Raw genomic sequence first — 144,179 nt, 5'->3', positions numbered from 1 at the left:
GGTCCCCGGGGGCTGCACGGTGGCTGCCCACTGCTCCTAGCTACACAGCTAGGATGGGTTAAATGCGGGGCGTATTTTCCCCACGGGGATCAATACAGTAGCTCAAAATCAAAAATAATAATAAAAAGACATTTATTGAATGTTGAGTTTTGAGACCCCATTTGCTCTGAAATAATGGCCTATCACTCAGGAATGTGGAGGTTTCGTTTCTGTGTTCAGCTCGTTAAATAGAAATGGTGGTACAATAAACTTTGATTGCCGGTATATATTTTACTCTTTCCATTAAATGAGTAGCTGTAATTGGTTGATTGAGTGATGGGGTTACAGAATCCCAATGGTGGAAGTGCACGGTCACAATCTGGCCATCTGGTAGTGAGGGTAAACAATTTTGTGGACTTCTCTATCATCGAAGTTGCCCATCCCTGTTCTCGGTGAATCTGCCCCCCGACCCCGACCCCGACCCCGACTCACCAACGCCACTGCAGCAAAGGCCATGTTGCTGGTTCAGTGGAAACCTATGGGAGACAACTGGCTAGCTTCAAAGCGGCTATAGGGTAACTTGGAGATTGAAAGGAAAAGAGGAAATATTCGTGACTGAAGAGTGGGAGAGGCAAAATGAGAGGAGGGAGGAGGAGGAGAGAGAGCGAGCACATCATGCGACTTGTCCGCTGTATAATCTCACAGCTCTAATTCCTGTTTAAAAAGCCTTTGACATTTTAGAGTTCATGTCTGTCCTCAGCAAAACCAGATTTGCAAATACAACACAAGTTAAGAGAACATTGTGCTGTAAATCTGGTAAATCTGGAGGATTATTCCATTGTAACCACAAAGGCGAAGCGCTGCACCCCCTCCCCTCCCCCCCGAGGAGCATCTTTTCCGCCACGTAAATCCCTGAGAGGCACAATAGTCTCATCCCCGTTTGCTGGCTTTAGTCAGGTAGTGGGCAGGCAGCAACAACAGCCCTGATGGCCTTTGAGTGATGCCAAGAGCAGCTTTACAACATCTCACCAACAAGCTGAAAGCCTAAATCTCTATCTTGCCGTCTGTTGGGAACTGGAACCAACGTCCATGAAAACAATGAAGCATTTACTCTTCGGCAAAGTTTAATGACACCCATCCATCCATTATCCAAACCGCTTATCCTGCTCTCAGGGTGGCGGGGATGCTGGAGCCTATCCCAGCAGTCATTGGGCGGCAGGCTGGGAGACACCCTGGCCAGGCCGCCAGTCCATCACACAGAGCCCACACACACACACACACATATATTCATACCTAGGGGCAATCCACCTGACCTACATGTCTTTGGGCTGTGGGAGGAAGCCGGAGCACTCGGAGGAAACCCACACAGACATGGGGAGAACATGCAAACTCCACACAGAGGACGATTCGGGACGACCCCCAAGGTTGGACTACCACAGGGCTCGAACCCTGAACCTTGTTGCTGTGAGGCGACCATGCTAACCACTGCGCCACCATACCACCCTATACATTATGAAGGAATAAAATTATAAACATATATATATATATATATATATATTCATATTTTCAGTATAAAATAGCCTCTACCAATCAGCAACAATAAACATATATCATGTATAAAGTAGAGCCACACAATGAAGTATCCTTAAAGGTAGGACTAAACTAATATTCCAGCATAAAAGAGAGTTGCAATAGGACATAACATTCCATTTATCACTGAGAATAAAGTTAGCCGATTCTCTCGGCCACTGCTGACAAATAGCACAATTTCATAACAGCCTTCACCTAATGTGCCAGTTAAGATTTTCTTACTTTAGCGGGGGGGCATATTCTTCTAGAACAAGATGAACTTCTCAGCCCTTTGACCGGTCAGCGTGTTTCTCTATTCATGAATAATACTGGAAGCAGCAGCATTAAAGAGCCTCTCTCTCTCTCCAGGCAAGGCAACTTTAATTGTGCAGCACATTTCAGCAACGAAGCAATTCAGAGTGCTTTACGTAAAACATAAAAGGCATTAAGGACATTTGGTAAAAGCAACACAGGGCAATAAAAAGACGTTTAGAAACAAAAAGATCCAGCAAAGGTACAGTGCGGCGTAAGATGATAATCAAAAACTTCAAATGTTATTTAATAAAAGGCGGCGGGAAACAGGAGAGTCTTCAGCCTTGATTTAAACAAACAGAGCTGCAGCAGACCTGCAGATTTCTGGGAGATTGCTCCAGATATGTGCTGCATAAAACCTGAAAGCTGCCCCCCCCCTCCCATGTTTAGTTTTGACTCTGAGGACAGAAAGCAGACCTGCTCCAGACCACCTGAGAGGTCTGGATGGTTCATCGTGTAGCAGGAGATCAGAAATGTGCTTCGGCCCTAAACCATTCAGTGCTTTACAACCCAAGAGCAGTATTTCTTTGACGGACAGGAAGCCAGTGTAAAGACCTCAGAACTGGAGGGATGCGATCCACTTTTTTGGTCTTCGTAAGGACTCGAGGAGCAGCGTTCTGAATCAGCTGCAGCTGTTTTGATCGCTTTTTTTTAAAGAGACCCGTAAAGACACATCGCAGTAGTCGAGTCGACCGAAGATAAATGTCTGGACTAGTTTTTCCAAATCCCGCTGAGACATAAATCCCTTAAGTCTTGATATATTCTTCAGGGGATAGCAGGCTGACTTTGTAGTTATCTTAATGTGGCTATTGAAATTCAGTTCCGAGTCCATAACTACACCAAGATTTCAGACTTGGTTTGTGGTTTTTGACATTACTGATCGCGGGATGCTGGAGCCTATCCCAGCAGTCACAGGGCAGCAGGCGGGGAGACACCCTGGACAGGCCGCCAGGCCATCACAGGGCATCGCTGCATTGGCTCCTAGTTAAATACAGAATTGGCTTTAAAGAGAAATAATAATAAATAAATAATGTTAAAAAAGCATCCAGCATCCCGCGACCCGAATTTGGATAAGCGGCTTGGATAAGAGATGGACTGAACATTACCGACTGTGGCCGAGCGTAGCTGATTTAATGGTTTTTCATCGGCTCCTAAGCCAATTACTTCACTTTTATCTTTGTTTAATTCAAAAAAATTCTGAGATATCCAATCATTGATTTGTTCAATGCACTTAGCACTTGTATGTGGTTATATTCCCCTGGTGATACAGTTACATAAATCTGCGTCATCTGCATAATTATGATAACATATTTTGTTGTTTTCCATAATCTGAACTACCAGGAGCATGAAGACGTTAAACAGAAGTGGCTCCAGAAGGGAGCCTTGGGAAACTCCACAGGTCATTTTTGTTTGCTCAGATTAGTAATTAACTATAGACACAAAGTAGTCCCTGTCCCTTAAGTGGGATTCAAATCATTTTTGTGGTACGGCCGAAAGTCCCACCCAGTTTTCCACTCAGTCTAGTGATATGGTGGGAAGTGGGAAGATGGCAGCGGAAATTCACATTTGCAGCGGCCTCAACCAGTACCGTCCATGCAGTGTCTTTGTCCACGTCTAAGTTTGTGTCTTCGTTCTATGGCTGGGAAAGCTGGTGCTGGATCGGCTAGGGGAGCTTGGTCTGCTGCGCACTGTGGGCCCAGGGACCACGGCCCTGCCTGGAGCTGTACCCGAAGAGGAAACACCGAGGGTGGTCTTACAGGATGCGGAAGTGGGGCAGGCTAAGCTAACTGCTAGCCCATGCAGACCGGCAGTTCCGATAACACCGAGGGCGGTCTGGCGGCGGCCTCGCGTAGTGTTGACTGTGTTTTTGGTGTCGTCGTTTGGCATGGAGGGAGGTGTGTCGAAGGAGTCTGGCTGGATATATGTGTTCTTATCGTTTGGATATGTGTTTTTGTCTTTGTGTTGCACTGCTGTGGGCTGGGGGGAACGATATTTCATTTCATTTCATGTGCGCAGGTGCATGGAATGAAATGACAAATAAATGTTCCTGATTCCTGATATGTTGTAGTCGACTGTGTCAAATGCCGCACTGAGATCAACGAAGACCGGGACTGAGATTCTGCCACTGTCTGTGTTTAAGCAGATGCCGTTAAAGACCTTAACAAGAGCAGTCTCGGTGCTGTGGTGTGGTCGAAATCCTAACTGGAAGACATAAAAACAGTTGTTTAGTGCCAAGAAGTTGCTCAGCTGCTGGAAAATGGTTTTTCTTACTTAGAAATGGAAGGTCTGATATGGGCCTATAATTGTTCATTGGTGAAGTGTCTAGATCATTCTTTTGTAAGAGTGGCTTGATGACCGCAGTTTTCATGGCCTTTGGTGCAAAACCTGAGAGAAGAGACATGTTGGCAATATGCAGAAGATCTGATGACATGCAATAAGAAACATTTTTGAAAAAGCCTGTTGGCAGAATATCAAAGCAGCAGGAGGAGGATTTCAGATGCTGTATAATGCCCTCCAAGTTGTTATGGTAGATGGAATCAAACTGTGTCATGCTATTTGAATTGATTTTAGGTGAACACAGGGACAACACATACCCTGTACCTAGTATGGAGGCACTGACTGCCCGTCTAATTTCCAGAATTTTGTCATTGGAGAAGGAGGCAAATTCATTGCAGGCCCTGGCATACAGAAATTCAGAGGCTACTGCCACAGGAGGGCTTGTTAGCCTGTTGACAGTAGCCAACAGGGCACGTACATTATTATAGTTTTTGGCAATGATGTCAGAGAAGCTGGACCGTCTTGCATTTTCAGTTCCAAACTATAAAGGCATGGTCTCTCTTCATAGATGTCATAATGAACAGTAAGATCTGTTTTTTACCACCTGCGTTCTGCTTTATGACACTCTCTGACTAGCGCGGCACATCTCCATGGAGATCTTTTCTTACCAGAGACCACCGTCACCTTAGTGGGTGCAATGGCATCGATAACGTTCGTAATTTTAGAATTGACATTATCTACAAGCTCATTAACTGAGACCCAAGAGAAGGTGGGTGTGGAAGAAAAAGCCTGAATAAATATTTCAATGGTGCTTATTATTTATGAGCAGGGAGATAGTACAGGAATGATTGGAGAGAGCAACATCAGCCACCAAAACCTTACAACTGTTCAGACCCTTGGAGATACTTAAGTCCAGAGTGTGCCCCTTGTTGTGTGTGGGCTCTATCACGTGCTGAGTCAGTCAATAGTTATCAGCAACACAACATATTTCCTTAGTTCCTCTGTCCTGGGGGTTGTCAACATGGACATTTAAATCACCAGCAATAACTACAGTCAAAGTCAATACAGCTTACAGACAGCAGTTCAGTTAAGTCATCAAAAAAGCTTGCATTGTATTTAGGTGGCCTATAGATATTTACAAATATAACCCGAAAAGCGGCATTCGACTGAAGAGCCACATATTCAAGAGAAGCAAAATTTTGGCAACTCCACCTCCTTTCTTATGCACTCAAAAATCTGAAGTTGGTGGGGGTTGTGCTGTTGCCTTAGTCTAACCAACTTTCAGTTAAAAACATAAAAATTGAGATTGTGCTTGATGACAAAATCACTGATTAAAACTGTTTTTCCTGCCAAAGACCTGATGTTCAGTAACGCTAAATTGAGTGTGTTAAGAGTATCTGCCCAATTTTTTTGCGACAGGCTGTGGCCGCTGGTGTACAAGTGGAGTCAGCTTAGATAAAGTAGCTGTGCGCTTTGAGTACATGTTGTTCTTCTTGACGCTGGTCAGAACAGGAATGGTAGACCTTGGAGCTGCTCCTCACTGTCTGGGGTGGGCTGTATCAGCAGCGGTGGGTCCATACCCAGTAAGCAGAGGGAGACATGAGCTAAAAGGGGGGTGTGGGGTAAGGATCTAGTAGGTACTAGTAGACAGCATGCCCTGTAATGCTGACTGCAGGGAGATTGCCCTTGGTTTGTTTGGATAAGTGGGAACTTTTGGTGCCACATAGTAACGTCTCGTCAATCCCTTGCATCTGCATCCTTAGCTTGTGTGAGATATCTCTGAGAGGTGAGGAGGGAGGGGGCGGCTGGGAATGGTCCATGATGTTGTCCTTGTTGTCCTGGGTAGAAAAAAATTCTCTACTTTTCTAAGATTTTCCTGACCCCTTTCCAAATACCAGCAATGGGGTGCTGGAGGTTATAGGTGAAGATGGCAGTAAACATGTGGACCCCTACTCTATTTAACCCTGTCCATTCTGAAATGGTTTCGTTGCTCCCACAACAGGTTGAAGTTGTCAATGAAGCTCAGTTTTTGAGCAGTGAATGCAGAGAAAAGCAAGGTATTTAATGCCAGCAAGCATTAAATAGTGACTGAAAGTTTCAATTCCTTTCCCTGAGCTGGGACTTGTTGTAGAATGTCCATTAGGGATATGAAGTCCCTTTATAACAGCTCTGAGCCGTCATTCCAGGACTAGTGTCATTTGTTCCAACATGCACGATAAGCATGTCCATGCCTGGATGGTTGAATAACACTTGGGGACTGGACCTGACACAAATATCCGAGCTGGGACTTGTAGAATGTCCATTAGGGATATGAAGTCCCGTTTTAACAGCTCTGAGCCATGTGTCATTCCAGGACTAGTGTAATTTGTTCCAACATGCATGATAAGCATGTCCGTGCCTGGATGGTCGAATAACACTTGGGGACTGGACCTGACACAAATATCAGAGTTGGGACTTGTTGTAGAATTTCCATTAGGTATATGAAGTCCCTTTTTAGCAGCTCTGAGCCACGTGTCATAATTTGTTCCAACATGCACAATAAGTGTGTCCGTGCCTGGATGGTCGAATAACACTAGTGGCAGTATGTGAACCATGTCGCTAACCGTAGCCTTGGGTAGACAAGACAGTTTTCAAAACTTTGGCTCTAACTTCTCTTATTATATGGTCACCTACCAGCAGATCCTTTAGTTTGATGTCTTGTCTGGCATTGGTTAACTTCTTTTTCGAATGTTGGGTGCATGTTCTGCTGTGATGCTGTCTTTTTTGATGATGTGTCATTAGCTTTAGCGGCTATTGATCTGTTATTTACCTCCGGGTGCCATCGAGGGACGCTCCTGCTGGGCTTAGCTATATCATGGGCTGTGGCTGCATGGGTCTTGGCATTAGCTCCTGAACTAGCGAAGCTAATGCTAGCTGTGCCGATACCATTGCACTCACTGACAGGCAGCTTATCCAGAACAATATACCTGTTCTCCAGCCAAACCTCTGGTGAGACATTAGTGGAAATGAGCTTGTTGTGTCTGACTCTTCTTTTACCCCAGACAACATCTGTCCAGAGCTCAGGGTTTGACACTGCAGGGGTAAAACAGGTCTTTGGTCTTGTTCCCCAGTGTAGCCAGTAGCACATATCCAGATCTGTTGTGGTGTCGGTCTCAAGCGGGTTCAGGGAATGGTGACATGGGGCTCATTATGTCCAAAAGCTGCGCCGCAACACGCTTCATGTCCCTGGTTCTGATCGTCAGCCGGTTCTGGGACATCAGCGTGGGAAACAGCAAACAGTGTCAATACGTTTTTCGTCCTCCTGTATTTGTTAGAGTGCAGAGATTCGTATTTTTATTTCAAGCTCTGTGATTTTCTGGCTGAGCTTGGCACAGCTGGTGCATCCAGTGGGAAGGGGAAGGGAGGGGAGGAATTTCTTCCCAAAGCAAATCAAAGCATCCAGCTGTCAAACTTCAACTTTCACTGAATAGGATTACTATTTGCTGTCATTATGCATGCTCCAGGTAAGAAAATCACAGAAAGGTGAATCAGTTCATCTGATTGTTAAGATGGTGACAGATGTACTCTTAGCCCCCCCCCCCCCGGTTCAGGGATGGTCTTTCCCGCTTCAGATAGATGGCCTCCTTATGTGGTACATGTCAGTACATCTGAGGGTACATCTGTCGCCGTCTTACAACACTGCGATTGCAACCATTCCCAAATCCTCTGTGAATAGTGCACATAGCCAGTGAAACTCTAGTTTAATGGTCACGGCAATTTGCATATGAAACCACTGTATTGTTTATAAGGGTGAGGATACCTGCAGTCAGGTGAGACTGAAGAGGTCACTTAGACGAGTGATTTCACGTTTCTCTCCCAATAAACATGTCCAGAGCAAATGATTCAACATTCTGTGATCACTACATGCTGTTATGTCAGCTCTCTCCTGTTGTAGTCACAACTTTCTCACAATTTGTTTCGGTCAAGTTGTCAAGTTGTTTCCTGACATTCAATTGGCACTATTCATTATTTCATTTGTCAATGGGTCGTCACCCCTAAGAAGGGAAAAGAAAAGAAAGCCGCTATTTTTTGTCATTGTGCGGTTACAACGAAATTTGTCTTCTGCGTTTAACCCATCCTATTGTATAGGAGCAGTGGGCAGTTGTGGTTAAGTGCCTGGGTATCAACTCCAGTCCTTTTTCCATTGCCTTGCTCAGGGGCAGAGGTAGGGGTATTAACCCTAACATGCATGTCTTTTTGATGGTGGCAGGAAACCGGAGCACCCGGAAGAAACTCATGCAGACACGGGGAGAACATGCAACACTCCACGAAGAAAGGACCTGGGACGGCCTGGGGTTCGAACCCAGGACCTTCTTGCTGTAACAGTGCTAATCACTAAGCCAGCCTGCTGCCACTGAGGGGTGAGTTTTTCTTTTTTCTTAAAAAAAAAAGTCACCTCTAACTGAATGTCATTACCTCCCTGAATAGGATCGCTGTTTGCTGTTATTTCAGGTCTCTCCTACTGTACTGTACAACTATCTTCAACTTGATTCAGTCAGTGGTTAGCCAAAGCTATTAAGCATGAATGAGTGTGTATTTAAAACTGATTAAAGTAAAATTAAAGGCTTTTAGGAGGACACTATGTTTTTTCTTAAATGTTTTCAACAGCTGCCGTCACTAAAGTCGCCAGTTAACGTGGTCACACATTAAACCGAAACACAGGGGCAGCGAGAGGCCTTCCTTCTCTAAATACCTTAAATTCTGTTTAACATGGCATAAGATAGGGGTTGGCAACCTATGACACGCGTCCCCATGGAGGCACGTGAGGCCATTAACACGAGCCCACGGAACAATTCAATAAAAATGTATTTTTAACATACGTTTTTGATAAAGAAACTTTTTTAATATAAAATTTAGCCTAATGGTGAACTAAATAAACTATTCGATTTAAAACAATACTGAAATAATTGATTACTCTCAAAATACACCATTGTTTTTGACAGCAAGAGAGTGCACACAAGTGACGTGATCTATCATGCCCCTCCTCCTCCTCCTCCCTCTGATCCACCCACAAGCGCAGCATTACAGCGGTAGTGACAACGTAGCATAGCTAGCTAGCTTTCTTTCTTGCTTCATGTCAAGACCACCTGATGATGACAGAAGCAATATTGTCTAATATTTTCCTCTTTCAGCCGTCTTGGACAAACGAATTTGGAATTATTTTGCCAGAGGACCTAGCTGTGTGTACTCTACTGCGAAAAAGTTGTGTGTCATGACATTGTGATCTGTAGTGAGAGTAGGGTGCAGGTTGAGGAGAGCCTGGAGAGGTGGAGGTATGCACTGGAGAGAAGAGGAATGAAAGTCAGTAGGAGCAAGACGGAATACCTATGTGTGAGTGAGAGGGAGGACAGTGGAATGGCGAGGATACAAGGAGTGGAGGTGACAAAGGCGTATGAGTTTAAATACTTGGGGTCAACTGTCCAAAGTAACAGAGAGTGCCGAAGAGAGGTGAAGAAGAGGGTGCAGGCAGGGTGGAGTGGGTGGAGAAGAGTGTCAGGAGTGATTTGTGACAGAAGGGTACCAGCAAGAGTTAAAAGGAAGCTTTACAAGATAGTAGTGAGACCAGCTATGTTGTATGGTTTGGAGACAGTGGCACTGATGAAAAGACAGGAGGAGGAGCTGGAGGTGGTGGAAATGAGGATGTTAAGATTTGCATTGGGAGTGACGAAGAAGGACAGGATTGGGAACGAGTATGTTAGAGGGACAGCTCAGGTTGGACAGTTTGGAGACAAAGACAGACAAGATTGAGATGGCTTGGACATGTGTGGAGGAGAGATGCTGGGTATATTGGGAGAAGGATGCTGAATATGGAGCTGCCAGCCAGGGAAGAGGAGAAGAGGAAGGCCAAAGACGAGGTTTAAGGATGTGCTGAAGGACAACATGAAGGTGGCTGGTGTGAGACGAAGATGCAGAGGACAGGAAGAGATGGAAACGGATGATCCACTGATCCTCCTTGGCTAAGTAGTAGTACTGGTAGCAGTAGTAGTAGTACTAGTAGTAGTGGCAGCAGTAGTAGCAGTAGTAGTAGTAGTAGTAATAGTAGTAGTAGCAGCAGTAGTAATAGTAGCAGTAGCAGCAGTAGTAGTAGTAGTAGTAGTAGTAATAGTAGTAGTAGTAGTAGTAGTAGTAATAGTAGTAGCAGCAACAGAAGTAGTAGTAGTAGTAATAGTAGCAGTAGCAGCAGGAGTAGTAGTAGTAGTAGTAGTAATAGTAGCAGTAGCAGTAGTAGTAGTAGTAGTAGCAGTAGTAGTAATAGTAGCAGTAGCAGTAGCAGTAGTAGTACTAGTAATAGTAGTAGTAGCAGCAGCAGTAGTAATAGTAGCAGTAGCAGCAGTAGTAGTAGTAGTAGTAGTAGTAGCAGTAGCAGTAATAGTAGCAGTAGCAGTAGTAGCAGCAGTAATGTCAACACACGGCCTTTATTATAAAATGTTGGAGCCATACCAGCGCAACATATACATGCAGGGACATGCATCTTTGCATGCTTCCACTCACAGGCATAACAACACAAATGTGCACCAACAGATACACAAAAATACCCTCACCGCAGCCTTACCCCGCCCACCGGGGCTCCAGAAACTGGGAGCGATTGTCCTCTTTTTCCACTAGCTGGGTCACTGCTCTGGTATTATTAACCAGAGCCGGCATGACGTATCAACGCTTTACACTACGAAAGCGCTCACCCGACACAGCGGTGTAAAATTAACACCACGCATACAAATAGCTTTCCCCGTTACAAAAAGAAAACACAAGTCAAAAAGTGCTTTATAGAGGCGCGTAGCAAAAAAACTCCTTTACAGCCCACCCAGAATGCCTTGTGTTTTGAAGCAGATGCGCAAAATGGGGCTTCTTCAATTCAAGTTATTGTCATTATACTGTAAATCAAGATAGACTGTGACCTCTCAAATGGCCTGTAAAAAACAGCACAAATATATATATATAATATATATATAATATAATATAATATTATATATATTGGCCGAATACAATTATCGTATTCAGCCAACTACCCCACTCTTCCGAGCTGTCCCGGTCGCTGCTCCACCCCCTCTGCTGATCCGGGGAGGGCTGCAGACTACCACATGCCTCCTCCCATACAATGTGGAGTCGCCAGCCGCTTCTTTTCACCTGACAGTGAGGAGTTTCACCAGGGGGACGTAGCGCGTGGGAGGATCACACTATTCCCCCCCCCAGTTCCCCCTCCCCCCTGACTAGACACCCCAATCGACCACAGGAGGCGCTAGTGCAGCGACCAGGACACATACCCACATCCGGCTTCCCTCCCACAGACAAGGCCAACTGTGTCTGTAGGGACGCCTGACCGAGCCGGAGGTAACACGGGGATTCGAACCGGCGATCCCCGTGTCGGTAGGCAACAGAATAGACCGCTACACTACCCGGGAAAAACAGCGTAAACATTTTGAGCGAACCATGAAATAACAAGGACAAATAAACAACAGAACAAGAGATACTAAGAAAGAAAGGGCTTCAGAGGCCTATCAAAACCATACCTGGTTCCTCCTCCTACTAGACTACTTTACACTCCACAACAACCTTCAGGGGTTGTTTTTGGACTGGGTCATCGAGTGGGTTGTGTAGAACATCTGTTTTTTCACAAAACTGGACAGTTTTTCAGGAACCGGTTTGGCATTTACCAAGTCGCCAGCGAGGCAACTTCCTCCAGGTGAATTTGCATTGGGGCTGAGTGAGGGTGACAGCAGTGGGGTCACCAAACGGGAAGCAGAAGCCCGTCATCACTCCACGTCACCGGGAACACAGGCGGGCCTCCACCCCACCTCCGCCAGCCTGAGGTGACTCCGCAAATATTAATCTTCGCTGAGCACCGTGGAGCAACACCGGCAGATTAGCGAGGCGACCTTACCCCGAGCCGGCCAAATCACCCACCGGGGCGATCCAGGAGCCCTTTCATATGCTCCATACCAGCCAGATACCCATGATGCTCCGCTGCACACACAGCTATGCTTGTCATGTGCCGTGCAACATTTTACATTTGCCAGTTGCGTGGGTTCTGCACATAGCAGCTGGGTTTGTTGTGCCCACCGTGCCCCTTTGTTGCAGTGCTGATAAGGGGAATTTGGCAGATTGCACAGAGATCGTGCACCACCACCCCCCCCCCCCGGTTAGTCTGGGGCACCAAAACAATGCATAACCGGGTACTGCCGTGCATTTTCATATGGATTTTCACAGTAATAAAGTCTGCAATGAAATATCGCTAGTTTGAGTGCAAATAGTTGTAGGGCGCTCATAGGACGGGTTTTATATTGTATGTATTTATATATTGTCTGTTGGCAGCGTGTCAACAGCAGCTGTACAACGTCGTCCCATATTTCATCTGAGCGGCGCCGCTTGGCTTTGGGTTTGCCGAGCAGCCAGTCGCCACAGATTTCCTTCACAAGGGCGGTGTTACATCTTCGTTAAAGCGGCCCCTGAACTTTGACGTGTTCATTTTAAAGCTCTCGCTCACACACACACGGGTCGTTTGCTGTTTTCCGTTTTAACAAACGACCCAACGACTTGCCGATGGATGTTACAATCGAGCGACGCTTGCAAAGGGAATACAGTCGACCGGTCGCTTTCAATGATATTATCCATCCATCCATCATCCAACCTGCTTATCCTGCTCTCGGGGATGCTGGAGCCTATCCCAGCAGCCATTGGGCGGCAGGCGGGGAGACACCCTGGACAGGCCATCACAGGGCCCACACACACACACACACACCCGGGGACAATTTCATACGGCTGATTCACCTGACCCACATGTCTTGTGGGAGGAAACTGGAGCACCCGGGGGAAACCCACGCAGACACGGGGAGAACATGCAAACTCCACACAGAGGACGGACCTGGGACGACCCCCAAGGTTGGACTACCCCGGGGCTCGAACCCAGGACCTTCTTGCTGTGAGGCGGCCGCGCTAACCACTGCACCACTATCTTAACTGCGTCAAAACCAACCACTATAAATAAACAGTACCCACCTTTGTTTCAGGGCTGACGCGGATCTTCAGGACATGAGTTCATAGTATAAATCAAAGTAAAGTATCACACTAAGTTCTAGAGGGTAGTGTATATATCTGAACATATTGCTCATATTAATAGCTGGTTGCCTAATGATGGTCACTGGCTGAAGAGTGCAGTTTACCCACCTTTTGTATTTACCACTACATCGCTGCATACTATGCAAGTATTGGACAACTGATCAGGCCAACTGTCAGCTTAATGAGCTTTTAGTTTAGTAGTAGTAGTGTAGTGGTAGTAGTAGTAGTAGTAGTGGTAGTAGTAGTAGTAGTGGTAGTAGTAGTAGTGGTGGTGGTAGTAGTAGTAGTAGTAGTAGTGGTGGTGGTAGTAGTAGTAGTGGTAGTAGTAGTAGTAGCAGTAGTGGTAGTAGTAGTGGTAGTGGTAGTAGTAGTGGTAGTATTAGTAGTAGTAGTAGTAGCAGTAGTGGTAGTAGTAGTGGTAGTAGTAGTAGTGGTGGTAGTAGTAGTAGTAGTGGTGGTAGTGGTAGTAGTAGTAGTAGTGGTAGTAGTAGCAATAGTAGTAGTAGTAGTAGTAGTAGTAGTAGTAGTAGTAGTAGTAGTAATGTAGTAGTAGTAGTATGGTTACTAGCTAGTGTCTGAGCAGTTGTATGACTTCAGATACCCCGTGCTGCGGAGGGGAAGCGCGTGCATTATCCACCTGCATTGCCCAAAACATCGTCCCCCTCCCCGTGCTGCCCGTGTGCCCGTGCTGCCCGTGTCCCCGTGCTGCCCGTGTCCCCGTGCTGCCCGGCAGCAAAAAGCCGCTGTCAGACGTCAAAGTTCGACTTACCAAAACAAAGTGGGTCCACAATGTCTGCGAGCCGGGCTTACGATCAGAAGGGTTTAGACGTCCCGCTCAGACGGCACAGAGCAGCGGTACCGTGTGTCCGTTGTGTTCCCTTCCTCTCACCGATCCATGCCATGCTCAGTCCAGCGCAGCGCGGTACATGTGACGGCCCCGACCTCCGGATCTAACAGGACCTCCGGATCTAACAGAACCACGTCTCGCAAACGGCGGCGCCGATGTGAAGTGTGTCCCATGCCGGCCCCCCTCTCCCTCTCTCCCCCTCTCTCTCTCTCGCGCGCGCTGTCTCTCTCTCGCGCTCTGTCTTCCGGTACGCGACCCGCCGGTCAGGGCGCCGGTGACGACGGCGGCGGCGCTGCTCGCGGCGAAACCGGAGAACATCTGTCAGCTCCAGCGCGCGCGGACACCCGCTTCATCCGTGCGTGCGCCTTCCCCTCACGCGGCCACGGCCCCGCCCCCCGGCGCTCGGTGTAGTAGGACGGGGGTGGTGGGGGTTGACCCTACGCCCCCTGGTGGCGGCGTCCCCACCGGGGGAAGGAGGGGGGCGGGGGACCTCCGTCCACTCCTCCGCTCACTCACTGGGTTTGGAGACGTCATCAGGAGACAACCCTCGCGTGAGCAGGTGTTGGTCTGTCAGGCTGGCCACGAGCCATCACACACACACGCGCTGACAAGCCCACTGACCGCAGATATATATATATATATATATATATATATATATATATGCCCTCTGTCTTAAAGGGACCGTCTCTTCCGCATGGCGGATATCTCGCCTCAAAGTAGGTCACTGCAAGGTCCTTAAACATGCTCAGAATCCCCAGGATCGTTTTAACTAGAAAGGCTTAAAACTATTATATTTGACAACGTTTCTTATAACAAAACTTTTGATTTAACCCAGCTTCACAAGCTACAGCCCAGATACGGCCAACATCAATAGAATATTTATTCAAACCTCTGTCTGTCCAAGTTAAAATGGAAAAGTTGGTGCACATGCTAGTGTTAAGCAATTTATTTTTGCCGAGCTGAATTCCTCACTACATAAACACGTTACCAAATACATTCATTGTCTTCTGTCGCAGAGCCACTGAGCAGCTCCAGTGGATAAATGAAAATAGTCTTAATATGGAAATGAACCTGCCATTACACACAGTATCAAAAAGCCTGCACTGAGGTTTAATCTTACATTGCATTCCAAGTGGACAGGCAATTTTTCGATGAGCTCCACTATATGTGTACCAGGTACACATCTGGAAATATATATATATAACTTGTCATTCAAAATTATCATAATTGCAATCACACAGAGAGAAAGCTTTGAACTGCCTCATGAGAATGTGATATGTATTGTTTGACCTGTATAACGGCCACACCCCCATATGCAGACCTGAGAAGGAGGAGACCAGTCCTAAATTTGTAAGCTTGAATGTTTTCGTAGGTCGAAGCAACATTTCAGATTCACAACACATGTGTCTGCAGCCAGGCCAACGTGTACCCAAGCTCTGCCAAAGGACAGAAGCTAAGCAGGTGTGGACTTGGATGAGGAGACCTCTCGGGAAAACTGAGTTGCTGCCGGAAGTGGTGTTGGTGGGCCAGTAGGGGGCAGTCTTCCCTCTGGTCCTAGTAAAAACAAGAAATATATCGAATCCCAATGCCCCAGTGCAGTGACGGGGACACTGTGCTGTAGGAGATGCCGTCCTTCGGATGAGGCGTTAATCCGAGGTCCTGACTCACGGTGGTCCTTAAAGATCCCAGGGCACTTATCGCAAAGAGTAGGGGGTTTGCCGGTGTCCTGGCTCTCTCCATCTGGCCACCTAATCATCCCCCCGTGTAACTGGCTCAATGATTCCTCCCTCTCCGCCTCAAGCTGATGTGTGGTGAGAGTTCTGGTGCAAAATGGCTGCCGTGCATCACCCAGGTGCTGCTGCACATTGGTGGTGGTTGAAGTGAGTTACCCCCTTCAATGTGAAGCGCTTTGGGTGTCTAGAAAAGCGCTATACAAATGTAATGGTTATTATTTTTGTTTTTTTATATACATTTATTTCTGATTTTTCCCTTTTTCTCCCAATTTAGTGGCCAATCGATCCCTATTTCAGTTCAAACACCCACCCTCGTACTGCATGCGTTCGCCAACTGCGTCTCTCCGGCCGGCAGTCTCGAAGGAGACGCCTCGTCACTTCCGTGACAAGGCGACTGACTCCAGGCCGAACCACTGCTTCCCATCAGGAATAAAAGAATAAATGCATTAAAATAGATTTCCTCATATACCATTTTGAAGAAACTATACGTTTTTACCAAAATAATGGGTATTAAAGTGGCAGTAAGCTATCCTGGGTGTAAGTTAGCAAGAGCTAGCTATATATTTGAGAACGAACGGAAAGAATCCGCCCTCTCACTTCTGCCTAAGAGCCTCATGAACCCGCAGACTGATTGACAGCAGGAGGGGACCAATGGGGATGCCATTCGTCTCATCGCAGATAAGTAATTATGATCATGTCTTATAAAACAACGTAGTGGTGAATGGAAGAACTACCCTCCGATCACATTTAGAGCTTCTCTGCAGCCCTGCCCAACAAACCTAACTGACTTCCTTTCCAGGTATAGGGTAGGTAGATTATCCTTGTAAATGTAGCCATCCTGTATAAACGATACTGTATGGTATGCTATCAACAATTAAGTACCGATTTGTTTGTGGAAAAAAATTGATCAAAAAAAAAATCAAACTTGAAGATGAATAATTAAGAAAGACCATTTTCAGAATAGGCTTGGATTTAGACCATTTGAATTGTCAACATCCTTTATTTCCTCAGACTGGGAGAAAATTCAATAAAAGTTTAATATGCGAAGGTGGGAAGGTCAAAGTTACCATCTTCTTTCTGAAAAGCCGACGACGCTGCAGGTTCGCGCAGTGCTCCTCAGTCTGCATGCCTGAGGAGTCGAGAGGCTGCGGCAGCATCTGAGAGCAGAAGGTTCCCCGCTTGACGGCGGGCGGCGTCGTGAGGGAAGTTCACAGCGAGTTCATTTGGTCTCTCAGTAACAGGAACAGCCTCATGGCACAGCGTGGAAGGACGGACACCACGGGGTATGGGGCAAAGTGGTCTTACTTCAAGGCGCATTTGTCCATCCGACTCGCGCGCAAGCAGCGCTAAACTTTGTCTCTCTTTTTCAAATACACTCCCAAAACAAAAAGGTGTCGCGTGCGTTCATGCCTCTTTGTCTCGTGGAAGTAGATTCTTTAGTTTCCTTCGATGATTTATTTGAATTACGTGTACCTGCTGAGCGTTCTTAGAAAATCCTACCTAATTGATGACTGCACGAATTCACGTTTGAGGCGGCCTCACCCAGTACCGTCCATGCAGGGTCTTTGTCCGCGTCTGTGTTTTAAGTTTTGTCTTCATTTGATGGCTGGGAGAGCTGGTGCTGGATCAGCTTGGAGAGCGGGGCCAGTGGTGGATCTAGAGATTTTTTCCTGGGGTGGCAAGACTGTGTCCAAGAGGTGGCAGCTGCCACCCCTTGCCACCCTGTAGATCCGCGCCTGTGAGGGGGAGGGGGATTCTAAATCGGCGACTTCTGTTTGAGATGAGTTTGGTGCGGGTCTCATTGACCTTCACCATGCATGTACATAAAATATACTTTAAAAACATATCTGATTTATAAATGGGGTGGCAAGACTGTGTCCCAGAGGTGGCAGCTGCCACCCCTTGCCACCCTGTAGATCCGCCCCTGAGCGGGGCAGGCTATAGCTAACTGCTAGCCCATGCAGACCGGCAGTTCCGGTAACACAGAGGGTCTCACCTGGGGTTTCTCACAGGGGGGGGGGGGCAGAGGTCATCTCGCTGTGCTTTAGAGACAGCAGGTAAAAAAGAAAAATCTTGGGAGACCTGCGAGTATCTTTGTTTTGTCGTTACTGGGTTTCTGTTTCTGTTGAGTCATTTGTTTTGAAGTGGTTTTTATAGAGATGTCTGTGTGAGTGCCATAGGGGGTCTATTTTATGCAACGGCTCAGATTTGCAATTTCGTGTCTTCTTATAGTTTATCATCACCGTGCAAAGGTGTTGGATATTAATTTGTTACAAGTGAAGTTTTGGGGCTGATATATATGAACGCACCTGTGCGAGGACCAACAGACGAGGCATCCATAACAACCTCCTCTACTTAAACACAGAGACCGTGCGTGCATGCGTGCTTCAGTGGGACGGTGAGCCTGCTGACTCTTCTGATCCTGTGGCCCTCTGGAGCTTTGAGTGGGACTAACTAGCTTGATCTCGGTAATACTAATGATTCACTTGCCCTCTCAGCAGAGCCCCGGGGTTCAACCTGTGCTTTGGGAATACCCCTCGGTAGTACGTGTGCCATTTTAGCATGCGTGACTTGATTAAGCATGACAAAGCACTTAAGGCTATTTGCACGTTGCTGGCCAAGCCAAGCATGTGCACACAGACTCATCAAATTCACAAAATTTTAAAAAAAAATCAACCCAGTATTTTGCTGGTGTAAACCTATTGTACGAAGGAGAAATCACACAGCACCAAGCAGCCCCATTGCGACTTGTGACAGTCCCGTTTCCGGTATGGGAAGATGGCTGCGCGAATTCGCGTTTGCAGCGGCCTCACCCAGGGCCGTCCACGCAGTGTCTTTGTCCACGTCTGCGTCGAAGTTTTGTCTTCGTTTGAGGGCTGGGAGAGCTGGGCAGGCTAAGCTAACTGCTAGCCCATGCAGACCGGCGGTTCCGATAACACCGAGGGCGGTCTGGCGACGGCCTCACCTGGCGTTGACTGGTGTTTTTGGTGTCGTCGTGAGGAGTGCGGAGAGGTGTGTCAAGGGTGTCTGGCTGGGAGAGCTGGGCCTCAATCGGCAGGGAGAGCTTAGTCCAGTGGGCCCGGGGGGTCACGCCCCCAGGCAGGGGGCGTGGTCCCCGGGCCCACCGGACGGAGGAGGAGGAGGAAACGCCGAGGGTTGTCTGACAGGACGCGGAAGCGGGGCGTGCTAAGCTAACTGCTAGCCCATGTAGACCGTCGGTTCTGGCAGTCATCCTGGCTGGCGTTCGTTCCCTTGGACAGTGATTTTGGATATATGTGCTAGTGTGGCTATGTGTGTTCTTGTAGTCTTTGGATGTGTTTTTGTCTTTGTGTTGTAAATGACAAAATAAAGCGTTCCTGATTCCCGAAGTGGGATTGAAAAGCACTTCAGTTGAAATGCCATTTAAGTCGGCACTTGCACACAAAACAGCATTATCAAGCCGAGGAGGCTCTTCAGCCTTTGGTTCAGTCCATTGAAAGGCATAATGTTCTGCGGGTGTGCCGATGAATACCCATCTCCACTCATCCTCCTGTTGTGCAGTATTGTGGTTTCTAATCCGAGCCCCGAGAGAGGGGAGCCCCTCAACTCGCCTCAGTTTGTGCCGTCATTCAGTTGGCACTTCGTCGTGTTTTAGGACGGACGTGTTTGTCTGAAATGAACAACTGTCAAGACGCCTTGGAGGAGCTTTTTGAATACATCTAAAGTGGTATTGCATCTCCCTCTGCTGGTGATAATGCGCACGCACACACACCCCTAGGGACAATTTAGTACGGCTGATTCGCCTGACCTACATGTCTTGTGGGAGGAAACTGGAGCACCCGGAGGAAACAGACGCAGACACGGGGAGAACATGCAAATCCACACAGAGGACGACCCGGGACGAACCCCCCCCCCCCCCCAAGGTTGGACTACCCCGGGGCTCGAACCCAGGACCTTCTTGCTGTGAGGCGACCGCGCTAACCACTGCGCCACCGTGTGCCGCCCACACGCTGTTGCCCTACCTAAACCCTCTGTATTGAATCTGAGGCCTCATTTATTAAACGTTCTTTGTTCTTCAACACCCATGGGACATTAAACTTGCTCTCAGACAAGACACATAGCCCGGGTAACTCCTGAATTTAGACGCCAATAGGCCAACATTGATGTCTTTGCTAGTTGCAAGTGATAGGAAACAGATGTCAGGGGAGAGGAGTCATAACCACCAGGTTCTGATCATTTTGATCCTGTCTGTCAAACAAACTTCTGGGCTGAACACGTGTAAAGACAAATTCCTGACCATAACCCCCAAAGATGGAACAAGTAAGATGGCGGCGCGAATTCGGCGGCCTCACCCAGTACCGTCCACGCAGCGTCTTTGTCCACGTTTGTATCTTCGCGTGACGGCTGGGAGACCTTGGCCCGCTGCCTCCCGTGGGCCCAAGGACCACGGCCCCTGCCTGGGGCTGCGTCCGAGGAGGAAACACCGAGGGCGGTCTGACACCACGTGGAAGCGGGGCAGGCTAAGCTAACGGCTAGTCCAGGCAGTCTGGCAGCCATCATGGCGTTCACTCTCGAGGACAGTTAATCTATTCTATTCATTTATTTTGTTGATACGTTGGACATGTTTTTGTGTCTTTGTGTTGCGCTGCTGTTTCCTCTCCTTTCACGTGCGCAGGTGCATGGAACGAAAAGACAAATCACTGCTCCTGATTAAGAGGTCAACGGATTGAGGAGTTAAAGGTATCCCGTATGAAAATACAAGAAACCCGGCCTACAACTCTGTACCGTTACTTTTGATACTCTAGTAAATTTAATACCCCACGCTGTCCTACTTTCACGCGAGTAGATTTTTTGGGATCTATGGGAACTTCCAATTCAGATTTGCCAATTCATTCCATCTCGACAACAACAAAAGAAAACAAAAAGAGAACACGACATGTGAATAAATAACAAGATAAATAATCTTTATTTCCACATCTTTGTCATTTATAAAATTATGCGTCCACAATCAATATTAACAAGGCAATACAGAGAATCCTTTTCGTTCTGCAGAAGGCGGGATTCAGGCTCTAGAGGAAGTGTTACCTTTGACCTGGCGTGGGCGGAGGAGGAGCCGGATGTCCCCGACACCGGGCGTCCCTGCCGTGGGGACGGGGGGGGGGGGGATAAAGGGCGTGTGTTTTGGTTCGTCCCTCTGCCGCCACAGAGGGTCTGGTGACGTACCAGGCGGCGGGCCTGCGGTGGCGCTCTAGAGCCTGAAGCCCCCCCCTCCCCTCCCCGAGCCCTCCAACACCCCCACCCCACCCCCAACTTCACACCTCAGGATTCAGCACGGCTTTATCGCTCAGTGTAAACCAGACACGAAGGTCACTCCCAAACTCTTCCAACCCTCTCGCGCCGGGTCAACCCATCACTGAAAATGATCAGCGTCACTCGTCGTTACTCTAATTAGCATAAGTGAGATTCTCGTCTATCTTAAACGTAATACGTCATATTCTCCCCCTACAGTAAGAGACGCTAAACCCCCCGGCCACTGTAAAACCAAACAGCAACGATTAAATGAACAAACTCTCTATTCTAAAAAACAAACAAACAAAAAAAAGATCCTTAGATACCATGTGCTCAAAGAAAAGGGTTTTTTTTTTCTCCTAACAATTTGGTTTGTAGTTGGTAAATAGGTTTCAATGATGTGTTATCAAAAAATTAAATATCTATATATTTACTGTATCAGGTTATTAATTACAGTAACAAGTTTCCATGCGATCGTCTTTGTCATCTTCTGTACAAGAGTTTGAGGATTCAGTAGTAAATAACAAGGCTATGCAGACCTAGGGTGCCAGCGTGCTATGGGCTGCAGTGAGGCCGTTCGTCCAGAGGGGGGCCGGGGCTGCAGTGAGGCCGTTCGTCCAGAGGGGGGGGGAGGGAGCCGGGGCCCCAAACCCACTGCTGCTGCTCTGGGGCAGAGGTGCCATTTTTTGTTCATGACGGTACGGCGTCAGATCAGTTATGGGGAAGAACACATTTCATGCGCTGACACGATGACTGAACTCGGATCTCACTTTTGTAGCTTTTCCACCGAACCAAACCACTGTTACACTTGAGACAAACGGTCCGTTTCGTGTGCAATGTTAAAATCCGTATCACATCTCAGAATTTGATCCCGCGTTATCAGAAATCAGATTTGTTTTTTTTTTTTAAAAAAAGGTAAAAGTAACAATAGTGTACACTTTCACCAGTTTGAAACCAAAGAAGAGAAAGGAAAGACAGTGGCAGAAGGCTGGGGGGCGGGGGGGACGGGACGACAACGGCGACCGCCTCCGCCACGACTACTGGATCAGGCCCAGCCCTCAGAGCACCGGGGCCCCAACACAAACCCAAAAAAAATAAAGAGCTAAAGATACAATCCAAACCCCCTGGGTTCATTCAGTCAAATACATTATTATTATTTAGTCATAAAAAAACAAAACAACAAACAATACCCAAGTGAGCCTGCGCGGCTGAAGCGGTGGCGCAAGAGGAGCCGGGGGAGCAGCACACAGGGTTCCTACACATGCTGAGGACGAGCAGGACAGTCTTAAGAGCTTCGGGTGACTGCTAGGACACGTTAGTACGGATGTGGCGGAATATAAAAACAGGGGCGAGGGGACGGGGGATGTAAAGGCCAGCGAAACGCGTTCGGTTCGGCCGCAAACCGACGTTAAGGCGTCGACGCTGCCGAGATTAGTAGGTTATAACGACGAGGACCCACGAGTTGTCTCAGACCAGCACAACCAAGCGCTGGACTTGCTATCCCGCATCTCACCTGCGCCGCATCGGCCGAGACCCGTTCCCACGGCAGCACCGGCGACGACGAAGCGCAGCGTATGGCGAGTAACGCGGAGAACAGGTCGATGCTAAGATCGGTTGTAGGCTATATTTTACATATGCTGGTTTGATGCTTTAAGACGTTTCACTTCTTTTTATATATATATATATATATATATATATTTAGCCAGGTCAGTAAGCTAACCCCCAGCCCCTCGGATTCAAGCGTAAAGGAAGCGGCGAAGCAGCACGAAGCTATTCACACCTTCAAGCAAGGGAAAACACCTCCACAACCCAATCGGGAGCCCACCGAGGGCTCATAGCTGCCTCCTCAAGGTGGGGGGGGCAAGAGAGGAGAAGAAGACACATTCTGCATAATGTACAAAAACAGTATCAGTTTCCATATGGGGGCAAAAAAAACACAAAACGAAAAAGTAAAGGGATGGAGGAACAGTACTATGACACGCTGGCCAGTAGGACCATTTGTGCTGTTAATAAGTCCCTGCCTTTTCTCAGCTGGCTGGAAACCCTCCCCCTCCCCCCCCCCCGGGCCTGTGAGCGGCGGAGGAGTGCTTCGGCATAGTGCTTTTTGTGAACGTGCACAGGCGACGAGCCCGCCTTTCGCTTCCCGGACGACTCGCAGACGGCAACTCTGTCGCCCGTTGCCGGCGCCGCTCTCGTGGTCTTGCCCTCGACAGGTCTCCCCCTCTAAAACCTCTCTTTTCAGTCTCTGTGCCGATGTACACCCACCCCCCTCCCCCCCGCTTCCCCCTAGTCTCTACGAAACTATCCTCCCCTCCCCCCGTGTGCCCCACCCACCCACCTCCACCCAGCCTACCACCCCCCCCAAGGTCCAGTTACCGCACCACTACATTTTGTGCTGTACAGTCAAAAACCAATGGAAGCCCCCCCCCCCCCCCCCGGGTTGTTTTCTTTGTCAGTTGCATCAGTTGGAAACTGAGTGTTGGGGTGAATTGGCCTGTTCTCTCTCTCTCTCTCTCTCTCTCTCTCTCTCTCTCTCTCTCTCTCTCTCTCTCTCTCTCTCTCTCTCTCTCAAACACACTCTCTCTCGGTCACTCGGTCGCACAAAGGCTCACAGAAGCACCGCCTCACACACTCCATCTCATGCGAAGTCCTGCTCATTTCTAGTGGTGGTTTGTTGGCCATGCGGGAGTGGGGACCGAGTACAGAGGCGGGACAGAAGGTTTCTACTTAAACAGGAAAGAGGGTAGGTGCGCATCTGGTTTGTGTGTGTGTGGGGGGGATGGGGGTGTGGGAGGGGGAGATGGGGAGGGGGTGAGGGAGAGGTCTTAGTTCAGCTGCCGTCTCCTGTATTTTTTCTCCTCGTCACCTGTCAACGATTAAAAGAAAAGAAAAATCACACAATTAGAAGACGTGGTCGCTCGTATAGCGGGGACATAGCTAGGAGTTGCTAGCGGAGAAGAGGAGGAAGTGAGATAAGTTGGAAATGAAGAGTACCTTTTCTAGGCAAGGTGACATTAACAGAGTTTTGGCTGCATTAGAAATGCAGGGGAGAAAGAAAAAAAAAAGAGCAATAGGTTCAAATAGTTTGCAGAAGAATAAAACACCCTGGCTGACTCAAAATATTGCACCACAACAACACGGATGGGCCCTGAAATACCTTTTAATAACATTTACAACACTTCACGGTCAATACAACACGTGTCTATATCCGCAGGACTTTGCGTGGTGGAGCAACCCCGGCTCAACATACCTTCTAGATGGTTCCTGGAAATGTATTTCAGGGCTTCATCTAGGAGAATGACCGGGATGGAAATCTTCAGGACCACGATCCACTGGGACCAACGCAGAGGGGTCACTTGGAAGATCAACTGACAGACAAAAGGACATCGGAGAGTCAAACTCCCCTACTAAAATAAAACGATTCAAAGATGGTTCTAGATACAGCGGTGGGACGGAGGCAGCTTCACAGATAAAGCTTTCTTTTTGTGACCCTCACCCCTTTTTCTCCCCAACTGCCCCATTCTTCCGAGCCTTCCTGGTCGCTGCTCCACCCCCGCCACCCCCGCCGATCCGGGGAGGGCTGCAGACTACCACATGCCTCCTCCGATACATGTGGAGTCGCCGGCCGCTTCTTTTCACCTGACAGTGAGGAGTTTCGCCAGGGGGACGTAGCGCGTGGGAAGATCACGCTATTCCCCCCAGTTCCCCCTCCCCCTTGAACACGACCAGAGGAGGCGCCAGTGCAGCAACCAGGACACATTACCCACATCCGGCTTCCCATCTGCAGACACGGCCAATTGTGTCTGTAGGGACGCCTGACCAGGCCGGAGGTAACACGGGGATTCGATCTGGCGATCCCCATGTTGGTAGGCAACGGAACAGACCGCCACACTACCCAGACGCCCCTCTTTGTGACTTTGTTTTGCACCAAACACAAAGTAATTAATCCTAGTCCCATCAATCAACCGGATATTTTAGCTACATAAACAGGTCATTGCGCCATATTAGAGCCACTCCAACAGTTACTAACAGGCCTTGAAAATCCCAAAACCAGTGTGAGATCAAGGTCATTTACTGGGAATGGATTCCTGCTACACTGTGTACTTACTGACATGCCCGTTTCAAATCTCCCCACGGGCCCATATTTGTCTCATTGCAACAACTGAATCTTGCCCTTGTGTGGAAGTGACCTCCACCCCACCCACGAGGCTCGTCGCCACACCGCAGACCCCTACTCACAGGCAGAGGTTCCACGTAGAGGATGAGAAAGTGGAGGGAAAGGGAGAGGATGATGGCTCCCAGCAGCCAGATGTTGACCCAGGGAGGCATCCTGACCAGGGACTGGTTCTCAGAAAGACTGGAGAGGAGAAGATCCAAAACACATGTCAACACCGGAGCCGAACTTTACTGGCGAAATCAAGGGAACGTAGTATTTTTAGCAGACAGCAAAGAGCACTCAGAGAAAAAAGAAAAGAAAAAAAAGAAACCTTGGGAAAAGCCTCAGGGATTCCCCAAAGCATTACCCAGAGATTTCCTAAGGATCCTAGCTCGGTTGCTTTCCTGTAGGAAAATAACCATGACTGTGCAATTAGGCTTTTTAGAGATTCTCAACCAGGACGACTTCGCAATGAGTCAAAACGAATGAACATTTACCCGATCATAACAACAGACCTCCCACACTTGTGTAGCTAGCAACCATGTAAACATGTGGTTGATCTGTCAGATTTACTGTCTTTCTTGGCCGAGGATATGAACCGCAGTGTGCCTTTTTCATCGGTCAGGGAAGCCTTTTATTATTTTAAATTCTTCCCCTAAATGTCTTTCCTCGATGAGACATTGCTCTTTGTTTCTAGGGCGAACCACTGACGGACTTGCTCCATGAGTGACCCTAGCAAAACACAGGGAGTTTTCCTCTCTTGCGGCTAGTCCGCCTTTGAAGCAAGATCTTCCAAAACAGCAAAACCCCACCTATGAGTTGCAGTTAAGCCCTTTGTCACTATTGCCATGGATTGACATACAAACGGTAGAAATTACACCATACCATGGTTACCTAATTTTACTGAGAAAACAGCTACTTCTTCAGGATAATTATAGTTGTATATCATCAACTTTAACTTCATCATGAACGGTTTGGGTAGTTATGCACTGGGGGGGGGGGCTTTTCTTGCCATCCTGGAATCAGTCTTGCCATTCATCACAAGACTGAGTGTATAACTGCTAACAACGACCCTCATTTCATTATATACCTCTTTCCAAATCACGTGGGCTTTGGTGATTGACCATGTCCCAATACAGAAGGTTTAAGTGATCCAACTGTGAGCCGTAGGCCACGCCTGCTGAATATTATCTCAATTAAACACAGCTATGACGCGGTCTTTGACTTTTTCCAATGCTGTCATCTTGAGAGGCTGAAGATGATCACCCCAGTTTTTTAGATTCCCAGTGGTTCGCGTGGCTTTTAAAGTCTTTGAAATGAATGAAGCACAACCCCTATTCCAATACAGAGCCACAAAACCCATGAATTCATAGCTCACTTCACTACTCGTTGATTGGATCACAGTTCCTTCCTTCCATCCATCCATCCATCCATCCATTATCCAAGCTGCTTATCCAAATCAGGGTCGCGGGATGCTGGAGCCTATCCCAGCAGTCATTGGGTGGCAGGCAGGGAGACACCCTGGACAGGCCGCCAGTCCATCACAGGGCCAACACATTCACATCTAGGGACAATTTAGTACGGCCAATTCACCCGACCTACTTGTCTTTGGACTGGGGGAGGAAACCGGAGCACCCGGAGGAAACCTATGCAAACATGGGGAGAACATGCAAACTCCACACAGAGGATGACCTGGGATGACCCCCAAGGTTGGACTACCCCGGGGCTCGAACCCAGGTCCTTCTTGCTGTGAGGCGATCACGCTAACCACTGCGCCACCGCACTGCGCCTAGATCACAATCCCAATTTAAATAATTTGACAGTGAAAACCTTGACAGTGAAAGTGCTAAGCACCACATACTCCATCCTTACACCCCAGCAGAAGATGACTGACCTGTTGAGTGCGTTGAACATTTCAATCGTGACCAGCACAGACAGGGCCATGGTCGTCGGGTAGCAAGATTCAAACACCTCACAGTCTATGCCCTGGAAGGTGGGGTTGTCCTCAGTGCACTGCATGAAGTGTCTCTGTGGAGGGAGTGAGACAGGAGCTTGAGGGTTAACTGGGGTTGTGGTGGTGGTGGTGGTAGTGGGGGGGAGGGGGGTGCAGTCAAGGTGCCGGCATAGATAACAACAGGATGTCACCAGGGCCTCTGTGAGTTGGTTTGATGGAGCACTGATCTGAACCAGTGCAGCAGCTGGGAAACCTCGGCAGTGTTCCTCCCCTGAACCACAGGGGGTCTCAAGTCCCCTTTCTAGTGCTGTCCACGCCGGCATCACCAAACAGCACTGTGTCCGATGAGGCGAACTCATCGCTAAACATAGAACAACTGTGCAGAATAAGAGCCTCCACCCTGAGGATGGGGACTGTAGGCAGCAGAGAAAATAATATATACCATGTCTGTGCATAGAGTGCATTGTGTCAGTGCAACAGGGTGTCCCCGGCACAGGCAAACAGCCAACTCACCAGCTGGTAGAAAGACACTTGAGGGCCATCTTCATCAAACAGGTACCACCATGTGGCAGCACCCACTGTTCCAAGACCCACATACCCTGCAAGAAAAACAGGTCGGTCAGTCGGTCAGACACACACACATAGGCAGCTCGACAAGGCAGAAGTGCACGAGAATGATAACTACGTCATTCATTAAAAGTTTGTATTTGCCGTAAGCCCGCCCAAGTAAAGTAACAAACTAAGGGTACTAATCGTCAGCTAGCTGGGGTTTTGGGGGGCCAGCAGGTTTTCCAGCTCATAATGCAGAAAAACACCTCAAGAGCGAATGCAAGAGGAGGTTTACGGATGTGGTGAGGGAGGACATGCAAGGTGGCTGGTGTGACAGAGGAAACGGATGATCCGCTGTGGCGACCCCTAACGGGGGCAGCTGAAACTAGTAGTAGTAGTAGTAACAGTGGCCACCAACTGGTGGACTCCGGTCCAAATCAGGACCACGAGAGGCTTCCTTCCAGACTGCGAATTTTTTTTTTTACATAATGAAAAAACAAAAACGATAGGCCTGTTTTGTCATTAAAGAGACTTTTTAACAGGCACAACGAAGCCAGCTCAGTAGAGGCATCTGGGTCCTACGACTACGGCAGGGATGGGCAACATGGTCCAGAAAGGTCCGGTGTGGGTGCAGGTCTTTGTTCCAACCAAGGAGTTGCACACCTGAGTCTACAAATCAAGGTCCTTAGCAAAGACTTTGTTGGCTAACAGAATCAGGTGTGGAACTGCTTGGTTGGAACCAAGACCTGCAGCCACACCGGACCTTTCTGGACCGTGTTGCTTATCCCCTGGACTACAGGTTGCTATGTACCCTACGTTCAGGTAGGGAACGGAGCAGACCGAGGCACACAGGCAGATGTAACTTTTAATGACCGAAAAAAGACGGCGTTATTAAAAAAAATGGAAAAGTTGACAGTGAAGACCCCGTCTTCAAGATGACGAGACAGAAGAGTCAGTATTTACTCTTCCTGTCATGAGCTCCACGTGGGCCTCGTCTGCTCGGAGTCTGTTGCGGTTGTCAAAAGCGGAAATAATAGGGGCGCCCGGGTGGCGTGGCGGTCTATTCCATTGCCCACCAACACGGGGATCGCCGGTTCGAATCCCGTGTTGCCTCCGGCTTGGTCGGGCGTCCCTACAGACACGATTGGCCGTGTCTGCGGGTGGGAAGCCGGATGTGGGTATGTGTCCTGGTTGCTGCACTAGCGCCTCCTCTGGTCAGTTGGGGCACCTGTTCTTCAGGGGCTAGCGTGATCCTTCCACGTGCTACGTCCCCCTGGCGAAACTCCTCACTGTCAGGTGAAAAGAAGCGGTTGGTGACTCCACATGTATGGGAGGAGGCGTGTGGTAGTCTGCAGCCCTCCCCGGATCGGCAGAGGGGGTGGAGCAGCGACCGGGGCGGCTCGGAAGAGTGGGGTAATTGGCCAGTACGATAACTGAGGCGATATTGGATGGCTGACATGCATCACACTTCTCAACGTGATGCAACAGTTAACTATAAAACTACACCGTCATGGTAGGTCATGCTGTCTTTGCTTAAGTTACTGCCAATGGAGGCGCCCTGGTGGCTCACCTGGCAGAGCGTGTACCACGTAAGGCTTAGCAGCCGCCTGGGTTCGAATCCGGCACGGGCCCTTTGCTGCATGTCACCCTCTCTCTCCCCCCTGCCCTTCCTGTCTCTCTCCACTATTACTATCCAATAAAGGTAAAAAACGGCAAAAAATAATTAAAAAAAAAAGTTACCTCCGATGGCTAGGTATCTGAAGAAGAGCCAGCCAGAGATGAGGGGCTCTTTGGGGTTGCGAGGAGGCTTGTCCATGATGTCCAGGTCTGGAGGGTTGAATCCTAGGGCAGTGGCCGGCAGACCATCAGTCACCAGATTCACCCACAGTAGCTGGACGGGAATCAGAGCCTCGGGGAGGCCCAGGATGGCGGTCAGGAAGATACTAGACACAAACAGAAACCAACAGTCTTGTTAGGGGAGTCAGACACTTCAAGGTGATAATCTGACAATATACATGGAGATTTTGGCACATGTGTGTATCCTCACCAGACCACCTCGCCGACATTAGAGGAGATGAGGTATCTGATGAACTGCTTCATGTTGTTGTAGATGGCTCTGCCCTCCTCTACCGCGGCCACGATGGTGGAGAAGTTATCGTCAGACAGCACCATCTCGGACGCCGACTTCGCCACTGCCGTGCCAGAGCCCATGGCGATGCCAATTTCTGCCTTTTTCAGGGCCGGCGCATCGTTCACGCCATCTCCAGTCTGGGGAGGACGGGGTGAGAATGGATTAATCGTCCGCACGAGCGGCATTACTCCGTCAGACAGATGAAGTCACCAGATTTTCTGCGGTTTGAGTTCCTAATTTGTCGCCAAGCATCAAGTAAAGGTAACTCCAGCTCGAAGAAAAACTCCCCCTGAAGTATATGAGAACTCCCAGGTTACACCCGTCTCTCTGGGCAAGCCGACGTTTGTAAGAAGACTCAATAGACTCAGATCAAACCCGACTCCTTGATGTCATCAAATTACACCTACTACTACTACTACAACTACTACTACTACTACTATTACTTTCGGCTATTCCTGTTATGGGTCGCCACAGCGGATCATCCGTTTCCATCTCTTCCTGTCCTCTGCATCTTCCTCTGTCACACCAGCCACCTGCATGTCCTCCCTCACCACATCCATAAACCTCCTCTTTGGCCTTCCTCTTCTCCTCTTCCCTGGCAGCTCCATATTCAGCATCCTTCTCCCAATATACCCAGAATCTCTCATCCACACATGTCCAAACCATCTCCATCTTGTCTCTCTTGCTGTGTCTCCAAACCGTCCAACCTGAGCTGTCCCTCTAATATAATCATTCCTAATCCTGTCCTTCTTCATCACCCGCAATGAAAATCTTTGCATCTTCAGCTCTGCCACCTCCAGCTCCACCTCCTGTCTTTTCATCAGTGCCACTGTCTCCAAACCATACAACATAGCTGGTCTCACAACCATCTTGGAAACCTTCCTTTTAACTCTTGCTGGTACCCTTCTGTCACAAATCACTCCTGACACTCTTCTCCACCCACTCCACCCTGCCTGCACTCTCTTCTTCACCTCTCTTCTACACTCCCTGTTACAGTTGACCCCAACAATTTAAACTCATCCCTCTTCATCACCTCTACTCCTCACCAGTCCACTGTCCTCCCTCTAATTCATGCATACCTACTACTTAAGCAGTAGATTGATTACTAATATCAAATTTTGAGGGAAAGGGGTGTATTTTTACATGCTTAGCTGTTCCTTACACATCTAAACAATTCTTGTGAGCAGTATGAGAGTTCAAACATTGTTCTCTGAGCCGTTCATACATGTTCACTTTCCGTGGAACAGCGCCAAAAAAAGCCCGATTCTTTTTGATTCGACTACATTTGATCCACAAAAAGAGTGGGTCAAGTTCAGAGCATCGATTAAACTTGTCTCCTACCACAAGAACAGACTTGCTATGCAGGGTCTGGTTTCAGATCCCGACAGGATTAAGCGCAAATGGGATACTCGTCTCCCACAGCGAAGCCTACAGGTGGCTTTGTGCTACGGGGAGTCAGTTTGACAGGCAAATGGTGAGACTGACGTCTCTCTCCCTCCCCCCCCCCCCCCCCCCATCAAGCCCTCTTCTGAGACGTGTGTCAGCTAGGAGGCAGTGGAGCGGGGTCACAAATGACAGATCTGATAGCGGCGTCTGAGAGAGCGGCCCAAAGAGACTCGAAATATTTTATGGCTCACCGGTTTCTTCTAATTTGTATTCATTCTGAGTGAGTCACTCACATCACTCACAGTTGTGTGGAGGATAAAAAAAAATATGCAGATTTTGCCTTGGCACGAACACACGAGGACTGCAGCACACAAAGTGTGAGCAAACTACGAGGTCATGGGTGGTGGTGGTGGTGGTGGTGGGGGTGACGTGCAAGGGTAGGGGAGGTAGAGAGAGAGATGCAAGTTAGTCAGAGTCACTTCGAGCCTACTGAAACTACTCAGCCCGTCTCCTCACCATGGCTGTAATCTCATCAAAGGACTGCAGGTACCCCACGATCTTAGACTTGTGGGCCGGCTCCACTCGGGCGAAGCAGCGGGCTCGTTTGACAGCGTCCCTCTGGGCTTCTGGCAGCAGGTCGTCAAACTCACGGCCTGTGTAGGCCTTTCCCAACACGTCTTCATCCTCGCCGAAGATGCCAATGCGTCGGCAGATGGCCACGGCCGTGCCCTTGTTATCTCCCGTGATCATGATGACGCGAATACCCGCTTCACTGCACAGTTCCACTGAGCCGATAACTTCCTTCCTGGGCGGGTCTAGCATGCCCACACAGCCGACGAACGTGAGGCTCATCTGGATGGAGAGAAAACAAAGTGGTTTGCAGGCGGGTAGTAGGTAAACGGAGGGTCGATTTTGCTTTTTTAACAACTCAGTTCCAGTTATCACTCATTGGTCTAGCCCAACAAAAAGGGAAAGAAGGAAGGCGTGTCGAAGGTGTCTGGCTGGGAGAGCTAGCGTTGGATCGGCTGGGAGAGCTCGTCTGCCGCATCCGGTGGGCCCAGGGACCACGGCCCTGCCGGAGCCGAGCCCAAGGAGGAAACATCGAGGGCAGTATGACAGGACGCAGAAGTGGGGCAGGCTAAGCTAACTGCTAGCCCATGCAGACCAGCAGTTCTGACAGTCATCCTGGCTGGCGTTCGTTCTCTGGACGGTGGAATTTTTGGACTGTGTTGTTAACTGTTTTTGTTCTCTCTGTTTTTTGTATGTTTTTGGTGGTGCTGTTTTTGGGAAATTTTGGGATGTGCGTTTTTGTCTTTTGCGTCGCACTGCTGCGGGCTGAGGGAACCGGAATTACGTTTCTTTTGCGTACACGAGTACACGGAAGAAATGACAATAAATTGTCCCTGTTATAGAGTCATAGATGCAATGTACAACTGTTGTGTGCGATTTTTGTTGTGAGCACAACAATACAGGATCATTGTCCTGAGTCTAGTACTGCCTGCCTGCTAACGTTACACATCATTTACATCATATCCTGACTGAATGCTTTACCCCAGGGGTGCCCAACTCCAGGCCTTGAGGCACCGTAGTGTCTGCGGGTATTTGTTCCAACCATGCACTACACCACCTGATTTAACTAATTAGCTCACCTCTTGGACCAAGGAGGGAAAGGAATTAGTTAAATCAGGTGGTGTAGTGCATGGCTGCAACAAATACCTGCAGACACTGCGGCCCTCGAGGCCTGGAGTTGGGCACCCCTGCTTTACACTGATGTTGTAAAATAGACGTTTTTGCAGTGGTTCAACAGCGCTAACGTTAGCTTGTCCGAATCGTGCTTCTAGCTAACCGAAGACAAATTAGAAACATTTCAAACCATATCAAAAGACTGATCTGGTTGAGCACGTTTAAAAACAATAGGGCATGTCTTCTTTGCATCTCTGTCGATGGAGTTTCTGTGAAATCCAACCTTGAATGAAACTGAATGGACAATACGAGGTGATGAAATATGAGGGAGAGGCAAAGAGAGAAGAGAGGCGGGGGTGTAAAAATAATCTATATTGCCAATTTTCTTGCCAATGAGGATTTTAATTAACCCCCCCAGCTAAACATAGGTCTAAATGTCAGTTTTGTGAGTAAGTCAGTTAGAAGCCAGCTCTTGAGATGCTTTGTATCTAAAAATATGAAACTATTTGTACAATTTTACATTTTCTCATAATGAATCTGAAATTAGGGTTAGGGTCATGAAGAGGAGTCTAACCGGCACTGCAGATTCCAGACAGTTCTATGGGCTCTTTACCTCATATTCTGCAAACTTGCTGGCGTTCTCCAGGTCCATGTCCTCTTTGCGTGGTGGAGTATCACGAGTGGCCAGGGCCAGGCAGCGCAGTGTGTCCCTACCTGTCCCCCAGTCCCGGATCTTGGACATCAGCTGTTCCCGTAAGGCCGCGGTCAGCGTCACCTTCTCTGTGCCGATGCGCAAGTACTGGCATCGCTCAATCACGCTCTCCGGGGCACCCTGGATGAGGGAATCAAACAGCCCAGACTGAGAGAAACTAAACCAAAATTAATCTTTTTTTAGTCAAGGACGTTTACATGACCATGTCAAATGTACACATGCTAGTATGCAACCCATCTAAACTAGGTACATGTAAATGCTGCTGCATCATCCGTTCTTACCTTGACAAACATCTTGCTCTGAGCACCATGCGTGGTGGGCGTGCAGTAGACAGACATAGACTTGCGATCACGGGAGAACTCGAGAGTGAACTCCTTCTTCATCAACTGCCTGATCACCTGATTGATGAGAAAAAAAGAGAAGAATAGAGATGATAGGCGGGAGGGGGGACTTTGAGAGAAGCGAGGAGCGATCGCTGGAACCAATTATGCTTATTTGTGAGCGGCTGTCAGGTTATGAGCAGGCGGGTGACTTGAGACGTCGGGCTGAGCTGCTGACAGGTGGAAGATGCCTCTTTATATCTGACACTCAGCCAGCTTGTCTAGATGCTGACTGGTACCAGCTACGGGAGGAGCTCGCTCTGTGTCAGACACTACTCGCTGTGTGCAAGGAGTACTTGGCTGAGGACAGTCAAAAGGGGAGAACAAGGTGTGCCACAAAAAAATGGATCTCTTACAGAAGAAAAATCCATCCAGCCATCCATCTTCCGAGCCACTTATCCTGATTAGGGTCACGGGAGGCTGGAGTCTATCACAGGAGTCATAGGGCAGAAGGCGGGGGAACACCCTGGGCAGGTCGCCAGGCCATCCCAGGGCACAGAAGAAACAGGTTGGCAAAATAATTACACCCATTGAGCAAGATGGTTGAAGGTGAACATTCTGATATTCGTATCAACAGATGAACTCTATAGGAAAACTCAGCTGTGTGGAACGGTTGTTCCAGAAAAGCTTGAAAAGGTAGGTTGCACTACAATGTACAGGGCCAATTTGCCCAAGAGATGTCAAGCTAAGAATTACCAGTGTCTAGCGCCCCCAGAACTCTGCCTTACCATCTGTCACCATCACATGACCATTCAAAAACCATGACAACATGCTGTAAACATTGACACGTATCACTGTAAGTCCAGGGCGACACAGTGGCGCAGTGTTAGCGCTGTCCCCTCACAGCAAGAAGGTCCTGGGTTCGAACCCCGGGATAGTCCAACCTTGGGGGTCATCCCAGGTCATCCTCTGTGTGGAGTTTGCATGTTCTCCCCGTGTCTGCGGTGGGTTTTCCCCGGGTGCTCCGGTTTCTCCCACCATCAAAAAGACATGCATGTTAGGGTTAATACTCCTCTCTGTGTCCCTGACCAAGGCATGGCAAGACGAACTGGAATTGGTCCCCGGATGCTGCACGGCGGCTGCCCACTGCTCCTAGCTACACAGCTAGGATGGGCAGAGAGGAATTTCCCCAAGGGGATCAATAGAGTATATCAAAATCAAAAATAATAATAATAAAAAAGTATTGCAAATGAGCGATTCAATAGTAAAGATACAAGTTTGAGGAGCATGCCAGTATTGCCCTGTCAAGTGGATGCACCGTAGGTTGCCACAGGAGGTGCATACTGCAGAATACAAGGAGAAACCCGACAGAGTAGCTATTAAACAACCATAGTTTCGAAACATTTCCATGTTTTGAAACTAGTTTTCAATGACATGTGGGGACCGTGATGTCTTTTGCACACTCCAAAAAGGCCAAAACACTATTTGGCACAAAGTGGTCTTTTGGAGACTCAAAACGGGCACTTTCGAATCCACCTATGCATATCCATTGTAAAAAACAACGTAAAATGCTCACGTTTTGGTAATATATAATCAATTAGTCGAAGAGACAGTGGGTAAGACTTAGAGCAATGATTTCCGTTTTGGACCAAGTTGAAATTATACTCCCACTATGTTTTGAGCTTCTCCAAATCTATTTCAGTAATACTCCGGTTAAATCTGACATTTCAGGCACAAACGCCAACCTTTCTGCAGAGGGCATGATTATGGATATATTCAAAAGTGTTGCAGTCCAATAGCCATTTTAGTTTGGGCATTTCATTTTCGGCCTTGGGCATGTTAATGAGTAAAGACAGTCGCCGAGGCTGTCAGCATAGTGATCCGCGGCGGCAGACCCATGTGACATGCCGTCACTGAGGCAATATTCACCACAGCACACAAGCACTCAAAGCAATAGACTACGTACACTTCGAGTGATATTCTCTGACCAAAGCACGACTTTGTAGGCATCCGGGTGGCGTGGCAGTCTAATCCGTTGCCTACCAGCACGGGGATTACCTCCGGCTGGGTCGGGCGTCCCTACAGACACAATTAGCCGTGTCTGTGGGTGGGAAGCCGAATGTGGGTATGTGTCCTGGTCGCTGCACCAGCGCCTCCTCTGGTCGGTCGGGGCACCTGTTCAGGGGGGAGGGGGAACTGAGGGGGAATAGCGTGATCCTCCCACGTGCTACGTCCCCTTGGCGAAACTCCTCACCGTCAGGTGAAAAGAAGCAGCTGGCGACGCCACATGCCTCGGAGGAGGCATGTGGTAGTCTGCAGCCCTCCCCGGATCGGCAGAGGGGGTGGAGCAGCAACCGAGAAGGCTCGGAAGAGTGGGGTAATTGGCCAAGTAAAATTGGGGGAGAAAAGGGGGGGGGGGATAAGACTTTGTAGTCTCAAATGACATCATACAGACGACTCTTAGACCAGACATCATTCTGGTATCAGATGCCACCAAACGGCTAGCTCTGTTGGAAAGCATTGTTCTCTGGGGGAAGAGGAAGGAGGAGGTCGTTCATGTGACAAATAGAGCCACTTACCTAACCGGTTCTATGAACCCTCAGGCATTACCAAAGGGAAGAAAAGGGCCATCAAAGACGACACTGAGCTCCAGTTGAGAAGGGATGAACAACAGAATCAAGCAGCCCAGACGCAAGATAAGAACCGAGCGATCACCGTGAGGTCACCTGAGTGCGGCTGTGCGATACTGGGAAAGACCTGACGACTCCGTGTACTATGACTACCGAGGTTGTTGACGGCTAAAATAAAACAACAACCAATATGAATTTGTCAGCTGCTTCAAAAACTTGACATGAGGGAATGATGATTGCAGCTGTGTTTGACTATAAAACATGTTCTCTAATCACTAACTTTGTGTAAATGTGTATTTAGTGGGTGATGATGCTGCTGGAATTTGTACATTGCCATTCAGTATATTTGTATATAGTGTATAAATTAAACTACCAGTAGGTGTCCCTCTAGTTCAGTGTGAATGGTTTTACTGATCCTAGTCCATGTTAACTCGCTGATTCTTGCCCTCTGCCAGACAGGATGCCTCTGATGTACACACACCTTGCTATTAGACTCCATACAACTGACACCCATCCATCCATCCATTATCCAAACCGCTTATCCTGGTCTCAAGGTCGCTGGAGCCTATCTCAGCAGTCATTGGACAGCAGGCGGGGGAGACACCCTGGACAAGCGCCAGTCCATCACAGGTCCAACACACACACACACACCTAGGAACAATTTAGCACAGTCGATTCATCTGACCTACATGTCTTTGGACTGTGCGAGGAAACCAGAGCCCCCCAAGGAAATCCAGAGACACAGGGAGAACATGAAAATTCCACATTGAGGATGACCTGGGATGACACCCCCCCGTCCCAAGGTTGAACATCCCCGGGGTTCAAACCCAGGACCTTCTCACTGTGAGGCGACCGCACTAACCACTGCGCCACCACACAGCTGACACATGCCTCAAAATATGTTTATATGACAAAGCTCCCATTCTGCAGCAAAAAAGACAATGGCCATTTGTCTTGGCAGGACGGGGTAATTATTTGCACTGACTTTCTTTCTGTTCAATAGCGATGGACCAGAGGCCTGGAAAGTAAAAGGTAAGTGCCTCAACTTCAGTTTCGCGGTTCACATCATAACCACATCTTTTACTCTGTCACAACTTTCTCGAGGACAGTTTGTCCTCTAAAATACATTATCGTTGTTAACTTTTTAAAATTTCATTTTCATTATATACTCTGTTTCATCAAGGCCTTTTTTATTCTTATTCTGTAAATCAATTCATCACAACTGTCTTGAAAAAGTCTTAGATAAAGACGGTTTATTATTGTTATTATAATCATAATTTCTAATGTTAAGAAAGGGAAGGGCTTAGCCCAAGGCAGGTGGTATTGAGAATCAACCCACAAGTCTACTTATTTAACCGTCAGGTGTTTCCCACTCTGCTATTTTTTTTTTAAATTTGTGACCTCTGATGAGAATTTGTGGCAAGGTCTGCAAGAATGAGCAAGACCTTAAAATCCATCAGGCCCGAATGAAATGCCTGGCACAGGGGGGAGCAGCGCAGTGCACAGGATCCACCCCACAGAGCCCAGAATCTCCATGTGGTAAGCTCTCTGGCTCCCAGCAGAGTAGTTGAGCAGCGTTGGATCAAGTGGCCTCCAGCAAGCCAGCACAGACAGTAGCGCCAGTTTGATGAGTACATGGCCAGAATCATCAAATCAACAGCAATGGGAGATGCAGACTATTGTCAATTTTGCAACAGAGGGGTTTGGCGTTGAAGAGGGCAAGACCACCAGTCCCAGCTACACCGTGAACTGAAGGGCAGACAAGATCCACCGACTGCGGCAAGAGCTTTGGACTCTGGCAAGGCAGTTCAAGGTAACAACAGAAGAGAAACCACCACTGGCTGAGCTCCATTACACCATCAGGAAGAAGCTCGTGACCCTGCGCAGAGCAGAATGGCACAGGAGACAGAGGAGAGAGAGAGCCAGGAAGCATACTATGTTTGTAGCTGATCAATTTAGATTCGCAAGGCAGCTGTTAGGGCAGAAGCGCAGCGGTCATCTTGCCTGCTTTAAAGAAGAGGTAGACCACTTTCTACACATCACTCTGCGTGACCCTGATAGAGAGCAAGAGCCAGGGCCCCTCAGAGCTCTTTTGGACATACCATCGCCCTCGGTGGTGTTCAACACCAGAGAACCCACCTGCAAGGAAGTCCAGGTGGTGGTTACTGCAGCCAGAGCCAGCTCCGCTCCGGGACGCAGCGGAGTACCCTATAACAGCGTTTCCCAACTCAGTCCTCAAGGAACCCCTATCCTGCAGATTTTCATTATAACCCTGCATAGATGTCCCTGCTTGTACTTACTCAACCAATCATCTCACAGCACTTAATTATGCAAGGTGTGCAACATCTGACATAATTCATTGCTGATTGGTTGAATAACTACAAACAGGTACATATTCAGGGTTGCAAAGAAAATCTGCAGGATTGGGGTTCCTTGAGGACTGGGTTGGGAAACACTGCCCTATAAGGTATACTACTGCTGCCCAGAGCTCTTCGGTATCCTCTGGAAGATTATGCTGGTGATGTAGCTCAGGGGAACTGTAGCAGACCACTGGAGGCAGGCAGAGGGAGTCTGGATACCAAAGGAAGAGAACTCAAACAAGCCGGAGCAGTTCAGCTCCTGGCTTCTGACTGGCACCAGCTTGAGAAGGGGATTATAACTGGGTGTACCCATCTAATTTACACTCTTCAATCTTGCCATGAATATGGTGGTCAAGGGAGCTGAAACTGAATGCAGAGACCCTCTGTCCAAGTCTTGCGTTCATCAGCTCCCCCATCAGAGCCTTTATGGATGACCTCACTGTCACCACATCATCGGTGCCTGGTGGATCCTCCAGGGCCGGGAGAAGCTAATTTCCTGGGTGTGGATGAGTTTTAAACCAGCCAAATCCAGAGCCATGGTGTTGAAGAGGGGGAAAGTGGTGGACCGATTTTATTTCTTTTTGGATGGCCTTGCAATCCCATTCATTACCAAGAAATCAGTCAAGAGTCTAGGCAAAGTCTTTGACTGTAGCCTTAGGGATGCAGTGGCAATCCAAGCAACCATCAAGAACTTCGAGACTTGGCTCACCACAGTAGATAAATCTGGCATACCTGGTAGGTTCAAGGCTTGGATTTACCAACATGGCATCTTACCCCGAGTCCTCTGGCCTCTGTTGGTTTACAAGGTAATCTTGTCGACAGTGGAGACCTAGGAGAGGAAGATCAGTAGCTACTTCTGCAGGTCGCTGGGTCTGCTGCACAGCCAGCTCCCTATCAGCAGCCTCAATGAGGAGGTCAGGATTTCTCGCACGAGAGGCACTGCTCTATCTGGACTCCAAGGACTCTAGACTGGCATCAGCGGGAATTATGGTGTGGACAGACAGGAATTGGAGAGCCCAGGAAGGCCTGGCGATAGCAGAGTCCCAGCTGAGACACAGGGTTTTTGGTGGGGACAGTGGCAACTGGACAGGCAGGGCTGAGAACCATCCCACAACCTCACTATGATGAGGCCCATAGCAAGGACAGAGGCCATCTAGTCCTGGAGGAGGTGTGGACAGGTGTCGAGGGAGAAAGGACCAGCAGAATGGTAAGCATGCGGCAGCAGGGAACATGGACAAGGTGGGAGGGAGCACTGGAGAGGAAGATATCCTGGGCAGATACCCAGCACGCAGAACTGCAGCAGATCAAGTTCATGGTACAAGCCATGTATAATGTTCTACCTAGCCCAACAAATCTCCATCTCTGGGGCAAAATTGATTCTCCGACATGTCCTATGTGCCCTGGAAAAGGTTCACGCAGCACATCCTCAGCAGCTGATCATCAGCCCTAAGGGAGGGCCGATACCACTGGTGACATGACCAGGTGCTGAAGACAGTCACAGAGGCCATCTCCAAAGCTGTGGCCAACAACAAGCAAACCTGCAGAAAAAGGAACAGTGCCTTTGTCAGGGATGGTGAGAAGCCTCAGTCACAGCCCAGATCAGCAGCCGGTCTCCTCTGCACCTGACTGGGAGCTGCAAGTCAACTTGGGGGAGCAGCTCAGGTTCCCGGACCATGTTACGACAACTTCATTGAGGCCAGGTGTAGTGTTATGATCAGCTTCTTCAAGGCAGTTGCTCTTTATAGAGCTGAAAGTTCTCTGGGAGGACCGGATGGAAGAGGCAAATGAGCAGAAGTGGTCCAAGTACCAGGAGCTGGTGGATCAGTGCCGGAGGGGAGGCTGGAAGGCGTGTTGTGAGCCAAATGAAGTGGGGTGTAGAGGCTTTGCTGGCTGCTCACTGTGCAAGGTCTCCATTCTACTTGGCATCACTGGGGCTACAAAAAGGAAAGCCACCAACTCTACCATGGAGGCTTCAGAGGGGGCGCCAGATGGCTTTAGATCAGAAGGAGTGATCTGTGGGCCAATGCTGCTGGGACAAAAGCCAGGGCCTGATGAATCCTGGCTGGGTCGCCTGAGCGAGGGTGTATGATGCTGAAAGACCCGAAAGACCCGAGGACGTCAGGAAACATCACTGATGATGTATCCCACTGCATCCTAGAATCTATCTTCGAATCATGATGTGTCACACTGAGGATTTGCTTTTTCCATTCATCTTTATCTAGATCTGAGAGGATTACCGGGAACCATTGGTCAATGGCAATCACTTGAAAACAGCAGGTGACAGTCTGACACTTACTGCTGATATAAAGGTAACAACAACCTTATGCAAATCCCACAGCTTCTTTTAAAGACAAAAATGCAGTATTGAAAATACTTTGCCGAGAATTAGCAGTGAATTACACTTAAAACATTTGTGAAAAGTCTGAATACATCCACATTAATACTGATGTGCACATACTGCAGGATGAATGGGACCTTATTCGCACACCAGCTTCAAGTCATTCTATAGACCTCTGTACCGAGACCTATCCAGACTGATAAACCATGGTGTAACCAGGCTTCACTCCATCATTCATACTCAGAACAGCAAAACTTCAAGCGTGTTTTCAAGTAAGGACTCGGAATATGTATAGGGGTCATTGAGGATTGAGACAGTCACAAGTCAAGTCAGTTTTACTTGTATAGCCTAATATCACAAATTACAAATTAGCCTCAGGGGGCTTTACAGCAACACAACATCCTGTCCTTAGACCCTCGCAGCAGATAAGAGTGTCTAAGGACAAGAGGTTGTGTCACCTAATGGAAGCTGAAATTGGCTTGTTCAAAACACAAACAGAAGCAACTGCTCAACAATAGAATGGCAAAGAACTCACAAGCTCTCTCCCTCCCTCTCATTCACTCATCCTCACACACGCCCACGCACTCACACTCACACACACACACACACACATGCACATATGCACACACAACTACAGCAGCTTACCGCGTTGCAGGCCCCAGCACGCTCGACCTTGGTGAGTGCAGATAGGTCAGTCTTGAAGACATTCATCTTCTCCACCAAGGTGGTGAGCGCCGTTTCTGTGGCTTCCCCGACCTTCTCATACACACCTTTGGCCTGAGAAAGACCAGAGACCAGGATTATCCCAAGGCATGCTGACTGACTAATGCAACTGACGTGTTGCATTAAAATGCGAAAGAAAAAAACAATAGAAAATAGAAGATCAATATGCGGCAGTCTTCAGGAATAGCTTGTTTTAGATGTGTGTGTGTGTGTATATGTGTGTGGTAGGGAGAGTTTAAAGTATTGGTATCCCCCCCCCCCTTTTCAGCTCACATTATCAAATGTATGCCCTCCATAATGCAACATTTTAAGTTAAAGCTGAGAGAAAACAGCACTATGGTATCAACATTAACGGCAAGTCACCAATCGTGCCATGAGTAAATGTGTTGGTCATTCCCTTCTACCCCCACAATCCTCTTCAGGACTGAGTCACCACCAGGGAGAACTCTGGAAAGCTCGCCCCTGCCAGCTGAAGAGTAGGTTGGATCAAAAGCAGTAATGGCAAACCCCACATCATCTGTCTGAGTGACAGCACACAGACAGAACACTTTACACCTCTGAGGCGCCAGAGCTGCTCCGCCTTCGGGTTTATCTCGGCCTTTGATTCCCTTTCTTTTGTTCGCCCTCGGCCAGCTCTAAGCTGTTCCGAGTTTAAGGAGATGTACAACTGGTGACAAAAGGAGCGAGAAAAGTGCCGTGCAGTATAACTGAGTCAGTCGGCGTGGTTACCATGACACCGTGGTGATGACGAAGAGGGGAGCAAAGTAACCCATGCCAGGGAGAGAAAGATTTGAGTAAAACTAGCTAGGCTACTTCAGGATCAGGGTGCACACTGTCATTGCAACGACTTTGTAAATGCCCAAAAATGATGACAGAGTGCAGTGTGTGTTACAGATGAGTCTGATTTTCATAGCAACTGCTGATTAATTGTAGTTTGTTACTTCCAGAATTAATGGTGACACCAGGTCTCGAAGAGGCAGCAAAAGTGCCGCCGTTCCTCCATCCCGCCTGTGGTGCGTATGTGGCGTGTTTGTGTCTGGTAATGACCTCGTTGTAGTCGAGCGAGGAGTCATTGCACATGGAACATATGGTGGCCAATTCCAACAGTCCATCATAGTCGCCACACTGGATCGGCTTGTCCTCCTTCAGTCTAGGAGGAATAAACACACAGACATCACTCAACACAGCACCCCACAGGAAGATTCCTTACACTTCTGACACGGCGGCGTTTTCAATACTGATGAGAACGGGACACGTTCGGTTGTTCCAGCATCCTCATGTTGGCTAATGAACAAGTCGGTTGAAAAAGGTTGAAGAAGTTCGTTTCTGTGCGTGTCCATGCCTTCCTCTCCGAGAAGCGGCACAGACTGCATAACAAACACAGGAGCTCTTCCCAGTAGACTGCCGCCGCTGCAAGCGGAGCTCCCACACAAATACCCACTCTCCACCGTTATGAAACCCACAAGTTCACACGGAGTCATTTCATCCACTGTCCTCACAAGAGCAACACAAGCTGCACACTACACACCGATAGGCTCGATATTAAACACTGCATAGACCACGAAAAAGGCCATCATGACATTACAGGTACACAGTGACCACAGGACTACAGGCAACCAGACTTCACACCTCTTTTCATTCACTCCTTCCTGTTTCTTATCTGCTTTAACTGGTTCTCAAATGCTACAGGAGTGTCTTCCTTACTATAGTAATGGGTGTGACAGTACAACAACACCCATCAAGAGATGTTTTTGTTTTACAACAATTAACCAAGTACACTCTGTGTACTCAAAAAGGCTCTCCTGAAATTAATATGCAAACAGAATAAAGGTTACTAACAAGCCTCCTGGTTACCTCAAATGCTGCCATGGCACATGGTAAGTAGGGGTGGGGTGGGGGGAATCGATACAGGATAGTATCGCGACATTTTGCACGGCGATATTGTATCGATACATGGAAATCAGGAATCGATTCGTTTTATTCAATTTCAATCCCCCCCCCTTTCCTCCCCGATTGTATCCAGCCAATTACTCCACTCTTCCGAGCCGTCCCGGTCACTGCTCCACCCCCTCTGACGATCCGAGGAGGGCTGCAGACTACCACGCGCCTCCTCCGACACATGTGGAGTCGCCAGCTGCTTCTTTTCCCCTGACAGCGAGGAGTTTCACCACCAGGGGGACGTAGCATGTGGGATGATCCAACTATCCCCGCCACCGGTTCCCCCTCCCCCACTGAACATGCACCCCGACCGACCAGAGGAGGCGCTAGTGTAGCGACCTGGACACATACCCACATCCGGCTTCTCACCCGCAGACACGGCCAATTGTGTCTGTAGGGACACCCGACCAAGCCGGAGGTAACACGGGGATTCAAACCACCGATCTCCGCGTTGGTAGGCAACGGAATAGAGCGTCAAGCCACCCGGACGCCCCTGAATTTCGATTTAACAGCAACTTACTTTCTAATCCCCCTGGTTGCTGAAGGGGCTGCGTAACTTTCTTGCACAAGTTGCATTGTTCAAAATAGCTGCAATAGCACAGCAGTTGACATATACTTGCATTCAGTTAAGCTGGACAATGTAGACTGTAACACAAACAGTTCAGTTTGTCAGGTCCACGCAACATTTACAACAGGTTTTTAGGACAGTGTTGACGAGTCTGTCTGCTTGAAAATCCCATTTTGCTGCAATAAAAACGATTGAAGAGAGATGAACAGACTCAAAGCCGTCTTATTAGAGAAAACAGATGTTGACAAAGTTTTCCTTTGGGACACAATTCGCAGCTGGAAAAAAAAAAGGCAATAAACCGCAATATCCATCCATCCATCCATCCATTATTCAAACCGCTTATCCTGCTCTCAGGGTTGTGGTGATGCTGGAGCCCGTCGGTATTGTAATTCTCAGCATATCAAAATGTTTAATATTGCAGTAATATCGTATTGTGACTTAAGTATAGTGATAGTGTTGTACCGCGGGGCCTCTGGTGATTCCCACCCCCAAACGAGCCACACAGTCAGCAGCACGACCGTCTTCAGCGCTCATACTGACCGGCCGAAACTGTCCTTTCAAGAATATCATACTTTAAATGTTCAATTTAATTTGTAAATATGTAGCTCATGGCATAAGAATAAGAACACAAAACATTAAAGAGCAACTGAACCCCATACCACTTTTGTGCGTTTGCTTCCGTTGGGGTTGTCCTCATAACGGTAGGAAAACTGGTTCAATAACATCGAGGAATAATCACACGTGCTCATCATCGGTGATGCTTGAGCCAGAACAGAGTACTTTTTGTTATTACTATTATTATTTGTACAACTCTCACAGGTCATGACGTCAGTGTAAGAGCACAACTTAACAACATCTTAGCCTATAAGTTAACAGCTACCGTGTAAAGGTGAAAACCCATCTTGTCTTGGTACTCTGACGTAAGCATAGCAGGATAAACACGGCGGCAGCCAGTAACATTAATAATGGCTCTGTTGGATGTAGGTGTGCTGGGTAGTCATTCACGACAGTTAGTCGTTATGTCAGAACTCCCTATTTGTGCGCCATTACACCCGGGGGTTAACAGTGTAAGGGCGCTCACAAGGTCTATCAGTACATGGCGTACACACTGTAAGGACGGACCACACCTTTTCGTAGTCCAGTCGTACCAACGCATACCCAAGGTCTACATTCCCCACAATCTTTGCGCGTCGTTTTCCCTTTCCGCCGGAAGTTACAGACTGTAAACAACACGGTGCTGTCCGCGGATGAGGAAGAAGAGCTGCTCTGTTGCCGGGCTATGTTGGAAAGAAAAACCTCGCGGAGGTGGTATGTTCGAGCACTTAACAAAGGGAGGGCTAGGGATGGGGAGCTCAGCATGTTGGTGAGGGAAATGAGAAGTATGGATGAGGAAAAACATCGTCTCCATACTGTATAAAGGTTGTAAAGCCGGGAAGAAGAAATTAAAGAGGATTTCCAGTGCCACACGAAATGCAGGCCGATGTGAAACAGTTTCATGCCGAGCCATGTTTTGTGTGACACCGGTACGCGAAGACTAGGTACGCCGGTCACAAAAACTGAGCTTGGCGCAGACATGGACAGGGGGGGATGCATGCTGAGGCCCGCTATTGCGTCACTTTAGTCCGCGCGGACCCCTGCGGAGTATGACTCGTGTATGGTACATCAAGACTATGAACTGGCCTTAAGGTTAGGGTTAAGGGTCAGGATTAAGGCTGTGGTTGGGGTTGGGGTCGGGTTAAGGTTAAAAATGATAAGGTCAGAAACGGTTAAATGACAGCAAACGCACAAAAGTGGTACACAGGTTTGTTGCCCTTTGAATTCTCCTGAACGCAGTATAACCTCTTAAACACAGACAGTTTACAGCATTGGGATTTTTTGAGGATGGATCCATCCGTCTATCCATCCATCCATCCATTATCCAAGCTGCTTATCCACCTCAGGGTGATGGGATGCTGGAGCCTATCCCAGCAGTCATTGGGCAGCAGGCGGGGAGACACCCTGGACAGGCCGCCAGTCCATCACAGGGCCGACCCATTCACACCTAGGGACAATTTAGCACGGCTGATTCCCCTGACCTACATGTCTTCGGGCTGTGGGAGGAAACCGGAGCACCCGGAGGAAACCCATGCAGACACGGGGAGAACATGCAAACTCCACATAGGATGACCCGGGACGACCCCCAAGGTTGGACTACCCCAGGATTCGAACCCAGGAGCTTCTTGCTGTGAGGCGACCGTGCTAACCACCACGCCGCCGCACCAAGGATCGATTTTGAATTAAAAAGTAGTGATGGTGGCGATAGCTAGAGCTTCCAATCGGGTTGAATGATCGGTAGTAATTGTCCACCCCAAGAAAGGCAGCCCCCTCAGGTAAATGCACAACAGCTACCATTGTGCATTTTTCTCTATGTGATTTGTACAACATACACACACACACTGTAAAAGATAACAAAAACCACACACAGTTAAACCAGGGCAACATGTGTCTTCTTAACCTGTAATCATAAAGCCTTGGCACAGGATTGCCAACAATCGCCGATATAATCAGTCATTATTAAGATATGTAGCCTAAATCCTTATTCTCTGTTCAAGTGAAAAGTATTTGACCAGTGGAGCCACTCACATTTGTCCTTCAGGTGCGTATGTAGAGCCCGTTATGGAAAACTCATGAAGGGAACAACTGGAGTCCTCCACCTTGTCTGCAACGAACATCTGGAGAGCAAAGATAAACAGACGCCATGAGGAAAAACAGTGACAGTCAAATTCGCACAGTTGATATTGTGAAATTTTCCGTATTTATGTTGCATTTCTGCTGCATCTGAGCAAGAAAAGTAAACAGACCGAGTGAGAGTCCGGCTGTGTCCAAATTCTCTGCTATGTACCACATACTGAGAGAATATACTTCAAACTAGCAGTACTAGATACTATTTAGTACTTACTTGCCATTAAAACACATTTAATATGCATCATAAAGCTATTAGTCACCCAATGGAAATGCTGGTACATGGGTATGGCTGGTGAAACCTCTATCTCCAGGTTAGCCAAATTCTTCCAGAATAGTGTCCAGTCGATTAGATGAGCTATATTTAGTGAGAATAGTTTACTCCCTGGTATTCTTAGTAGGCTACATTTTCCCACACTACGAACATTTTAATGTAGAACCTAAAACCTCAGCACTGGGGCATCCGGGTAGCGTAGTGGTCTATTCCGTTGCCTACCAACACGAGGATCACCGGTTCGAATCCCCGTGTTACCTCCGGCTTGGTCGGGCGTCCCTACAGACCCACTTGGCCACGTCTGCGGGTGGGAAGCCGGATGTGGGCGTGTGTCCTGGTCGCTGCACTAGCGCCTCCTCTGGTCGGCCGGGGCGCCTGTTCAGGGGGGAGGGGGAACTGGGGGAATAGTGTGATCCTCCCACGTGCTATGTCCCCCTGGTGAAACTCCTCACTGTCAGGTGAAAAGAAGAGGCTGGCGACTCCGCATGCGCCGGATGAGGCATGTGGTAGTCTGCAGCCCTCCTGGATCGCGGGGGGGGGGGGTAGAGCAGCAACTAGGACGGCTCGGTAAATAGGGTGATTGGCCAAGTACAACTCATGAGAAAAAGGGGGGAAAAAACAAAAACCCTCGGTAGTATATAGTAGGTCTTACAGCCATAGTATATACGTATATTATGCATGGGGGTGGGGGGGGGGATTCAAGCCATTGACACAAGAGGAACACGGGATAAGAAATCTACCACAGCAAAGGTTTTGCCTTACGCACAACCAGTTATAGCCAGCCAAACAGTGACGGGAGGTTCGACTCTTAACTGACTTGAGTTTGTATGAGTCACCATCATTTAAGAGAGTCGGGTTTTCGAGTCACTGAGTCAGTCGCGCAGAGCCTGGGGAATCCCCCACCGCCCCGGCGCTTATACAGCATCCGCACCGGTGTTAGTGGTTTGATCGCTGGTGACGGCCAGCTAACTTCTGGTTTAGCCCACCTCTGTTAACTTGAACTTAATCGTGCGGCTCTTCTAGACTCTCCAAATGTGACTGTGGGTGTTGTGATGCTCGAGAAAATTTATCCTCCGTTTTACAGCCGCTCCTTTTCCCAGTCCCAACTAATGCACATGATGAGGCCACCGATTTACTACAGGAAGATTATCCACATCATTGTGATAAAAGACTGAAAGACCAATAGTTCTAAAACCAATATGTAATAGTGCAAAATAAATGGAAACAGACTACATAATAGTGGGAAATTAAAATAAAATTACAGGCCTTAAGCAACTATGGCATGGAAAATGAATGCAAATATGTACTAATAGTACAAAATGTACACAAAAGAGTAGCCCTTAAATAACTAGCCTGAATAAGGCATGCAACGTAAATGCAAATATGTAAGGCTAATAGCGCAAATTTAAAACTAAAGAACACAATAATTTACAATTTAATTTAGATGTTTTTATCCAAAGTGATGTACATCTGAGCGTTAATACAACACAGGCAAGGATCTAGTCAGGGGGTGACAACGCAGGTTAAGTGCCAAAAAACTAGGTTCAAGTCCGATAGGACATAGGTGTTAACAGGCAGTAACAATAACAACTACTAAGCTACAGATGCACTATTGCAAAATTGAAATAAAAGACTAAAATAGGCTATGTAGGCAGATACAATAGTGTAAAATAAAAATAAAATAATGAAATTACTCTTAGATGGACGAGCACAAAATTAGAATAAAAGACTAAAATAGGCTACGTATATAAACAGATTCAGTTGTTGTGCCGGAGGTCCAGCAGTCGGTCGTTAAGCAAACTGCGGGTACTCTCTTGATTTTTTCTAGAAGATCAGCTCTCACTTTCTCATACAGAGTAGGAATCATCTGCTCTGGATATTGTGCTTCTGCTGAGAAGCACAAGTGAGGGGTCAAGTGCTTTCACATAGTCCCTAAATTCCCTTTCATCCACAGCTGAAAATGGTTGGAAGTCTGTGGCGATCATCTTAACCAGAGCCCAGTCTACCTTGTTCTGCTGTAGTGGCATCACGGGCCTTGAAACAAAACCTCCCATGTAAGTTTGCCTCTGCCGCTTTCTCTGTGCTGATTGGTCCTGTCCCAAGGTTGGTTGTGTGCTGATACTTGGTGTGGTTGTTGTTACATATGTGCTGCTGGTTACAGCAGATATGGTTGCTGTTGTTGTTGCTGAAGTAGTTTGTACAGCTGTGGTAGTCAGAAGCTGCTTAAATACACTCATGTTTGATTGTGCTTCCCCCTCGAAAAGATTAAGCTGGCATCTTGCATGTGTTGCACGATTCTTGTCAAAATGCATCCAAACATTACTTTTTCAGTGTGAACTATTAATTTTCCTCCACCAAAAAATAACCTCATCTCTCTTCTTGACTCTGCAAAGTCTCTCTCGATACTTGCCAGACCGCAAGGTAACATGGCCGCAAGATGGTGTTGTAAACATAGTGTAGCGACCAGAGAGAAAGGTCGCTCGGACTGCCGGCCGTTCTGTGCTGGGGGAACACAAGGGATTCAGGGACTGTTAACATTCATGTTCAAATTGTTTCAGTGATGTTGTGTTCATGTTTTGGTTACTGTGGTTGTGTTGTTTGTTTGGGGGTTTAACTCAGACTAAGTAGAAGACCATTTTACTGACTGACTGACTGTAGGACCGTGACGAGGACTAATGTTTCCAGTCCTGACCTCGATTGCCATTTTGTGTGCACACAAAAGAGCACTCCCAGGATTGTGCGGTGTATGGGACATGGGAGCTGCCATTAAAAAGAGATCTGTCTCGATGCCTTCTTCCACACTAGCTCACCACAATAGTGTAGCGACCCTGTATTGTTAGGAGGGCTGATTAGCGGAGTCAGTCTACCATTCCCCTGTTCTCTGCCAATCACAGGAATTAATGTTGTTGGTCAGTGTGCATGCCTGTAGTCGGTGGAGCAGAGGAGTAGAGGGCCAGCCCACTGATTACTTATTGGTTTTGTTTTTTTCGTTTTGGGGGTGAGACGACCAGTGAGTTGTGGAGATAATGGCGGTCTGTACAGCATGACTGTGGCCAACAACAGCCGAGAATAAACACGATGTCTCATCTTATCTCATCATCAGGCGCTTCTCCGGGGTCGGGTCGCGGTGGCAGCAAGCTAAGTAGGGCACTCCAGACGTCCCTCTCCCCAGCAACGCCCTCCAGCTCCTCCTGGGGGATCCCAAGGCGTTCCCAGGCCAGATTGGACATGTAGTCCCTCCAGCGAGTTCTGGGTCTACCCTGGGGTCTCCTCCCAGTTGGATGTGCCTGGAAAACCTCCAAAGGAAGGCGCCCAGGAGGCATCCTAATCAGATGTCCAAACCACCTCAACTGGCTCCTTTCAATGCAAAGGAGCAGCAGCTCTACTCCGAGCTCACTCCGAATGTCCGAGCTCCTCACCCTATCTCTAAGGATGAGCCCAGACACCCTACGGAGGAAACTCATTTCAGCCACTTGTATCCACGATCTCACCCTTTCAATCATTACTCAAAGCTCATGACCATAGGTGAGTGGTGGAACAAAGATTGACTAGTAAATTGAGAGCTGTGCCTTCCGGCTCAGCTCCCTCTTCACCACAACGGTCCGGTACACATCCACATTACTGCTGATGCTGCACCAATCCACCTGTCAATGTCCCGCTCCATGCTACCTTCACTCATGAACCAGACCCCGAGATACTTGAACTGCTTCACTTGAGGCAACAACTCATCTTCAACCCGGACCTCATATTTGTAGGTACCTAGTTGTTCGGACCAGCAGGGCAGGCTGGTTGACTTACTGGACCTCTGGCAATTTTAGTTGACCAGCCCTGAACTAGTAAGTTCCACTGCTCACGAGGCTTGGTTTGAAGCGCCACCTCCTCAGTCACTCCCACTTCTATATAAAGTATATTACAGTAAACCCCCGGGCATACAAAGGACACGTCGGAGGGAAGGAGGAGAGCTGGAGTCCCACAGCTGTCCAGGTGATGCTTTAATGGGTGTAAATGTGCTTCCTGAAATATCCCCAGGCTGTCATGTCGGGATCCGACCGTGCACACAGTTCATATTAATGTAGTGAAAAAACAAAGAGGTGGGTGGTGGGGTTACAGTGCTCGAGTCCGGGACACACCAGTATTTACCATTCAGGGCTTGGTGTTGACGTCTGATCCCCACATATTAATTATATACGCTCGCTTTCACAACGGGCCAACCGACAGCCCATGACTTCCTTCCTGTCTGTCAATATTCCATTTCCTTACCATCCTGACATCCAGCTGCAGCGACAACACTGGATGTGCTGCACAGACACACACACACAGACACCCTTGTCAAACCCTATTTGAGACTCAATTAAATCTGACTGATTAAAGAATTAATGATGCCGTTCAGTTAAATTTGCTTCCTCCTCTACACTCTGTGTGTGTGTGTGTGTGCGTGTGTGTGTGTGTGCATCCGTTTAAAGCAGTTAATGCTCCCAAGCATTTTCACTTAGGCATCAACACTTAGCAGCACTCATCAGTTTAAAGAGGACACAAAAATCGCCGATTGCGTTCGCCCTCTGACGTGCGGTGCCTGAGCAGTGTTTTCCAGTGCTTTTGTTGAAACTGATGCTCCAGTAACAACTCTGACAACTGCAACACAACGAGGTTACACACTCTTCTGAACGGTTCCAGTACTCAGTACGACAAAAACAACTCTGCAACACAACGAGGTCACACAGTCTTCTGAACGGTTCCGGTACTCAGTACTACAAGCCGATGACAAGCACAAGATTCAGTTTCTGAAGCAAACGACACCCAGTAAAACAGAGGCCTCGAGGGTCCTTCAACAATGACGCCTTCTGGAGTAACCACACCCCTGCTGTGTTCCAAATTAGCCAACGGTAGGCGTCCGGGTGGCGTGGCGGTCTACTCTGTTGCCTACCAACATGGAGATCGCTGGTTCAAATCCCCGTGTTGCCTCCGGCTTGGTCGGGCGTCCCTACAGACACAATTGGCCGTGTCTGCGGGTGGGAAGCCGGATGCGGGCGCGTGTCCTGGTCGCTGCAGTAGCGCCTCCTCTGGTTGGTCAGGGCACCTATTTCGGGGGGGGGGCTGTGGGAATAGCATGATCCTGCCACGCGCTACGTCCCCCTGGCGAAACTCCTCACTGTCGGGCGAAAAGAAGCGGCTGGCGACTCCACATGTATTGGAGGAGGCGTGTGGTAGTCTGCAGCCCTCCCCGGATCGGCAGAGGGGACGGCTCGGAAAAGCAGGTAATTGGCCGGATACAACTGGGGAGAAAAGGGGGGAGGGGGGTCCACAAAACAAAAACAAAAACCACAGCCTGAGGACAGCACCACGACGCCTTCCCCCGAAACCACATCCACCTAAAACCAGAGTTGGTGTCGGGGAATAACGAGCCCGTTTCTGTGTCAGGTCAGCTGTGGTCTCCTACCGGCAGAGTCTCCCCCCCTATCTGATCTGCCGCGGTCTCCACGGAAACACGGCACGGTGCGATCCATGTGACTCAGTAGTGGCGCGGCTAAAGTTTGTGCGTTCCCCTTTAATGCCTGTGAGCTCGTGGAGGGGCGAACGGTGAGCAGAGGGCGGGTGTGGGTTTACACATGCTGTGTGTGTGTGTGTGTGTGTGTGTGTGTGTGCGCGCATAGGAAAGAGGGATATCCAGTACTACGGTTCGGAGGGATTCCCTCGGAGCGCTTGTGCCGGTATGGGATCCCCCTCGGCAGCGGGGGAAGAGGAGGGAGTGACGGCAGGGCAGGATATGTTCCTATGAGGGGGGGGGGGGGGGTCCGTCCAGACAGCAGCGGGAGGAACAGGACACAGCTAACATGTGACAGCTGTCCAATGTGACAGCTGACAAAAATAAATAAATAAAAGTGACTATCGCCAGGAAACACCATGGGGGGAAAAACAATAAAATTGTGGAGCGGAAGTGCGATACGTCTTTGTGCGGCTACGGGACCGCCCGCCGGGTACGCGGCGGAGGCCCGAGAGCGCCGCAGAAAGGTCAGGGTTTATGCAAAAACACCGGCCAAGCCTCGCTCTCTGCTTCTCGCTGGGTTGTGCGGGGCTGGAGGGGAGACCCGTCTGCTGCCGCCCCGCCGCCCCGCCCAAATCACGCCCGCGCTGCAGCGGCATCCACATGCACACGCCATGCCGTGCATCCAACACACACCCTGCACACCGCCCGCTCCTCGCTAGCTGACGCAGTACACACATCGTCTGACGCCCACACGAACGTGCCCCCCCCACACACACACACACATGCACAGAAACACACACACACAAGCACATTGACAACACACACGACACACACAGATATACACACGCACACAGACAACACACACATCCACAGACAACACAGAAACACATGCACACACAGACATACACACATACATTACACACAGGCACATAGATACACACACACACACACACACACACACATAGAAATACACATACACACACGCACAGAGACAACACACACACAAGACACACAGACACACACACACACACACAGGTCACACAGCAGCCTGTAGACGACAGAGAGTTCTCCCTTCTCGACCGGGCAGCATGGCGGCGTGTGTTGCGTAAGAACGGAGCGGCGGCGTGCCGCTCGCGAGTTATTCGGAAGTCAGGTGGGTCGCGGCAGCGCCTCCGAGGAGCGTGACGCGGGGTGACGTCAGTCCGGCCTCTCCCCCCGTCAGGCCGACTGCAAGCAGCCTGGCAGGGAAGCGGGAGATCTGGGAACGCCGGTCGTGTCCAGACGCAACCGCGGCAAAGCGACAACACGCCGGGCTCCGCTCGCCGGGGCGGGCTGCGGATGAGGCTGAGGCAGAGTCGACACGCGATGAGGCTGAGACAGAGTCAACACACGTCACACCCCCAACTAACCTGAACGCGGACTTCACGCCGGGCGGCAGCAACGACGCGGTCCCTGAAAGCAATGCTAACGAGAACTGGCTAGCATGAGCGCGCAACAAGAGTGCACATGTTACAACACCACCCACACCGGCACACTGACGGTGAGCGGTGTTAACTCTGCAGACGCACAGAGGCGGTCGAGGAATGTGCTGCGGGGGTTGCACGTCGGCGTGTCTGTCCATGCGTCAGTCCACCGGTCGGCCATCTTAAAGGTTACCGAGCGAGGTGAGGAGGTGACGTGTAAGGACAAGAGGCGTTACCCGGGGTCGGTGTGTGTGTCTGTGTGTGTGTGTGTGCAGCCAGAGCGCCAACCCGAGCCAAGGTAAACAGCAGAGCTGGCATTTACTTTGTGCGTGGAGTGAAGCCAGCATAATGAGGGCATATAAGGGGGGAAGGGAGGGGCCTCGAGTTGTGCGTCTCCGCTGCACAATCAAAGTTGTGGGCAAATGCCGAGACACTCCGCATGAGTTCCCTTTTCCATGGCCAACGCCACGGAGGGGGGGGGGGGGGGGAGAGAAGAAACAAAACGCACAAATGTGGACTTCTCCATCCTGCCTCTGACGGAGGCGGGGTGTCGGTGAGGCATGCGGGTGGTGCAGCTGGTGCTGCCGGGTCATGCCAGCCCACGCCGCCCCGCCAGCACTTATCACCATCCCGGCTAACGAAGGCAAACATTACAAGGCCGCAGGGAATTTCCATGCCTCTCCCGGGCCGCGCTGGCCCCGCTTCGGGAAAAACAAACTACGAGAAGAAAGAAAGAAAGACTGGAAAGAAAACACGGGACGGATGAGCGACGGAGATCGGACCCGACACGACGAAGCAAAGCCTTGTGCGATAAGCGCAGCCCGTTTCCACCGGAAGTCTGAGAGGATTTTGATAAGGAGTCAAGACACGAGACAGGATCCGGAACCGAAGCGTTTCTGACCCGGGTCCAACACTGCTGGGCCAAAGGCAGCGGCGTGGAAAGAGCACGACAGACAAACAAAACAGCAACGTGGAGTTTGTAAGACCCCGTTCCAACATGCCGCCGACCCCGAAACCCGAAACCTTGCCTCTGCCCCACACGTGGTTTTCCTGTCTGAGCAGGAGCCGGACCGGGTCGTCTGTGATTGACTGACTGGTGACCTGCTGACATTTACGGACACTTTACCAGACAACGGTGTTTACACAGAACTGTCAGATCACCCGGTTTTGGGTTTTTTTAAAAAAATAATTTTATTTCTGATTTTTCCCTTTTTTCTCCCAATTTAGTGGCCAATCGCTCCCTATTCTACTTCAAACACCCACCCTCGTACTGCATGCGTTCGCCAACCACATCTCTCCGGCCGGCGGTGTCGAAGGAGTCGCCTCGCCACTTCCGTGACAAGGCGACTCCGGGCCGAACCACTGCTTTTTCCGACACACCCGTCATGTGACGAACACAAGCCGACTCCGCCCCCCTCCCGAAGACAGCGTTGCCAATTATTGCTGCTTCGTCGAGTCCGGCCGTAGTCGGATCTGACGAGACCCGGGCGCGAACCCCGGTCCCCAATGGGCAACTGCATCGACACAAAGCCGATGCTTAGACCGCTACGCCACCAAGGCCCCCCAGATCACCCTGTTAACACAGGTTTGCAAAGTCTGTAAGGAAAGTGGCGTCTTCACGGCAGGCTCTAGTCCGAAACGAGAGGTGTCTTTACGGCGTTGTGAGAGAGCTTTGCTCATCAAGACGTCTGTGTGACAAACCAAAAAGGCCAAATTAATCAATAAATAAAAATAACGGCACTACCATTGCCGTAAGTTACGATATAAGACATGTTAGACGGGCGGTGCATGAGACAGGAAGAACAGCCGTGTCGCGTGCGAGTCGACGCTATCCGATAGAAACTGTACGTGTCAAAATGGAAAACCACCAGCGACACTGAAGAAAATCATTCCGACAACGTTATGTTTGAAAGCGGGTCAAGAGGCTTAGGGATCGCCGGTTCGAATCCCCGTGTTGCCTCCGGCTTGGTCGGGCGTCCCTACAGACACAAATGGCCGTGTTTGTGAGTGGGAAGCCGGATGTGGGTACATGTCCTGGTCACGGCACTAGCGCCTCCTCTGGTCGAGGGCACCTGTTCAGGGGGGGAAGGGGGAACGCGTTATGGCCCCCTGGTGAAACTCCTCACTGTCAGTTTGCAACCCTCCTTGGATCAGCAGAGGCGGTGGAGCAGAGACCGGGACGGCTGGGAAGAGTGGGGTAAGTACAACTGGGAAGAAAAAAAAGGGGGGGGAGGGGCTTAGCTAGCACTCACCCTGCAGACAGACATCTGGTTGGTGGTGAGGGTGCCCGTCTTGTCGGAGCAGATCACCGAGGTGCAGCCCAGCGTCTCCACAGAGGGCAAGCTGCGAACAATGGCATTCTTCTTGGCCATGCGACGCGTGCCGAGAGCCAGGCACGTGGTGATGACGGCGGGCAGACCCTCGGGGATGGCGGCCACAGCCAGAGCGACGGCGATCTTGAAGTAGTAAATGGCGCCGCGGACCCAGGAGCCCCCGTGGACCGGATCGCCGAAGTGGCCGATGTTGATGACCCACACAGCCACGCAGATCAAGGAGATGACCTTGGAAAGCTGCTGGCCAAACTCGTCCAGCTTCTGCTGCAGAGGTGTCTTCTCTTGCTCGGTGGCGGCCATCTGGTTACGGATCTTACCGATCTCTGTGGAGACGCCGGTGGAAACCACGACTCCTATGGCACGGCCCGCTGCGATGTTGGTGCCCTGGGAGAGGAGATAAGCAGCAGATAAGGACTGGATTTGGAAACAATTTACAGATACTGTGGATGCTCATTTCCCATGGCTTATTTACACGGGCTTTGTTATGTTCTCTGTGACCTACATAGAAAGGAATCAGACATGTGTGTAAAAAAGGTCACCGGGTTTGCATCTATGTCGCCCGGCTGAGAAAGCTTGCTGAGAAACTTGATGCGAAAGCTGAACAGAGAGGAGAACCAGGCGAGTTGAGGTGTTTCTGTGCATTGCTTACAGAAAACAGCATGTTCTTCTTGTCTTGATTGACAGCCCTGGGGTCAGGAACAGGGTCGGTGTGCTTGATGACTGACACGGACTCCCCTAAAGAGAAGATCAGCACAGTTGAGGAGGATTAAAACCGTAAGCCCTGCAGTTAATAATCACACCAGCGATGGGAAACCTTGTTGTGACCCCCCTCCCCCCCTTTTACTCCCCAACTGTACTTGGCCAATTACTCTATTTTCCGAGCGGTCCCGGTCGCTGCTCCACCCCCTCTGCCGATCTGGGGAGGGGCTGCAGACTACCACATGCTTCCCCCCACATGTGGAGTCGCCAGCCGCTTATTTTCACCTGACAGTGAGGAGTTTCACCAGGGGGGACGTAGCACATGGGAGGCTCACGCTACCCCCCCCCAGTTCACCCTCCCCCCCCGAACAGGCGCCCCAACCGACCAGAGGAGGCACCAGTGCAGCAACCAGGACACATACCCACATCCGGCTTCCCACCACAGACACGGCCAATTGTGTCTGTAGGGATGCCCGACCAAGCCGGAGGCAACATGGGGATTCGAACCGGCGATCCCCGTGTTGGTAGGCAACGGAATAGACCGCTACGCTACCCGGACGCCCCCACAACAAATACATTTTCGAAAATGCTACATGTCTAGAAATTTGCAAATTAAAATGAACAAACAAATTAAATCCCATAGCTATTAGTATATCCCAGCAGATACTACACCATCCAACACAACCCAAAATATAACTGGTTTATATTTTCATTGTCACAACATACAACCATGCACACTGTTGGATAAAGGCATACTGAAATGACAGATACTAGATCTAGTCTATCCAATAGTGAGGATTTAAGTTGCCTATACACCGAGTTGCCAGTTTATTTAGGTACACCCCCGGCCTCCACACAAATGGTATGTTCCAAAACTTGGAACAAATCAGACAGATCAGCATTTCTACCATCAGTCAGGGTTCAGTTGAGCGCTGGAATGGGCAAAACGAACGACCTCCGTGAGCATGGTGCGATAGCTGGTGCTAGGCGTGCCACTTCCAGCATTTCCCAAATGGCTGTCATCCAAGGGTTTACAAGAATGGAGTGAAAAGCACAAAAAGAAAAAAAAAACTACCAGCGATCGGCAATCCTGTGGACGAAAACAGCTTGTGGATCAGAGAGGTCAAAGCAGAAGAGTCATCGTGCAAGCAAACAGATTTTATAACGCACTGGACTTTGTCTCAAATGGGCTACATCAGCTGAAGACCACGTCAAGTGCCAATGTTGTCAGCTAAGGAAAAGAACACGCATCTCCAGTGGACACATGAGCACCAAAACCAGACCCTTTGAGGAGAGGTGAAAAGTTTCCTGGTCGCACAAATACCGGTTCCTTTTTCATCGTGCTGATGGAAGGGTCAGAATTCGGCGCGAGCGACACGAGTCGGCGGAGCCATCTTGTTTGGTGTCGACAGTACAGGCTGGTGGTGGTAGTGCGATGGTGTGGGGAACGGTTTCCCGGCACACATTAGGGCCTCCGACACACACTGAAGAACGTCTGAACAGCATGGCGTACCTGAACGTCATTGCAGACCAAGTTCATCCTTCCACGGCTTCAGTTTATCTACCAAAACCAAACGATCCTGGAACCAAATGGTTCCAGGACCATTATAGAGAGTTGTCACTGTGTCAGCGGCCTGCACCGCCCCCGGATATCGACCCTATCGAGCATCTTTGGGATGAGGCGTTAAGGACTGTTAGCAGCAAGACTGTGCAACCGTCCAATTTGCAGCAATTGCTCAACGCAATCATCCCCACATGGTACAACATACCTACACCACGCATCCAGGATCTTGTAGGAACCATGCCCAGATGAGTTCATGCACTGCTTAAGGCCAAAGGAGGCACAACATGCTACTACATAGACAGGTGTACCTAGTAAACTAGCAACTCCGTGTGTATCAACATCCATCATTAACACTGATAGTGGGTACGGTTTGGCTCCTACATTTAAACGCCATTGTTCATTATTGATTTTATCTTGCAAAAAAAACCTGTGAAAAGTCATCACATGCCACAAAGCAACTTGAAGCAAGGTCCTTTGGGGCTGGATGAAAATGAGAGGTACCTGTGAGGATGGACTGGTCCACTCGCAAGGTGGTGGATTTAATTGAGGTCACCCTGATGTCGGCAGGCACCTTGTCGCCAACTAAGAAAAACAATAACACAATGATTACAAATTCATGAGTACAACGTAGAAGACAACAGTCCAGCATGAAATGGGCCATCCAATGTGGAGTGCCAACAATATCAAGGAAGGGTGAGAAGAGGAATCAATTTGCCCCCCCCCTTTTTCTCCCCAATTGTATCCGGCCAATTACCCCACTCTTCCGAGCCGTACCGGTCGCTGCTCCACCCCCTCTGCCGATCCGGGGAGGGCTGCAGACTACCACATGCCTCCTCCCATACATGTGGAGTCACCAGCTGCTTCTTTTCACCTGAGAGTGAGGAGTTTCACCAGGGGGACGTAGCGTGTGGGAGGATCACGCTATTCCCCCCAAACAGGCGCTCCGACCGACCAGAGGAGGTGCTAGTGCAGCGACCAGGACACACACCCACATCCGGCTTCCCACCCGCAGAAATGGCCAGTTGTGTCTGTAGAAACGTCCGACCAAGCCGGAGGTAACACGGGGATTCGAACTGGCGATCCCCGTGTTGGTAGGCAACGGAACAGACCACTACGCTACCCGGACCCCCCCCCATCAATTTGCCTTCTAAAGTTGAAATATTAATGTGCAAGTGTGGCTATGTGGTTGAATCCAGTCGGGGAGAGCGAGGTATCAGGGAGCGTTCAGTCACCCTGTCGCGAGGCTTTGTTCGAATAATAAATCCCGGAGTAAAGACGCCGCCACGGCTCCTGCTCTACGGCAAGGCAGCAGCCACAGGTAAACAGCCAGTCAGTACAAACCTGATGAAGTCAGACTGCTATCTCAACACAATCAGTCCTTATTCCCTTCTTCTTGTTCTCTCTCTGCTCTCTCTCTCCCTCTCTCAACCCCTATTCATCAAGACTGTCCGCAGAGCAGGGAAGAGGCAAACTGCATCACATTCTCCCGACGTGAGCGATGTTCTTCGCTCGGTTCTGAAGTCCCAGCTGAACACGAAATAAGACCCCTGCACTACCTTCTAAAGCACGCTTGTCTTCAGTGCCAGTCCTCGGCCCTTAACCGTCGCAAAAGGTTCATTGCCATTAACATCCCCAAAACCAGGTCTCACAGTGTGTTGGGCTTTCCAGGGCAAAGAACTTTTACTTTCCTTTACAGAACCTGATCCGTTTGCGATGGCTTTCTGCTACGCAACCTCGGGATCGTTTTCTATTTCTGTCTGAATTCCACCATCTCCTTGTCAACTCTTCTCCACCTTTGACACTTGAGTGACACGCCGCTTTTTTGGTGGGAGATAAGAAGCAAACAAAGGAGCGCGTGTGAGCTGCTGATTATCGCGTAGAGACAAATATCCACATACTTCCTCAATTTTTGACAGGAAGGGCCCTATTTCATTGGCTCCGTGTCTCGTCCCGTGTCTGCGGTCTGGGATAGTGGTGGACAGCAAGGGTGGAGGTACGGGGGAGGTGGCGGTACGGGAGAGGTGGAGGTACGGGAGAGGGGGGGTTGTTGTTTCGTGTGGGAAACGGCTGGGGGCGATCACTCCATAGGCGCAGGCGAGGCAGAAGAGGCTGTTGAAACGCCCACCCACAGAATCCTACACTCCCATCAGCCCCCTGGCTCCTGGTCATGTCCTCCCACAGACTCCTTCTGCCGGAAGCAAAATAACACATTTCAGGCTCGGCTCCCCGTACAAAAGACATCTCGGGGCAAAAAATTTCGTATGTAAATTGTTGAGAGAACATCTGACATCAACAGGAGAAATTGGCTTAACTGTACCGGCCAAAGCTCTGGAAACGACTCTCAACGTTGGCCCCACGTTACATTTTCACTCGTTCCAAACTCATTAGCTCCGCTCTAATCGACTGAGTGATAGGTGGGTAAACAGTGAAGGAGATTGTACCGGGTGTCATATCCACGCTATATTTAACACCAAACAAGAACTCGGCACGCACATCTCACATCAAAACAAGTAATTGCATTAACTGGTAAGGCGAATGGAATTTTCTCCTTCCATTTGGTAAGACTGGACCAACGTTCAGCGTCTTGCATAACGTCCTGGCAAAGAGGAGCTCATCCACGTGCAGAGGAGCCGTGACTGCTTACTGGAACACCGAAGGTTTCCATCTCTTCGGGCCCTGTGTAAACGCTCTAGGAGTTCCTGAAAACCTGGACCCTGAAGTCAGGCCGTTTAAAAAGAAAAGAAAAAAAGCCCAGGAAAGTTCCAGTGGAGACACAAATCACAACTACGGTATAACTCTGGCTGGCACTGCCATCAGCAAACCCGAAAGACAGGCGGGCGTGAGGGCTGGAAACTTGTGAGTAAATATATTTATGTTCGTTCCTCTCCTCAAAAGGCACTTGTGGGAAATGGTGTCCTTTTCCAGTACCTCAAAAGGAGCTTATTTTACCCCCTAGCATCGAGTTCCCGTGGAACAAATACCGGGCTAATCTTAAGTACAGGGAAAACCTGGGAAATCAACGGAGGAAAGAGAAAAACAAACAAAACTCAATGGCGTGTATTTTTATTGTCGCTGAACCTCAACGCGTTTCACCGGGCGAAACCTCCTTCGGCACCCCGATACAGATTTCCCGAAGCAGCGCTGCGCGTTACCCGTCTCGAGTGTTTGCTGCTGTTTAACACTGCCTAGCAACAAGATTACATCAGATACGACAAACGGACGATAAAGGGCAATCTATATTTTGAAAAAATATAGATTTTTCTCCATTCTTTGAACTCGATAGTGTGGGACTTTAAGGGTATAGGAATCCCAGCTGGAGAGTCCGTGTCCATAAACTGGAAGGTCACTTTTGACCACAGATTCTTTATTTTCTCACATCTGGACAGAAAGATTCCCGCCAGCGACAGAGCCAGCCACTCACCGGGTCTGTGACAGCTTGTCTATGGGAGCGCATGTAGACCAACATCACCCTGAGGACCGCCACTTAGTCCCTGAGCTGGTCCCCAATGTTGCAGCTATGGAAAATAGCCAAGGCTGTTGTTTGCAAGTACACACACACACACTATAACATTAGTGTGTCTTCCCGCCGTTGAAATAGCAGATGGTTCCTTTCAGGCGGGCCATTTTCTGGTTTGAGGCCAGCCATGATGTAAACTACTGATATGTATTTCTAACTTTAACTTCAGAATCAAAATATGTCACCGGTGATGACCATGACCATGATGTTGGTGATGGTCAGGGGGCTTGAGAAGAGGCATGTTGTTACATCCTACCTGTGTGGGCTTGTCTTCATCTGGTGGTGTGTGTGTGTGTGTGTGTGTGTGTGTGTGTGTGTGGAGATGGGCGAGCATTTCTATTTTCTTATCATCCAAATCGTGGCTGCTCGAGATCGCCAGTAGATGATCCAACCACCAGGGGGCAGCGGGAGTGGGAGGGGGGTATACGTCCCAGCACGCCAGTGGAAATGCCAGCATTGATGACTTGGGCTTAGTGTCAAAGAAAAACGTAACGTCTCCTATTTGGGGAATATTATGGGGTTTTACCCGGATGACAAAGGTGAACCTAAGGATATCACACAGCCTATTACACAGCCTGCAAGCTGTGTGAAAGACGTGTGCCACGGGTTCACCACCACTCTGAGGCTGCAAAACTGTCAATGCAGTTAAAGTTGCACGAACAAACCTTTGCAAGAGCGTGGACATTTTGCTTAAAAATATTTAAACATTAAAAACATCTATTTATGATGAGGATGAGAGTCAGCACCTCCAAGTCTGAGGCCCTGGTCCTCTACCGGAAAATGGTGTTGGGGATGAGTTATTGCCTCGAGTGAAGGAGTTCAAGTATCTCGGGGTCTTGTTCGCGAGTGAGGGTAGGATGGAGCGGGAGACTGACAGGCGGATTGGTGCAGCATCAGCAGCAATGCGGACGTTGTACTGGACCGTTGTGGTGAAGCGGGAGCTGAGCTGGAGGGCAAAGCTCTCAATTTACCAGTCAGTCTTCGTTCCAGCCCTCACCTATGGTCATGAGCTTTGGATAGCAAGATTGCGGATACAAGCGGCCGAAATTAGTTTCCCCTGTAGGGTGTCTGGGCTCAGCCTTGGAGATAGAGCGAGGAGCTCGGACATCCGGAGGGAGTTTGGAGCAGAGCCGCTGCTCCTTCGCGTCGAAAGGAGCCAGTTGAGATGGTTCAGGCATCTGATTAGGATGCCTCCTGGGCGCATTCCTTTGGAGGTTTTCTGGGCATAGCCAACCGGGAGGAGACCCCGGGGTAGACCCAGAACTCTCTGGAGGGGACTACATGTCCAATCTGGCCCGGGAATGTCTTGAGATCCCTCAGGAGGAACTGGAGGGCATTGCTCGGGTCAGGGACATCTGGAGTGCCGTATTTAGCTGCCTGCCACCACGACCCGGCCCTGGATAAGTGGCTGATGATGAGATGAACATCTATTTGATAGCCATGTCTCCTCGATTCAAACGACGGCTCCATTTTAACTGTCCATGTGTGTGTGCTTGATGTGACAACATCACAGCATCATGTTCCGTTTAACATTACCTTATGAACTACTTAACTACTCTTATAGAGCGCAGAGCAACGTCTTGGTGAGCAGGCTTATGGAGAATGGAGATGCAGGGTGTTGGATCTTTAAAAAAAGATATGGCAAACTGGTTTGTTATGAGAGGTTTAAAATTCACTCGTCACTCACGCTGATTGACAGGGCTCAGCGGGCGGATGCTCCACCAGAAACATCTCTACGTGCACAGCAGGGGTGCAGATTCCAGACATTATGTTCATAACATCCTAGTTCTTAGAGTAAGTTAGTTGAAATCGCCGTAATATTGGCGTAGGAGAAACCAATCGTCGATCGGCACAATTGTGAACGCTTGCCCTGACCAATCCAAATTCCACTGATGTACAATCACACGCACACAAACGCACGTTTGTGTGCATAAGCCTGGTCTGCTGCGTCCGGTGGGCCCAGGGACCACGGCCCTGTCTGGAGCTGAGCCCGAGGAGGAAACACCGAGGGTGGACCGACAGGACGTGGAAGCGGGGCAGGCTAAGCTAACTGCTAGCCCACGCAGACCGGCAGTTCTGACAGTCATCCTGGTTGTTTGCGCTCTTGGACAGTGAAAAAAAAATGTTTTTGATATGTTGGATATACTACGTGTTCTTGTAGTTTGGATGTGTTTTTGTCTGTGTTGGGGGAAATCATATTTCGTTTCGTTTCATTTATGCAAGTGCGTGGAATGAAATGACGAATAAATGTTCCCGATTCCTGAGGTACAGGGTCGATTTCCTTCCGACATGAAGTCACACAAATTCCAATCTCAATTATACAACCAACTCGGTTGATGCGATTCCATGAAGCCTTGGCTGCTTTGTGTTATTAATGCAGCCTATTTGGGGGCATGTCTGAAAAGCCATCAAAAATGATCATCATCATTTGTACGGGATTTATCTAAACAAATATAGCAAAGGGATTTAAAGTAGAATCGAGAGCAAATGGATTATATTGCTACCAAGTTGTCTAGATGCATGTGAAGATGCAGAGCAGTGATCCTGAATGAACCAATCTCCCACCAACCTCCAGTGTCCTCCCTCCTCTCCCACCAACCTCCACTATCCTCCTCCCTCCTCTCCAACACACAACAGTCTGGTAGGGAACATCCACCCTAACATACATGTATGACCTGTGTCTGTGTGTCTTTTCACAAATTAACCCTGGCATACACAGATGTTTTGGAACCGGAGTGACAACAGGGCTATTTTTAGACCAGACTGCCCACACACGGCTGAGTTTGCAGCGGGGAAGCGTGTGCACATGCATGGATGTGGTGGGGGACGAGAGACGCTGAGTAACAGCCAGCAGTGTCCAGGTGGGATTGAGAGTATGGAAAGCGAAAGGAAAGTGAAGGCTGTGGAAATTTAAATAGGCCCCTAAATAGAGGGATGACCGCAGCCACTTACACAGTTCCTCACTCGCTAACATACACACAAATACACACACACATACAGATGTGCACACAACTGGATACTAGCCTTGGCACCTGCAGGTCCAGGGAAAAGACTCTTATGTAACCTTGTTTGAGATATTCCAATACTGTTTCCAGACTCTCTGGCTCTGTGGCACAGGTTCTGAGTGCGTGTGTGTATGAGTGCGTGTTGTAATGATCATGAATGACTAGACTCGCTAGCTCTTGGCTAACGGGGGTCGGACCCTTTAGTGGACTGGTTAGTGCAGTCGCCCCGGGTCTGCGTCCCGGCGGTGGTGGCGGCAGATTCCCGGCTGCCCCTGAATTCGCTACATTGGTGTCAGAGCCCTCAGCTAATGGGTCTAGTCATCCATGGTTGCTACACTGTGTGTGACAACGAATAGGTTTTTTGGAGTCAGTGACGTCTGAGGTGCTCTTCTGCTCACCTGCTACCTCCACTACATCTCCAGGGACAATGTCTCGCGCTTTGATCCGCTGGACAGCCTTGCGGTTCATGCGGTAGACCTTGCCCATCTCCGGCTCGTACTCCTTCAGAGCCTCGATGGCATTTTCAGCGTTCCTTTCCTGTGAGGAGACAGGTTTCACAAAAACCACGTTATAACAAAAGAAACCCGACTCCTACGGATATCAAACCTGGCACAGCTTTAACAAGTGATATTTGAATCCTTTGAATTGAAAGGTCACTCTTTCACTGCGTGTTCCTCAAGTGAGCATTCTGGCTTAAAAACAGAACTAAAACCATAAGCATTGGTGAGTATTACAAGACAAGCCCGGCATTTCCCTATTCCCAATTCCCGCTTCTGGTGTGGGAAGATGGCGGCACGAATTCACATTTGCGGCGGCCTCACCCAGCACCATCCATGCTGTGTCTTTGTTCACGTCTGCATCCAAGTTCGTGTCTTCGTTTGATGGCTGGGAGGGCTGGTGCTGGATCGGCCGGGACAGCTTGCTCTGCTGCGTCCTGTGGGCCCAGGGACCACGGCCCTGCCTGGAGCTGTGCCCGAAGAGGTAACACCGAGGGCGGTCTGACAGGACGTGGAAGCGGGGCAGGCTAAGCTAACTGCTAGCCCATGCAGACCGGCAGTTCCGACAGTCATCCTGGCTGGCGTTTGTTCCCTTGGACAGTGATTTTTTTTTTTGTTTAGTTTGGATATGTGTGTTAGTTTGGATATGTGTGTTCTTGAAGTTCTTGTAGTTTTTGGATATGTGTTTTTGTCTTTGTGTTGCACTGCTGTGGGCTGGGCGAAACGACAAGTGAAGTGTTCCTGATTCCTGATTCATTTGATAAGCAAAACTCTAGAGATGTGAAAGCAGCTGTGCATGTCGGAGCCTGGCCTTGTGCAGAAGAGGGGCTTGATTTGCATCTACGTGTCCGTTGATAGGTCTGCCTTACCCACAGTAAACCCCACCAGCAATACCATGCTAAGCTGGATAGCAATGCTAAATCCAGCACAGATTCATGGTTACTGGATAGATTAAATGAGAGGGCAATGTTCAGCCTTCATCACCATGTAAATACCAATAGGTACCTACTGCCAATTTGTATGACAGGCGCACACACACACACACACACATATATACACACAGAGGGGGATTGCATCTCACCTGCCAGACTCCAATAACAGCGTTAGCGATGAGGATGAGAAGGATAACAACAGGCTCAACAAAGGCGGTGGTAGTCTCCTCTCCTTCCTCAAACAGAGCCAACACCTAGAAAACACATACACACATCCTTATCACACATGTCGTAATTAGTTACGTGGTAACGCAGTTACGTTGCCTTCCAAGCTTTCTCTGAGATATAGCCCCAGAACAGATGCATGAACCCAGCAGGCCACTGACAGTCGACGCTGAGATATGGGAAGAGAAATATTCTGAAAAATTAAAATGCTCAAAGTGAGATATCAGTTGCATATTTTGACAGAACGGGACAGGATTGATCCCGTGTATCCATCCATTATCCAAACCGCTTATCCTGCTCAGGGTCACGGGATGCTGGAGCCTATCCAGCAGTCATTGGGTGGCAGGTGGGGAGACGCCCTGGACAGGCCGCCAGGCCATCACGGGGCCAACACACACACATTCACACCTAGGGACAATTTAGTACGGTTGATTCACCTGACTTGCATGTGTTTGGACTGTGGGAGGAAACCAGAGCACCTGGAGGAAACCCACGCAGACACGGGGAGAACATGCCAACTCCACACAGAGGACGACCCAGGACGACCCCCAAGGTTGGACTACCCCGGGGCTCGAACCTAGGACCTGCTTGCTGTGAGGTGACAGCGCTAACCACTGCGCCACCTGTTACCATGTAATTCATTCATTCATTCATCTTCAGCCACTTCTCCGGGGTCGGGTCGCAGTGGCAGCAAGTTAAGTAGGGCACTCCAGATGTCCCTCTCCCCAGCAACGCCCTCTAGCTCCTCCTGGGGGATCCCAAGGAGAGATCCCAAGATGTTCCCAGGCCAGATTGGATATGTAGTTCCTCCAGCAAGTTCTAGGTCTACCCCAGGGTCTCCTCCCAGTTGGCCATGCTTGGAAAACCTCCAAAGGAAGGTGCCCAGGGGGCATCCTAATCAGATGCCCGAACCACCTCAACTGGCTCCTTTCGATGTGAAGGAGCAGTGGGTCTTCTCTGAGCTCCTCACCCTATCTCTAAGGCTGAGACCAGACACCCTATGGAGGAAACTCATTTCAGCCGCTTGTATCCGTGATCTCACCCTTTTGGTCACTACCCAAAGGTCATGACCATAGATGAGGGTTGGAACGAAGGTTGACTGGTAAATTGAGAGCTTTGCCTTCCGGCTCAGCTCCCTCTTTGCCACAACGGTCTGGTACACATCCACATTACTGCTACAAGCCATCTGGTCCTTGTATAACCAACGTGAGAGCTCTGTCCATATTCTCGGCACAAGTCAAACACATTTTCACTGGGTGTCAGTCTCTGCCAAGGTTGTCCCTCGTCTCTAATTCTGTTTGTGATATTCACGGACAGGATCACAAGACACAGCTAAGGTGAGGAGTGTGTCCGTTTTGGGAAGCTCAGAATTGCATCTCTGCTCTTCGCAAATGATGTGGTTTTGTTGGCTTCATCAGAACTTTACCTCCAGTGCGCACTGGGGCAGTTTGCAGCCGAGTGTGAAATGACCGGGATGAGAGTCAGCACCTCCATGTCTGAGACCCTGGTTCTCTGACGGAAAATGGTGGATTGCTCCCTCCGTGTTGGGGGCGAGTTGTTGCCTCAAGTGAAGCAGATCAAGTATCTCAGGGTCTTCATCACCAGTGTTACCATGTAGTGATGCAGCAAATCTGTGACCAGCAGTCACAGATAGGTGATGGCAAAAGAAGCAGCCTTCTTTCTTCTCCATCCCAGCTCCGAGAATCCACAAGCTGTTGTCACACGGTAGGAAAATGCAAGAGGGTCACGGGCCATTCCTCGAGAGTAAATGTAAACAAATTTTATTCCCGACTACAAATGACCAAAGGGGCAAGATACTTTAGGAGACAATAACATCAAGAGCAGCCAACATTTTTTTTTCATCTAGAAGGAAAAGCGGGTACAGACTGTCCGACCAGATGTCTCACAGAGCATGACAAACACTGGTTTAACAGCCACCTGCTGGAGACAGACTGTGTCCTTCAGAGTTACTTTAAACAGCACGATTCATCACCCACACCTTATTACCGACCACTTCTCTCAATTTTACCTGTTGATAAGACTTGCAAAGCATGCATTTAGGTGTTCAAAATGCAGCAGTAAAATCCACCTACTTCACAACACTGGGACACGTGTCAATATGCCAGTATGTGCAACTTAACATATGCACAGGACATGTGCTTTTGCATACAGTATATTCAGAAAGTATTCAGGTTTTGTTTCTGTTGCATAAATAATCATTTCTTTCTCTGTTAACATAATTAAGTCAACATACTCACGATGATGCAAAACATGTTATTAAAGAATATTTGTTGTCATATCAACTTAAAGCAATCAATTTTCAATCCAAGTAAATTGACTTTACTTTTTGGGACAAATGTCAGTCCTCGGTTGATATATCAATAGCAAAAAAAAAAAGAATATTTATTTATTTTTCTAGTATGGCTGCTGCAGTGATTGTTCCAATACCTATGATTGTGAAGTCACTTCACATTCCCACAGAGGGAAAAGCTAAAACTCAGAAATTTGTGAATTACTCCACAACAGTGGTGATCTAGATGTTTATTTGTCCATGTGGCCTAACCTCTTCGTAGAGCCATGGAACCTTTAGGAGGAACATGCTCCCCCTAAAGATACTTATAGGGGAACATAAGTGCAAGCAGAACGGGCAATGTGCAATTGCCAGGCATTATAAAGAAGCTAATCATGGACCTTCTCCCAGCAACTCATGTTTCATAGTTGTGGAAAAAGTGAAGGAACCTGCAAGAGGAGAAGATTACACAAACCTACTCCTCAAAAGGGAAGCCCATTGGATTCTGACTCTTAAAAGGTTTGAGCCTCCAGGTTTAAATGAGGAGTGCAGCCTTGGTCCTTCAGTCCCATTCCATTTAGGATGTTTATTTATATTGTAATGAGAAGGTTGTGTGGCCTGAGATGTTGATAGTGATAAAATGTGATCCAATTTGATTGAATTTTGATATATTACCTTATATGGACATGGAAATAGGCCATGTCATGACTCCTGTTTTATTTGTTTTGGAGGTACTTGGGACCTGGTAGATGTGTTACTGGGATAGCGCTTCAATAATGTATGCATTGTTAACTGTGATTGATTGCGTTCTCCTTCTGACTAATGAGTGACCTGCCCTGGAAGACACACATGATCCCTATTTTCTGATTGAACTCCACACAAAGGACCTGGGACGGCCTGGAGTTCGAACCCAGGACCCTCTTGCTGTTAGGTAACAGACAGCCACCATGCCGATTAGCACCCCATCCCACAGAAAACAGTTTTTGTTGCACTTGCATCTAAAAGATGTTTGTTTTCAGCTCAAAAAAATGTAATAATAATAAAATAAAAGTTGAATTTGATTGCTGACAGTGTTCATCAGATCATGGAACGTGGGTTCTCCATGCAGTGCTGAGCACCAGAAGCTGCATCACAGCTGCATAAGCCTGGTCGATACCTCATCATTCACCATTATCTAGGACTGAAAATCTCTGCTCCCACGGCGCTAAGACCGGAGAGCAACCGGCTCTTCTTTCAGTGAGCCCGATTCAAAAAAACACCTCACAAATTCAACACACATTCAAACAAGGATGTTTGGGGAGCCTGTTAAAGAAAACCGGTTGAATTTTAATTAACATCTACTGATCTAGCTTTGCGAAGAAAAGCCTCAAACAAGAGCAGCAGAGAACAGATCTAATAGACTCGCATACGATGGTAAAACGGACACTAAAATGGAGCTCAAATTAGACAACATATTCTACGATGCAAAAATTACAACACGTTTCTCTGAGGTTTCCAACACACTCAACATGCTTAACTGAACCCACTTGATACCAGAGGGACCATCTATGAGGGCTTCTCACATTTTAGATTTGAATCCACTTTTATAAAAAAAAAAAAAGAGAAAAAAAGAAAGAAAATTTATATTAAAGTAATGATTGTAGAATTCAAAATGACCCATTTTATCAGCAATTCACCGTAAAGACGGAAAGCACAAAACCTTAGTCAATAGTCCCTTTATGGTTTTTTTCCCCTTTCCTACACGCTCCAGAACCCACACGATACTGAACCACACATAATGAGATGGAAAAAGATGTGAAGGAGAGTTTTCCTTCTTCCTTGAATTGAAGTGGAGGAAGTGCATTGATTGTTTCAGGTTGCCACAGTGGCTCGTTGTGTGGCTCGACTCGGCTCCTAGCTCACTGACCGCTTACAGGCCCAGCAAACCGGAGTCAAACAGTGATCATAGTCTTCTGACGAGAAAATTGAGTGTCTTGTCAATATTTTTCAAGACGATGATCAACATTCAATTGTAATTAGCGCAGCAGGATTATCATGATGCGTTCAGCACATGCAGACATGGAGGGCTTTTCTGTAAAACAACATCAAGTAAGTCACTGGAGCTGGGTTTTGGTTACAAAAATGGCATACAGCAGTCAAGCTGGCAGTATATACCGCCTTATTTGTATAAAAAAGAGGAACCTTAAGTTCAAGAGAAGCCAGATGGCATTCTGCCCATTCCACACTCGGCCCAACAGGTTTCAGAAAGGTCAGTCTGTTTTCCTTTCAGTGCTTTGGTCAGAGCTCCTGAGCATTAGCCAGCATTTTCCTGTGAAGAATGGAACCAATGTGGCACATTTTGTGACCCATTTCATGTGATGATTATTTTAATCACGTCAGAGTAACTTTTGTCTCTCCACTAAACTGCCTATGTGGCATGAGCAGGGACGGCTGGTATAAAAGGGCCAACAGGGCTAAGCCCCCCCCCCTATCATTTACAATAAATGATAAAAATATTGTTGAAAACCCTTAGAACAGAGTGTTTTAAATGTTGGTGGAACCTAAAGCAGCAACAGCACCAAATAGTCACAAGAAAAACACAGGATGCATCTAAATGGGCTTAGTTTTTACAGCCCAAACACAGCAGCATCAGCTTCCATTCATCTTCGTAGTGAGTGAGTGACAGGCCCCGTGACACGCCCCTTTGATTTGCTGATCATTCGGGCTAAATCCAGCCAGCCCTCAGGCCGCTGACTTTTTTCTTCTTCTTCTTTTAAATTTACTTTTCCTTCTTTCTAAAATTTATTTTCTGATTTTTCCCTTTTTCCTCCCAATTTAGTGGCCAATCGATCCCCCTATTTTAATTCAAACACCCACCCTTGTACGTGTGAAAGCCAACCGCATCTCTCCGGCCGGCAACCTCGAAGGAGACGCCTCGCCACTTTCATGACAAGGGCGAATCCAGGCCGAACCACTGCTTTTTCCGACACACACAGAGACGCGTTCATGTGACGAACACAAGCCGACTCCCCCCCCTCCCGAAGACGGCGTTGCCAATATTGCCGCTTCATCGAGTCCGGCCATAGTGGGATCTGACGAGACCGAGGCACGAACCCCTGGTCCCCAGTGGGCAACTGCATCGACACAAAGCCGATGTTTAGACCGCTACACCACCGCGGACCCTAGGCCGCTGACTTTTGACCAATGACAGCGGACGTACAGAGTAACGATACGTACGGTGAGGCGCTTCTTGTGTGAGAGCGAGGATGGGAAGGTGGGCGTGGGCGTTAGCATGAATAAGGTGGATTATTTACTTCATCCATTTTCTTCAATGTCTTTGGAGGAAAAATTGGAAGTGAAGAGACTGGGGGACACATCATTCTGAACTATGTTCAAATAACACAAAAGGGGGGCGTCCGGGTGGGGTGGCAGTCTATTCCATTGCCTACCAACACGGGGATCGCTGGTTCGAATCCCTGTGTTACCTCCGGCTTGGTCAGGCGTCCCTACAGACACAACTGGCCGTGTCTGCGGGGGGGAAGCCGGATGTGGGTATGTGTCCTGGTCGCTGCACTAGCGCCTCCTCTGGTGGTTGGGGCCGCCTGTTCAGGGGGCGGGGGGAACTGGGGAGAATAGCGTGATTCTTTCGAGCGCTACGTCCCCCTGGTGAAACTCCTCACTGTCAAGTGAAAAGAAGCGGCTGTTGACTCCACATGTATCGGAGGAGGCATCCGGTAGTCTGCAGCCCTCCCCGGGTTGGGAGAGGGGGTGGAGCAGAGACCGGGACGGCTCAGAAGAGTGGGGGTAATTGGCCACATGCAATTGGGGAGAAAAAAGGGAGGGAAATCTCAATAAATAAATAACACCAAAGACAAAACGACAAAATCTTAGGTTTGTGTTACTTGGTTTCAATGAAAGGACTGGCTTTTTGGAGGAGACACAGCTTGTACCCAACAAGGAATTGTGGATTTGAAACATTTATCCAACAAAATTAGGAGAGAGAAAGAGAGAGTTTTTTGGCCATTCTTGTGGGTACCTCTCTATAGTGTTATGTGAAGCACTTGTTATAACGAGGTATATAGTGTCAGTGCTGTAAGTTGGTATCTCGTGTGCGAGGCTGCTGTTGCTGCAGCATGATGGGATATAATGCATTTGTTAGCCCACCCACCCAATATCACCACCAGCCGTCACTGGGCACTGAGTGTCAGTCAACATTTACAGCAAGATAAAATATCTGCTCTAAAGCTCTTGCATCAGGTAGTTCAGCTTCAGCCTTATAACAAGCTTATATTTCTGCTGGTGGAAGATGCTGAAGTCCTCCACATGAAAACATGCAACACAAATATTCACTTTAGTGGTTGATGTTGTGCACAGTTGTCCGTGCGTCTAAGGAAACGCAATCCAGTTTTCGTGAAACTAGGATATAAATAGGGTAAATTGGGGTTGTTAAAGCACAAAACAACCAATCAGAATCACACATTCAGTTTCCAGGACCTTTCAATGTTTCTTACAAGGCATAATAAGTGAGCAGTCATGATAATTAACATGTTGACTTAATAACTTAAAGAGCTATCTTTGAGATAGGAATATGTCCCTTAACGTCCCATGTTTGTAAGTTATTAAAGAAAACAAGTGACAAATTATGAATATACACAACATCCATGCCAACATTTCATCATTGTGACCTGTGTTGTCTGGGAATAAGATCTGCTCTTTTTTCATGCAAAGAATGCACATGTGGCCAACAAGTACGTTTGAATATATTCAAAAAGACAGACAAATGAGTTCCAGGTTACGTTTCAGATCTCACACTAGATCACTGATTTTCCCTTCAGTGCCACTGTGTAAATCTGCTGATGGTGCATAGTACTGTGTGTCAGATTGAATCATGGGGGAATTTCACTTAAGATACTGGGAAAAAATATTAAAACCATTCTCGGTGACAGATACTGTAAAGCATTGGAGGTTGTACAGCAGTGGACGGGGCGAGGTACCTTGTTCTACTACAAACCAATAAAGGACCACCTTACCTATAGGAAAGGTAAGCCTGTTTCTAAACTACTGTGGCTGTGGCTCTCGCCTAGACTCTCATGAGGTAAAACAGGAGCAACACAAAAGCAGTTAGAGGAGAGTCACTGTGTCATATTTACATTTTAGAGAAGTTTTCCTTCATTCAGAAATAGCGCAGTAATTCCATTTGGAGGCCTTGGGGACTTATTGTATTTAATGGAAAACAGGTATTGTCCAGTTCCCACCCAACTCCACCCTCTCTGACCTTCATCCATCCAGGATATAACTAGGATCCCTATTTGACGCATTGTTCCTTCCCCAGTTTCACAATTTTACACTCTGCCCATCAACCCAATAGAAACCATACCAGCATCTGGTGGTTAGATGGAAACCTCAAGTACAGAGGGCTGAAGGAAGGTTTCTACCCCAGAAAAGGCCCAAAAGTAGGTCATAAGATGCTCTTCATGCAGACACAGCTCTAACTGGCAATTTTGGTATGGATTTTGTGGTAATAAATGGATCTCATTTGTCTCCCAATGCAAGCCAGTTAGGAACCACTGCTCAACGTCCACTTTAAAACTCTGCAAAACTAACCCCCCTGAAAAATAAATAAATAAATAAATAATCCGGATCCAAGGGACCCAGAAGCTGAGGGTCACTGACTAACCAGCTACACAGTGCATTATGAATGAGCACATTGGGGTTGATGACCAGTGACATTTTCACCGGATGGGTGATCGGGTCGGTACTTACGAAGGAGACGCAGGCAGCTAGCAGCAGGATCCTCACCAGGAGGTCTTCAAACTGCTCCACCACCAGCTCCCACAAGGATTTGCCTGGAGAATACGTTATCAAAAGTACTGTTCACACAGGGGCCTCAGAATCATAGTTCTAAATGGGTATTTTTTTGTGCTGAACTTACGCATGCTCATGGGATAAAAAAAATGTGCCCTTAAACACCATAGCGGCGAGCAGCAAAGAGGTGTTCACTTATATTTTCCTAATGTTGACTGTGATATACCAAACAGCTCAGTCATCTGTGAAGAAGATAATCCCTGTATTGACTGAGAGGCTGTGGTGCATGGGCGGAATGATTCAGTAAAGTTTTCCTACATGTCTAAAATAAAACAATAGATCCTTGTTTCAGACTATTAATCTGGTAGTAAAAGGGAGGAGGGTTACAGCGTGCTGGAAAAATCAATATTTACCTTCTTCAGCTGGGAGCTCTGTGGATGTCCCATCATGCCAGTTGTAGGGGGATCAGGTCGGGGAGAAAAGACGTGAGAGAGAAAGAGGAGCCGTTAGTACATTTTATGATGGCAACGTTAACGTTCACTGTGGGGAAACCCGACGTCTGCAGAATTATGCTGCCCGGTTTACGATTAAACGTGCAATACAGGAAGGAAACCCAGCGTCCGATTGTTTTCTTCAAAGTGACGATTAGCATTAGCCGTTAAACTGTTGTAGATTATGGTTATCTACCAACGCACCATACGTTTATCGAAGAGACAAACTGCTGGACTCCTTTAACCAGCTTCAACTAAAGCCCTGTGTGTGAGGATGACGTGCTTTACTGAGGAAGGTCTCGTGGACCAGTTGTGAACACCTCCCAACAGCAGAAATATTGTAATTCAACGGGCGTTACCGATTTTTGTCTGACTAAAACCACCAACTATATCTTGAGATAACTGACATACAAAAGTAGTTTTAATCACACCCGGTTTGACATCTGGTGTTTTACGCATTACAAATGTGCACATCAGGTGACTTCATAATGAAGAGCAGAAAAAAAAAGACAAAAATACTGTGGAAGTGGAGTAATAAAGATCTCACGTTACAAGGGCTGTGTATTGTTTTTTTAGTTTTCCGGTTTTATATTTCAGGACACACACAAGGTAAAACAAAACAAAACATAAAATAACAGACAAAAAACAAAAACAAAAAAAAGAAAACAAGGGGGGGGGGGAGCTGCCAGACATACATAGGTGTATAATATAACTTGGTTCACAGCAGTTTTCAAGAATTTGCACAGTCAGGTATTACAGGGGCACAGATAAAAGGCAAAGAGTACCGGGTTGCATCACTACAGACTGTAATTAAAAATGATTTTTCTTTGAGATAGTCAATACATGGACTCCATATGCTCAGGAATCTACTGGGCGCTTTAGATTTATGGAAGTGTATTCTCTCCATCTGTATGATTATGATCACTTCATTGAGCCATTTCTGAAAGCAGGGGGGTGTTGGTGATCTCCAGTCTGTTAGGATCAATTTTTTTGGCAGCTACCATGCCAACCATCAATGCCAAGTGTTCCTCAGGTGTATGGCTTAAAGCAGACTTTGAGCATCCAAAGAGTGCCAGTTCTGGATCAGGAGGAATGTCCCTTTCATAAACTCTGGCGAACCACTGGGATATTTCACACCAAAATTTGTGTAAGTGAGGACAGAGCCAGAAAAGACGCGCGAGAAAACCTTCTTCAACTTTGCATCTATCACACAATGGAGAAGCGGATGGGTAAATTTTGAGTAGTTTGGTTTTTGAATAGTGGAGTCTATGGATGACTTTGAATTGGATCAGTTTATATCTTGACATTTATAGAGCAAGTTTGGATTCTAGTCAAACCTTCATTCCAAATGTCGTCAGACACTTCAAGATTCAGCTCAGTGGACCAGGCTTCCTTCAGATGGATACAGAGATAGTAAACAGACACACAAAGCGAGATATCAGATGTTTGGAGTCCGGAGGAAGCTGCAGGAGGTCATAGAATGGGCAACTCTCTGGCCGGTTTTCAAAATTTGGAATTTCGTCTTTGACATAATGCCTAATTTGGAGATAACGAAAGAAGTGGGAGTTAGGGATGTTAAATTTTGTTTTCAACTGATTAAATAATGCAAACTTTTTATCTATATATAAATCTCCAAGGGTCGCAATACCCCTGTCCCTCCAGACAGCAAATGCCCCATCTGTCTGAGATGGCAAAAAGGAATGATTATTACTAGGGCTGTGTATTGCTGAAAATCTGGCGATATGATACGTATCACAATACCGGGGTTACAGTTCAATATATCATGATATACTGCGATACTGTAAGAAAGGCAATTTATTGCGATTTCATAGGCCCGGGTTCTTTGTGCTTATGCTACTTCCTGTCTCAGTTTACGTTGTTGCGTAGGAGTGGAAGAGTCAAATGGCTGAAGATAGATTACAACACTGCCATCTAGCGGTCATGGGGGTTACACACAACACAAAATGTTTGTCACGAACCTTTTACATGTAAACAATTAAAAAACAATATAGTGGTTTTGAGAATCGATACAGTATCACAAAATATAATATCGCGATACTCGAGTGTATCGATATTTTCTTACACCCCTACATGTTAAATGTGAGTTATGTTTTGGTCGTGCTGTTCATAGTCTAGAGATTTGGAGTTCACTGAAATTCCAAGGGAAGGTTGACACATTTGCAGATTTGAGTGAACTTGGATAATAATGATCACTCAGTGAACTGCAGTGAACAACAACATAAAACACAACATAAGACAATTTCAACTGGGCTTCGCAGTTCACAAGGAAATCAGTCGAGTGAGATAAATTCATCACACACCGCTTCATGGATTTCGTGATTTGAGGATACAAAGAGACATTAACAAATGAAATAATGAAAACTAGATGCATGGTTCAGAGAGCCTGTCCATATCATGCAGCACGATCCACTGGGCTGCTAAGGCTATTGATTGTCACTGGGAATGTTGCCCCTTTCCCCTTCAATAGTTTCATGAAGTTGCTGAATACTGGCAGGACCTGCAGCCAAACCCATTCATTCCATGCTCAAAAGGGGACAGTTCTTGTTAGCGTTCAAGCAACTGAATTGAAAACTGCTTTGGACTCAAGTTCCACAGATTGTGTACAGATCTTTGCATTGTGCATCACAATAAAACACAAGGCAAAGGGGCTTCAGGTATGGCATCTGTGTGAATTCCCATTATCGTCAGTAACATACACTTATGCAGACTGTAGTTTATGCCTGCCCATAACCAGTCACTATAATGCAGCATTCTTTTTCCAAACACTGGCATAAGCAAACTGAGTACCCGTGTCATGTCATATGTGCCACTTGTTATTTGCATGGTACAAACTGGGATGCAGTACCCACAAAGCAGATACTTCTGCGGTATCAAAGGAGAACATTTGCAAAGTCAAGCTGGCTCCAATGCAAAGCTGAAGTCAGGTCAAGACACTGGTGAGGACCACAAGCAGGCAAATGAGCGTCTCTGATGGCTTGTGTAGAAATTCAATACCCGTCAAAATCAGCAGTTTTGATAGACTTTCACGTGGCCAGTCTGACATGATCCGGCAGAGGACAAGACATTTGTACCAGTCCTGAACTATCGCACTTGCACGTGGAGTCTTTTTGTCAAACTACTTAAACAGAAAGCAACATTCTCTTAAAATTACTTCAGAGGTGTCCTATGGTGCAGATATAACAATTTGTTTGGCAAAAACCCTGGCTGAATTCCCAAAGTCAACATGCCAAGAGCATGCTCCCTCCAGACTAGTGTGATATAATTCACTTCGATAATGGTCGATAAAAATAAATGTGACTTGACTTCTTAATAGTGGTCCTATACTGCCGCAAACATTAGGTACACCTCGAAAGATCATGTCTCTGCCTATGTTAAATGACAGGAATTTAAATCAAATTTGTACACCAAATTTGGAACATAACCACATTTCATGCACATGAAATTCATTCAGGGATCTTTTCAGCTAAGGAAATACGGGATGAAATGTTTACACGTTTTATAATTTAGTGTTGTAAACTTTTTCTTCAGTTTGTATTTTCCGTCAGAATATGTGGTTGAGGGCATCCGGGTGGCATGGCGGTCTATTCCATTGCCCACCAACATGGGGATCACCGGTTTGAATTGGCCATGTCTGCGGGTGGGAAGCCAGTTGTGGGTATGTGTCCTGGTCGCTGCACTAGCACCTCCTCTGGCGCCTGTTCAGGGGGGAGGGGGAACTGGGGGGAATAGCGTGATCTTCCCACACGTTGCAACCCCCTGGTGAAACTCCTCACTGTCAGGTGAAAAGAAGCAGCTGGCAACTCCACATGTATCGGAGGAGGCATGTGGTACTCTGTAGCCCTCCCTGGATCGGCAGAGGGGGTGCAGCAGTGACCGGGATGGCTTGGAACAGTGGGGTAATTGGCCAAGTACAATTGGGGGGGGGATCCCCCCCCAAAAAAACCCCCAAGTGGCAGCAAACTAAGTAGGGCACTCCAGACGTCCCTCTCCCCAGCAATGCCCTCCAGCTCCTCCTGGGGGATCCCAAGGCGTTCCCAGGCCAGATTGGACATGTAGTCCCTCCAGTGACGTGCCCAGAAAAACTCCAAAGGATGGCGCCCAGGAGGCATCCTAATCAGATGCCCGAACCACCTCAACTGGCTCCTTTCGACATGAAGGAGCAGCAGCTCTCCTCCTCACTCTCTCCAGATGTTCGAGCTCCTCACTCTATCTCCAAGGCTGAGCCCAGACACCCTACAGAGGAAACTCATTTCAGCCGCTTGTATCTGCAATCTCACCCTTTCAGTCACTACCCAACACTCATGACCATAGGTGAGGGTTGGAACGGAGATTGACTGGTAAATTGAGAGTTTTGCCTTCTGGCTCAGCTCCTTCTTCACCAAAACGGTCCAGTACAACGTCTGCATTACTGTTGATGCTGCACCAATCCACCTGACAATCTCCTGCTCCCTCCTACCCTCACTCGTGAACAAGACCCCGAGATACCTGAACTCCTTCACTCGAGGCAACTCATCCGCAACCTGGAGGGAGCAATCCACCATTTCCGGTAGAGAACCATGGCCTCAGGCTTGGAGGTGCTGACTCTCATCCCAGCCATTTCGCACTCAGCTGCAAAGCACCCCAGTGCATGCAGGAGGTCACATTCTTATAAAGCCAACAAAACCACATAATCTGTGAAGAGCAGAGATACAATTCTGAGGTTGCCAAAACAGACACACTCCTCACCTTGGCTGTGTCTTGAGATCTTGTCCATTAATATAACAAACAGAATCGGGGACAAGGGACAACCTTGGCTTAGTCCGACACCAACCGAAAATGTGTTTGACTTTGTGCCGAGAATAGAGACACAGCTCTCACTTTGGTTATACAAGGACCGGATGGCTTGTAGCACCTGCCCCCCGTACTCCCACAGCACTCCCCCAGAGTGCCCAGGGTACACGGTCGTAAGCTTTCTCCAAGTCCACATAACACATTTAGACTTGTTGGTCAAACTCCCATGCCCCCCTGAGCACTTCTGCAAGGGTAAAGAGTTGGTCCGTTGTTCCACGGCCAGGACGAAAACCGCATTGTTCCTCCTGGATCCGAAGTTCGACAGTCGGTCGGAGCCTCCTTTCCAGCGCCCTAGAGTAGACTTTCCCAGGGAGGTTGAGCAGTGTGATGCCCCGATAATTGGAGCACACCCTCCAATCCCCCTTTTTCAATACGGAAAACAAAGAATTTAAAAAATAAATTTTTTTTAATAAAAGAACATGTGGCTGAAATGATTGGTCTAACTGGCCAAATTCAAATTACTCACCGTCCTCCACTAACGCCAATACTGTTTGGGAAGGGTTTAAGATGATTTGGCCATTATCCTAACAATGTTAAAAATATTTTTAGTCTGGCTTCAGATTCAGGGTACCAAATCAACTGCATTATCCCTCTCTAATCTTACTGTAAAGACAACCAACAAAAAGCATTGATCTATTCCATGCCTAGTACAACCTTTTTTCTGCACATAATGGATAAATTCTATCACTCTTCCTCACAATTTCACGCAAGGAACATCTTATCAATTAATCACCAATTAAGCCTTAATCAAAGTGTTTGGAATTCCCAGATTATAGCTGGAATACTATATTGTTATATGTTTTTGCATATTTTTTTTTTGTCGGTTTCTAACGCTCATCTACAGTTAAAAAAAAGAAAGATGCGTTTTGTCATTTTGCGAAAACATTAGCAAACACATCATCATGCTATCGGCTTTAACTTGATGAGGCGTACAGATGACACCCACCACCAAAATGACTCACTGGTGCCTATAGAAAACAACACATCAGTCGTGTTCTAAACATGCCTATTCAGAAGTACTGTTGATCACCACCACCACCACAAGACACAGGCCTGCAGAGCTTCTACACGCCATCAGTCACGTCCTCAGCAAATATGACAAGGCAACAGCCAAACTGTGTGACCACAACAAAACAACATCCATCATATACCTTATCCTATCTGATACGAGTCCCTACTCCATGGTAACAGTCAGAGACGTTTTTAGGCCTTTGCCGAGAAGAACGTCAACGTCCCTTTTCTGGACACATCCTAATATTCCCAGTGTCTCAATGGTAAAAAAAAAATATTCCTCTTCCAAATCCAAACCCCCACCAACACATACAGTACATGTGCCGTCATCAAGATGAACAATTTTTCCCACATTACACCTCGACCTGGAATTACCCAAAGGCTTCATGAGTCAAATGTTTGGCGCTAAATGACTCTAGATGTGATCAGCCGTTATCTCTAGACTTATCTAGACTTTGTCCGTAGGTCAGAAAAACACAAATGTTCCAGTCGAGGTTGTTGTTTGCCCCCTAATTCCAATCAGAGTAGCTTATCAATGCCGATTCCCGATCCAATATTTGTATTTCCCTGCATGATACAGCTACACATGCACACTTCAACTGCGTTTCAAGTTAGTGCAGCTAAGATGTGCTGGAAATTTAAGAGCTCAGCATTAAGAAAAGAGACAAGTAGATCACAAATGTCTGTTGACAGTTTTCGTTCACTTTCATATAATTTTTCTTAATGAAATAAGGTAAACACGTTATTGTCCCGGTCGCTGCTCCGCCCCCTCTGCCGATCCGGTGGGGCTGCACACTACCACATGTTTCTGGAGTCACCAGCCGCTTCTTTTCACCTGACAGAGGAGTTTCGCCAGGGGGACGTAGCGTGTGGGAGGATCACGCAATTCCCCACAGGTCCCCCTCCCCCCGTAACAGGCGCCCCGACCAACCAGAGGAGGCGCTAGTGCAGCAACCGGGACACGTACCCACATCCGGCTTCCCACCCACAGACACGGCCAATTGTGTCTGTACGGACGCTCAACCAAGCCGGAGGTAACACGGGGATTCGAACCGGCGATCCCCGTGTTGGTAGGCAACGGAATAGACCGCTACAATACCCGGACGCCCCTAGATGCTAATTTTTAAATACAATAGCTCATACAAACGCACAAACATGAACATAAAGAAGGACTCTGCAGACAGTAGTAGCATGTGCAGGTGAAGTGGTGGTGTTCTTCTGAATGATTTGTGTAAGTGCCTCCGTCACTACCGCCTCGCCAAACACCGGCATTGCAAACACGAAATTAAAACGGTTCCACATTGCACACGCCTTATCCTATTGTAGTTGGTGACTTAAGACGTGCCTCCCTGCTGCAGGTTGTGCAGTATAATGTCAGTTTATAACACCCTGACAGAGCACAGTGGAGGCTTTATGACACCCATACAACAGCTGGCGTAGATGGAGGGCAAGGCAGTAAAATAAACAAAGGATCAGGATTTAAACCGAGCCTAATATCCCAGCACTCATTGGGCGGCAGGCGGGGAGACACCCTGGACAGGCCGCCAGACCATCACACAGGGCCCACATACACTCGCGTTCATACCTAGCGACAATTTAGTATGGCCCATTCACCTGACCTACATGTCTTTGGACTGTGGGAGGAAACCGGAGCACCCGGTTTTCTCCGGCAGACACGGGGAAAACATGCAAACTCCACACAGAGGACAACCCGGGACGACCCCCAGGGTTGGTCTACCCTGGGGCTCGAACCCAGGACCTTCTTGCTGTGAGGCAACCGCGCTAACTGCTGCTTCACCGTGCCTTAAAGCTGATACCGATCAATTAAAATAAGCCTTGATCAGACCCGATACCAATCTCTCATATCGGAACATCCTTACTGATAAAAGTTATTTGATGATTATAGATTAAAACGGCTTAATCGTTTTTGATGAACTGGCTGTTGTGCTTTCAAGAACCCAAAAGGTCTCCTCTCCTCAAAAAAACCCAACTATTTCAGAAGACTGCATGGTAGGCTGTGACAAAATTCAAATTCGCAGATACCTTCAGACAGCTCAACATTGACTGATCAATATTAGAGTACTAGAAACTGGATTGCAAAAGGCCCTGAATGACGACAGCTTTCCGGGGAAGAGCCTGACCCCGGCCCAGAGGTCCTTCCTCGGCTCCGCCAGCATCTCATCATCAACCTGTGCAACGAGAGTTGATGAGTCATCGGGAACGCGTTCTCAAACTTGCTGTCTGCTGGGTTTTCCGGAGTCCGGGTTGGACATGGCTGAACTCACAGAGGCTCTCTTGGCTTCCCTCCGCCGGTGTCAGTAGAGACGGGAGGAGAAATAGAAGCGCTGCTGTTTTCCATGCTCCACCAGCCCGACAAGAGCCCCCCCCCCCCCTCCGTTACTGTGCCTCCCTGACTGTATAATGTTTTTTATGATGGCAGACAGGCCGGCTGCAAAGCGCCAGCGCTGGAGACAAAGACGGGCCGTCGTCTGAAAGGGGGGAGGACACAGAAAGAGAGCGAGAGAGAGAGAGGGAGAGAGGAAGAGAGAGAGAGAGAAATAGGTGTTGAGCGGGGTTCCCCGGCTTCCCCTCTGCCAAGGATTCCCTCACAGTCATCTGGGTTGTGTCAACCCAGGCTTGCCCAGGCACATTCCTCAGCACTGACTTCACCTCCCTCTCCCTCTCCCTCCTCCTCTCAGGCCAGACAATGAATAAAAGGGCCAGCTTGTTTACGTGCGGTGGCAATATGAGCCATACAGAGTGGCGGGGAAACACTTCCTGGAGACGGTTGCCAACAACAAGAGGCAGTTGGTTTCAAGAGAGTCGGGGTGGGGGGGGAGCAAGAAACTCTCCGTCTGTCTGTCAAACTCTTCAAATCATCTGCAGGTAAATAAGGAGCTTTCGCTTCACTGCCGCCCCCCCCCCCCCAATCCGGTCTGTCTCAACCCCTCCCTTACCCCCCTCCCACCCTCCCTTCTGGTCAAACCTTAACCCGTCTCATTAACAAATGAGCAGGTCCAGTCATTAGGAGTGGCCGATAAACATCACGCTGTGGCGTGGTTAACCAGTAATAACCTGGAGCCGAGGCCGTCTTGTGTCATCTCGTGTAGGCTGCAAATTTCAGAGAAGTTTTCGACAGTTGCCATGGCTACTTGGCTCACGTGGGTTCCTGGAAAAAACGGAGTTTTACTTGGTAACGTGCCCAGGTCTATCAAAATTTACCAAGAATAACTGTTACGCAATCCGCAGAGTCTTGACACAGCATGTAGCGACGACTCCAGGCATCCTGACCGCGCCGATGTGGATGTCAACAAAATAGTTTCTCTGCCTTTTTGAAACCGTCAATACACGTGAAGTATGCATATGCAAATGTCTGTAGGCCAAAACTTTTAATCCACACATAAACGTCACTGAAGGGCTTATCTTTACTGAGGCCGTTATAATGCAGCCGTGCGAGACAGGCGAGCGTGGCTAGCGATGTTTCGGGCATCTCAGCTCCTGCCCCAACCCCAAACCCACCTCGTGGGCGAGTATGTAGACGGAGAGGGACCTGTGGTTCCTCGCTCACAAGCCAGTTCTGTCCGGTAAAACAGAAACACTGCTGCGCCTTGCTCAAGGTGCTGCTGCCGTGTCATGCGAGAACTTGTCAAAACCCAGCACCCCCCCCCCCCGACAACAGGTTAAAAGTATGGATATTTATGCCAAGGTCAACACGAGAAACACGGGAACGAAAACACAAAGCATCTGTGAGCCGTTATGTAATCGACAGACATTTAAACACGCTACCCTGGACGAGATAAAACGATAAATTACTAGGTGACAGAGAAACAGAGAAGAAAATGTTCAAGGAAATATAGGGAATATTTTAAACCGATATATAGGAAAATACCACATAGTATTTAAGTACTCGGGCTCTCGTTGTGAAAACCTTATCGTACCGAGGAGCCAGCTATTACACAACCCCTCATCCCAAACTCAGCGTCGAGATGGGATCAGCCGAGTTTGGCTTGGCCCGTACCTTCAGCAAACTACGCTGATGTGAAAATTGGTTTGGCGAAAGATAATCCTGAGCAATAACACCGAAAAAACATTTGATAGGAAACACTTTTTGTGAATATACACTTAAAATATTCCACCTCCGCTTATACACATACAGTTCCCCCAGTTAAGGCGGTACCAGTCCACTATAGTGGCATTAGTTTTTTTTTGGGGGGGGGATTCCCCCCCATTTTCTCACCAACTGTACTTGGCCAATGACCCCACTCTTCCGAGCCATCCCAGTCTCTGCTCCACCCCCTCTGCTGATCCGCAGAGGGAGTGCCGCTTCTTTTCACCTGACAGCAAGGAGTTTCACCAGGGGGAAACTCCTCACGCTATTCCCCCCCCCCCCCCCGAACAGATGCCCCTGACAGACCAGAGGAGGCGCTAGTGCAGCGACCAGGGCACATACCCACGCCCGGCTTCCCTCCCGCAGAAACGGCCGATTGTGTCTGTAGGGACGCCCGACCAAGCCGGAGGTAACATGGGGACTCGATCTGGCGATCCCCATGTTGGTAGGCACCGGAATAGACCGCTACGCTACCCGGATGCCTACAGCATTAGATTTTAATCCACAACGTTACCAGGTTTCCCATTTTACCGAATGAAATGAACAGCTCTGACGGTCTGTTACAGAGGGAAAAGCAAGACTGTAAAACCCTCTCCAGCCGGCTGCAAATCTCTTGCCAAGGCTCTTAGTTTCCATGTCAAGGTCCCATCAAGGTCACAGGTCCAAGCTGAACCATTCTTTGGAGATCCCAGAAGGCCGGCTGGGCAGAAAACACAAATCACCCAGTAGCCAATAAGAAACGCTGAAGTCTGTAAAACCGTCAGCAACCCCCCCAAACGGCAGACTGAAATAACTGTTAACACCATGCTATTTATATAGAGTTTACTCTGGGTTTAGAAACCAGAACATTCTTCTACTATCCAATCAACTGCCTTGTACAGTCGACACTTACTAATTTGAGAACTGCAGAAATGTAGGTTGTTGAAAGTAATCCAACGTCTAAATAATAGATTTTCTCGTGTTTAAAATAAAAAGCTGAAATTTGCAGGAGAGGGAATCAGAGTTGACGTCCACGTCACTATAACTGTAGGGGGGGGGGACTGTTTAATGTCATTTTAAACTTCGCCAACTTTACAAATGTATCTACTAAAAATGTATTTACTAAAAAGCAGTCGTCTATTAGCTGCTCACCATTCAGGGCCCATGAGTTTCTACTTTTTCTGCTGTAAGGTTGATGAGATCATACACCAAACTAGTTCTCCAACTCCAGCTACTCCTGCAGATCCAGTCTTACCAAGTTCATATCTATACAATGAATCAGAAACTTCTCAGACTCTCTCTCTTGGTACTTTGACTAAGCTCGTGCCGGCTTCTAAACCAACTACTTGCCTACTTGACCCTTTACCAGCAAAACTATTTAAAGACCTCTGGCCTTTCCTGGGACTACAATGCTGGACACCGTTATTGTATCACTTGCTACTATTCCCAGGTCTCGGGTTGTCATGAAGGGTGATGGGACTTTTGCTGTTAGAGCCCCCACACAATGGAACTCTCTTCCTGTTTAATTAAGACAAACCAAGTCTCGAGCTCCTTTTCAGGAATCAGGAACACTGTCATTTTATTTCCTGTACTTGCGTACCTGAAACGGAATGAAATATTGTTTCCCTCAGCCCACAGCAGTGCAAAACAAAGACAGAAACACATATCCAAAAACTACAAGAACAACACGAACACATATCCAAACTAACACATATCTAAACTAAACAAAAAAATCCCTGTCCAGGAGAACGAACGCCAGCCAGGATGACTGTCGGAACTACCGGTCTGCATGGGCTAGCAGTTAGCTTAGCCTGCCCCGCTTCCGCGTCCTGTCAGACCGCCCTCGGTGTTGCCGCTTCGTGCACAGCTCCGGGCAGGGCCGTGGCCCCTGGACCCACAGGACCAAGCAGACCAAGCTCTCCCAGCCGATCCAGCGCCAGCTCTCCCAGCCATCAAACGAAGACACAAACTTAGACGCAGATGTGGACAAAGACACTTCATGGACGGTGCTGGGTGAGGCTGCTGCAAACGTGAATTCGGGCCGCCATCTTCCCACACCGGAAGTGGAAGATCAAAATGATTAAATTTAAATCTCGTCTAAAAACTTTTCTTTTTGCGAAAGCTTTTACAAAGGTTTGATATTCCTTTTTTATTTATTCACACTATTTCATTTTTACTCTTACTTATTTGATCTTATTCTTATTTTTGCCTCGTCTGGTTTTATGTCTTTGTAAAGCCCTTTGTAACATTGTTTTAGAAAAGTGCTACGTAAACAAAGTTGTTGCTACCACTATTATTATCATTATTATTATTATTAACTACTGGCCCTGTTCCCAGCAGTCCTAAGACAGCTGGGGTCAAACCTCTACTTAAGAAACCACACCTCGATCCAGGGTCTCTTAATAACTATCGACCAGTCTCTAATCTTCCATTCTTTTCTAAAGTACTAGAGAGAGTTGTGTATCAACAACTTTCGGCCCATATAGAAGAAAACTATCTATATATCTGCCCCCCCCCCCAACATGCTCAACAGCATGGTGTCTACGGAAAACCTACAGACTTCTGGGTTTCACAATCTCCAAGGACCTGAAGTGGGCATTCAACAATCATCAAAAAGACCCAGCAGAGGATGTATTTTCTCCGACAGCTCAAGAAATTCAACCTGCCTCGGAAACTGTTGATCCGGTTCGACACTGCAATAATCCAGTCTGTCTTCTGCACATCCATCACTGTCTTGTTTAGTTCGGCTACCAAACAGGAAAGGGACAGACTACAATGGACAATTAAGTTTGCAGAGAAAATCATTGGTGCCAGCCTACCCTTCACTCAGGACTTATACACCTCCACACTCAGGAAACGGACAGGCAACATCACTGCAGACCCATCACACCCTGGTCACAACCTGTTCCAACTCCTCCCCTCTGGCAGGCATTTAGAGCACTGTACCCCAAAACAACCAGATATAAAAAGTTTCTTTCCGCAGGCTGTCATTCAAATGACTTAACACTGCCAAATTGATCCAACCATATTGTATATACTGTACATTGTATGTATACTGGTACATCTTGTCATGTCCATCTACCTCAGGCATGTATGTAAGTAACCTGCTAACATCTATTTCAGCACCTCTTGATATATTCTCTGCACCATTGCACTTTATCAACTCTTATTTCACCTGTATAAGTCAATACTTGTCTATATATCTGAAGATTGTTGTGTTGTTATTCTATGTTAAGTACACCGAGAGAGCCACGAAACCGGAGTCATGTGCATATCTACATGGCCAGTAAAAATGATTCTGATTCTATATGAACCTTTTCAATCGGCTGTCAGGGCCTGTCACTCCACTGAATCTGCTCTGACCAGAGTGTGATGGACTCTGATTCCACCTCTGTGCTTCCACTGCTGGACTCCAGTGCAGCCTTTGACACCATTGATCACTGTATACTATTAGACAGTATATATTATAATATTGCTGTCTCTGTCTTAGCTCTCTCTTGGCTTAAGTCCTACTTATCTGGAAAAAACACATTGCTATAAAAATATTACATCGAGATTTTCTGACGTTAAAGATAGCGTACTTCAGGGCTCGTCTCTTGGCCCGCTACCTATATTTCACCTCTTGGCCAAATTAATACGCAGTGACGCAATAAATTTCTATCGCTATGCAGATGACATTCAACTGCATGTGCCTATAAGGGCTGTTGACCAATTTAGAGGCTTGGTTGGCCACTGTGAAAAACTGGATGTCACTAAATTTAAAATTCAGATAAAACTGAGATGCTGGCTGTTGGCCCTGCTAGACAGAGACACCAATTAGCTCAACTAACAATAGACAACTTTGTGATTTCATAAAGTGGCAGCCAAAAATCTTGGTGTTACGTTTGATTCCAGCCTTTCCTTTGATAAGCACATTAAAGAAATCACCAAGAGTCCCTTTTTTCACTTACACAACATAACTGAAATTCGGCCTTTCCGGTCTATGGCTGATGCAGAGACTAATACCTGCATTTGTTACATTCAAACGTGATTACTGTAATGTTAAGGTCTGCCACATGCTAGTACCAACAGTCTTCAGCTGGTTCAAAATGCTGCAGCTACAGTCCTAACTAGAACTAGAAAATTTGACCATATTACACCAGTTCTTGTCTCCCTTCATTGGCTTCCTATCCATGTTAGATCAGACTTCAAGGGGCGTCTGCTGACTTACAAAATCCTAACCATCATACCGGTCTGATCTCTTTTAAACTGTACATTCCGTCTCGAGCTCTCCGCTGTCAAAATACAATGCTCCTGTGTGTACCCAAAGCAAGCAAAGGAAGTCAGCTGGTGGCAGGGCCTTTTCCTATCGGGCCCCGTTCTTGTGGAATAACCTGCCAGCTGCCGTCAGACAATCAGAGTCTGTTCAGTCCTTTAAATCCAAACTTAAAACTCATCTCTTTGCCTTAACCTACAATTAGCTGCCTTTAAATTGGGTACTTCACGACCTGTACTGCATGGCGGGTCGGTTTCTGTCTCAATGACATTTACCAAGCACCGTTCTGCCCATGAGATTATAGAGTATAGATTATTTACTATTGCAAACAGTTGTCTTCTCTCACATGTCTTTTTTCTCTCTGAATGATGTCTTCTCCTTTCTCTTCTTCTGTGTATGTGAATGGTGTGATGCGAGTCTCCCCTGTGTGCACATGTAGTCTGTCCTCCTCCCAGGTCTCCATGGTGACTGTGGTTACCATCTGGACACTGCTTGGCATCCCCCTCAGCACAATTTATATATATATATATATATATATATATATATATATATATATATATATATATATATATATATATATATATATATATACACTACCGTTCAAAAGTTTGGGATCACCCAAACAATTTTGTGTTTTCCATGAAAAGTCACACTTATTCACCACCATATGTTGTGAAATGAATAGAAAATAGAGTCAAGACATTGACAAGGTTAGAAATAATGATTTGTATTTGAAATAAGATTTTTTTTACATCAAACTTTGCTTTCGTCAAAGAATCCTCCATTTGCAGCAATTACAGCATTGCAGACCTTTGGCATTCTAGCTGTTAATTTGTTGAGGTAATCTGGAGAAATTGCACCCCACGCTTCCAGAAGCAGCTCCCACAAGTTGGATTGGTTGGATGGGCACTTCTTTGAGCAGATTGAGTTTCTGGAGCATCACATTTGTGGGGTCAATTAAACGCTCAAAATGGCCAGAAAAAGAGAACTTTCATCTGAAACTCGACAGTCTATTCTTGTTCTTAGAAATGAAGGCTATTCCATGCGAGAAATTGCTAAGAAATTGAAGATTTCCTACACCGGTGTGTACTACTCCCTTCAGAGGACAGCACAAACAGGCTCTAACCAGAGTAGAAAAAGAAGTGGGAGGCCGCGTTGCACAACTGAGCAAGAAGATAAGTACATTAGAGTCTCTAGTTTGAGAAACAGACGCCTCACAGGTCCCCAACTGGCATCTTCATTAAATAGTACCTGTTAGAGCCTGTTTGTGCTGTCCTCTGAAGGGAGTAGTACACACCGGTGTAGGAAATCTTCAATTTCTTAGCAATTTCTCGCATGGAATAGCCTTCATTTCTAAGAACAAGAATAGACTGTCGAGTTTCAGATGAAAGTTCTCTTTTTCTGGCCATTTTGAGCGTTTAATTGACCCCACAAATGTGATGCTCCAGAAACTCAATCTGCTCAAAGAAGTGCCCATCCAACCAATCCAACTTGTGGGAGCTGCTTCTGGAAGCGTGGGGTGCAATTTCTCCAGATTACCTCAACAAATTAACAGCTAGAATGCCAAAGGTCTGCAATGCTGTAATTGCTGCAAATGGAGGATTCTTTGACGAAAGCAAAGTTTGATGTAAAAAAAATCTTATTTCAAATACAAATCATTATTTCTAACCTTGTCAATGTCTTGACTCTATTTTCTATTCATTTCACAACATATGGTGGTGAATAAGTGTGACTTTTCATGGAAAACACGAAATTGTTTGGGTGATCCCAAACTTTTGAACGGTAGTGTATATATATATATCTTCTAATTCCATATAATTGTTATGCTGTTTAAATGTTATATCCTTCTTTCTTTCCGATGTGCGACTGTTTTTTTCTCGTTTCTTCTCCCGCCTATGTGAATGGTGTGATGCGAGTTTCTCATGTGCATGTGTAGTCTATCCTTCTGTAAGGTCTACATAGTGATGTGGCTCAGGTCCTAGGCTGGAACTGCTTGGTATCCTCATCATATTCTTCATATATTTTGTAATTCCATTATAATTTTGTTATCCTCTGTTAATGTTGTATTCTGTAAATTGTGTACACACACCATCCATTGCACATCTGCCCGTCTTGGGTGAGAAAGCCCTCCTCTGTTGCTCTGCCCGAGGTTGCTTCCTATTTTTTCTCCCTGTTAAAAGGCTTTTTTTAAGGCGTTGGTCCTTATCTGATGGGAGGGTGTAAGGACAGGATGTTGTATTGCTGTAAAGCCCACTGAGGCAAATCTGTAATTATTGATAATGGGCCATCCAAATAAAATTGACTTGACTTGGTGCATGTGCAATAATCTAGGTAACAAAATCCGAAAGGTTGAATTAGTTCATCTATATACAACGTTTATTGACATAAGTTTCATCACTCAACTAAGTGACCTCTTCAGTCTGAAAGGAGTAGATCCAACAGAAACTCACGTCGCATCTAGAGGAGACCACTTTCCACCATGTGATTGAGTTCACGAATAAGGCTCATCGAGCTCAACACGAAAAGTCGAAAACCAGGCAGCAAAAGAAGTTCGACCTATGTGCTGCACGCCAGAGAAATTGGCAGACAGAGAGACAGATGTCGGACACATGCTGGCAATGTGGATAAGTGGGTGAAGAATCTGTCCGACAGACAACTCATCCAGGCAGAGAGAGACATCCTTGCTAAGGGACTGAATTTTGCTGTCACGCCGAGGGAAATCCCACTTGTGAAACTGATCACAGCTACGGAACCAGCGATCCATCAAAACAACATCACGGTCCTGGAAGTTTTGCTTCCAGTGTGAGATGATGGCTGTGCAAATTTGCAGCAGCCTCACCTAGTGCCGTTGTCGGAAGATGGTGGCACGAATTCACATTTGCGGCAGCCTCACCCAGTACCATCCATGCAGTGTCTTTGTCCACGTCTATGTTTTGCCTTCGTTTGAGGGCTGGGAGAGCTGGCGCTGGATCGGCTGGGAGAGCGGGGCAGGCTAAGCTAACTGCTAGCCCATGCAGACTGGCAGTTTTGATAGCACAGAGGGTGGTCTGGCGACGGCCTCACCTAGCGTCGACTGTGGTGTTTTTGGTGTCGTCATGAGGAGTGCAGGGAGGTGTGTCGAGGGTGTCTGGCCGGGAGGGCTGGCATTGGATCAGCTGGGAGAGCTTGGTCTGCTTCGTCTGGTGGGCACGCGGACCACGGCCCCTGCCTGGAACTGCGCTCGGAGAGGAAACACCGAGGGCGGTCTGACAGGATGTGGAAGTGGGGCGGGCTAAGCTAACTGCTAGCCCATGCAGACTAGCAGTTCCGACATTCATCCTGGCTGGCATTCGTTCCCTTGGACAGTGATTTTTTTTGTTGTTGTTTAGTTTTGATATATCTGTTAGTTTGGATATGTGTGTTCTTGTAGTTTTTGGATGTGTTTTTGTCTTTGTGTTGTACTACTGTGGGCTGGGGGAAACGGCATTTCGTTTCATTTCATGTACTCAAGTGAATGAAGTGAAATGACAAATAGTGTTCCTGATTCTTGAAGTGGAGCAACTGCAGACGAAAGTTTCAGACTGCCTCAGCAATGCGAAGCCGCCACCGTCCAACATCAACAGAGACGAGAGGAATGCTCTCAAGAATCTCAGTAAGGACTATAACATCATCATCCTTCCAGCGGACAAAGGCAGATGCACTGTTGTATTAAACCAGACAGACTATCATGATAAAGTTATGATGTTACTTAGCGACATAAATACTCGTGAGCCCCTGAAATGAGATCCAGGTAGCGGTTACAATAAAAAGGTGATAGATTGTCTGAAGCTGTTAGAACAGGACGATGCTATTGACAGAATTTTGTATCACAGATTATACCCAGGAGAAGCTACACCTAGTCTGTATAGTTTACCTAAGATAAATAAACAGCATTTGCCATTAGAGCCTATTGTTTGTATGATTAACTCAGTGACCTGTAACATCTCCAAGTTTCTGGCAATTATTCTTAAACCATTGGTAGACAGTAATGAACATCACATTCAGAACACTATGGGAATGTGGATAAAGTGAGGGAAATCATTATGGAGAGGGATAAAACAATGGTCTCTTATGATGTTAAGTCTCTCTTCATGTCTGCTCCTGTTGATGAATCAGTGGAGGTAGTCCAGCACCCGGGGACCAACTCCAATTCATCTTGCCATGCCTCGGTCAAGAGCAAAGACAGGAGTATTAACCCTAACATGCATGTCTTTTTGATGGTGGGGAAAACCAGAGCAGACACAGGGAGAACATGCAAACTCCACACAGAGGACGACCTGGGATGACCCCCCCAAGGTTGGACAACCCCAGGGTTCGAACACAGGACCTTCTTGCTGTGACACGATAATGCTAACCACTATGCCACCGTGCCGCCCAAAAAATTAGGTATGTCATTGGACCCCATGCCATTAATTGTAATGGGTCTTTGTACCACTGATAGTTTTTTCATTCTCTCTGTGGAGGTAGGGTAGATTCACCTATGACTCAGATGAATGATATTCTCTTTAAACATTCTTCAGACATTTATTTTTAGCCATTCTTCCGACATTAATACAACAGCCATCTTAAAGCTGCATGGGGGTATATCTTAATGGTAAAATATTACCTTTTATTTGCCATTAGTGTTGAAAATTAACCCCCGCCCCTCAAAAAAACTACAATTAAAATAAAACCAAAAACTTTGTTACTTGAATTTGCCAACTGCTGAGTATGTTCCGTACTTTTCAGTGTGAAATCTTTACTGGCACACAAGAAGTGACATATTCTACGATTTTATAGACTAGCATCTAAGGTTTATATCATATTTTTGCTATTTGAACTGAAATCGATTACTTTAAGTGGGTTATACTCAAATGAAAAGAATAAGTCAGTGTTAAAAGTCATGATCCATGACCGTTTTCTTACGTCAAGTGACGTTAAACAGGAAATTTTGGGAATCACAGTCAACTAAAACAGTGTGCCGCTTCGTCTACCATAATTGCAGAGAAATTACCTTATGCGGTAATGTAGAAGGTGAGATTTTGTTCAGCATTATAGCTCAGAGGATGAACAGCTATCTGGAAGAGAAACAACCTTGTGGATACAAACAGTGCAAAACGTGGGCATCCCAGGGTTCTCTGTATGCCTTGAAGCCACCAGCATGATTTGGCACCAAATTCAGACCGCTAAGAAAGAAGAGTTGTCTCCATGTCATTTTCCTTGACCTTGCCAACACATTCAGATTTGTCCCTCAGTTTCCTCTGGGCATCCTTTGACTTCTTCAGGATACCAGAGACCATCACAAACCTTGTCAAGGCCTATTTCTATGATCTGCAGCTCTGTTTCACCATGCCAGACTTTACCATCACATGGAGATTGGCATAATGGCAGGGTGTATCATCTCCCCATTGGCTTTCACCACGGCAATGGCAGTCATCATAAGAGCTTCCAAGTAGGTGGTGGGTTGCGAATGGCTGAAATCTGGAGTCCGTCGACCACTCACCAGGGCCTACATAGATGACATGACGACAACAGCACTTTGCACCTTCTAGGGAAGCTTCAAGATAACGTAAATGGGCCAGAATGAAATTCAAGACATACAAATCAAGAAGCATCTTTATAATCAAAGGCAAATTGACAGAACAAAGGTTCTCCATCGATCAAAAAGCTATTCCAACTTTGTTAGAGAAGCCAATCAAAAACTGAAGGACACTGATCAGGCACATGAGCTTAGGAAAGACATCATTAAAGTTTTGGAGAACATTGGCCGATATATGCTGTCCAGCAAGCTGAAAATCTGGTGCCTGCAGTTTGGTTTACTACCTCGCCTTATGTGTTCACTAACCATGTATGATGTATTCTCACAAGAGTCAAAAAGATGGAAAGGACAATCAGCTCTTATGTGAGAAAACGGTTAGGTATTGCTTGATGCCTGAGCAACATAGGCCTGTATGGTCAGAGGTTACTCCAACTGCCTCTCTCTAGCCTCACAGAGGAGTTCAAATGCACTAAAGTGAGACTGGAGATGACCCTGATAGAATCAAGGGATTGTGATCAGAGCTGCTGCCCCAACCCTGGCAACAGGAAAGAAATGGATGGCTAAGAATGTGGCTCAGCAGGCAAAATCTCCTCTCCACTGTGGCGACATCATGGGCCAAGCCCAACACGGAACAAAGCATCTTCACGATAGTGGTGGAAGTTGGTCGTGGGTGAAATCCGCCAATGGGAGGAGTCGATTAGATGTGCCAAGGTTGTGTCGCAAGTGAAACAGAGTCAGTGGATAAGATGGGAGAGTGTGGAAAAACTCAAGATCAGCTGAAAGGACATGTGGGAAATGGAGTCAAGCAGGATAAGTTTCCTCATTCAAGCAACCTATGACGTTCTTCCTACCCCTAAAAATCTCAACTAATGGCTAGGTGAACATTCATCATGCCCCCTGTATTCACCAGCTAGACACATCCTCACTGGGTGTAAAGTAAGCGTCTCCCATGGATGGTACACCTGGAGACACAATCAAGTGTTCAAGTGCCTGGCAGCAACTTTGGAAAGCATGTGAACAACCAACAATGTCTTGTCGCCCAGAACAACCAGCCCAGTTATGCCAATTGCCTTTGTTCGGGAAGCGGAACAAAGACAAAGGAAGATCCCACCAAGGGCCAGATTTGGACAGCTGGAGGCAGCCCGGGACTATCAGATGCTGGTGGACGTGGGCCAACAAGCTTATGGCTCCGTTAGAGATCGCCATCACCAACTTGAGACCTGGTCTAGTCCTGTGGTCCAACTCTCAGTACATGGTGTATTTTGTGGAGCTCACAGTCCCTTGGGAAGCTTCTGTGCAGGAAGCTTTAGAAAGAAAGAAACTGCAATATACAGAGCTTCCAGCGGAGGCAGAACAATGGGACTGGAGAGCAAAGTTATGCCCTGTAGAAGTTGGATGTCGAGGCTTCGTGGCAACATCAACAGTAAGGCTTATGAGGGGCTTGGGGATCATTGGACAAGCCCTACACCAGGCCATCAAGGAAACATCAGAGGTGGCAGAGCAGAGTGGCCAGTGGCTCTGGCTGAAGAGGAAAGATCCAAACTGGTCTCACAAGTAAACAAGCTAGGCAGATACAGAGGGGCCCAGTCAGTAAAACATTGAATTAAGGTAGGAGCCCACTTGACAACCCCAATGACGTGTATGACCAGCATTTCTCAACATCAGAGTAGCGTAGGTCAGTGCTTAAGTCTTCCATTGGCACCAGAAGCACAGAAATATAAGAGGTGACACTTTGGATTTTAACATCAGGTCCTGTGTATTAGAAAACAAGTAGGCTAATCTATCATTATCTTGGCCTCGCTATTATGACTCCTGTTCTATAGCACAGTGGTCTCCTAGTAATAATTTCATTTACCTTCAACTGTGCAGTACAATTCACTGTTGCTGACCATTTTAAAGCTGTGTGCTTTCACTTCTTTCATTCACTATTGAAATTACATTATGTTACATCCGACTGTGATGGTCAGGCTGGGGCCCGCTTTGACATTCTTGCACTGAGGCTCGGCACTGACTCATTACACCTGTGCAGCTCTCCAAAACTCCAGCCGTGATCTGCTGCTGGTGCACAACACAGCATTCAAGAGAGGTTCAGATGGGCGGGTCATTTGCTGATAAACCACGCTCTTCTTCAGTGGTGATTTGCAGCAATTCAACTTCATCCTAAAGTTCAAGCTAATGTCAACATTTTGCCATTGAAATAAACTGTTGATAGCAAAGTTAGCATAGCACGTGAATCCATTAACACTTTTAACTGTTCAGAAATTCCAAGACAGCAGCTTATGGTCGTCCAAGCCCAATCTTTTTTTAATTTCAACCTTTATACAGGGCAGTTGTGTCTTAAAGCTCAGGATATTCATACACAGGAACTGTGTCCAGAACTATTCACTTGTTCAGTCATTCACTATTGCCTGAATACGAAACATTCAATACGGTACTCCGTGGGGAGTAATAATTGAAGACTTTGAATACCACTTAACAGTCATTCCGCAGCTTCTTCTCATCCCATCACAGTATTTGGCAGTGAAAGAATGCACAAACAAAACGGAAAAGATGTGAAACATTGTATTGTGGTATTTTTAGATTAAAGTAGTGTAGAAGCGCTAGACACTACATTTTGAGTTGCATTGTGGGAATTTTTGAGGACACGACAGTGAATGAATGTGACAGAATTCGAACACAAACAAAATGGAGCAACGTGAATAGAGTGCAATGTATAGCAAATGGGGAGTGATTTTGCACACAACTTAGGAAAATCATCTCCTCCACCTTAAAACTCAACCAACTGATTGCCACGCCTACAATCAAATCTGATTGGTTTTTGGCTGCTACAAATGTTGAACTCTGTTGAACACTGGTGGCTAGGGTGAAAGCAATGTGTACTCGCCCTGTCAATGCCGCTGCCGCCACGTTGGGCAGTATAGTTGCTGCAGATTGCACATCTTAAATAATAGTGTAGCGAATTCAGGGGCAGCCAGGAAGTGAACCTGGGTTCCCCGCACCACAGGCAAATGTGCTAAACAGTCAACTAAAGGGCTTGACCCGTTAGCCAAGGTCTAGCGAGTCTAGTCATCCATGGTTGTTACACTACGCCCTACCCCCCCCCTTCATGAGGCGCGTTCCCCTGCTACGCTGGGCGCACACGCTTCCGATGGCCTCACGGTCTCACCATCCCATTTCTGACACCAGTAGTATAGCGAATTCAGGGACAGCCGGGAAGCGAACCCGGGTCGGACTGCACTAACCAGACAACTGAAGGGTCCGCCCCATTAGCCAAGGGCTAGTGAGTCTAGTCATATGTGGTCATTACAATAGCACCGATTTTAAATTTTTTAAATAATAGCGTTCCATCTGCACCTAACATGCGACAAGTCATGAGCAGCAGGCAAGTTGTGAGCAGCCATACACCGCCTTTATAATACTCAAAGACAAACACTGTTAAGTTTGTCGACACAATTGCACATAATAGCACCCACACACCTCCCCACTTGCAATTTTCAAAAAGGAGGAGGACTGAATGTTTCACCAAATCACCCAGACAGGAGTGCGGTGGCGGGAGTGCTTTTGAGCCCAGTGACTCAACATCATCTTTCCATAAGGACACATTGACTGACAACTGGAGAAGTGGGAGGAAGGAAACGGAGGAAAAGTGACAAGCAAGCGCAGGATCACAGGACTTAAAGCTATTCTGAAACTCAGCTCCCCTCCTTCACCCAACACATCAAATGTTACAGCAATGTGGATCTGAAAATATTCCATTGACAACACTTTATGGGAAAAGTGAACAGAGAAATTTTGAGGAACCTGCATAGGTATGTTGATTTGTTGGAGAGTGTAGCGGAAATAAAACCCACCGAATCCTGTTCTAAGCCCAAGGAGAAAGTCAGACGAACTGAAAGGGTGAAACTTGCGTTGTAACAGGAAGAAAGACAACCCTATGTGAAATCCTGCATTGTAGAGGAAGTTGCATTTGCCATCGGTGGTTAGAATAGTATTGCCAAGTAAAATTTCGTAACACTCCAAAAGCATTGCTCAATAACGTCAACACATTCAGACAACACAGATTGCACCAACCAAACAACACCGTTCCTGTGAGAGCCACATAACTTTCAGTTACTCAGCTGAAACTCACAAACAGAGCTGACATCATATTTCCACTTTTAGGAGTGCCAAAAAAGGCTCACACGTTTTACTATGGATTTAGCAATGGCTTTTGAAATTGCATAATAGCAATAAAAGCAAAAACCAAAGCAAAAGTGTCTGTACAATATGCTCCAGCAATTAGCTAGATGGACGGATGTCCAAATTGCTTCTCATTATTGTTGGACTACACAATGTGAGGGCCCACGTTCTCAACAACATATCTGCTGCACAGTCATTTGTAGCATTAATATGTTCCCTAACACAAACAGTGGGCTGCCCAGTGACTGCTGGGATAGGCTCCAGCAACCCCGCAACCCTGAGAGCAGGATAAGCGGTTTGGATAATGGATATAGATGGACTGCAAGATGGTTTTAACCGACATTGAAGCCAGCACTGTTTCTAGGACATTTTCACCTAGAGGTACTTTTTTGTTTTGGGGATTTTTACCCCTTTTTCTCCCCAATTGTACCCATGCACTCTTCCGACCCATCCCGGTCGCTGCTCCACCCCCTCTGCCGGTCCGGGGAGGGCTGCAGACTACCACATGCCTCCTCCGATACATGTGGAGTCACCAGCCGTTTCTTTTCACCTGACAGTGAGGAGTTTCGCCAGGGGGGTTGCAGCGCGTGGAAGGATCATGCTATTCCCCCCCAGTTCCGCCTCCCACCCGAAAAGGTGGCCCGACCGACCAGAGGAGACGCTAGTGCAGCGACCAGGACACATACCCACAAGACCCTCCCACCCACAGACACGGCCAATTGTGTCTGTAGGGATGCCCGACCAAGCCGGAGGTAACACGGGGATTCGAACAGGCGATCCCCATGTTGGTAGGCTACGGAATAGGTCGCTACGCTACCCGGACACCCGCACCTCAGAAGTACTTTTGCTCAGGAATAACCTATATTGTAGAGCTGTGTATTGGGGAGAATCTGGCGATACGATACGCATCACGATACGGGGGTTCCGATTCAATATATTGCGATACTGTAAGAAAGGCGATATATATATATATATATATATATTTCATAGGCCTGTGTTCTTTGTGCTTATGCTACTTCCTGTCTCAGTTTACGTTGGAGTGGGAGAGTCAACTGGCTGAAGATAGATTACAACACTGTTATCTAGTGGTCGTGGGGTTACACACAACACACAATGTTTGTCGTGAACCTTTACATGTAAACAATTAAAAAACAATATAGTGGTTTTGAGAATCGATACAGTATCACAAAAGATACTATCGCGATACTTATGTATCGATATCTACTTGCACCCCTACTATATTGTCTTGAATTGTCATCAATTTATATAGGATTATTCATATATGATGTTTTATAATGGCACAATGATATTTGTTACTAGGTTGTACTGATAAATCAAGTTTTGCAACTGTCCGAGGTGCACGAAACTGCAGATGACAAGGTGGCGTTTTATGGTTCATTTCAAAATGCCTCATAAACTCAATCCTTCTTCATTTACATGACACAAAAACACCTTCCCTTTGGCAATTAATTGTAACTTTAAAGATGAAACGGTCCTGCTTGCAAAAGGACACCCAGAAGTGCTCGCTGAAATTGAAAAAACCTCCGCCGCAGAAAAACCAGGAGATTAGAGCACCGATCAGGGTTTCTGTGAACCCAGGCTGCGTTAAAACTTGGCCGAGAACCATTTAGAATCTCACGCAACAGAACTTCACCGGTAGCTTCCGTGTCGAGGAACTTGCCACTGGGCCGAGTCTTCTCAGAGGGCTTCAAAAAAGTCCAATGGGTCAATCGTTTAGGCCACGCCTTCAAAATCCATGACGTATCTTCATTTATTTTGTGTTTACTCGGAATATCTGTTTCATAGGAGCAAAATCCAACGTGAATACTTTTTGTGGGTGATGCAGGGTCTGTAGGCCTCTGCCCCTGTGACAGCCATGGACCCCCACAGTAAACCAACCCGTATCAGGACAACCTGGATGTAGCGAGGGAAGTGTATTTCCGGATGTGCAAAATGAAGTCATTTTAACTTGACAGCATCGTCTGCGATCTTTCCCGCTACTGAAAAGGAGATATATCATGCCCCCCCCCTTTTTCTCCCCCACTATACTTGGCTGATTACCCCACTGTTCCGAGCCGCCCCGGTCGCTGCTCCACCCCCTCCGCCGATCCGGGGAGGGCGGCAGACTACCGCACGCCTCCTCCGATACATGCGGAGTCGCCAGCCGCTTCTTTTCACCTGACAGTGAGGAGTTTCACCAGGGGGACGTAGCGCATGGGAGGATCACACTATTCCCCCCCCAGTTCCCCCTTCCACCCGAAAAGGCGCCCCGACCGACCAGAGGAGGCGCTAGTGCAGCGACCAGGACACATACCCACATCCGGCTTCCCACCTGCAGACACGGCCAATTGTGTCTGTAGGGAGGCCCAACCAAGCCAGAGGCAGCACAGGGATTCGAACCGGCGATCCCCGTGTTGGTAGACAATGGAATCGACCGGAATAGACGCCCCTATATCGTGTTTGTCGAGACATTAAATGCTTGTCCTACTGGACTGCTGAAGCACAGAAGAAGAAAAAAAAATTCAGCAAAGTGGATTTTTTTACAATTAATAATAATGGATTACATTTACATAGCACTTTATCTTGATACCCAAAGTGCTTCACACTGAAGGGGGGAGGGGGGATCTCGCCTCAACCGGTCAACTGAAGTACTGACGAGATGCGTTAAGTTTTCACTGGCATGACACTAATGGCGTCCAACCATGTTTTGATGGGGCCTGCCTGTGTTCAAAAGAAGTGAAACTGTCCTTTAAGGTCGCACACCATGCTGCCGAGTATAGCTAATCATCATCAGCGGGTAGTTGGGGGCGGGGGGTGTCACGGACGTGATGCCTTGTCAACATTTTCACAGTGGTTTATTAAAAAAAAAATGGTTGAGCCGGGCCTTTAATGAGCGTAAAGGGCGAGGACGAGGGAACACAGGATACACATACATACGTGGTAGCGCCACACGTTTCACACGTGTTTTTACTGCACCCACACACACACACACCAACCGGAGGAAGGTGTGTGACTTCCCTTACTCTGTGTGTGTGTGTGTGTGTGTGTGTGATCTCTCTGCACACTGAAAGTGAGAATTTGTCTTGCACATCTCTAGAGAGTGAATTGACTAGAATTGTCTAAAAGTGTAAGGGTGTGTGTGTGTGTGGGGTGGGGGGTGGTGGTGGTGGTGGGGGGGTGAAGCAACAGTTGAGAGTGGACAGTGAATGGAACATGTGAATAGAAGGTCAGCTGCCTTCCTCTTCCTGCCGCTTTGTAGAAAAGGTTGCCCAGATGTCGGAGACCGCTTTTTCAGCGTTTCAGAACGAGACGTTATTGCTGGATTATTTTTGCAAAGGCAAAACACCGGACCACTAAAGCGGCGGGGAAGCTCCGGAGAGCCTTCCCGTCTCATCTTTAAGTGAAGGGAAAAAAAATGTAACACACGAAAAAAACAAAAACAAAACAGGAAATAACACATTCAGTTCTCAAATTAGCTGCGTTTCTGAAGGACACCACCGCTCTCCCCCGCCCCCCTCCCCTCCCTCCGCGCCATAACCGCATTTGGTTCTGTTGGTTAACTCCCCCCCCCCCCCCCCCCAACCCCAGTCCCAGAGGGAAACTCATACGCGAGATCCCGTCACCCGTCAGCCCACAGACGGGTGTTATGTCTGAGTCTGAGCGAGCCGCGTGTCATATCGTCCCATCACCCCTCTGGAATGTCAACGCCCCCTCCCGTGGACACTTGGGAAGGTGTCCCGCAGAAGGTCTCGTCCTTCTTGGCCCAGTTCTATTCGCCTTAGCCCACAACTACCAACTGCGGCAGACCCAGTTCCTCCACGCCAGAGGCCTTTGCTCCCTTTTGCTGAATTAGGGCCGAGGCAGAACCTCGGTGGACCCGTCCGGCACACACACACACACGACGGCGTGCGTTTGTGCACATGTTGATTTAATAATCCTGCGCACGATAAGATCCCACAAACCCACGCCTGCGAGAGGAAAGCCGTGGACCGGTGCCAGCGGGAGGAAGGCAGTCAGGCCATCCACAGGCCGCCTTTCAACAGACGCTGGCAGAAACGGATACCAAGACCCAAGTCCTGGCAGTCCACAACCAAGTCAAGTCAGTTTTATTCGCGTTGCCCAATAATCACAAATCTGCCTCCGGGGGGCCTTTACAGCAACGTGCCGTCCTTAGACCCTCGCATCGGATAAGGAACAACTCCCTACAACAAAAACCCCCCTCCTCAACAAGGAGAAAGAATAGGAAGAAACCTGAGGGAGACAACAGAGGAGGGCTCTGTCTCCCAGGACAAGACAGCGTGCAGTGGATGTGGAGCCTGTACGGTTTCTCATAAGGGGAAATGACCCGTTCAGAACCGATACGGCACTGTGCAATAACACGAGAGAGAAAACAAGAATTGGGGCTGTCTCGAGTTGTGGGTCCGTGTGTGTGTGTGTAGAGGAGGCTATGCTGTAGGATGGATAACGCTGCAATGTGACGAGAACGGAGAGGGTGTCCCCCCCAGCAGTTTATCTGCATGCACTCGCGCAGACAGGAAGTTGAGAGCTAAAGCGAAAGAGATGTTATCTGCAGCAAGACGTCGCTTCTTTTTCTTTTTTTTTCTCTTTCTTCTTTTTCCATGAAGTCATCACAAAGCGCTGGGCAGAGATGCTGGCTTGGCTGGCTGCAACAAAAGGTCCAACTGTTCCGACCGGGACCACGTTCTGGTCTGCTGCACAGCTTGGCCACACATGCAAATGACAGGCAGGGGTAGAAAGGCAAGGGCGTCAAGGGCACATCCGCTCCTTTGACACTCGGCGAACTCGAGTTCAGCACAAAAGGTGAGCTCTGACCGGGGTCTTAGGTCGTTTTATTTTAGTTTGAAGCTGGCAGAGCTGACAGTGGTGCGCGTCCCCAGAAATGGACCAACCTGTGGAAGACCCGTCCCAGCACCGGCTCACTGCCCCCTTTCACCTAAACAGCTGTTTTGTGCCCCCCCCCTCCCCTTCCCCTCCCTATCAACTTCTTTTGCAAGATTGCGCCTCACTGTTTACACACATGCACAATAAAAGCCGTTTCATCCGCCTGGGTGGATCCAGTTCCCATTAATCCTGTAATACGAACCGAGAAGACGCACTGCTGGGGGACGACCGCTGAGAGTGGGAAACAGGTTGTTCAAGTTTTTTTTTTTTTTTAATCTTCACCTGCCCATCTTCCACCGTATCCCGCCCAGCACCGAACTTCCTCATCTCTGCACGGATGAGGAGTCGGTGCATTTCTCCCTCTCGCTACCCCCCCCCCACCACCACCACACACCACACACACGCGGTGTTAACCGGGTTAAGACGGCGTGAAGGACTAAAACGGTTCCTCGCGGCCGATTCTCGAACGCGCCCCGTGTTCGGCACGGCGTCGCGAGCCAGCAGAAAAGCAGCTCGCGCCGTATCCATTATTCAAATCGATCGGCGTTCAGCCATCTTTTTTTTTCCTTTTTCGTCTCCTTTACGCGGCGGCGCAGGACCGCGCAGGACCGCGCGCGCGCGTCCCAACTTCGGCCCAACGGTTCCGCTCGGCTGCACGGGCTCGACGGAACCTCGGTTTCATTCATTTGCGCCGCGAAGGGGGGAAACCGCCGCAAAACTCGGTCCGGCGGCGGCGCACGACCCATCTCCTATTTCGTTTTGCGGCGTCTGCGCCGACCTTTACATCCATGCGTGCGGGGGGGGGAGGGGGAGGGGGGGCGAGAGCCCCGTGTAGAAAAAAGCCAAAGAAAGCTACTCACCGTTGGCTCCGTATTTCTCCAAACTGTGCTTCACTTGCTCCAGAGTCAGCCCGGTGTTCTCGTTCACGCCGAAGTTCTCCAAAACTTCGGCGGACGATTTGGTGTGCGCGTTTTCCATCTTGGCGGGCGGGCGGGCTTAAGCAATTAGAGCGAACTGCGTGCAGCCGTCAGCCAGGCAAGGCAGGCAGGCAGCGTCTACCGCGGAGACCGCCGCGGCTGTGAGAGGAGCAGTAGTCTCCCCGCTGGAGAAGACGTCTCGCCTGGGCTGTTGTCACCTGCCCCCCCTCGGCAAACCGACGATAGCTCCGGGTGCTTGATAGCGACGCTGCCGCTGCTCAGTGGATGGGGTTGGTGTTTGTACTTCATCACCATATGGAGGTGTGCTGTGTCGGCGCCGCCGCGGACCCGCCTCTTTGAGAAAGGGAGCGCCCCATATAACACCCCCCCCTGAGCACTCCCTCCCGCGCTCCCATTGGCTCCGCTTTACCTGACGGGAGCTGTCGAGCCTCCTCATCCTCCCGTAGGTGAGGCCGTTGCCGATCACTTAACGTCCTGACCTGCGCTATTCTGCCCCGGGGAAGCTGTATAGACGGCCATTTAACTGTTCATTCATTCTCATCCGCGTTTCGGCGGGGTCGTCTCCATAGTAACGACAGGTGGGCGGGCAGGACGCGCGACAGCGGCCGAATCAGTCTTGAACGTGGCGCCGCAGCCGACGCGCAACATTCCGCAGGTGAACCACGTGACAGCGGCGGGGAACCGTGCGCGTCATAGCAAGTACGTGACTATGTCGCTTCAACGTGTGGCCCCTCGCGCCCTTGGTTCAGGCCGCTATAACGACTGACATAAAGTAGCGGCCATATTGGATTGAGGCAACCCGAATAAAGTCCGCTATTCCGTTGCCTATCAAACACGGGGGTCGCTTGGTCGGGAGTCTCTACAGGCACAATTGGCCGTGTCTGCGGGTGGGCAGCCGGATGTGACGTGTAGGGTAATTAATTGGCCAAGTACAATTGAGGAGAAAGGGGGGGGGGCGACTTAGCCTCCCGCCCGCGTTATGAATCCCACGGCACTTCTAGGCAAGACAACGCCTCCCGCCCTCGTGCTGGGCGGGAGGCTAAAAGCTAATCATATATAGCTGCTAACTCTATAATATCAGCAGAATAACAATATAGGATATGTATACCATCTGCTCCGGTTTCCTGCGACACGCCACGCCATGCACCCTCTCCGCAGGAGTTTATTACGTAATCTGGCAAACTGGAATTATTTAAAAAACAACAACAACAACAACAAAAAACAGATGGTGCGACTCAGCCATGTCATACAAATGCACCAGTCAAAGTTCACCAAGTTTAAACCTTGCGGATGCGGATGCAAAGTTCCCGCTCTAAGCGTGCGTTTGAATTTAAGTCAACGGAGGACTAAAAGTGCAGTGTGAGCGCCCCCTGCGTTCACACCGAATGCAGTGCCAAATGTGGTGTTGACGTGTTCGCACGAACAAAACCAGACTATAGCATCAATAGCGCAAAGATAGTTTTGGTGACGTCATCAGGACGAGTAATCTCGTGTGTACCCCCCGTCTTGACCATCAGATCTGATGAATTTGCCCATTCACCACTGGCTGCAGAACTAAATGCGAGCAGAACCAGTGATCCAGATCTCCTTTCCGTCACCTCACGTGTGTAAGGTTACTGCAGCAAAATATCCCCCCCCCCCCAGTATGCGGAGGCCCAAATGGGTCCGCTGTAGGAGCTCATAGGCTGTGGATTGGGACTTCTTTTGGAAGAAAGTGTAACAGGAACAAGGTGCTCCAATTCTGTCCTCACTCACGGCTGGCTTCTTCTCACACAGCAAAGATTTATGTTTACCACTTGTGCTTAAAAACTGTGGTGGGGGTGGGGGTGCACCGATTATAAAGTGGCCTATGCTGAAATTAACAGCAACATTCCTCCACATTTAGCTCCAAACAGCGCTTAAACATTGGTATGCATTTTTTTTAAAGTCACTTTTTACCAGGTTTACACCAATATTTGAGAACTTTGTTACGCTTACTTTTCTTGTAAAAAGTGTAACCGGTTATCTTTCGTGCCCGGTGCGGGATTCGATACGGGGTGTACTGCGCCACAAGGCGACATCACTAACCGCTCGGCTAAAGGGTCAGATCCATTAGCTAGGGACTAACGTCTTATTAGTAGTTTACAGTCGTCACCCTCTCCCGGAAGCGCGCCCTCGCGCTTTGTTCTTCCCGCGCTCCGAAGAGACTTCTGAGGATCTGCACACTTCCGGGTCCCACCAATGTAACCGGTCATTTTCTTGCCCGGTGCGGGATTCGATACGAGGTGTACTGCACCACAAGGAGACATCACTAACCGCTCGACTAAAAGGTCAGACCCGTTAGGTAAGGGCTAACGTGTCTTATTAGTAATTTACATACCGGAAAACATTGTAACGATCGTGAATGAGTAGACTCGCTAGCTCCTGGCTAACGTGTCGGACCCTTTTAGTTGACTGGTTTAACAGTGGCGGCTGATGCTAAAATGTTTGGGGGGAGGGCGCAATTTAGCTTGGCGCAGCACACCTGACAGCTGCCTTAGTGTCCACACAGTCACAGAGTTATTAAGAAGGACAGTGTAGCCTATAGATTTTATCAGGGTTCGTAGACGGTGAATGATTGACAGTCGAGACGAGGCGTCGTGGTGGGTGTGAACATGATTGACAGCCACGAGAATTGTCCAATCACATTAGATCGAAAAACATTAAACCAATACCGATACGCTGCCAATAAAAGTGGGCGTGTCCGGGGCGCACAGAACTGCGCCCCATGGAAAATCTGAAGAAACCAATCAGACAGCAGCCTCAGGTCACCTGCTCACCAAAGATTTTAGGGCTCAAATAAGGCGTCGTTTGGCCGGGGCCCCTCACACAGGAAGTATATGTATTCAGACAGAAATCAACCAAATACCGTTTGGAACCAATATTTAATGGCTGCTGACAGGCGCTCACACACTGAAAAACACTTTAATTTCATAATTATTTGCATTATACAACTAGATTAGATTTCACATGTTCAAGTAGATTTCCATCTCTTGATGTTTGAAGGGGGCGGCGCCCCAGCGCCCTCTACTGGCCAGCCGCCACTGCAACGTGGTCGCCCGTGGTGTGGGCGCGTTCCGGCTGCGGCGGATTTCCGGCTGCCCCCTGAATTCGCTACATTGGTGTCAGAAGTGGGATGGTGAGACCGCGAGGCCAGCGGAAGCGCGTGCGCCAAGAAGCGCGAGGAAGCGGATATGCTGAAGTGCGGGGACGCGCTTCCCGAAGGAGGGGGTTAGTGTAATGATCATGAATGAGTAGACTCGCTAGCCCTCGGCTAACGGGTCTTTAGTCGACTGGTTAACGTAGTCGCCCATGGTGCGGGAAACCCGGCTGCGGCGGTTCCCGGCTGCCCCTCGAATTCGCTACAATATGTACAACTAAATAGTGCTAAAATACTGTAGCCTGTTCAGGTTCATCATTGGGTATAGGCTGGTTGGGAGATGTTTTGCAGTTCCGGTGGGTGGTGCTCTGTTTGCCGGGTCAAAAATTAGGGGGCACGTGACTACACTCAGAGAAAGGGATGGTGGTTTGTACGGCGTGGCTGTGGCCGTGGCTATTAGGTATAGTTGCCTCTGCGGGGCTGCAAAGTGGCGCTGTACCGTGACCGGCTGGCGCCATACAGGAGCTCTGCAATGCCTCAGGCGACCAGAGGGGAGTGGGGAACACCCTTGTCTCTGACTGCGACATCTGCGGGAGGGGCGGGGGGGTTGTAGCAGCCAGCCATGACGACACAATAGAACCCAATCTGCTTCCCAAATGCCCAGCTCAACCCCTTTGGGAGCGGGGCAACCCTGACCAGAGCTGGGGGAGGACTGATCAGGGACACAATACCTACGGGGCGACCGAGGAGGGGGCAGAAAACTCCGCTGAGGTTCAGAGACTTTGTCCTCAGGGTCGAGGACTTTGTTAAGGGGGGGGTAGTGTGAGCTCTACTAATTTCTCCACATAAGAGATTTGAATGGGCCAATCAGGATATCTTGGAGATGGGAGGCTGCGAATTCAGGGGTACATACTGGGTGGTTTCTGTCAGTCAAAGTCAAAGCGACTATTGACAGACTGAGTGAAGAGCCAATTTAAATGCAACCGGGGAACTGAACAGTTAGGCCAGTGATGCACCAGTTCTTTCAGAAGACAATAAGACGGGGCATTTAGCAGATGCCTTTTTCAAGAGTGATAGATACAAGTGCAGTGCAGTAAGTACATTTCTGAGCTCTCCAACTTTACAAGCAACCAATTGAATGAGTGCAAAAGACACAACAGCACCATTACAGCGGATGATACAGTACAAAATAGAAGAGCAAGAGACGCACCCCCCCCCAATGGCAACAACAACCTAAATAAAAAAAAGTATACTCCTTTGTGTACCCCCTAACACTGCGGTCTTTCCATTTCCGTTTTAGTTGTTTTTCAGCACAACTAATTTCTCCATCAGTTCAGCTGCTTCTGTGAGGGTGGTAAAGCATGCCTGCAAAGGAGAAGAGACGCTCAACTGGTGCCCATGATGGCAAAGTGATGCTGAATCTCCCAAAGAGCAGCTTGATCAGTGGACATGAATCCAACGAGGAAAGGTCCTTTCCGGGGTCCTCCAGAAAGTGAAGGGTCTCCAACTCTGCTTTGCTGTGGCTGAGCAACATCTCTCTGCCCAACTGGCTCTCAGTTCCTGTTGTTGGCATTGGAAACTGTAGAGGCAAATAGGGAAACAAGGTTGCTGTGAATTCACATTAAATTCAACGATTTTTAATATCATAAAAACATTTAAAAACGTGACATGAAACTATCTCATTTTTTAATTGATGAATTTTTGACGATTAATTCATGAAATTGCAGTTTAAGCTTAAGAAACTGAAGTGAGGGTAGTTTTACCCGTACCCTGGTCAGAGAAGATGAAGAAATCATATCCATTCTCTTCAGCGGAGTTTGATGAGGCATCTCACTTTCTGACACAGGGCCAAGCTCTTCAGCTGAGTGCAGAAACAGTTAATATATCCTCTTCTTCTCTGCAGCTAGTTTGGGAGGCAACCACCTCATCTTGAAAAATGGGTAGCTTGCTGGAGCCAGGATGGCTTCATTGACGTCAGTCTTCAGCTATAAGAAGCTACTGAAACTTTTCTTAGCAAAGAGGGTAGGTAGGTATGAGCTCGGTATAGTAGAAGGAGGTCTGACCTTGAAGGGGCTCAGTTGCAATGGCAATGGGCTTGAGGACTCTGCCGTATTCCTCAAGGAAATCAAGCTCTACCTCTTTGAATGGTGGGAGTTGCAAGGCAGGCATGATCCCAGGAAGCTTCTCCCGAAGAGATGTCAGCTGACTCAAAAAGATAAAGCCATATAGAGAATTCCACCTACAAACGCAGGGTATCTTCGGTTGCTGGTTGGTCAAATCATCGAGTATTTCCAAATATTTTGTTCTGCCAGAAGCATTCCACAGGGCTGAACACTTTGCCATGGATGAATGATTCCTCCTGGAGAGAGCTGAATTGTCTTTAATAGCCCTTTTGGCATCAGTGGCTGAAACCAGACTCAGTGTGTGAGTGGAACACCTGACGTGAGGTGATAGGTTGCTTTTGAGAAGTTTGATGCATGCTCGGTTACAGTAGCCACAATAGTGTCAGTTGTGAGTCCATATTCTGAACAGACTTTGTCCGCTAGTTCTGCAATGTGATTGTAGGTATGTGGACTGGGAAAATGTCTGCAAGTAAGAGCAGCCGATTCAGGTTCCAGCGTGTCTGTTTGTAGCCAACGTACAGTGACTCCCATATAACTTGTTTTTTTTTTTTAGTTGACCAGATATCTGCAGTGGTGCAAACAAGTTGTACGGACTTAAATCTCTCCTTCAAATTTGCTGTTTTATTATTAAAGTCTTCATCAATTCTTCCCCCAAATGTCCTCCTGGACATAACTTTAGCACCTTGGCAGAGTGCCTGTACCGAGTCTATAAATTCTTTATGCTCAACAGTGGCCAACAGGTACACGCACAGTGACAGAGGATGTGATGAGAGAGTCAATTTTATTTTGTGTCACTGGACCAAGCTCAAAGACAGTATTTGGTTTGTACGAGGTGCTGTTTTTTGTTTTTTGGGGTTTTTTGTGTGTTATTTTGCTTTTCCCACTGGCAAATTCCTTTTTGTGGTCTTCAAATCCCTTTATTTTGTCAGGGTGCCTTCGTTTCAAGTGGGTTTTAAAATTGGACAAGAGAGACACTTATTATGACCTTTTTGCTCGTGCACAGCTGACACTCAACTATTTGGAAGTATATTTCCCATGCACATTTGAGCATTGGTGTGGCTTCTTCTTCAGCAGGTGTGGCAGATGAGGGGCCAGCCTGGCCAGGCTCTGCTGGTTCATTGCCACTCACCCCCTGAGATGACCGAGTTCTACCTCAAGAAAACTGGACAAAGATGCAATTAAATTCATTAGGCCTACCAGTTGCAACTTAAAACCAACAGCATTCAAAACCTCTAGCAACTCAAATAATAGTGGCCTTCTACCCCCCCTGGGAGTTCCCTTCATTCACTCTTGCCATTGTTTATATTCCAACGCAGGCCGATGTGCAGAAGGCACAGTGCATGCTCGCTGACCAGATACCGTGTGGAGTGGAAAAACCTGGACTCTTCCGTCATTGTCCTTTAACAAAGGGAATCTCAGCCATGAACTACTTAAATACTGCCAGCTGATTAAATGCCCGACCAGGGAGAACACTTTAGATCACTGTTACACTACAATCAATACTGCCTGTCACGCGGTCCCCCCACGCTGCACTGGGACACTCTGACCACGTCATGGTCCACCTGATTCCTGCATACAGGCAGAGATTAAAATTATCTAAACCTGTTGTGATCGCATCTAAGAAGTGGACCAGAGAAGCTATGGAGGATCTTCACTTGTGCATGGACTGCACTGACTGGGATGTTTTCAGGACTGCCACCAGCAGTCTGGATGAGTACATTGAGGTTGTGACGTCTTACATCAGCTTCTGGGAGGACAGCTGTGTACAATCAAGCACCAGGCTTAATTACAACGACGATAAACCCTGGTTTATGGCTAAACTCAGACAGCTAAGGTTAGAAAATGAGCAAGCGTTTAGGAGTGGGGGCAAAGTCTGGTTTAAAGACAATGGGTCAGCTTTGACACCATCCCCCATGACTCCATCCACCAGCTCCTCCTCCCCTGCTTCAGCAGGGGCCCGGGATTCTCCAAAACCGCCCACCTTGGAGGTACCCTCCTCTCCTTCCTCAATGACAACTCTCTCCATCCTGGAGGGGACTGTTAACAGGCTGTTCAAGAGACAGAACCCCTGCAAAGCAGCTGGACCAGATTCTGTCTCTCCCTCAACCTTGAAGCACTGTGCTGATCAGTTGTTTCCAGTGTTCACAGACATTTTTAACACCTCACTGGAGACATGTCACATACCAGTCTGCTTCAAGACCTCCACCATCATCCCCGCCCTCAAAAAACCAAGGCCCACAGGACGCAATGACTACATATCCGCCGCCCTCACCTCTGTGGTAATGAAGTCTTTTGTGCATTTTGTACTGTCCCACCTTAAAACCATCACCAACCCACTCCTGGACCCCCTACAGTTCACCTACAGAGCCAACAGGTATGTGGACAATGCAGTAAACATGGTGCTCCACTTCATCCTCCATCACCTGGACTCTGCAGGAACCTATGCCAGGATCCTGTTTGTGAATTTCAGCTCCACCTTTAACACCATCATCCCAGATCTGCTAAAGGACAAGCTCTCCAAACTCTACATGCCTGACTCCACTTGCAGGTGGATTACCGACTTCCTATCTGACAGGAAGCAGTACATGAAGCTGGGGAAACACATCTCTAACTTCCGGTTTATCAGCACTGGTTCGCCTCAAGGCTGTGTCCTTTCCCGTCTACTCTTCTCCCTGTATACAAACAGCTGCACCTCTAGTCACCTGTCAGTCAAGTTCCTGAAGTTTGCTGATGACACCACCCTCACTGGGCTCATCTCTGTTGGGGATGAGTCCGCCTACAGGTGGAAGATGAACCATCTGGTGTCCTGGTGTGACCAAAACAACTTGGAGCTCAATAATAATAATAATAATAACAATAATAATAATGATAATAATAACAATTCAAATACAATTGACTTGACTTGACTCAATGCTTTAAAGACAGTGGATCTGGTTGTGAACTAAAAAAGGTCACACCCCTACCCACCCCCATCACCCTGTGTGGCTCCCCAGTTGAAACTGTGGCATTCTGCTGCTTCCTGGGCACCATCATCACCCAAGACCTCAGTTGGAGTTGAACCTCAGCTCGCTCACTAAGAAGGCACAGCAGAGGTAGTACTTCCTGCTGCAGCTGAAGAAGTTCAACCTGCCAAAGCCAATGATGGTGTACTTTTACACCGCCACCCTCACCTCCTCCATAACTATCTGGAACTCTGCTGCCACTGCCAAGGACAAGGGCAGACTGCAGCGTATCAATCGCTCTGCTAAGAGGGTGATTGGCTGCGACCTGCCAGCCCTCCAGCACATATCCGCCTCAAGGACACTGAGGTGAGCAGGAAGGATCATGGTCGACCCTTTTCCCACCCAGGTTGTGGTCTCTTCAAAACACTCCCCTCTGGCAAGAGGTTAAGGTCTATAAAAACCAGATCCTTGCGCCACAAGAACAGCTTCTTCCCCACAGCAATAGGGCTTTCCAACAACAGCTTCTTCCCCACAGCAATAGGGCTTTCCAACAAGCCCTCAGACACGCACTGATGCTGACATTGCCCCCCACCCCCACCCCCTTGTACCCTCTCTCCACATCAGGGCATGTCATACACCCACTCACATGCACAAACACAGTGCAATACCTCTATCTGTCCTACTGTGCCCTCTGTACATGGACACTTTGCATAAGCCCGCACTACCTGTAAGTAACTTATTCTGCGACAACATCTCATTCTGTACATAACTTGTTGAAAAATTCTCATTTAACATTTTATAAATAGAGTATTTGCCATATTCCCGTTTTCCCCCACATTATTGCACCTTACTTCACCTATTTTTATTTTAGCTTGTATATATATATATATAGTTTATTATTCTTTTAACCCTCGCCCTACTGTTATTTTTTCCCTCTTGCACCAACATACCAAGTCAAATTCCTTGTATGTTCTTGAACTACTGAGCAATAAACAAGATTCTGATCCTGATTCTAATCTACGCTTACGTGTCAATAGCCAGACCCGAGGAGTTTCTATTTAGAGGCCACACTTGACCACAGCTCTCCACGGAGGACCTCCTGCCGAAGCTGAAGTTATAACCACAGGCTTCGTTCGTCCTCCTCCCCTCCCACTCACAGACAACCGTTAGTCATCTGTATCCCATCCTCAATGTACATTTGAAGTTGACTTATGTCTCGAGTGTGTGCTGTGTGAGCATGTGTGCAGTCTGCACATGACTCACTGAGTCTCTGTGTTAATTGGTGTGTGTCTGAGTTACCTACAGCCTTTGTGATACGCAAACCAAACATGAAAATACAGGAGCCCTTATGGTCATACAGTTTTGAAGAGAACCCCCCCTTAGATGCTAAACCTCCCACCCCCCACCCCACCCCACCCCCACCTTCCCTCTTTCAGCGGCACACACACACACGCACAGGGGGGCTGTATAAGTGTGAACTCCAATCACACAACATTTTCCACACGGCACTGTCAGCCATCCAACAGCATTTGCCTTCCCTTTCGCTTGCAGCCTTCATTTGCATTAGGGAAATGAGCCACGGCCTCCCAAGCATGAAACAGATATTCCCCTCCATCTTGCATGTGATACGCCACAAGCCTTCCGCGGCTCCACCCAAGTAGATGTGGTACGTATTCCCCCGCCCTTCAGCGATCATACTTATTCTCCATTTCTTCTTTGCATGTTTTATCCTTTGCTCCGTACGGCACACTTTAGAGCTTTGTTTCGATGAATGCCGCCCTATTGGAGCTCGCACTCCTCCTGAAAAGCACCATTTTGCGTGGAGCTCGGGAAACACAAATCGAAACAACGCTCCTCAAAGCGTGTTTGCGGTCGTTCCCGCTGACAGCCCCACTGTCGGGGACGAACAGCTGCTGCTGCCATTGACTTTGAATCAAGGGGATGTGATGCGAGTCGGCCCGTGTCTGTAGCAGCTGTGACTGACAAGAAGCCAAAGTGGCGAGTCAGCCCCGCCCTCCCTCCCTTTATTAATATAGCTCCCCTTTCCATTCAAACCCCACCCACCCCCCACCCCCCTTTTCAGGGGCTCTGCACATCTGTGACGCAGCCAGCATTTTCGCCGTCCACCGTTTCATCATTCGGTGTCTGCCGTAGGGGGGGGTGCCACAGTCCGTCAGCTCCAGGTTTTCTTTGACGTTAGCCATGTCTGAATTGTTCGTGCTATGTACTAAGAGTATGGCAATTTTTAGTATGCACAACCTTTGTGTGAAAATTTTGTATATAAGAGGTATGTGTATGCCTACAACATAGTCACAAATATCAAGCTTATGGTAACTAAATGATCAAGACCGTCCCACGATTCGTTGTGCCCTGGTGGTTTCCATGGAAGCGGCCAGCTAGAGGACAGCAAGGCGGGAGGAGCGGCGGTCACCATCGACAAATTCAACGTTTCATGATAAAACGTATTTCGCATAAACACATTTCCAAGGCTAAATCGAGAAAGAGTCGGAGTTCTTCTGGCGCTACGGAGGGCCACTTCCGCTTGGATGCGAGTCCACCAAGTGTCACTGATCTAGTATGTGGTGCATTCTGCATTCTAAGTACAGGATAGTATACCCTGATAATACACAGTACAGACTGCATACTTTAACCCAGCTACGGCGAACGCACACGCCAGTACATTCTTAGTGCCGGTTCCAGGCCTGGATAAATGGGGTGCGTCGGGAAGGGCATCCGGCATACAAACACTGCCAAATCAAATATCCATCCATCCATTATCCCAACCGCTTATCCTGCTCTCAGGGTGGCGGGGATGCTGGAGCCTATCCCAGCAGTCATTGGGCAGCAGGTGGGGAGACACCCTGGACAGGCCGCCAGGCCATCACACAGGGCTGGCACACACACACACACACACACACACACATATTCATACCTAGGGTCAATTTAGTACGGCCGATTCACCTGACCTATCGTTGGACTGTGGGAGGAAACCGGAGCACCCGGAGGAAACTCATGCAGGCACAGGGAGAACATGCACTCCACACACAACACGACCCGGGACGACCCCCAAGGTTGGACTATCCCGGGGCTGGAACCCAGAACCTTCTTGCTGTGAGGCGACCGCACTAACCACCGCGCCACGGTGCCACCCCCAAATCAAATATGCGGATTATAAATCAGATTTCCATACTGGATCAGTTGAGGCCCGGGTTACCAACGTCCACCACCGGTACTATTGGCCAGCAGGGTGCTGGTGGAAACTATGCTACTGTTGGGCGAAGGAGAAGGAGAGGGGGAAGGCATGTCCAGAGGCAGCAGGAGAGGAGGAAGGGTAGGAGTGGGGAGGTGAGAGTAATAGAAGCTAGGTTAAGACGAGAGGTGATGATCAGCGAGCCGCAGTATGGCTCCATGCCACAAAAGAGCACCACAGATGTGATGTTTGCTTTGAGAATGTTGATGGAGAAGTATAGAGGCCAGAAGGAGCTACATTGTGCCTTTGAGGATTTAGAGAAAGCATACGACAGGGTGCCGAGAGAGGAGGTGTGGTATTTTATGAGGAAGTCGAGAGTTGCAGAGGAGTATGTAGGAGTGGTGCAGGATATGTATGAGGGAAGTGTGACAGTGGTGAGGGGTGCGGTAGGAGTGATGGATGGGTTCAAGGTGGAGATGGGATTACATCAAGGATCGGCTCTGAGCCCTTTCTTGTTTGAGACAGGAGTCTCCTTGGACTATGATGTTTGCGGATGACATTGTGATCTGTAGTGAGAGTAGGGAGCAGGTTGAGGGGAGCCTGGAGAGGTGGAGGAGGTATGCACTGGAGAGAAGAAGAAGGAAAGGTGGAACCAAGTAGGACCAAGACGCAATACATATGCGTGAACGAGTGGGAGGACCGCGTGGAAGAGAGGTGAAGAAGAGAGTGCAGGCAGGGTGGAGTGGGTGGAGAAGAGTGTCAGGAGTGATTTGTGACAGAAGGGTACCAGCAAGAGTTAAAGGGAAGGTTTCCAAGATGGTTGTGAGACCAGCTATGTTATATGGTTTGGAGACAGTGGCACTGACAAAAAGACAGGAGGTGGAGCAGGAGGTGGCAGAGCTGAAGATGCTAAGATTTTCATTGGGAGTGATGAAGAAGGACAGGATTAGGAATGAGTATATTAGAGGGACCGCTCAGGTTGGACGGTTTGGAGAGAAAGCAAGAGAGGCAAGATTGAGATGGTGTGGACATGTGTGGAGGAGAGATGCTGGGTATACTGGCAGAAGGATGCTGAATATGGAGCTGCCAGGGAAGAGGAGAAGAGGAAGGCCAAAGAGGAGGTTTATGGATGTGGTGAGGGAGGACATGCAGGTGGCTGGCATGGTAGAGGAAGATGTAGAGGAAGATGCAGAGATAGAAACGGATGATCTGCTGTGGCGACCCCTAACGGGAGCAGCTGACAGAAGAAGAAGAAGAAGAAGAAGAAGAAGAAGAAGAAGAAGAAGAAGAAGAAGAAGAAGAAGAAGAAGAAGAAGAAGAAGGAGATAAACTACATACCTTAAAGTATGTAGAAAATACTAAGAATTTGGACACTTGCTATTTTCTTAATACTAGCTTGACTTTTATTCCCGGTCCAGTTACCACTTCATGTTTTCAATGATGGAACGGCCCTTGGAAGTATTATTCTACTGAAGCCTTTTTATTACACAAAGCAGACAGAATATTTCTGTGAGAACTGACAACAAATTAGTCAGGGAAACTCTAATTGTGACTAAATAAATGATAGCCTGCTGCTTTTTAACATTTCCATTTTCCTCTGAAATGAGATTTCCCCTGCTCGGGGCTTCAGTCAGTAACCGCAGCGCTGCATTTCCAGGGTTGTCTCCCGCCAGTTTGTTTCTAACACTTTAGTCCGGATGAAACGGATCCTGCCGGTACAGCCAATCCTGAATCCAATTGTATTCTTACAATGAATATGTTCTCTGCATTTCATCCGTCCTATTGTATAGGAGCAGTGAGCAGCTGCAGCCCCGGGGACCAACTCCAGCTCTTCTTTCCATTGCCTTGCTCAGGGGCACAGACAGGACTCTTAACCCTAACATGCATGTCTTGTTGTATTCAAGCATCCGTAATGGATTCGAAAAGCTACGGAGGCCCTCCAAGGGTTAAAAGGAGTAGCAAGAAAGGGTTTCTAAAAGAGACACATGGACATCTGCAAGGTATGATTAAACTGTATGGAATTTGACGGGGCACTTTTACACTTGTCTTTTACACTATCCTCCCCCCATGTAGAGGCCCATTCGCACACAAGCAGACCCCCACAAACTCCCAGCATGCCTTTGTTATTTTGACATTCTTGAGCAGGATGAGTCACCGTCGGATGACTGACTTATCCTGTCAATCCAGTCAGTCTGTAATGGAAATCAAATGCTGCATATAAGGTCATTCCCGAAGCCCGTGACGATGTCTTTTTAACGGGCCGCCTGACGGAGGCCTGCACTCTATAGAGTCCCAGACAGTTGAACAGAGGAGATGCTGGAAGGAAAGAGGCAAGATGGGGAAAATGATGCTTATCACCTCTCATATACACACCTGGAATACAGCACATCCTCCATGTTAACAGGCACATGGGTAGAGATCCTCTTTTTTATCTTTATTTCGATTCTGATATACATTAATGATCACCGTAGGCAAATTACGCTCTGCATTTAACCCACCCTAGCTGTGTAGCTAGGGGCACAGCACCCGGGGACCAACTCCAGTTCATCTTGCCATGCCTCAGTCAGTTGCACAGACAGGAGTCTTTTTGATGGTGGGGGAAACTGGAGCATCCGGAGAAAGCCCACCGCCGACACCGGGAGAACACGCAAACTCCACACAGAGGACGACCCCCAAGGTTGGACAACCCCGGGGTTCGAACCCAGGTTCTTCTTGCTGTGGGGTGACAGCGCTAACCACTGCGCCACCATGCCGCCCATACTCTCCATACTCCCATTAGGTAAACATAGCTTTGCATTGACAGAGTTTGAGGCTCGGCCAAAGTTTAGGTTTTAATTTGTTCTGCCTAAACTCACGGGGCAGAAATGTAAATCGCACCACTGGTAAACTCCATGTCTGTGCCTCAAAGCTCAACCCACGGTCCAATAATCCCACAATCAAATGTGTGGGCACCTAAAGCATCCTGCCTCGTGTTAAATCACTGTCGAACAATCCTCATCCACTCTGAAGAATTAGTCAAAAGAGATAGGTCACACACACACACACACACACACACACACACACATACACACACACTACCTTGTGGGAGTCAATCATTTACATATGTCAAGTGGATCCCTTTTGGATGCTAACCTGTATTTATGAAAAAGGGCATTTTAAACTTATTTAAACATCCTCTGACAACGTAAAAAAAGCACATATGTTACAACTAATGGATCCTTGTTCATTACTATGAAGAGCATCCTCTGAAATGTAGAAGTAAATAAGTAACAGTTTATTTATATAGCACCTTTTAAAACAAAGTGACAAAGTGCTGCACAAGATACGGATACAGAAAAAAGAAACATACACATACAGTTAATACAGTAAAGTAAAAATTACAGCCCTATTATAGGGAAGGCAAGTCGGTAGAGATGGGTTTTGATAAGTTTTTTAAAGCTTTTTACAGACTCAGCTGATCTAACAGAGATGGGGGGGGGGCTATTCTAGAGGGACGGGGCCCTTACAGCAAAAGCACAGTCACCCTTGGATTTGCGGCGGGAGTGGTGTATAGATAAGAGATCCTGGTCAGATTATGTGATTGGCCTAGAGGTGAACTAAGGATGCAAAAGTTCGGAAAAGGAGCAAGACCATGTGGAGCCTTATATACTTAGCACAAAAAGTAAGGAAATGTGTGTTTGGTAGAGTATTTCTTTGCTGTAACTATGCTTCTTGGCAATAAATCTTACACCGTTGGAAAGCCTGTTTATTTCCCTTTTAAATGGGGCCACATTTGTAAGGAACATGCATTTGTGGGATGAGCAGCAGAGCTGAGTATGTGGGTTGTGCCCATAAAAATTTGCCAAATCTTCTCTGCCAATGCCAAACAGCTTATTTTGCTGTTGCTACTGACTCTTGTTTTGAGCTTCTGGTACCCCAGCTGCTGACAATCAGGTGCCTGATATAAGATTTATTGCCAAGAAGCATTGTTACAACAAAAAAATAATCTACCCAACACAAATTTCCTTACTTTTTGTGCTAAGTTTATGTGGTAAGCAGTATCCTGAAGTCTATTCTATACTTTACAGTAAGCCAATGAAAGGAAGATTGGCGTGATGTGGGATCTAAGATTGGTATTGGTTGGCAGCCTGGCTGCAGTGTTTTGCACGAGTTGCAGGCAGGACAGGGCTGCTGGTCTGAGACAGGACAAAAGAGCACTGCTGTAGCCAGTGCGTGAAAAAATTAGAATATGGATTAGTAATTCAAGATCTCTGGTTGATAGCACTGATTTGATTTTTGTGACGTTCCTGAGTTGGAAAAAGCTGGTTTGCACAAGCTTGTTTGTGTGTAGATCGAAATTCAGATTTTGGTCAAAGAGTACACCCATATTTCTTGAGAAGGGTTTAACAATGGTGGTCAGAGGGCTGATACAAGTTTTGCCTTCTGAGACAAACTTATTAGGACCAATAAGGAGAACCTCTGTTTTGTCTGCATTGAGCTGAAGGAAATTGTGTGACATCCATTAGTTAATTGTGGTCAGGCAGTCCTGAAAGGTACCAATATTACCCATATCATTTGGCTTAACTGATAAACACAGGTACATTTCATCAGAGTAGCAGTTGTGAGAGATGCAATTGAACTGGCTAACCAGATTGCCTAGAGGTAACGTACAGATTGAGAAAAGGATAGGACCAAGGATTGAACCCTGCAGAACTCCACAGAGTATAGGGGTAATTGAGGGCACAAAGTTGTCTATACCAACCTGAAACGTCCTGTTATACAAATAGGACGACTGTCAATTCAGTGCAGAGCCTGAGATACCAACCCACTTATTTAAACATTCAACCAAGATGGAGTGATCAATTGTATCAAAAGCAGCAGTCAAGTCAAGTAGGACCAGGATAGAATATTCGCCATTGTGAGCTCGCATGAAGATGTCATTTGTCATGCTTAGTAGTGCTGTTTCTGTACTATGTTGGTGGTGAAAGCCGGATTGGAATTTATCGAAAATATTGTGTCCTTCAATGACCTCAAGGAGCAACTGTGCAATGATTTTGTCAAGAATTTTGGAGATGAATGGTAGTTTTGAAATAGGTCTGTAGTTATTTGGTAGGGTTGGATCAAGGGCAAGTTTTTTTTAAATAGGTTGGATGCTCGCCATCTTAAAACCATCAGGAACACAGGCAGAGGTGAGAGAAAGATTAATAATGAAGAGCAAGCTAAGGCCCAGGGTAGGCATAACCTCTATAAGGAATTTGGGGGAATTACATCTAAAGGAAAATAAGGCAGGCGCATATGGGACACAGTGTCAATGAGATTGTGCAGACAGATTGGGGAGAACTCAGATGAGACTAGGAGAGTAAACTGATGAATAAGAGGAAATATTAGCAATGTTAAAATTAGAACGAATGTTATTGATTTCGTCAACAAAGTAAGACAAAAAATGTTGAGTCTACTGGGGAGGAGGCAGATACAGCAGGATGGACAGGGTTTAAAAGCCGGTCAATGGCTTCAAATAGGAACCTCAAATTGTGTTTATTGTCCCTAATGAGGCCTGCAGAGTATCTATAGTTCTCCCTCTTTGATGTTTTTATTGAGCATGGACGGCAGTTCTTTCAGACTGAGGAGATGGGCCCTGAGTTTGGATTTCTTCCACTTATACACCACTCTTCTGACTTCTATTTTCAGATGATGGATGTTGTTGTTAATCCAGGGGCAAGAGTTAGTTGATGAAAACAACCCGGTAGTGTAGGGAGCTGCGGTATCTAGCACAGAAGCACACTGAACATTGAACCAGGTTAAAAGATCATTAACATTGGAGGAGTCAGGCGGGGGGTATAGGAATCAGAGAAACAGGATGAAAAAGTAGCTGCAGAGTTGGCATTGAAGAAGGGAGAGTTTACTGTCCGTTTCTGCGGTTGAACAGAAGACTGAAGCATGGTGTCAGAAACAATGCATTTGTGGTCAAGAGACAAAATCAAATGTGGAAAGAGAGTTCAATGTCAGAGCGAAGGTAAAAACACGATCAAGAGTATGACCATGGTCATGCTTAGAACCAGCCACATGTTGAAGAAGGTTAAAAGTTGATAATATTTAAAAAGTTGGTTGCATGAGAATCTGAGAGTTTTGTCAATGTACACATTAAAATCACCAGCCAACTTCAGTGGTTCTCATATTTGAGAACCACTGAAGTTAACAGGGATGGCAAGGTGGCGCAGTGGTTAGCGCGGTCGCCTCACAGCAAGAAGGCCCTGGGTTCGAGCCCCAGGGTTGTTCAACCTTGGGGGGGGGGGGGTCATCCCAGGTTAGTCCTCTGTGTGGAGTTTGCATGTTCTCCCCGTGTCTGCGTGGGTTTCCTCCGGGGGTTCCGGTTTCCTCCCACAGTCCAAAGACGTAGGTTAGGTTAATCGGCTCTACTAAATTGTCCCTAGCTGTGAATGTGTGTGTGTCGGCCCTGTGATGGCCTGGCAGCCTGTCCAGAGTGTCTCCCCCCGCTTGCTGGCCAATGACTGCTGGGATAGGCTCCAGCATCCCGCGACCCCAGTTGCAATAAGTGGCTTGGATAATGGATGAATGGATGAAGTTAACAGTTCAGTTAGTTAATTTTAAAAAGAATAGTTAGGTTTGGGTGGTCAGTTGACAACCAAACAACACACTGGGATTTCACAATCAATTTTAAACTAAAGCGATTCAAAGCTATTGAAAGTAACCCATGTAATCTGATTACAAATAAAATTATTCTTAAAAACAACTGCAATACCCCACCAGAACCAGTGAGCCTGGAGAGACAGAGGGTCTGTTAATTGGGAGGTCAGAGCTCTCCTAGAGGGCAGCAGTCCCCGGTTTTAAGCCAGGTCGCAGTTAAAAGTAAGAAATCCAGATTCCATTCCATCCATTATCCAAATTGTGAGACATAAAATGAGATTGTTAAGAATAAAAGTCTTGTTTAACAGAGATCTTATGTTACACAACACAGACACTGCTGGAGTGAAAGGCTTGACTGAGAGTCAGCTCTTGATGGAGAGCTAAGAAAGGTCGTTTGTATTAAGAGCAGACTGACAGTGTTTGACACGTTTTGGTGGTCTATTGTTAATCATGACAGAGATAGGATGGACTGGGAGAGGACCAGGCTCAGCCAGACAAATGGAGGGCTGTATCCTGTCAGAGGGAGAGATAGAGGGACACATGATAGACACAGGGTTTGATGCATGATCTCTGTGTGTAGCTAAACGTCAGGCTGAAAAAAGCTATACAATGGATGAGGTTATAGTATGTCAGGTGCTTAACCCCCTCACCATTTGGGTGAATACCATCCATCCATCCATCCATTATCCTAACCGCTTATCCTGCTCTCAGGGTCGCTGGAGCCTATCCCAGCAGTCATTGGGTGGCAGGCGGGGCAGGCCACACCCTGGACAGGCCACCAGGCTATCACAGTGCCCACACATTTACACCTAGGGACAATTTAGTACAGCCGATTCACCTGACCTACATGTCTTTGGACTGTGGGAGGAAACCGGAGCACCCGGAGCAAACCAACGCAGACACGGGGAGAACATGCAAACGCCACACAGAGGACGACCTGGGACGACCCTCAAGGTTGGCCTAACCCCGGGGCTCGAACCCAGGACCTCCTTGCTGTGAGGTGACTGCGCTAACCACTGCGCCACCGTGCTGCGGGTGAATACCATCTTTTTTGTAAAGTCCCTCCTATGCCAGAATGAGTGGTTAATGAAACCATGTCCTGTAGCAGTACAGAAATTCACTGACCAGCAGTGTCGACTGAAGAAGTCAGGAATCAAGACTCACATCTTTTATATCATGAAGATGTTGTGCTGCATGGTTAATATTCAAATTCACATTTTGTTGTAGCAATGATAACGGATTTGAAAGAGAACCCAACCCCGTCCTCTAAGTCACCCCTTTATCGGTGTGCTACCCAGACGCTGGTGGTTTGACAGGTCAACTAAACCAATTAAACTTGGCACGAAGAGCCGCCAGCGAAGGGCAGAGGTCCCAGTAAGGGGCCATGTCAGATCAGAGGGGTTCAGAACATACAAAACTGCAGCAGCCATTAACATCCAAACCACACAAATAAGAACAATCACGCCGCTCGCTGCAGCAGCTCTGCCAGGGTGCTTCAATACAAAACACGACAGTGAGGTCTGCACATCGCTCCCAATAATTATTTTATTCGAGTTAAGAGGGACAAAATAATTACTGGGAGCGTTTCTGTGTGCAGACCTCACTTTTTTTGTACTATGTTTTGCAATCTCGCATCTAAATATTGTCTCTGGTTGTGTGCACACTTCCTGTTCCTCTTCTGATGCTTCAATGTATGCCATAGTCTGAATACATATGAAGAATTTTTTTTAAAGCTTTGATAGAGAGAGAACCAACCCCCCCCCCCGTAATCAGTAAGAAATGGGTTGTGCGGGGCATCCGGGTGGCGTAGCGGTCTATTCCGTTGCCTACCAACACGGGGGTCGCCAGGTCGAATCCCTGTGCTTACCTCCGGCTGGGTCGGGCGACCCTACGGACACAACTGGCCGTGTCTGTGGATGGGAAGCTGGGTGTGGGTCCTGGTCGCCGCACTAGCGCCTCCTCTGGTCGGTCGGGGGGGGGTACTGGGGGGCAACAGCGTGATCCTCCCACGTGCTACAACCTCCTGGTGAAACTCCTCACTGTCAGGTGAAAAGAAGCGGCTGGCGACTCCACATGTATGGGAGGAGACATGTGGTAGTCTGCAGCTCTCCCCGGATCAGCAGAGGGGGTGGAGCAGAGACCGGGACGGCTCGGAGGAGTGGGGTAATTGGCCAAGGGGGAGCGCTGTGCTTCGGGAGTGGTCCTCCACCTCCTCCAGTCACTTCACACCCATCAACACCACGGACAGACCGGGCCATTAAAGATGATTGAGTGTTGAGCGGTTTATCCCCCCCCCCCCGGGACCCTTTATGTAAATTAACCAATGAACATGCTGCTCCCCATCATAAACAGAAAGAGCACAACAACAACCGAAGCCGCCACTTCCTGTCAGACGGCTCCAATTACCAGCCGCTGACCTGCGAGGTAGACAGCGGGGACCGAGGCGGGGGAGGAAGGAGGGGAGCAGGTGATGCACGAAAGTAATAAGCCAAGATCTAAATGAGGAGCGCCGCGCCGTTGAAAGAGGGCCCACTGGGTTTTAGGCTGACATTCCTACGTGGGACACAGGACCCGCACCGTGTGACACCACGCCACATGTCTTGTGTTGTGGCTGGGTTTTTATTTATCTATTTGTTTTGCTGTGTTCTTTCTGGTTTTGTATGTGTTGGTGGTGTCGTCATTGGGGGGTGTTAGATGTGTTTTTGTCTCTTTGTGTTGCACTGCTGTGGGCTGGGGGAAAGGAAATTTCGTCTCTTTTGTCTACGCGAGTATATGAATGACAGGACAATAAACTGTTCCTGAATACGTGTGTGTTGTGTTTGTGTGTGTGTTGAGTGTTGGATGTGTGCTTTATGTGGTATGTGTGTGGTGTGTTTGTGTTGTATGTGTGCATTTGTGTGTGTGTATGTGTTGTGTGTGTTGTATGTGTGTGTGTGTTGTGTTGTGTTGTCTTTTGTGTGTTGTATGTACCATCTTTTTCTACCCTAATGGGTACCAAATATCCCCATTAGGATAGAACAACCAGAAACCACCTACCTTGCGGGGCCATTTTATGGGGCCCCGCAAGTAAAACGGTCTATTTTAGGGTTAAGGTTAAAATTAGGGTAAGGGTAAGGTTAGGTTAAGGTTAGGGTAAGGGTTAGGTTAAGGTTAGGGTAAGGGTTAGGGTTAGGTTAAGGTTAGGGTAAGGGTTAGGGTTAGGTTAAGGTTAGGGTAAGGGTTAGGGTTAGGTGAAGAGTTAGGTTAAGGGTTAGGGTTAGGTTAAGGTTAGGGTAAGGGTAAGGGTTAAGGTTAGGGTAAGGGTTAGGGTTAGGTTAAGGTTAGGGTAAGGGTTAGGGTTAGGGTTAGGGTTTGGGTTAGGTTAAGGTTAGGGTAAGGGTTAGGGTTAGGGTTAGCCGATCTGAGGAGGGCTGCAGACTACCGCATGTCTCCTCCGATACGTGTGGCGTCGCCAGCCGCTTCTTTTCACCTGACAGTGAGGAGTTTCACCAGGGGGACGTAGCGCGGGGGAGGATCACGCTATTCCCCCGACCGACCAGAGGAGGAGCTAGTGCAGCGACCAGGACACATACCCACACCCGGCTTCCCACCCGCAGACACAGCCAATTGTGTCCGTAGGGATGCCCGGCCAAGCCGGAGGTAACGCGGGGATTCAAACTGGCGAGCCCCGTGTTGGTAGGCAAAGGAATCGACCCCTACACCACCCGGACGCGTGGCTTTTAATGAAGGACAGATGGCCCCTCACTGTCCGCACCTCTGTCGCCTTATCATCTCCCTATCAGCTTCCAGTTGGAGACACACTGAGGGCAGCAATGGCAGCCTGATGATGGCAGCCTGGCGGCGGCATCATACAAGCACAGTCCTATCAAACGACTGGGCAAGCGCGAAGTGGTGCCAGGAGAATAACCTCTCTCTCAACGCCGACAAAACCAAGGAACGGATTGTGGGCTACAGGAGGCAGGGGCGGGAGGGGTGGGGGGCTGGACCCCATCACCATCAACGGCACTGCTGTAGAGAGGGTCAAGAGCTTCGAGTTCCTCGGTGTCCACATTACCGAGGACCTCGCCTGGGAAGAACACACCAGCCATGTGGTGGAAAAGGCACAGCAACGCCTCTTTCACCTCAGGCGACCGAAGAAGTCTGGCATGGGGCCCAAGATTCTACGGGCCTTCTACAGAGGCACAACAGAGAGCGTCCTGACTGGATGCGTCACCGCCCGGCATGGGAACTGCACCGCCCACAACCGCAAAACGCTGCAGAGGGTTGTGCGGACGGCCCAGGACAAAAGTGGATGTGAGTTTCCCTCCATCCAGGACATACACAACGGACGTTGTGTCAGCAAAGCCTGCAGGGTTATTGAAGACCCCAGCCACTCCCCCCCCAACTATGGACTGTTCCAGCTGCTACCACCGCAGCCTCAAAGCCTGGACCAGTAGGCTCCGGGACAGCTTCTTCCACCAAGCAACCAGGCTTTGAACAAAGAACATTAAAGATGCTAAGCCTGGAGCCGGACTGACTGGTACTGACCCACGATCTTCTGCGGATCATCAGTTTGCAGACACACACACACACACAGACGTAGCTTGGCATGCACAAACACACAAATAATGCAAACAACTACACACACATATGCACATTTATCATGGCAAACCCTAACCCTAACCCTAACCCACATACATACACACACACAGCACCTTACATACACCGCACACTATTATTATTATTAGGATTATTATTATTATTATGATTATTATTACTGTGTTTTTGCTTTGTTTGTTTTTGTTGTTATTTTATTGCTATTGTTGCTGCAGTGTTGAGGAGCCGAAACACAAGAATTCCTTGTACTTGTATAATGAGACGTAACAATAAAGGATCTTGAATGTTGAAAGGGGTCAAAGGGAGCAGTTGCGGTATCAGGTCCGATGTTACGTATCCAACACTGTCGGGCGGAACGGATGGGATCAACTATTGACTGCTCGGTCACTTCCCGTTTGGGAAGCAGGGTGTGAGTTGATTCAAACGAGCTGAGAGGCAGAGTCGCCCTCTTTCTCGTGTCCTTCCACTCAACTCACAGGACTGAATGTGGGTGGTGTCCAGTGTGCGACATAGGGCCGAGAGTACACAGGTTTGTTTTCGCTCCATCCATCCATCCATTATCCAAGCCGCTTATCCCATTTGGGGCCGCGGGGGTGCTGGAGCCTATCCCAGCAGTCATCGGGCGGCAGGCGGGGAGACACCCCGGACAGGCCGCCGGTCCATCACAGGCTTGTTTCTGCTCTAACCAGCTGAATTTCACCTCTTCATTGCTCCACCTCTGGTTGAAGTTATGTTTTGGTTTTTTTGGGACACCAGCTGCTGTAGTGGTTTGATGGAATGGAAAATTGCATATTAATGAGCATTCATTAGTTCAAAGCTAACGACAGTTATGGCGGGAAAAACCACATTCGAGCATTCTGGGGAATCTACTTCACATCCTAAAGTCCCACTGAGATATTTTCAACCCCTGAATTTATTTGCAAGCAACGATAACAGAATTTGAACATATAAAATTCGAACCTTTAACTAAAAACAAATAAGTGTCTCAATAGGTAACGTAGCCTAAATTGAATGAGGCCATGAGTAAAATGGTAAATGGATTACATTTATATCGCGCTTTTCTAGCTGCAACACTAATCAAAGCAATATACAATTAAATGAATGCCTCACATTCACACACACAAACACACACCGACGGCAGTGTTAGCCATGCAAGGTAACAACCAGCTCATTGGGGGCAGGTATCTTGCTCAAGAACACCTCGACATTTTTGCAAGGAGGAGCCGAGGATCGAACCGGCAACCCTCCAGTTACCAGACGACCTGCTCTACCCACTGAGCCACCGTCGGCCCCCTAGTACTTCAACTGCTGTAGATTTTTCTGTCTCATTTTATGTACTTGCTAAAATATTATAAACGTCATTTTGCAAATAAATCACGTTTGAAGTAAATGGCTACATAAATTGGTGGGATCCGGTCACTCCCCCCCCTTCTTCCTGCTCCATCCATTGGTGGACACTCTGGGATGAGTATGACTGTCCTCCTTCTGGGTCCTCATGGGTCTTCACGTGGGCGTAGAGGTCGACGCTGGAGCCGCATATTTCGGGGCAATGTGGGCAAGGGTGTGAATGAAGGGCTGAGGATGTGGTTTGGGCCTTTCTGGTAACTCACTCCGTTCTGAGTCTGCACTTGTTCTCAGAAGCGTGGTGGCGGTCATGGTTGTAGCGCACAGCACCCTCAGACAGCCAGTTTCCAGGCCTCCCTGCTTTTTGCCACTTGTTTCCAGGTGTTAAGGTCGATGCCAAACCTTTGGGTGTGAGGCTTGAAGTTATCTGTTGGAGGAGAGAAGGCTGCCAAGATGTGGGAACTGTTCAACATTTTCAAGTCTGGTGTTGCCTACAGAGGCGGATGGGGTCAGAGCAGGCGTATTTCTGTTGGGTGGGGGCTGGTAGAGAATAGGGGTCTTTTTTATGTTAATGGCCGGGCCAAGCTGCTTGTATACCTTTGCAAAGGTGTCCAGTCATAATAATAACAATAATAATAATAATAATAATTTATTCGTGGGCGCCTTTCAAAGCACTCATTACGAGGGACACTAGGCATTGTCATCAGCGTACTGCACTTCAATGATGGGTGTGGTGGTGGTTCTTCCTACTATACCCCTGAAGAAGAAAATGGTATGGGGGGTAGAGGGGGGGGGGCCTATCACTTTTCATGTCAGGTTGCCTCCAAGCCTAATTTCCATATGAAGATACTGTCTACAGGCAAATGTGTTCTCAGCCAAGGCAGCCCACTCAGAGGAGCCGTGAGCATCAACCACTATCGAGCAGTTATGCACCACCAGTCGTACAGACTTCTGTGTGGAGGCGAAACATAACAGGAAGGGGAGGGGCTAGTGTGTAAACTGACAGCACAACGGTGTGAGATGCCGCCGCAGGCTGTTGCTGTTCCACCCAAGGAGGAGAATAAAAACCACAGAAGGGAGAGAGCACGGCCCCGCCGCCATGATCGGGCCGACAATCCACAGTGGGTAGCTTTGTTCATATTCGGTCAAAATTATGGAAAACTACTCAGGATGAAAAGCAAAGCGATGGGACTCGTGCGGGCCCTTCATTTACGACAACAACCTGACTACTGCACAAGGTTGAAAACGCTTAAAAACTACGGCAGGGCGTTTTATAACTTGTTCATTTTAACGCAACAGTCACTAAAGACTGGACACCGGTACTTTGAGACACTCGGCACATTGCTGACTGTCAGTGGTTGCTATTGTAAAGTCACTAGCTGCTAAAAATTAGATACTAGTTCTATTAGAATAAGCACTATTACTAACTTGATTATGGCTAATCACTTTTACAAGTAATAATTCAGTAAACACTAGTTCTTTTTGTACTGACTAACTAGTACCTAATTTAAAGGCACTAGTCACTATCATATTCTTACCAGGAAGCTACCAAGCTGCTTATCAACTGCACCTTATGAGGCATCACATTAGATATCAACTTTTCATCAACTACTAGTCACTATTTAAATATACTGTAGCACTAGTTGTTCGTCCAATTCTACATATTAGTTACTAGTAACTATTCATCAGTTACTCTTACATTGTTACTAGTTGCTCTTCAGTATTGACAAGTAACCTTTTAACGAGATCTAGTTTCACACTAATCACTATTGTTGTTAGCTACTGAAAAAAGATACTATTAAAAAAGAGACTAGTGCATTTTCAGTTAGTTTCTAGTCACAAAAATAAAAGAACCAGTGCCTGTTGAATTGTTACTAGTAAAAGAAAAAAATTACTCGTTATACTCAAATTAGTAACCGGTGCTTATTCTAATACACCAAGTGTCTCATTTTTAGCAACTAATGACTTTACAACAGCGATGAGTCAGACTAGAAGAATAGGTGCTACTGTCTAGTTTTTAGTGACTATTGCCTTAAAATGAATGAATGATAACACAGCCTGCCATATGAGACAAAGTAAAGTCAAATCTGGAAAATGTAACTATTCAAAAAGCAGTCTATTATTTCGCTAAAATCAATACCAAATTCCAGATTTGATTTTCTAATCATCTGAAAAGCTGTTGCAGAACCAAATGCCACATGAGTTCAGTGTATGATGTAAAACTCAGTGTGTATTACCTCTGTGGGAATACAAACACCTCATCTAAAGCGCATAACATGCTCGTGTTAAATGCCTGGGGAATCTGACATTGCCTAAATAAAAAGCTGCAATTGTGCAGATTTCAGTACAGCTTTTTTATGCTCACATTTTTTTTTTATACAGAAATTAGTTGCAAACAAAGCTAAATAAGGAAAGGGTGGTTTAGATCACCTCTATGCTGCCCATTATCACTAACTCACCCCTCAAATGTAATCATTAAGTTTGCAGATGACACCACCGTCATAGGCCGTATCACCAACAATGACGAGACGGCCTACAGGGACGAGATTCAGCACCTCACATCACGGTGCACCACCAAAAATCTTGTCCTCAATGTGCAGATGACGAAGGAGCTGATTGTGGACTTCAGTAGGTCGAGAAGCTGCAGCCACTCCCCCATAAACAGCAATAGGGTGGAAGTGGAGCACGTCTCCAGCTTTAAATTCCTTGGAGTCCACATCAGCGAGGACCTTTCCCGGACATCAAACACCACCAAAGTCTTGTGAAAGAGGCCCAACAACACCTGCATTTCCTGAGGAGCGCCCGTCTATCCCCCCAAATTCTCACCAACTTCTACCACTGCACCATAGAGAGCATCCTGACCAGCTGCATCTCAGTGTGGTACGACAACTGCACATCAGTAGACCAGAAAGCTCTGCAAACGCTGCCTTCGAAGGGGTCTCTCCCACCCACCCCAACCATGGACTGTTCTCCCCCCTGCGCTCTGGGAGGCGCTACAAGAGCCTCAGGGCCTGCACTACCAGGCTCACAAACAGCTTCTTTCCCCAAGCTGTTAACCACCTGAACCTGGCTACCCACTGAATGTCTGTAAATATGTTTATACCCGTGTTCTTTTTTTACTTATCTTCAGCTTTTAGTCTTCATCTGTATATATCTTATACTATGTTTGCTATGTTTGTCTATGTCTGTCTTGCACTGTTTGGTGAAGCTGCAGCCCTCATTTAGTTTCTAACATGTGCCCGCACATTGTTTTCAATGACAATAAATTGAATTGAATTATCACTGTCATTGTATGGCACTGAATCTAAAAGTGCATTGTATGGACCGTCTGTTAATCATACTACAATAAAAGGGAAAAAAATATATGTTGATGTACATCAGACCCTTCTCTTTACTGTAGATTTATCCTCTCTTGGCCTGCCATCATTTCTATAAGCACAATAGCTGAAGTATTGCAAGGCAAAATCTGCCGGCGATTTGTACTTGGTGGGTCCATATTTCCCTTCAGGTTGTATAAATAGGATTCCACGAGAAAGCTGATATGTTAGAAGCCCTCTGAGGATGGCTTTATCAATGCATCTTTTGTGATCTCATTACAGAATCTTCCTTGTTCCTTTGCTGGTCATAGCAGTTAATCCCTTCTTTCCATTTCTCTGTTTATGTCCATGTTCACATATGCAATGTCCCACAGCAACACAGCAACAAACAGCCAGTTTGTGTCATCGCTAGCAAAGCCTTATGGTATCTTATCTCAAAAAAGCCTCCACAAGGCCGGTTTTGCCGCTTTGTGGCAATACATACGCCACCAATCAGTAGATTTGCTTCTCAAAAACAGCCGTGTTGCAACAAGAATAAAATGAGTTTAAGACGCTATCACTTTCCATTTAACTTACCATATCCAAACAAAAATTATTAAAACTGGTTACACAGCAAACACGTTTTAGGTTTTGCCCACATGAGCTTTTCCTCTGTCTAACTCATGCAACCCCGGTGGCTTGCTGATTTGATCATAGCCTGGGGATTTCTTCTCTGCCAAGTTCAGGGACCAAAATCTACACTTTGACAAGCGTAATAGCTCACCTCAGCCTCACCTCACCTCACCTCTGCTTCAGACCTAACATCTAACAGCTAACACAGATCTAACAGCTAACAGCTAACAGCTAACATCTAACATCTAACAGCTAACATCTAACATCTAACAGCTAACATCTAACAGGTAACACAGATCTAACATCTAACATCTAACAGCTAACACAGATCTAACAGCTAACAGCTAACACAGATCTAACATCTAACAGCTAACAGCTAACACAGATCTAACAGCTAACAGCTAACATCTAACAGCTAACAGCTAACATCTAACAGCTAACATCTAACAGGTAACACAGATCTAACATCTAACAGCTAACATCTAACAGGTAACAGGTAACAGGTAACATCTAACAGCTAACTTCTAACATCTAACAGCTAACATCTAATAGGTAACAGCTAACATCTAACATCTAACAGCTAACAGTTAACATCTAATAGGTAACATCTAACAGCTAACATCTAACATCTAACAGCTGACATCTAACAGGTAACAGGTAACAGCTAACATCTAACAGCTAACATCTAACAGCTAACATCTAACAGCTAACATCTAACATCTAACAGGTAACATCTAACAGCTAACAGCTAACATCTAACATCTAACAGCTGACATCTAACAGGTAACAGGTAACATCTAACATCTAACATCTAACAGCTAACATCTAACAGCTAACAGCTAACACAGATCTAACATCGAACATCTAACAGGTAACAGGTAACATCTAACATCTAACATCTAACAGGTAACAGGTAACATCTAACATCTAACAGCTAACATCTAACAGCTAACATCTAACATCTAACAGCTAACAGGTAACAGGTAACATCTAACAGCTAACAGCTAACATCTAACAGCTAACATCTAACATCTAACATCTAACAGGTAACAGGTAACATCTAACAGCTAACATCTAGCGGCTAACATGTAGTGGCTAACAGCTAACATCTAACAGCTAACATCTAGCGGCTAACAGCTAACATCTAGCGGCTAACATCTAGCGGCTAACATGTAACATCTAGCGTCTGCAGCAACACCGCTAGTCTACCGGCTCACGTGGCCATTCACAGACAGTGCAGATGTTATGCATTTATTGTCTAGCAGAAACGTACTGAATGCATGCAGATGTGCTTTGTGCTAAAGGATGAGAAGCATGAACATCCCCATTTACACAACTGAAAGGCAAACTTGCTGTACTTGGCAGTGCCAGTAAATAAAGCACAGTAAATTACTTTCATGTAACAAAAATGTTCATTCATAACCGTTTTTTAGTGTAAAACGTGATTTCAGTTTGTCACGTCCCATTACATTTCATACCTTTCGTTCATGACAGACGTTATCGTCCCTCCCTGACTAAAAGGCCAGGTGAAAAAATAGACGTAAAATAGATGTAAAATGGGGGGGGGGGGCATAAAACCTTTTATAAATGGAGACTGTAGATCCCTGTTCGTCAGCAGTGTGTGTGTGTGTGTGTGACGGCCTGGCGGCTGTTACAGGGTCTAGTGAGATCGATACCATCGGCAATCTACTTGTTTGTTGTCTCATGCATGACCCCGGATGTAGTAGGGTCGTTACATGCTTCTGCAGATTGCACGTTCTGAGCTTGGCACATGTGTCTGTCATTTATTAGTGAATTCAGTATATCCTAGACCAGTGGTTCTCAACCTTTTTGGGGTCCTGGGCAGTAGAAACAGTAGAAACTGCATTTTAAATTGCATTATAGCATTTATTCACTCTTTGGGGCAAAAATAAGAGCTTTCAGTTGTAACTTAGATATAGTTAACAAAACAGAGTTCTTATGCAGTAACTTTCAGATATATGTAACAAAACAGAATATGTATTCAGTAACTTTCAGATAGATGTAACAACATAATTTTTATGCAGTAACTTTTAACAATGCAAACGGGAGCGAGATCTCTTATTAAAACACAATAAATTACACTTGTGAAACAGATGTAATTAGAGAAAAAAGTCCTGTTACCCTTTATAGTTTAGGTAGATAAAGGTCTCCGTCACATTTGAGTAAAATAATCCTATTTCTATAAATGTCATAGGATCTTTTTTTTAAAGATATTTTATTTTCACGGACCCCTTGCAATTACACCACGGACCACTAGGGGTCCGCGGACCCCCGGTTGAGAAACGCTGTCCTAGATAAACAAGGTGTCAGAAGTAGTTGAACTCGCGTTCATGGATTTATACGTTTGCTGAGTGGGTGGGCTATGTCAAGATCGGACTCGACTCTCGAGTGGTTCTGAAGCCGAGTGAACAAACAACATAACCGGCGCGCATCCCTCGCTAACAGCTAGCATGGCGGCTAAAATTCCATCCGCCTCACCAATGAGTTTCACGGGCGACTGGAGCACCAACTGCGTCACACTCCGGGCCGAATATGAAGACTACGCCCTCGTTACGGGTACAGCTGGAAGGGACAAGGACACTAAGGCTGCAACTCTGAGGAGCGTGATGGGAAGTGAATGCAGACACAAACAGGAGGAAGGCCAATCCACAGAAAAAATTTGTGACCCGAGTGAGAGAAAAGGCGGCAACCTGCGAGCACGGACAGCTAATGGATGAGATGATTCGCGACAAAATTGTACTGGGAGTTGCAAACGAGAGCACAATGCGCAGAATGTTAACAGGAAAACAACGCGCGTTATTCACTGCTATTGAGACGTGCTGCGCAGCGGCACAGACTGACATGAGAATGACAGCAATGGAAATAGCAGGTCCACAGACCCACGTGGGTCAAACCGCCGCTAAGCAACAATCCAGGCATAACCAAGTGAGGCGGAGTAATTCACCCAAACCTGTAGACGCAGACTGTGCATGTAAATACTGTTGCGACTCACATTCAAGGGGCAGAGAACACTGCCCAGGCATTTGGGAAACGATGCAAATCATGTGGAACGCGTAATCACTTCGCGAGAGTGTGTCGAAAACGCAAAAGTAGACCTACTGAGGGAAAAGTGCACTGCGTGGAAAATATGGCAGAGAATTCAGTGCAAATCAATGACCAGGACATATACATGCATGAGTCAATCGGTGTAGTACAAGCGAAGAAATGGTTTGTGACTTCAAGATGTCACAACAAGCCACAACAACGTCAGCCGGACTCTGGGGCCATCTGTAATGAACCTCAAGGATAAGAAAAGGGTGGCACCCAATGCACCGCTCCGCCCAAGCAACACCAGACTAAAGCTGTACTCGGGGGAGACATTGGACTCCATAGGCATCTTTTGAGACTGAATGCACAGTAAGAGGCCACAAATACAAACTCTCATTTGAGATAGTGAAGACAAGCCAAGATCCTCTTCTGTCGGGTTCTACCTGTGAATGCCTGGGTCTCATGCAAAAGGTGTGCAACGTCTCATCAGCTTTGCCAACTATTTGGCCAAATTCATGCCACACCTGTCGAGTGTCTAAGAGCCGTTGCGATGCTTACTGGACAAAGAAACCCCCTGGCACTGGCTGCCCAAACATGAGGCAGCAGTTCATGAACTCAAGTCTCTGGCTACATCCATGGCTATCCTGTACTACTATGATGTGACTAAGCCGATCACAGTCCAGAATGACGCCAGCCAGAGTGGGCTCAGCTGCTGCCTCATGCAGGGAGGCCAACCCTTCATGTTTGCTTCAAGAGCTCTTACCCCCACAGAAAAAAACTATGCACAAATCGAAAAAGAGTGCCTCAGCATCGTCTTCGCCTGTCAGAGGTTTCACCACTACTTATACGGCCACAAACTGATCACAGACCATAAGCCTCTAATTTTTATCGCCAACAAACCTCTCCTCAACGCACCCAAGAGGCTGCAGAGCATGCTCATGACCTTACCGAACTTCAGTCTGAAGGTCATCTACAAAGCAGGGCCTGAAATGTTCATTCGCGACACGCTCAACAAAGCAACAGCCAGATGCACCGGCAGAGGAATGGCCTACCAGTGGCACACTATCTGCTCCTCACAGCAAGAGCGAGAGGATGCACAGCATGGAACCAGGCAGACTGCTTAAACGTAAGTGACCAGTGCTTAGAACAAATCAGGCTGCACAGTGACCGAGATGAATGTCTGCAGACACGAAAGCCTACAGTTTTCATGGGCTGGCCAGATGTAAGAGAAGAAGTGCCTTTCATTATCAGAAAATATTGGCCCTACTGGGATAAGGTCAGCGCACAGAGCGGCATCTTATTCCGGAGGCAGAAAGTCATTATCCCGAAATCGCTATGCTCAGAGATGCTTACACGCATACATATGAGTCACACAGGAGGAGACGCATGCTACCGGCAAGCTCGAGAGATGTTGTACTGGACCAACATGTAGGCAGAAATAAAGGACTTTGTGAGCATCTGCTCAATCTGCAACGAGTATGCTCACAAACAGCAAAAAGAGACCATCTCACATGAACTGCCCACCAGGCCATGGCAGATTGTGAGCATGGACCTGTTCAGCCACAGGCAGATGGACTATCTGCTCATAGTTGACCACCATTCAGAATGTTGGGAGATTGAGCTCCTCCCTGACTTATCCGCAGAGACAGTCATCAAGCGTTGTAAGGCACAGTTCGCATGATATGGCCAGCTAGACAAGGTCATCACAGACAATGGCTCACAATTTACTTCACAGTTTGCACGTTTTGCCTCTGAATGGGAGTTTGAGCACATGACCTCCTCTCCAAGGCACATGAAAAGAAATGGCAAGGCAGAGTCAGCAATCAAGATTGAAAAGAATCTACTGCGTAAGGCCCATGCATGACAGTGCTGACCCTTGGAAGGCCATACTACACTGGAGGAATACTCCCACTGAAAACATGGAGAGCAAACCGGCACAACGCTTCATGTCTCATTGGCTGAAAACCTCCATTCCAGTGACAAACAAATGCCTTGAACCAGTCGTTGTGGTAGCGGTCACTGAGAAACTGCATCACAGGGAGGAGCTTGCCAAGTTTTTGTATGACTGGTCCGCCCAGGACCTGCCGGAGCTGAAGGTAGGAAAAACTGTCCGAATGAATCCCTGCCTGGCGATAACACTGTTCTCTGGAAGGTCAGGACCTGCCTCCGCAAACTTGCACTGAGATCTTACCTGGTGGATGTTGACTCTATTGACACAACAGGGTTGACCTCAAGAGTGGCAGAGCCAACTCCTACTTGGGCCTGCGAAGAGAATGAGCCAGAGCCTACATGTGTTCCAGAGAATAGTGCTGCAGAGGCTCCCCCAATTGTGGCCGAGCCAAGTCCCACCAGGCTCACATCAACGGCCTCTCCCAGTTCAGTTGGAGCCGGACCCTCAGAGGGACACAGATATACAAGGGCCGGACAGCTGTCTAAGCCACCTGAGAGACTCAATTTATAATATGGACTGTGTATGGCTGTTGCCATTAAAAAAAAAATACAGTAGTTAACAGAGACTGTTGTAATGTTTTGATACAGGAAAAGATTTATTTCATTTACAAGTTATATTGTGACATGTTGCACTATGTACTTGCACTCTGCTCTAATGTGCTGGTATTTACTTTGGAAAAGGAGGAAGTTACAGTCTAGTGAGATTGATGCCATCGTCAATCTACTTGTTTGTTGTTACATGCGTCTGCAGATTACACATTCTGAGCTTGGCACACGTCTGTCATTTATTCATGCAGCGGCCTGTCCAGGGTGTCTCCCTGCCTGCCGCCCAGTGACTGCTGGGATATGCTCCAGCAGCCCTGTGACCCTGAGAGCAGGATAAGTAGTTCGGATGATGGATGGATGGATATTTGGAAAATGAAAAAAAAAACAACAACAATATAAAACCTTTTATAAATGGAGGATCCCTGTTTGTCAGTGTGTGTGTGTGTGTGTGTGTCTATGTGCAAGTATGTGTGTGCGTATGTATGTATGTATGTATGTATGTATGTATGTATGTATGTATGTATGTATGTATGTATGTATGTATGTATGTATGTATGTATGTATGTATGTATGTATGTGTGTGTGGGGGAGCGGGGGGGGGTCACACAGTTTCCAATGTCAGCCTTCATAAGTGCCACTCAGCCTGTCATAGTTCAGCACGAACACTTGAACACCTACCAGCTCAACAGCAAATATCTACCTGGCATGGAGACGAGTCACCAAACATCTACCTGCCATGGAGACAAGTCACCAAACATCTACCTGACATGGAGACAAGTCACCAAACATCTACCTGGCATGGAGACGAGTCACCAAACATCTAGCTAGCATGGAGATGAGTCACCAAACATCTAGCTAGCATGGAGACGAGTCACCAAAAATCTAGCTGGTATGGAGACAAGTCACCAAACATCTACCTGGCATGGAGACGAGTCACCAAACATCTAGCTTGCATGCAGATGAGTCACCAAACATCTACCTGGCATGGAGACGAGACACCAAACATCCAGATGGCATGGAGACGAGTCAACCAACCATCTAACTGGCATGGAGACGAGTCACCAAACATCTACCTGGCATGGAGACGAGTCACCAAACATCTACCTGGCATGGAGATGAGTCACCAAACATCTAGCTAGCATGCAGATGAGTCACCAAACATCTACCTGGCATGGAGACGAGACACCAAACATCTACCTGGCATGGAGACAAGTCATCTACCTGGCATGGAGATAAGTCACCAAACATCTAGCTGGCATGGAGACGAGTCACCAAACATCTAGCTGGCATGGAGACGAGTCACCAAACATCCAGCTGGCATGGAGACGAGTCACCAAACATCTAGCTGGCATGGAGACGAGTCACCAAACATCTAGCTGGCATGGAGACGAGTCACCAAACATCTACCTGGCATGGAGATGAGTCACCAAACATCTAGCTAGCATGCAGATGAGTCACCAAACATCTACCTGGCATGGAGACGAGACACCAAACATCTACCTGGCATGGAGACAAGTCATCTACCTGGCATGGAGATAAGTCACCAAACATCTAGCTGGCATGGAGACGAGTCACCAAACATCTAGCTGGCATGGAGACGAGTCACCAAACATCCAGCTGGCATGGAGACGAGTCACCAAACATCTAGCTGGCATGGAGACGAGTCACCAAACATCTACCTGGCATGGAGACGAGACACCAAACATCTACCTGGCATGGAGACAAGTCATCTACCTGGCATGGAGATAAGTCACCAAACATCTAGCTGGCATGGAGACGAGTCACCAAACATCTAGCTGGCATGGAGACGAGTCACCAAACATCTAGCTGGCATGGAGACAAGTCACCAAACATCCAGCTGGCATGGAGACAAGTCACCAAACGCCTAGCTGGCATGGAGACAAGTCACCAAACATCCAGCTGGCATGGAGACGAGTCACCAAACATCTACCTGGCATGGAGACGAGTCACCAAACATCTACCTGGCATGGAGACGAGTCACCAAACATCTACCTGGCATGGAGATGAGTCACCAAACATCTAGCTGGCATGGAGACAAGTCACCAAACATCCAGCTGGCATGGAGACAAGTCACCAAACGCCTAGCTGGCATGGAGACAAGTCACCAAACGCCTAGCTGGCATGGAGACAAGTCACCAAACACCTAGCTGGCATGGAGACAAGTCACCAAACCGTTCATCAACATTGAAAAAATACCAGAAATGTCATGAAATGTATCCGTGCCAGCCACCGGGCTGATGTGAGTACATGATTAATAGGGAGGAAACCACACATCTGATAAAGCAGCATGTAGCTCAGAACCGGGACAGATGCTGTGACACGACAACTGCTGCTGCACATGTTCACATGTGCACAACGATTCCTGACATGCAATGCACACTTCATGCATCAGCCGCTCTATGAACTAAAAGCTACAAGTCCAGTACAAGTCTCGCTTTTATTGTTGAAGCAAATAAACCCCTGGCCACCCGCAGGCTTCATATTTTATACAAAAATAAAACTATCATTACAAAATGTTGACGTACACAAAGATTGTCATCAACACCATGAAGCTTTATCAGTAGGTCTCTCTTCTCAAACCCAGATGAGGATCAAAAGTAGGTCTGCAAGATAAGTGCGCGCACACACACACACACAAACACAGGACGAGCAAGCAACAGCTGCATTTGTGCATTAAAGCTGCAGTGGACCTCGTACATGGTTCAGCAACGGTTCCATCTCCTTCTCACATAGTTATGCTCCACCAACTGTTCCCTCTGAACCTCTGCTTTGCAAGACACGTTTGTCTCCTAATCTTCTCTTTTGTCATATTTAACATCAATATCTCCTTGAGTGGATGATCCCACTATTCGGCTCTGTTAAATCTTTCTTTCTTGCCGAACTTTTTTTTTTTTTTGGGGGGGGGGGGTCGGATTATTTTCTCCCCAATTGCACTTGGCCATTTACCCCGCTCTTCCGAGCCGTCCCGGTCGCTGCTCCACCGCCTCTGCCGATCCGGGGAGGGCTGCTGCAGACTACCACGTGCCTCCTCCCATACATGTGGAGTCGCCAGTCGCTTCTTTTCACCTGACAGTGAGGAGTTTCACCGGGGGGGGGGGGGGCGTAGCGCGTGGGAGGATCACGCTATTCCCCCCTAGTTTCCCCTCCCTCCCGAACAGCAGCCTCGACCAACCAGAGGAGACGCTAGTGCGGCGACCAGGACACATACCCACATCCTGCTTCCCGCCGGCGGACACGGCCAACTGTGTCTGTAGGGACGCCCGACCAAGCCGGAGGTAACACGGGGATTCGAACCGGGGAGCCCCGTGTTGGTATTTTGCAAATATTCTATTCAGACCATTACGGTTTTTTTTTATGTTTCGGGGCGTCCGGGTGGTGTAGCGGTCACCACCTGTTGCCTACCAACACGGGGATCTCCCGTTCAAATCCCAGCGGTACCTCCGGCTTAGTCGGGCGTCCCTACAGACACAATTGGCCGTGTCTGCGGGTGGGACCCTGATTCACTCTGTCTGTGACTTGTCTCTAAGTTCTTCTGTGGAAAGAGGGTTCGTGTCGGTTTGTGACGTCTGGGGAATAGTCTTAGTTGTACTGTTAAGTATCCAGGTGAGCACAACGCCACAGGCAGTCCAGATCTCCTCCATTCACAGACACAAGGAAACTGACTCAGTGGGCAGTTTCATCAGATAGCTATTACACTCTGGTGGTGCTGCCTGCTCTGACCCAAAAATATCCCTCATCTCACTTCATTCCCCCCCCCCCCATCAGTTTTGCTATGGAGTCGTACCTCATTGTAGCACCACACGTCAAACGTGGGAGGCACTTTTCTCGTCATTCTCCACGGAGGACAGTCGATGCTCCGCAAGTGAGCAGGAGCACGGACCCGTTTCACTTCCTGAAGTCCACGCGTCCGCTCGTGTCTAACAGCTTCGTTCCGACTCGTTTTCTCATGCTCCACTTAGGACGGTGTCCCCCGAACGGAGGGTCATAGGCCTTACAACTGAGATTTGAGAATGTGGCAGCGACAGGAAAGGGGGACAGGGGGCATTAGGTACTCCCGCAGTGCTCCGATAGCCTGTCACACTTTCAGAAGCACAAAAATAATTTACCTTGTGAATCAATCCTGTCCACAGTGTCAACAAAACGTCTCCTCTTGCATGCCGTCACTTGGGTTCTGTCTTAACAAACTGATTCAGTGCTTCCTATGCTTACGCTCCGCTCCCTCGCTGACATGTAATCTGTGTATCTCCTGGCTCCAGGTAAGAGGGGATGCATCAGAAGGATGAAGGAGGAAGAGAGGGGGGAGGAATCATGATGGGGGTCAGAGATTAGGCCAGCGGATGTTGATTCCGCTGGGAGCACTGGTCCTCTGGGAAGTCTCAGTCTTTTTTTAGTCCCAGTGTTCAGCGACCCAGCTGGAGGTACCGACCAGAGTCCCATACACTCTCGGCCTGACACCTCATTCCTCTTTGCCTCTCTCTTGACTCTGTCTTAACGCTCTGTCTCTCTTTGCCTCTCTAGGTCTCTCTCTCTCTCTCGCTCTCCAGGAAAAAATAAAGAGCACGGCACTTACATTTGCAACTGGCCATTAACAGCACCTCGACCCCCACCCTGTCCCTTACTTTCCCAAAAGAAAAGCTCGAATCAACGCTTGATGTAAAAGCACTCAACTCACACTTGTAAGCTCTCTGGACGGGCTCGGGAAAGTGGCTCTCTGAGTTCATATGGTGTTCATGTACCGCCCGGGTGATGGAGGTTTGATCAGATATAGCAAGCATGCTTAAAATTGAGGCGTTAAATTAAGATCTGATCACCCCGACCACCCCCACAACTGGGCAGAAATGCTTTTGACAATAATAACAAAGTGTGAATGCAATAACAGTTACACACCGATCAGCCAAAACATTAAAACCACTGACAGGCATGTGAGTAACATTGATTATCTCATTACAATGGCACCTATCAAGGGGTGGGATATATTAGGCAGCAAGTGAACCCTCAGTTCTTGAAGTTGATGTGTTGGAAGCAGGAAAAATGGGCAAGCGTAGGTATCTGGGCGATTATGACAAGGGACAAATTGTGATGGCTAAATGACTGGGTCAGAGCATCTCCAAAACGGCAGGTCTTGTGGGGGTGTTCTCAGTAGGCAGTGGTCACTACCTACCAAAAGTGGTCCAAGGAAGGAC

General features: G+C 47.8%; 2 protein-coding genes across 2 annotated transcripts in view; both read right to left on the bottom strand.

Moving 5' to 3' along the window:
• The window catches only part of camkk1a (calcium/calmodulin-dependent protein kinase kinase 1, alpha a), a 112,352-nt gene extending 97,985 nt beyond the window's left edge, over positions 1–14,367 (bottom strand). Inside the window, exon 1 of the mRNA XM_056284409.1 lies at positions 14,000–14,367. The gene's annotated coding sequence lies outside the window, so the exon portion shown is untranslated. The remainder of the gene's footprint in view (positions 1–13,999) is intronic.
• A 9,447-nt stretch (positions 14,368–23,814) lies between these two features.
• atp2a3 (ATPase sarcoplasmic/endoplasmic reticulum Ca2+ transporting 3) lies at positions 23,815–105,839 on the bottom strand. Its single transcript, XM_056284963.1, has 21 exons — positions 105,488–105,839; positions 75,729–75,746; positions 75,274–75,356; positions 67,166–67,270; positions 65,986–66,124; positions 59,567–59,647; positions 57,452–57,537; positions 56,722–57,186; positions 47,149–47,237; positions 43,068–43,170; positions 41,943–42,074; positions 33,931–34,047; positions 33,551–33,769; positions 31,771–32,106; positions 29,785–30,005; positions 29,478–29,680; positions 27,702–27,787; positions 27,129–27,262; positions 25,318–25,435; positions 24,329–24,446; positions 23,815–23,944 (listed from the first exon to the last, which is right to left on the bottom strand). The coding sequence occupies exons 1-21, from the start codon at positions 105,603–105,605 to the stop codon at positions 23,904–23,906; spliced, it is 3,012 nt and encodes a 1,003-aa protein (XP_056140938.1). The 5' UTR covers positions 105,606–105,839; the 3' UTR covers positions 23,815–23,903.
• Between the last annotated feature and the right edge of the window lie 38,340 nt (positions 105,840–144,179).

The sequence above is a fragment of the Lampris incognitus genome, chromosome 8 (assembly GCF_029633865.1).
Source record: "Lampris incognitus isolate fLamInc1 chromosome 8, fLamInc1.hap2, whole genome shotgun sequence".
Taxonomy (NCBI): Eukaryota; Metazoa; Chordata; class Actinopteri; order Lampriformes; family Lampridae; genus Lampris; species Lampris incognitus.
The sequence above is the reverse complement of the archived record's forward strand: the minus strand, read 5'-3'. Positions and strand labels throughout refer to the sequence as shown.

Excerpts from the sequence above, each read along its gene's own strand:
- atp2a3 (XM_056284963.1), bottom strand. The coding sequence starts at position 105,605 with ATGGAAAACGCGCACACCAAATCGTCCGCCGAAGTTTTGGAGAACTTC. Across the intron at positions 33,770-33,930 it reads AGAGCAAGATGTTTGTCAAG|GGTGCCCCGGAGAGCGTGAT; the intron begins GTAAGAACGGAT and ends TCCCTCATCCAG. Across the intron at positions 23,945-24,328 it reads TTCCAGGAACCATCTAGAAG|GTGACGAGGAGAAAAAATAC; the intron begins GTATGTTGAGCC and ends AATCGTTGACAG.